The 140927-nt window shown below is 42.7% G+C and overlaps 2 protein-coding genes across 2 annotated transcripts; both read right to left on the bottom strand.

The window, feature by feature from the left end:
• Nucleotides 1-29362: 29362 nt before the first annotated feature.
• On the bottom strand, nucleotides 29363-73221 carry RALA (RAS like proto-oncogene A). Its single transcript, XM_059655733.1, has 5 exons — nucleotides 72960-73221; nucleotides 54335-54483; nucleotides 42731-42939; nucleotides 34778-34952; nucleotides 29363-31497 (listed from the first exon to the last, which is right to left on the bottom strand). Exons 2-5 carry the CDS (start codon nucleotides 54446-54448, stop codon nucleotides 31375-31377), a joined length of 621 nt encoding a protein of 206 aa, XP_059511716.1. The 5' UTR covers nucleotides 54449-54483; nucleotides 72960-73221; the 3' UTR covers nucleotides 29363-31374.
• Nucleotides 73222-102389: 29168 nt separating this feature from the next.
• YAE1 (YAE1 maturation factor of ABCE1) lies at nucleotides 102390-107657 on the bottom strand. Its single transcript, XM_059655732.1, has 3 exons — nucleotides 107465-107657; nucleotides 105690-105811; nucleotides 102390-103895 (listed from the first exon to the last, which is right to left on the bottom strand). The coding sequence occupies exons 1-3, from the start codon at nucleotides 107591-107593 to the stop codon at nucleotides 103466-103468; spliced, it is 681 nt and encodes a 226-aa protein (XP_059511715.1). The 5' UTR covers nucleotides 107594-107657; the 3' UTR covers nucleotides 102390-103465.
• Between the last annotated feature and the right edge of the window lie 33270 nt (nucleotides 107658-140927).

The raw sequence follows: 140927 nt of genomic DNA, 5'->3' as shown, positions 1-140927 counted from the left end.
CTCACTTTCAAGTTATTCCTGTTAATGGTAAGTGCACAACTGAGTGCCATGCCTATCACAGACAAAAAGACAGACTGACAGACACAAATGGAGACAAAGGTGTCTCAGCTGAGCAAAGCTACCAAAATACAGCACAATTGTTTTGATTAGGTAGCTTTTATTCTTGCCTAAATATAAATGATTCTGGGGATATGTTCATAACAGCTTACATACGCCTTTATGACCTTACAAGTTCCCTGACATTTTTTATTTTAATGTTAGGGGCATAATTTAAAGTTGCTCAGCAAAGAGTTTTGCTGCAATCTCAGAAACACTAGCCCGATGGAAGCAAAAATGAGTCCAGAAAAGAGCTGAGAAATTTACTCTATGATGTGTTTATTCTGTGTTTCTCATGCACCCTGGCTGGTGCAATTCGGTTGGAGGTGGGGTGAGGAAGTGGCAGCAGAAATGCAGACACGGATTATGTGGACAGAGGGTATCATGACGATGAGTCACAGATCCATGAAGCAATTTCTAAATCTTGGCTTGCCTAACAATCACCTAGGGAGCTTGTTGCAAATGCACAATTCTCATCTCCACCTTCAGAGAGTCTAGTGCAGCAATTCCAGGGCTGGACCCGAGGGGCCTGGACCCAAGCAGTCTGGACGTCAGCAGCATTCTTAGAAGATTCTGATGCAGTTGGTCCCTAGAGAAATATTGGTATTTCTAGCAACACTTCCAGGCACAAAGGTCAGGGGCTGGCCCCTCATTCACTGCATGTCGGGGCTCCAAGAGGAGCCTGTCTGTGAGAAACTGTGATCTCAAGCAGGACCTGAAGTGGAGCCGAGGAGACAGGAGGTAGAGGAAAGGGTAGGGGCGGGGATTCCAGAGTGACAGCTACCTGGACCACCAGCACAGAAAATGTGAGGCTCCTGGCGGATGTTCCCTGTCCCTGTTAGGACTGACAACCATCACCAACACCAGAGACTTGGCAGTGCCACCAAGTCAGCTTAATTAGTGTTTCTGCTCTGACCTCGTCTGGAGTCCATATTACTAACTTGGAATCTCATAACCGCTACTTGGGGGGGATGATAGAATTAGCTTTAAAAAAGCAATAATCCAGAAGCAGGTAACAGGACTCCAAGGCAAGAACGGGATTATTTGGTGTGCGAGGTTCAAAGGCATTAATAAGGTGAATGGTGCCTTACTTAGGAGAAGTCACCAGAGGGCGCCAGAGCACCCTTCTCCAAAAGACGTTTCTGTTGAACAAAAACACGTTAAGCTTTTTATTTTTAATTGATTAAGTTATTACATATGTGTCCTTATCCCCACGTTACCTCCTATCCCCCCTCTCATGCCCTCACCCCCTGTTGTCTGTGTCCATTGGTTAGGCCTATATGCTTGCATATAAGTCCTTTGGTTGATCTCTCCCCCTCCCCTACCCTCCCTCTGAGATTTGACGGTCTGATCGATGCTTCTCCGTCTCTGGATCTGTTTTTGTTAAGCTTTGATTAAACAAAACACTTGCCCAAAGCGACAATCTCCACTGAAGTACCCCAAAGACAGAAGAGGTGGCCCCTGAAAAAGTCTGCGGAGGCATGCAACTTCGTTGACGTCATCGGCTGTATGTTAAACATGGATGTGACTTTCCACTGAATTTCCTGGCACATCCTGGTTTGTTTTAACTTGGCAGACGATGTTTTCACATTTCTTACACCAGCTAAACAGGATGCTCCAGAGGGCGCCGTGTTGGTCTTGGCCTGGCACAGGCTGGCGCGGACCCACGCTTCCAGCAGTCCTGCAGCCCGAACTCGCTGGGGAGCTCAAATGGCCCTGTCTGCTGTGACACCTCCTGCAAGCCTCACTGTGAACTTGGGACGCCCCTCCACCTCCCCGGCTGTCAGGGCTGATGATCTCGGAGAGCCCCCATTCCACTGTCCTCCTTTTACCCAGGAACTCAGGGCCGCACAGGAACCAGTTTGGAGTCCCACTTCAGGCTAGCCTTGCTGCGCTGGTGAAACTTGTTTCCTAACCCATGAACTGACATGGAGTCCCCAACAGGAAGGGAGCTCCGTCCACTGAAGGTCTAAAGCCTAAACAGGAATACCAAAGAGTCTGAGACCCAGGAAATGCGGCTCAAAGTACAAAACAGCCAGCCTTTGGTGGGAAGTGCAGGTCGGGGGTAGGGAGGCAGCTCAGAGCAACACTCTTCTGCAGAATTCCCGTGTAGTGCTGCCACCCTCTGTTCAACTAGGAAATTAAAACTTGGCCTTAAAATGAGCTTTTCCGTTCAATGTTATGCTGTATTTCTATCATAATACGTTTTTTCCTAGTGCATTTGCTGGACATTTCCAAGTTCTGTGATTGTCATTAGAAAAGTATGCAGGGGCAAATATGAAAAGATACAAAAATTTCACAAGGAATTACTGAGAAATTCAATTTAAAACTTCAATTTCTGCCCGGCTGGTGTGGCCCAGTGGTTGGCATCGACCTATGAACCAGGAGGTCACAGTTGGCTTCCCTGTCAGGGCACATGCCTGGGTTGTGGATTCAATCCCTAGTAGGGGGTGTGCAGGAGGCAGTCGGTCAATGATTCTCTCACATCATTGCTCTCTCTCTCTCTCTCTCCCCCTTCCTCTCTGAAATCAATAAAAAATATATTTAAAAAAACAAACAGCACGAGGTCCCAGGTTCAATCCCCGGCACCTCCACCAAAAAACAAACAAACAAACAAACAAACAAACAAAAAAACAACAAAAAAAACCCTCCAATTTCTTGCTGATTCCACCTTTATAAGTAAGTATGAAACACCTGTGGATCTGGAATATTTTATAATATGCATTTGCTACGTAATTACTGACGCACAAAACATTCTGAATTAAAATAATGGCAAATATCGGAGTGCTTACTATATGCTGTCTCTATATTTTAAATGGGTAAGGTATTTTATGGATAAATACAGTATCTGTATTTTATGTGGATTAATTTATTTAAGCCTCACTGTAACCCCCCAAAGTAGGTACCGTTATGATCCCCATTTCACATGGCAAGAAATCGAAGCATACCGATATTGAGCAATTTGGCCGAGGTCACACAGGAAAGAGATGGTGAATTGGGAGCCCATCCCATGGGGCCTGGCCTCCAAGCCTGTCATCCTAACCACAAGGCCAGTGGTTCTCAAAGTATGGCCACAGGCCAGCACCAGCCATCATTACCTGGAAACGTGATAGAACTGCAAGTACTCAGACCCCACCCCACACCTTTAGAGTCAGAAGCTCTGGGAATGGGAACCAGCAGAGTTCTAACCAACCCTCCAGGCGGTTCTGCCACAGGCAAAAGTTTGACTCTGCCCGAGTCTGTGTTACCTCCAATTGTGAGGATATTTAAATAAAAACAATCCTGGGCCTAGACTTACCCTGGAGATCAGAGTGGGAGATATGATTACACTGTCATTTATGTTCGGCCATGTAATTGTGGCATATTCAAAAGACACTGTTCAATACTTAAGGAGAAATGCATTTTGAAATATAAGGCTTATATCATTAGGATCCTAAAAAAAAAAAAAAAAAAATCAGTTGCACTTCCCAAACTGGTGACTGTCAGGGATTCTCTGTTCTTCATAACTGAGTGTTGGTGGGAATGACAACCGCTTCTGCGGAGAAGAGGCTCAAGGACATCGGAGGGTGAGGGTGACTCTGAAGGACCCACCGGGGTGTCCCCAACCGAGGCTCTAAGAGAGCGGTTCTCAACCTCCCTGAAGCCGCGACCCTTTCATACAGTTCCTCATGCTGTGGTGACCCCCAACCATAAAATTATTTCCGTTGCTACTTCATCACTGTAATTTTGCTAGTTATGAATCGTCATGTAAATATCTGATATGCAGGATGTATTTTATTGTTACAAATGGAACATAATTAAAGCAGAGTGATTCATCACAAAAACAATATGTCATTATATATGTGTTTTCCGATGGTCTTAGGCGACCCCTGTGAAAGGGTCGCTCGATTCCCAAAGGGGTCGCGACCCACAGGTTGAGAACCGCTGCTCTAAGAGGTAAATCACAAAGTGGATCCAAGGCGGGGGCGGGTCAGCCACCAGGGGGCGCCAGAACACGCGTCTCCAAAACAAGTTGCTGTTGGGCTTGGAGCCAACAGAACACTCGCCCAAAGCGACAGTTCCGCTCCCTCCCTCCCGAACGGGAATGACAACTGGATTATAAAACAATTTACTGAACAGAGAAGCTTATAAGCCAGGATGTACAGAAGCCACACCCAGGCTCGCAGGAAGGGCTGAGGTGCGAAAAGGGCCTTAACCTGAGGGATATCTCAGCCGCAAAGGCACCCACGGAGGGTGTGAGGTCAAACCGATGCCGGGCTCCCCAGCCCAGAGCACCCGAGGCGGGAGAGGCGCCCACAAAACATCTGGCGGTGGAAACCAGTGGGGATTCTGTCCCCCAGGGAGTCGGCTAGAGACACAGGTGCCCTCTTAAAAGGCCAGCACACAAATTCTTGTTTGCAGCCAGTCATGTGACACTAATACCAAATAACATTAAACATGAACTGTAATTGAAAAGTAACACTATGTCCAGGGGTGGGGGTGGGAGGAATAAATAAAACACAAAGTAAATATTAAAGAAAGGAAATTTTCTGGATTCTGCCCCCACTACTACCCAGCCTCTCCCCTCCACCCCCCCCCCCCCCCCGCAAATTTTAAAAGCCAGTGAAAGCCAGTGGGGCTTCCCCAGCATAAGTAGGGTGTCCCATCCCCAGTCCAGTATGTGGCTTGGTAATGTAGTAATTTGGTTAAACTGGAACTACGTTTCCTGGAATTCCCCTCCCCCAGATTCTCAGCTGGCATGGGCCCCAGGAGACATCTGGTATGGGATTTGGAAGGCGGAAGTGAAACAGCTGCCAAATTCCTTCTACACAGAACAGACTGCTGCAGGGTGTTGAGGTGCGGTCGGTCATAGTGCCTCAGGGACTCCCCGGCTCCCATTGGCGCCTCCTTCGGCTTCTGAGTCCTGGGCCAAGTGTGTGTTCAGTTCCACGGGGGCAGGTCTGGCTTTTCTATGGGACACCCACTTCCTTGAATTTGGAGGCTTTTGGGAAGACATACGTGGGTTGCAGTCTCTCCTTTGGTTCTGGCTTTATGGTTGTGGGTTCAAGTTTGTCTTTGTCCTCCCCTTCCCGTCCCCCGCCCCCCGCCCCCCCACCCCACTTTGTAACCATCTTCACTTCCAGAACATCATACTAGACCTTTTGACCAGCTCCCCACATGATTTAGGGCCCGTTGTCAGTCCCCCCGATTAACAGCACTCCTGGTGGCGGTGGTGTTTATTTCTCTGACTGAACCCTGACTGTTCACTGGAACAGAGACGGGCACCCCATCTAAGAACAGGACAAGCCAAGAGGGATCCCGGGACTGGCTGTGAGCAGGGGGAAAGGCTGGAGACCCACAGTGTCCTGGCGGAGTAAACCAAGGGATTGTAAGGGTGATCCAGTTTCAGGGGAAGGAAGATCAACCAGAATTTGTAACTCTGACTTTTGTGCCATCCTCAGCACCGGGTCATACAAACACCATCTGTTTCATGGTTTGGTGGAAGGATGTTAAAACAAGCCTGACTTGTTTGAGACCAGCCCCACCATTTAGCAGCTGCGGGAGCTTGAGTGAGTTACTTAACTGCTCTTCACCGCAGCTCACTCACATGAAACTGGAGATGTTAATAGTGCCTACATCACAGGTTGCTGGGAGGTTAACCTGTAAAGCACCTAGAACAGTGATGGCGAACCTTTTGAGCTCGGCGTGTCAGCATTTTGAAAAACCCTAACTTAACTCTGGTGCGTGTCACATATATACATTTTTTGGTATTTGCAACCATAGTAAAACAAAGACTTATACTTTTGTTATTTATTTTATATATTTAAATGCCATTTAACAAAGAAAAGTCAACCAAAAAAATGAGTTTGCGTGTCACCTCTGACACGCGTGTCATAGGTTTGCCATCACTGACCTAGATAATCCTTGGCACATAGAAGCACTATCTAAATTTCTCCTATTTATTTATAAGAGATATACATATTTACAGGTAACTTGGGTTTGACCTGTGTCCCTTGGAGAGTACCTCCCCCTCTCTTTACCCTAGGAATTCCCATTGCCTCTCTTGCAAATATTCTCTTCATCTCCTTGACTTAAAACCCCACCACCAGCCCTTATGAAGGCATCTTTTGTGCAGCATACCAACCGTTCCCTGGGTCTTCTCTGCCCTGACCTCGCCTGATAGAAACCAATGATCACATCTAAAATCCAAGGTGCAGGCGTCCAGTCAAGAAGGCCGAGTTGATAAGTGTGGTATGTACATCCTCCCACAACCATATCAAAATTATAACTAAACAGCCTGGCCGGCGTGGCTCAGTGGTTGAACATCAACCTATGAACCAGGAGGTCATGGTTCGATTCCCAGTCAGGGCACATGCCCGGGTTGTGGGCTCAATCCCAGTGTGGGGTGTGCAGGAGGCAGCTGATCAATGATTCTCTCTCATCATTGATGTTTCTATCTCCCTCTCCCTCTCATTTTCTCTCTGAAATATATATATATATATATATATATATATATATATATATATATATATATATATTTAAATTACAGCTAAACAACAAAACAATTATCATTCAAAACTGCCTGAAATCTAGCTGAACAGAAGTCCTATAACTAAGGATATACAGAAGAAGCCACATCGAGAATGGCAGGAGGAGTAGAGACCCAGAACAGGCTGTTTCCTCACTGACTGTGCGGTGGTTAAAAATTGGGAGGGATATCTTGGTGGCAGAGGTCCCCCCTGAGGAGTGACAGGTCCGGCCCACACCAGGCTCCTCCGCGCAGGGTGCCAGTGCCAAGAAGAGAAGTCCCCATAACTTCTGGCTGTGAAAATTAGCAGAGATTGTCCCTGAGTGAGACAGAGGGCTTCTGGAGTCCCGGGTGCTCCTCTTAAAGGGCCTTCACACAGACTTACTCAGGCTGGCTCATTCTGAGCTCCAGTGCTGGGACAGCGGCCCAAAGGTGCCAGGGGCACACAGGGCGGAACTGAATTATCTAGATTCAGGGCAAAGGCAGCAGGGGCAGCTTTCTTTCATACGGACGTGCTGGCAGAGCCATTGTTCCTTTGCTGAGTCCTCCCTCCACAGAGACGGCAGACCAGCACCATATCCAAGTTTCCACCAACCTGGCTAACACTGATCACCGCCCTTCCCTCCCACCCCCCGAATTGATTCCCTGAGACCCTGCCCACCCAAACTGTGGGCCCACCCAAGCTGTTTCCAGTGATTTTCCCATACAAATGGTCTGGCTTAGCTCATGCTTCAGTCTTGCCTAAAATTTCTTAAAGATTCACAAACACCCCCAAAATAACATCTGGCCTTGAGGTGCCCCATATCTCCTGCTAAGGGGGCGCAGGCTTGGTACTAGCAGCAGCTAGCCTCGGCTCACAGTTTGGCGTCTCCTGGGCACCTTCAAGCCCAGCACAAGTAGCAGCCATCCGCAAATTGCTCCGTAGCTCATGCCAGCTGGCCCACAGCAGGGCACAGGCTGTAGCTGGCTTTGGCCTTGGCCTTCTGGTAGGCCCCAGAGTCAGCACACCCAGTGGACAGCTTCAGACGATGCCAAAACACCACCCAACCACCTCCACATGCAACCCACTCAAGGAGCAGACTCATCAAGCACCAGAGCCCTGTTGAAGCAAGTTCTGCTTTGTAGGGTCAACTCCTCACAGCTGATCACCCTGGGGTCAATCCTTCCCACTGATGTGAAAACAGGAATCAAGGTTCAGCTGGAGCAAGAGGCTGCATACAGCCCACCTGGGGGTTAACCTGGAATGCCCAGTTCTGGTGACCAGGGAGGCTGTGCCATTGGGCCCTACAGGACATCTACTATATAAGGCCCCTCTTCCAAGACTGGGAGACATAACAGAGCTGTCTACTACATAGAAACAAACACAGGGAGCCTGTCAAAATGAGGAGACAAAAAGAAAAAAGAAATGTGAATTTCATGTACTTTTCATGGGCCACAAAATATTATTTTTCTTTTGATGTTTTTCTAACCATTTAAAAATGCAAAACACATTCTTAGATCAGATGCAGTATAACAAATAGACTATTGGCTAAGTTTGCTGACCCCTGATCTTTGGTCCCTGATCTCAACTAAGCATGTTCCAGGAGAAGGAACCTGTAGACCCTGAAGCAGGAACATGTATGATTTGAAAGAAAGCAAAGGAACGATCCTTCTGAGGCATCAATTAGTCATCATGGAAGAGAGCCCCTTACACTGACATGAGGAAACCCTTCCTCCAGTCCCACTCACTAGAGTGATGGGTACAAGTTCTCCAAAATTCTAATTTTTACTTGAAACTTCAAATTTTATCATCGGCAACAATGCTGATATTTTTTCCTTAAAGTGGCATGCTCACTTCACTCATTTTTTTAAGAAATGCCTGCCAAATACTCAAGTGTGAATAAATCCAGTTTGTCTGCTAGGTGTTGTTTCAGAAAGTAAAAATGGTGCTCCGTGGAAAATGCAGGCAGTTCCGTTTGCAACTTAAACAGTGACTCAGGGCCTTTTCAGGCAACCACAGCACTTCAGTATGCAGCACAACTGCTTTACGCGCACTTATTTCATATACGGGCCGTTCAAAAGATGTCAATGCAAGGATCAAGATTTAATAAAAATTAATGACTTTTTACTGGTTTATCAAGAATGTCCTTTGGCTGGAGCCCAGGAGTGGGAGAAGGGTTTAGATACCTCCCAGACGGTAGTGTTAGGCCAATGCCGATATTCCTTACCACCCCACGCCTATGTGGGCTTGCAGGGCGAGGCCACTGGGACTTGCTGTTAACAAGTTATCTCACAGGAAGTGTTGTGTCCTGCCCCTCACTGGGACTGTAAGAACCCAGCATACGCTCCTTCAAATCAGAACTCAGCCAAAACCGGTTTGGCTCAGTGGATAGAGCGTCGGCCTGCGGACTGAAAGGTCCCAGGTTCGATTCCGGTCAAGGGCATGTACCTGGGTTGCGGGCACATCCCCAGTAGTGGGTGTGCAGGAGGCAGCTGATCGATGTTTCTCTCTCATCAATGTTTCTAGCTCTCTATCTCTCTCCCTTCCTCTCTGTAATAAATCAATAAAATATATATTTTAAAAAAAAATCAGAACTCAAATGGAACAAACAGAAAGAACGTCCTTAAATGATACTGGCTTTTTTTCAAAAGTTGCCAGTGTACGGAGATAAAGAATGCAATGACTACAATACAGCTTGGTGCTGCTGAAACCCAAAACAAATTCACCATGATTGCTTTTCACCATCAGTCCCATAGGAACAAGGCAAATCATGGCTGGGGTTCAGAGGCAGATGATTTGAGGCTGTGAGATGAAATAACATTTTATCTTATTTATTTTTATATTTTTATTGATTTCAGAGAGAAAGGGAGAGGGAGAGAGAGATAGAAACATCAATGATGAGAGAGAAACATTGATCGGCTGCCTTCTGCATGCCCCCCACTGGGGATCGAGCCAGCAACCTGGGCATGTGCCCTTGACCGGAATCAAACCCGGGACCCTTCTGTCCACAGGCTGACGCTCTATCCACTGAGCCACACCAGCCAGGGCCAAAATAGCATTTTAGACAGGAAAAGGCAAGAGACCAGCAATCTAGAGTCAAGGGCCCCTACACCACTTGGCATGGAGGGTTCTATGTAGTAGAGAATTAACAAGCATTTTGTAGGTGATTGATGAACTGGGTGAACTTAGAAAATCACTGAGCCTCCCTAGGGCTTCACTGACTACAAACTGAGACAAGCTATATTTGGGAATGTACAAGCTGGCGAGACCCTAGAGGAAGCTCCCTTATAAACGTGCATTTCTATGGGGGAGCAGAGCTCACGAAGAATCTGATGTGCAGATTCATGTGTGAGAATATCCTTTTCCGTTCTTTTCAAATTGGTGCTAGATGGTTGGCAACATGAAAATCCTGACAAAAGTCCCAGCTTATGTAGAGCGAGGGGAAGAGAACAAGCCCAAATCAAATGGAAAAACGACCTGGACTGGGTTGAATAGTAACCCCAACCACCCCGTGAAAATTCATGTTCATCCGTAACTTATGAATGTGACCTTATTTGGAAATAAGTTTTTTTGCAGATGCCATCCAGTTAGGATGATGTCATACTGGATTACAGCTGCCTAAATTCAATGATCGGTGTCCTTACTAGGAGAGGGAGATTTCGAGACAGAGATACAGACAAGGAGAGGAGAAGGTCATGTGACCGTGGAGGCAGGGATTGGAGTGATGCAGTTGCAAGCTGAGAAATGCCAAGGTTGGCCAGCACATCCCAGAAGCCAGAAAGAGCAGATAAAGGATTCTCCCCTATAGGTTTCAGAGGGAGCATGGCCCTGCCAACACCTTGATTTCAGACGTCAGGCCTCCAGAATTGGAAGAGAATGAATTGCTGTTCCAAGCCACCCAGGTTTGAGTAGTTGTTACAGCAGCCCTAGGAGACTAATACGGCGTCTTAGAACGCTTCCATTTGAGACAAGTCAATGTCACAAATTATAAATAGCTCTCAGACGTCTCTTGCCCTGTGGTTGTGGCCACTGATTAAAGATACCATCTTTTAAAAGATAACAGTGAAAACCCATGCCATTTAAGTCAAGAGGCCTTATCACTATAACCTGTGTATTTTCTGAGCCAAGCTGCTGGCTCCAACCCCCTAGCCTAAGGCAGTGGTTCTCAGTTTTGGCTGCACATTAGAATCACCTGGGAATCTTTTTAAAATCCTGATTTCTGGGCCTCATCCTCCAGAAATTCTGTTTCTTTGTTATGGGGTGGGGCCACACATTAGTAACAAAGAAACAGAATTTCCGGAGGATGAGGCCCAGAAATCAGGATTTTAAAAAGATTCCCGGGTGATTCTAATGTGCAGCCAAGGTTGAGAACCACTGCCTAGACTAGAGGCACCTATTTTCCCCCCACAATTTTAGGAGACCCCTGACTGGGGTGGAGCAAGGGGGTAGCATGAGTGCTACCCTCATGCTGTGCCCAGGGCTCACTGTTACTCTGCTTCCAGCCCTGCCCAGGGTGCTCACAAGTGCACACGAATAAAAGACGACTTTCGAAGCCATGCCAAAGACACCCTAGGAATCTAGGTAAGACTTCTCTCGTGGCCAGGTGGAATCTGCAGTTCATGAAATTCTCCAGGTGACTCTGAGGATGAACCAGGTGAAGGGAATCACCTGGCCTAGAAATATGATTCAAAATACTTTTTTTTTTTTTTTTTTGCTTTATGCCTGCTACATTCATATGGGTTTAAAATCCAAATGCACCAAAGGAAGTTAACACAATGTCACACTTTGTAGCAGGAGAAGGTTGAGCATCTAGGGATGAGAAGTGGAAAATGAGCAAATGAATGAAAGACTAAAGTGTAAGGAAGGTAAAAGAATTAATGAGATTCCATTTATATGAAATGTCCAGAATAGGCAAATCCATAGAGACCAGAAGTAGATTAGTAGTTGCCAGGGAGAGGGTAGAGAAGGGAATGGGAGGTGAGTACTTAATGAGTATGGGGTTTCCTTTTACTCATAAAAGATTTTTAGAATCTTCAGTAGGTGAATGGATAAGTAAACTGTGGTACATCCAGACAATGAAATATTATTTAGCACTACAATGAAATGAGCTACCAAGCCATGAAAGGACAGGAAGGAAACTTAAATACATTTTACTATACCAAGGGAAAGAAGCCAATCTGGCATTCTTGAAAAGGCAAGACTATGGAAACAATGAAAAGGTTAGTGGTTGCCAGGTGTTAGAGAAGAGGAAGGGATGAACAAATGGAATTTAGAGGATTTTTAGGGCCGTGAAACGCTCTGGGTGACACGATCATGATGGATACATGTCATTATAAATTTGTCAAAACCCTTAGAATGTGCGACACCGAGAGTAAACCCTAGTGTAAACTATGGACCGAGGTGGCGCTAATGCCTTGGTCGCGTATGTAAACAAACCAAAACCTAAACCACAGTCAATGCGCTCGAATTTCAGAAAACAAAATTTAAGAACAAACAGCCAATTAGGATTTCCTAAATAAGACAATGCTCAAGCTACAGCCAATCAAGCAATTTATTGGATTTGCCTTGGCATCTGCTCTATAAAAATCTTTCTCCTCACACCTGTTGACGGAGGGCTCATGACCACTTTTTGTTTGGTACGGCCCGATCCAAATTGATCTTTGGTCAGATAAGCTCTTCAAAGGTGTCCTAATTTACCTTTGACTAATCACCGTGTGCTGAGTATACACATTGCAATTCGGGAGAACAGCTCTCATACGTCCTCGCACTCCAGGGTGCTGTGATGAAGTGACGCCAGGCAATTCAGCAGAAAGCTCAGAGGAAGTCTCAGGTTGTTAGTTAGGTATTCTAAATCCACAAACACTTTCCCTGCCAGGCTACAGAGATGTAGCACTTTTTTTTTTTTTTTTTTTTTTGCACCTTGGTTTTTTTTTAACTTTACAATTTATTTTAGAGCTATTTCCATATCAGCACCTTCTTAATGACTGCATTACAGCCTTCTGGCAGAACAGTCAGTTTTGCTATTAGAAAATACAAATTTGTTTTGAAGCATCTATCTTATATAAAAACTGCTGTTTGACATTTTAACCCTGCTATTTCTGGCTTCTGTAGATGCTTGCTGGCTTAAATAATAAGGAAAATAAGACTACTCCCATTTCAGAGAGGCCATTAAACCTTCCCCAGATGAAGTTATCAGTGCTGGCACCAGGCCAAGCCTTTGGTTGAGGTCTCAAAGCCCCAGCACACAGGGGCTCTTTAAGAACTTGCAAAGGGGACGGAAAACCCCATATTTGGGAGACAAAGAGGATAAAAAGGTATAAATACAGGAAACTTCCTGTGTGACTTCGCCCAGAATTCTAGAGACATTTTTCTGTGTGACTTCGCCCAGAATTCTAGTTACATTTATAATAATAATAATAATAAATGTAACTCCATCTCTCTAAGCATTGCTTGGTCTTCTCTGGTCTTCTGTAACAGTTTCAGTGTGAATTGATACATGAAGGAACTTGATTTCTTCTGCAAGAAATGCTAGATGAACACGGAACAGGGCAAGCTACTGAAGCGAGCCACGGAGAGAATCCATTAGCTGCACACAGGCTCACACCTCCAACGTCCTGCAGGGGCTGCAGCTGGCAGCTGTGTGCTAAGCCACACCTCCAGGAGACGTGGTACCCTCAAAGAGGATGCCACTCTAGGAAGAGACTTACCCAGTCTGCATTTCACCTTTGCAAACGAAATGCCTGAACCTCTTTCTCTGGGTAACCCATTCCACGGACTGGACCAGTAAAATTACAAGTAGCTGAGACATTTAAAGGGACTACATTTCTCAAATGTAAGAGATTCGCATTTCCTTCTGACATTAAACATGTTCTGAACACTTCCGTGGGAGGATCTGATTAACCCAATCGGAGAAAAGGAGTGACAAAGGCGTGTGATTCTTAGGTCACAGCTATAATTATTTTAGGAGAAGAAAGCACATTTTACAGCTCTATGTTGGGGGCAATAATAACTGACAGTGAATCTCACCTCTCTGTTTACAAATGGGCTTGCAACTAAGGTCTTAGTTGAGCCTCAGAATTACCCTGAGGAGTCAAACCCCATATCCAGAGCTGCCTGTTTGCAAATCCCATGGCCCCTCCTCAGCCCCAGACAGCCTCTCAGGTCAGAACAAGTTACTTCGGTGGCTCTCAAAACACGAGAGTCAGATAACTGGAAACTTGGGGTACCCCACCTCTATGGACTTAAAGATTCTGGACGGGGGCTCAGAAATCTGTGTTTTAACAGCCCTCCCAGGTGATGCTGAAGCTTGAGAACCACTAGGCAACCTCAAGCAGACCCTAACCTAATGGCGTTCTCGTTGTTGTTGTTGTTGTGTGTGTGTGTGTGTGTGTGTGAAAGAGAGAGGGGGGGGGGGAGAGAGAGAGAGAGAGAGGGAGATTTGTTGTTCTACTTACTTATGCATTCATTGCTTGATTCTTGTATGTGCCCTGACTGGGGATCAAACCCACAGCCTTGGCTTCTCAGGATGATGCTCTCTAACCAACTGAACTACCCGCCAGGGCCACATCCTCAGTGTTGGGATCTCCACCTCACCACTGAGCACAGCCTGCAGTTGGAAAAAATCATGGACAGTGAAGAGGCTGGGAGGGGTGAGCAAGGGTACCCTGTTTCTAAAGCTTTTCTTCTAGGCACACATAAACCAGAGCCTGGGGGTTGCCTATTTTTGCTGCTTCACACGCTCTCCCCAGGAAGTTTATCTAATGTCAGATAAACTTTATAAAAGCCTCTCTGGTTCTCAGACCCACCCTCCCCTCCCCTCCCCTCCCCTCCCCTCCCCTCCCCTCCCCTCCCGAAGGCTATCTAGAGGCCACTGACCTGCAGACCCAGCCTGAGCTCAGGTCCTGGCGGAAGCTGTTGCTAAGAGGAGAGTGGAAGGAGACCAGCCCCATCTTCCAAGACCCTATCATGCTGTTTTTCATCTGCCCGCCTGGGCCCTGCTGCTGTCTCACGCGTCCTATTAATCATGGCTGGTTGGCTCTTGAAAGCTGAGAATTCCCTGCCTCCCACATGGAGATATCTGATCCCTCCTCTTCTCTGCAGAGCCAGACTCACACAGCTCCTTTGTGGCAGCTTTCCTGGTACCCACCCCCTTCCCTTTCCAGGAAAAGCGAGCCACTTCTTCCTCTGGGCTCCTGTGGCACCTTGAGCTCAACTAACTGACAGCATTTACCTCACTGAACGATGTCTCTACTCACTCTCCTGAAATTCATTTTGGATTCCCAGGATGCATGACTGCTCCTAGCCCTAAGGAGGGCATCCGCAGATGCTTGGTAGGTGGAATGAGTGTTTGATTTCTCCTAATCACAGGCTGAGGTCAGTGCTTCACGCATCTGGATTCCCGGTACGTGGAGCAGCAGGGTGGGTGCCCAGCAGACAGGGTGACAGGGATGTAGACGAAGGGGCCTCACACCAAACCTGACAAGCTCAGGGGAGGCCTGCGTGGTGGCCTTACAAACTCAGAGACCTAAAGTAACCACATAGGATGGTCTGAAATGAAAACCTAAAAGCAGTTGATGGTGGGTAGTCATGTCGCAGGCCAGAACCTTCCCCGACAAAAGTCAATCTTTGCCTTAATTAAGCCTGTCTATTGTCTTTTTGCATCTGCAATTACATACCTTTGGAATGGGAAGGTACTTCCCTTTTTCGGGACGTCTCCCGGCACAACAACCTCACCAGAGCAGAGATCACATATCCCCTCACTGTTATTGTTATTGTGTTCATTGTTGACTGTTAACTATCCTGTACCCACCTCTGTAAAAGATGTATATGTATATCGTTTTATTTCTTTTTAAATAGGTTTTTATTGATTTTTTTTTTTTTTTTTTTTTTAGAGAGAAAGGGAGAGGGGTAGAGAGATAGAAACATCAATGAGAGAGAAACATCATTGATTAGCTGCCTCCTGCATGCCCCCTACTGGGGATCAAGCCCGCAACCTGGGCATGTGCCCTGACTGGGAATTGAATCAGTGATCTCTGGGTTCAACCACTGAGCTACACCGGCCGGGCTTTCATTTTACCAACTTTCCTTCCTACCGCCTCCCTAATCGATCACCAATTGATCCCATGTAAACCACTTACACCCCCTCCTTTGATTGCAACATAAAATAGGGCGCAGAACTGCCATTCCCTGGAGCATTTCCTCAATCTGTTGAGATTCCCGGCAATTGTTGTCAGTTTGGCTCAAATAAACTCACACAAATTCTCTACAGGTTTAACCATTTCTCACATTGACAGGAGCAGGGGGGTGAACCGGCGCATGTCTCTTTGCCTCCTGGGTCTTTTCTACATTCAGCTGAACAACTTCAACCCTCCCCTGCACTCTCCATCCCTTTTACCTTTTGGGGACCACCACAGTGTCCCCGAACCCGGGTTCTCCAAACGGAGGCTGCCAAATCTTGCTGACTGTTGAGAGAATGGACTCCAGTCAGGTTCCCGATAAGGATAATATATAATTTACCACTCACACTGGGGCACTTTGGAGGATGAAAAGGGAAGTAGAAGTAATGACACCAGGACGACGGGCGTAAGCGGGGAGGGGCACAGGCACACGGGGAGCCGATGGGGTCCTCCAGTCTCTGAGCCCAGGGTTGCTTGGGCCACTCGCATTCGTTCAGGAGTTGACTTCCCAGATATGAGCGCTCTTCTGAAGTTTAACATGGATTTTGGCTATCTTTTGGCTTTATGTAAATGGAATCATACATTTGTGCCTGATTTATTTCACTCAATATTAACTTGGTAAACTTACGCATGTTGTTGAGTAGCTCATTTATTTTCTTCCCTGTATTTTCTGGTAAATTCTAATACTGAATTTTTAAAAAGTGTAATCATTACATCGGAATCCTCTCTTGTGCCCCTATTAGCCTAAAAAGAAAAGGCTAAAGGGAAAAAGCACTGAATTTGAGATCCAAAAGGATAGCCATTCAGGAAGCACTGATTGGGGCAGAAAGCTAAGTGGCGGTTTGATTGGGTGAAGGAAGGAGTCTTTCTGAGGAAGAGAAGGGGAATGATTGCATGAATAGAAGCAAGGAATGTCCATGGGGATTCATGAGCTAAGGAACGCAGAAAAGATCATATAGAGACGCTAACTCCAAAGACAGTCTTTAATTTTCAGCCCACAGTCAGAACAAACAGCTGTTTAGAGTACCATGCTGCAGTCCTGGCCAGGCCTCTCAGTTGGCTAGACCACTCTCCTGATTAACCAAGGTTGTGGGTTTGATCCCTGGTCAAGGCACATACAGGAATCAACCAAGGAATGCATAAATAGGCAGAGCTATAAATCTCTCTCTCTCTCTCTCTTTCTCTCTCTCTCCAATAAAAAATAAATAAAATAAGAAAGTTTTGCCCTGACTGGTTTGGCTCAGTGGATAGAGTGTCGGCCTGTGGACCGAAGGGTCCCGGGTTCGATTCCAGTCAAGGGCATGTACCTTGGCTGTGGGCACATCCCCAGTGGGGGGGGTGCAGGAGGCGGCTGATCAATGTTTCTCTCTCATTGATGTTTCTAACTCTCTATCCCTCTCCCTTCCTCGCTGTAAAATATCAATAATTTTTTTTTAAAAGAAAGTTTTAGAATACAATGCCGCTTTAGGCCCAGTCCAAAGGTTATTTTGCCTAGTTTTAACATTCAAAAGGTGTGAGGAGTAAGACATGCACAACAGCTCCTCTGGGATAGCGGCCCCGACTGCATTTTGAAGTGGCTCGATGTACATTGTTTTTTCACACCCCAAAGGGAACCTCTTCCAGCTTCTGTCAGCCTTGATTTGTGAGCTTTCTATGGAAGTAGATCATATAGCGTGCACTCTTTGAAGACTGGCTTATTTCACACATCGTTGTATCTGTCAGATTCACCCTCATTGTTGGGTGTAGCAGGAGTTCATTCCTTATGCTGCATCATTCTATGAATACACAACAATGCATTTATCCATTCTCCTGTTGATGGGAATGCGGATATTATCTCATTCTTGGCTATTGTCAGTAATGCCACTAGGAAAACTCTTGTCCGTGTCTTTTAGTGTTTGGGGGGGGGGAGTCCCCCTTCCATTATTTTCCTTTTCAGAACTTCTGGGCTATCTTTGCATTCGTTTTGTTAAAAGGATTTTAAATGATTAAACATATCGAAAGCATTTATCATTGACTGACATACAAAGGGCTCCAATGAATGTCAGTGAGCTGCTTTTGATAGGTTCAAGGTACTTAAATTTAGAATTTGAATTTCAGATACAAATCGTTTCAAAAGATGCCTGGTTTTCCAGAGCATTAGACAGTAGTCTAGTCTCTCTTGTTCTGACACAGTATTCCCCCCCGCCCCCCCTTGTGTCAGTTGGTTAAAATTGTGGACAATTCCTGGGCCTTTTTTTCTTCAGGAGGACAACAACAATAATGGGACCCCTGGCGGGGGGGGGGGCGGGGGGGGCGGGGGGGCGGAATTCTCTTGTTTGAGCCTGTGTGTCTTCAGGTGGAATTGCTGTGCTTGTGCTCAAGTTGGACAGCTGAAAGGTCAACACCCCCAGGGCTTAGGGGGAGCTCTGGCGCTACCACAGACCGGACCTGCGCAGGTATGGAGAACAGCAGGGGGGCCCCTTCAGGAAGGTTCACCCCTGACTTCACATAGACGGCGATGTCACCCCCACCTGTCCCTGGCTTCCAAGTGTCAGCCTCCTTAAGTGTCTTTTGTTCCCAATAAGCGAACCCAGGAGGTCAGGCCACAGGTAAAGGCGCGGTAGTTGGTTGGTAGACATGGACGTGAGGTCCCTCCCGATCACTCCCCCAACATGGCAGGTCCTAGTACAAACCCCAGCGTCTTGTTGATGTTCTAAAGGAGGAAAATGGCCCTGACCGGTTTGGCTCAGTGGATAGAGCGTCGGCCTGCGGACTGAAAGGTCCCAGGTTTGATTCCGGTCAAGGGCATGTACCTTGGTTGCGGGAACATCCCCAGTAGGAGATGTGCAGGAGGCAGCTGATCAATGTTTCTCTCTCATCGATGTTTCTAACTCTCTATCCCTCTCCCTTCCTCTCTGTAAAAAATCAATAAAATATATTTTTTAAAAAAGGAGGAAAATGAAACGAAGTCTGCCGGAACACAAGTCACGTTAGTGCATGAAAATGACGGGACGTACAACACCGAAGTGCGTTTACACTGAGGCAGCGTCACCACCGCAAGCGTTTTCATTGTGATAGGAGCTAAAGACAAAGTCAAGGGGGAGCAGCTTCATATGAAGAGGCCACACGGGGAGGGAGGAGATGCGCGTGAAAAGCCTTCCTGCTTTATCCACTGGAACAGCTGCCTGCCTCCTCACCTCTCCAAACAATTACAACAATAGCTAAGGCCTGCACACCACTTAGCAATACTTCCTGTCCATACCAGTCAACTCATTTATTCCCCATCATGACTTATGAACAGATACTATTTTTAGCTCCAATTTACAGATGAGGACACTGAGGTTGTCATCCCGGCAGCCCTGGCCAGCACCAGCCTTGCCCTCATCCAGCTCTTCCAGCAGCTTTCTCAGTCTGGCTACCGGCCAGTTTCCCCTGTCCAGGCCTCTTGGTAATGAGATCAGAGCTGCCAGGCCTCAATCCACCCCAGAGATGGCTTCCTGCCACCAGTCCAGATTGGCAACGCTGGGTTGTCTGCAGTTGGCTAGAGGTGCCATCGCTGAGATTGCTGGCAGCACTGCCAGTCAGATCGCCAACCCCAGGGAGGTGCCACCAAGTGGAGACTCACTCCATTGTCCCCTTGATGCTGGCAGGAGGGGACACGGAGGGTGCTCTGCCTCAGATGTAACAGTGATCCTCACTTTGGCTGCAGAGTGGGACCACTGGGGACATTTTAAGAATCTGTAGCCAGGACACCCCCTGGACCAATTGCATCCGAATCTTTAGGGGAGGGGCCCAGGTAGCATTTTTTTTTTTTTTTTTTTTTTTTAGGACTCTCAGGTGAGCTAAGGTTGAGAAGCACTGTTAGCTATCTGTCACTGGAAAAGGGGAAGCCAGACTTCCATGGAAACAATCTTCAAACAAACCTAACACAGTGCTATGATCTACTCTCCCTTCTTTCCAATTTGTTTATTAAAAGCATAAAACTTCTACATGGGAGCAGTTCCATTTTCTTGTTACAGAGAACAGAAAGATAAGCATTTTGTAATAAACATATGGTATGCATTATTCCTTCAAACAAGGAGGACTGTCTGCTAGATCATTATTACCAGAAAAAAAGAGTCACAGATGGACTATTTTTAAAATTTTAATAAATAATTATTGAGCATCTACTTTATGCCAGGTATTGTGCTTGATACGGGGGAAGACAGACTGACAGACAGGCAATTACAGTTCATCGGGATATCTCTGATGGAGAGGATTTCTGTGGAAACTAGAAGGGGCTCCTATCAAAGACAAAACCCAGCCAAGTAAGCAAAAGGGTTTTCTTCCATTTATTGCATCGGGGAGATCCGAGGGCCGGAGAGTAGGGCCCAGGCAGTGTGGCTCTGCCTCAGACATTTACAGGGAGAAGCGGACCAGCTGCAGGTGTGGGGATTCACTGTCGGGATTGTTCTGCAATCAGGAAAAGCCTCAGTCAGCTAAACAGGAAATGTTTACCATCTCTGTGTCTAGCTGGCTTCAAGGGGACAAATGGTTCTAATCTTAGCTGATCATTTATATTAGACAAAGAACAGGACATTGGCCAGAAGCAAAAGTGGAAGTGTCTGGTTCTGGCTTTGTCACTCCTACCCAAGATTGTGTGTGTGTGTGTGTGTGTGTGTGTGTGTGTGTGTGTATGTATATATATATATATATCCCATGTTCAAAGGCTGTTAAATCGCGTGGTTTACCCATATCTTCAGAAAAAAATCACTTCTACTGTCGTAAACAACCTGCTTCCCTATTTATAATGGTCTGGCCCTCTAGCAGCTTCAGCGCGAAATTATAGCTAATTTGCCTATAAACGTCAGGTGGTCATAATAATCTGGCCACTCAGAGCATATATATATATATATATATATATATATATATATATATATATATATATATGCTTTTCCTCTTTTCTTTTTTAAATTCGCAAAATTTCAAATATATGCAAAGGTAGAGAGAATAGTGTAATAAATTCTCTTATAACAATCTAATTTTAATAAGTATCAAAATTTGGTCACTCTTGATAATTACTTCTCTTCTTTCTTTATTTTATTTTATTTTTTAAAATATATTTTATTGATTTTTTACAGAGAGGAAGGGAGAGAGATAGAGAGCTAGAAACATCGATAAGAGGGAAACACCGATCAGCTGCCTCCTGCACATCTCCCACTGGGGATGTGCCCGCAACCCAGGTACATGCCCCTGACCGGAATCGAACCTGGGACCTTTCAGTCCACAGGCCGACGCTCTATCCACTGAGCCAAACCGGTTTCGGCTTCTTTCTTTATTTTTAAAACAAATCCTAGACATTGTGTCACTTTCATTCCTATACCCGTTAATATGCATCTGTAAAGAATACTTAACCGATTTCTGAGGTTCAAGAAAGCTTCCTAGAGGATGTGACATCTAAGCTGAGATCAGAGGGGTGGGTAGCAAATGGCCTGGTGAGAGTGTAGGTGGCAGGGCTGTCACCAGGAGCAGAGGACGAGACCGAGGAAACAGCATGTGCAAAGTCTCCGAGGTACATTTGGGGGACAAAGGGAGCCATGAGAGATGAGTGTGGAGACGTAAGCCTTTCATAAAATGAATTGTTAGCCCTGGGGTCCCGAAGGCCTAAATTATCTCCAACAGTGAGAAAGGAGAAAAGAGGATATCAAATGGTTTCTCTAAACCACCCACACGAGTCCTCCTGGACCAAGGCCTTCCTGCTCTGGGGTCCACTTCCAGTTCTTCCCTGAGGTGGGGAACATAGAGTCTCGTCGGTCTCAAAACTTTAACTGGACAATTAATTTTTTAAAATATGTTTTATTGATTTTTTACAGTGAGGAAGGGAGAGGGATAGAGAGCTAGAAACATCGATGAGAGAGAAACATCCATCAGCTGCCTCCTGCACACTCCCTACCGGGTAGGTGTCTGCAACCCAGGTACATGCCCTTGACCGGAATCGAACCTGGGACCCTTGAGTCCACAGGCCGACGCTCTATCCATTGAGCCAAACCGGTTAAGGCGACAATTAATTTTAAGGGGCTCGGATGTCACACGGAACATTCCCATTCCTGCTGGAGGAGGTAGGCAGGCTGGTCTGCCACCCTCCAGGCTGATAGGTGAGAAGTGGGGACTTGTCTTTCACTGGTTTATTCTTCCTGAGACCCCCTCAGAGAAGTGGAGAGACCCGTTTTCTTGAGGACATTACACAGTACAGTTCACAGGTCAGGAGAGATCTGAGCTGGCAACAGAGGCTTGGAAACTACCCGCAGAGATGGCACTTGAGGTGAGAAGAGAGCTTAGGCCAAGTGCCCAGAGGGATGGCCATATTTAAGTGCCTGGCAGAGGCACCCCCTCCTGAGTTTGGTTTCAAAGTGGGCACAGCCGTGTCCACTAGGAGTGGTGGCCACGAGTGGGGCAGGGTCAGAGAAGGCCTCGCTAAGGAACCTGGTCGCTGACTTTGGATTTTGCCTGGGAAGGTTGCGTGGGCTTCAGGCGGCAATGGGAGGAAAGGCTGGGGAGGGCTTTTCCTGACTCGGGAGGGACATGCCACCCTGGAAAACCAAGAAGTCTGTTCAACCAACGGAGGTGTGCCTAGGGGAGGGGGGATTGGCCAGAGTGGAATTTATAGGGAGGCTGACTGCCAGGCTGTCTCCCCAGGTCCCGCGGAGATGGCCAGCAGACAGTGAGAAATGTGGGTCTGTAGCCAGAGGCGGCTGGACATTCCTACATGGCAGGCGTCTATCCGCTGGTATTTCTGGAGGACAGGGCGCTGGGGAGGGGAGTGTCTGTATCAAGTATTCTTCGGGCCCAACAGGCCTTGGTGTTTTCCTCAGATGGAAACAGACCCTGGCTCAGCCCAGCTTGGGGGAGGGTCCCTGAAAAGAGGTCAGTCCTCCCTTCCTTCCTTTCTTTGTATTAAGGGCCAACTATGAGCCAGGCCCTGTGCCAAGTGCTGAAGATACCGTAATGGATAAGACAGCGAGGTTCCAGCCCTCAAGGAGACTGTGTTCCCGGATGCATTGGAACCTGAATTCTAGACTCTATCCTGCAGCCTCTGTTCTGAGAGAAATCATCTGTGCTGAACACAGCGAACAGATCATGGCAGACGTGGCCCTAAATTTCAGCTTTATCGCGGTATAATTGACACATCAAATTGTAGTTTATTTAACATGTACATCATGGTGGTTTGACATGCATATGCGTTGTGAAAAGATGCCCCCATCTAGCTAATTAACACATTCATCACCTCACATATTTGTCTTTTCACTCTCTATAAATTTCAGTTCAACAGTACAGGGTTTTCGGCAATAGTCACCATGTTTTACATTAGAGCCTCTTATTCACCTTGTAGTTGAAGTGTGTACCCTTTTACCAACCTTTCCCTATTTCCCCCACTTCCAGCCTCTGGCAACCAAGTCCCTACTCTCTGTTTCTATGAGTTTGACATGTTTTTTGTTGTTGTTTTTAAAGATTCTACATATGAGTGATACCATGCAGTATTTGTCTTTCTCTGTCTGGCTTATTTCACTAAGAGGATATCTTTTCTTGATAACACCCTGACCATTTCCCAAAAAACTGTCTCTTCCAAGTGCTGGGATCTGAGGCCTCCGTGCTGTCTCCCCAAGCCCCTGCGAGGGATCCATCCCACCCGCTCCTCTCAGTATGTGAATAGGTAACCTTTATAGACGGACTTGGGTTTGTCGTAGACAGAATAATGGTTTCCCAAAGATGTTTATGTCCTAATCTGGAACCACTGAAATATATTAAGTTCTATAGCAAAGGGAAGGCAGGTACTAATTAGCTGGCCTTAAAATAATGAAATTATCCTGGATTATCCTGGGGGGTCCGGTGTGACTACAAGGGACTTACAAGCGGAGGGAATCATGGGCAGAGAAAACCAGAGACAGCATGGTGAGAAGGTGTTGGCCAATGTTGCTGGCCTTGAAGATGGAAGGTGACTGTAAGTCAAAGAATGCAGGCAGCCTCATAAGATGGAAAGGACAAGGAGATGAATTCTCTCATAGGTTTCCAGAATGAACATTGACACCTGAATTTTAACCTAATGAGTTCCATTTTGGACTTCAAACCTCATCTCAGATTCTTTACACCAGAATTATAAGATGATAAATTTGTGTTGCTATTAAGTCTGTGGCAATTTATTACAGTAGTAATAGAAAATGAATACCAGATTTATCTAGGTAAGTGGTTCTCAACCTTCTGGCCCTTTAAATACAGTTCCTCATGTTGTGACCCAACCATAAAATTATTTTCGTTGCTACTTCATAACTGTAATGTTGCTACTGTTATGAATCGTCATGTAAATATCTGATATGCAGGATGGTCTTAGGCGACCTCTGTGAAAGGGTAGTTCGACTGCCAAAGGGGTCACGACCCACAGGTTGAGAACCGCTGATCTAGGTTGTTCTTTTTAAAAAATTAAATGTATTGGTATAATATTGGTTAATGACATTATGTAAATTTCAGGTTTATGTTATAATATGACATCTATATACTCTATTGTGTGCTCACCACCCAAATTCTAGTCTTTCTGTCACCACCCACTTGACACCCTTATTCTCTTCTTTTTCCACCCCCCTTCCCCTTTGTTAACTTCCATTCTGTTGTCTCTATGAATTTGTTTGTTTTTCTTGTTTGTTGCTTTTGAGTTTATATCCCATGAATGAAATCATGTTTCTTGTCCTTTTCCATCTGACTTGTTTCACCTGGCATCATACTCTCAAGATTCATTCACGTTGTTATAAATGGCAATATTCCATCTTTTTTTTTTTTTTATAGCTAAGTAGTATTATTCCTGTGTGTGTGTGTGTGTGTGTGTGTGTGTGTGTCTTCCCCATCTTTACCCAATTATCCATCAAAGGACACTTAGGTTGTTTCCAGATCTTGGCTATTGTAAATAATGCTGTAAATGAACATAGTTTATTCCTTTTTATTGTTGATATCCATTCTACTTTATGGATGTCCTAGAGTTTGTTTAACTATTCATCAATGAGGGGCATTTGGGTTCTTTCTAGTATTTTGTTATTATGGATAAAACTGCTTTCAACATTTGTATGCAGGTTTTGTGTGAACATAAGTTTTTATTTCTCTAGGATAAATGTCTAAGAGTGCAATTACTGCGTAATGCATGTTTAGTTTTGTTAACAAATTGACAAAATGCTTTCCAGATTTGTTAATAAATTGCCCAAATGGGCTGTACAATTTTATATTCCCCCTCCAGCAATGTAGGAGAAATCTAGTTTCTCTGCATCCATGTCAACATTTGGTGTTACTTCTAATTTATCTGTTATAATAAGTGCATAGTAGTATCTTATGGCTTTAATCTGAATTTCCCAAGTGGCATGATGATGAACATCTTTTCATATGTTTATTTGCCATTTAGTGAAATATCTGTTTGTCTTTTTTCCGTTTTCTAATTTTTTTTACTGTTTTGAATTAAATATATGCTGGATATGCATAATCATATACTTTGAAAAATTAATTTCAAATATGTAAGAAGAACATGATTGCATTCTTAATTCCAAAATAGTAATATAAGATAAAGTTTAAACCCGCAAATCCTTTCCTATTCCACCATCCTCCCAGAGGTAACCGTTATTATGTATTTGAGGAATAGCTATCTAGATATTTAAAAATACTTTTCTCAAAATATACAAATTCATAAAATGCCTAGAGTGTTGTTTTAGAAATATGTTTTACAAAATAGTTGTATTATTTGTATCACAGTGCAAAATGCATTTTTGACTCAAGAATATTTTAGGGATTTCTCCATGCCAGTGGTTTTCAACCTATTTCGCCTCATGGCACACATAAACTAATTACTAAAATTCTGTAGCACACCAAAAAATATATTTTTTGCCAATCTGACAAAAAAAGGTATAATTTTGATTCATTCACCGGATGACCATTGTTGACTGTTGTCGTTTTTAAATTTGATAATCTAAGGGAAAAGAGGTCAGCGCCCTGACTAGTCAGTTATTGCATGTTTTAAAAACCCTTGCCGCACACTGGTTGAAAAGTGCTTTCCTGTGCTGATAAACATCGTCAGTCTGTTTCTTTAGACTACTGTACAGTCAGTAAGTCACTGTATGACTGTGACACATTCTGTTGAGTCATTCCTCTGTTCCTAGGCATCTAGGTAGTTGCTAGTGTTCCTCTGGGAAACGGCTACAATGAACCACACCTGGTACGTGACTCTGCAATCGTTTCTTTAGAGCAGGGGTGGGGAACCGGCCGCAGAAGGCCCGAGAAATCCTAGTCTGGCCCTGCCAAGGCATTAGCGGTGAGTTAATTAAATGTCCGAGCAAACACAGCAGGCTGACTTTTAAGCTGATAATTTTGTATGGCTCACGAATGATGTTGGAAGTATCCAAACGGCCTTCGGCAGAAAAAAAGTCCCACATCCCTGCTTTGGAGAGACAGAAAAAGTGAACTTGTGTATTAAGGTACGGGCTTTTTATATTTTAGTAGACCCTGCCAAAGCGCCCACCAAGATGTGTGTTTTCCCACACAATGGCCAACAGCCATATATATTTTGAATATAAGACCCACTATTTTGTCTTTCAATTGCCTACAACTGCAAAGAGGAGGAATGTTTGAGGTGGGCATTGAGCAGGAGTGGGATTTAGACAAGTAGCTGGTGAGGGTAAGGTGGGCAGACCTTTCACACTTACCGTCTTCTGGGTCCCAGCCACATACTTTCAGTTCTTCTCTATTAGGAATAGTCATTGACCGGAGGAATCTAGGGAGATATGAAGACTAAATTCAATGCAGACTCTGGATTGGACTGTGAAACAGAAAAAGTTTCTGGAAAAACTGGTGAAAGTTAATAAAGTCTGTGGTTTAACTAATTGTCTTTTGTACAAATGTTAATTTATTAGTTGTGACCCTGATTGTGTTAACGTTAGTAGTATATAGGAAAGATATATAGGAATTCTTTGCAACTTTTCTGTAAATCTAAAATTCTAACACAAAAACCTATTAAAAAATCTTAAACATGTAATAAAATACATGGAGACACATTTGGATCCCCAAACTATGTTTTGAGAAAACATCAGTAACTTGAATATAGATTGGGTATTAGAGAATATTAAAAATATTAATTTTGTTAGAGGTGATGTTTATGAACAAAAATCATCTTGACCTATTGAAGGTGCATACTGAAGTATTTATAGGTGGAATGATGCAAGTATTTATGGGTAAAGTGATATAATTCCTTGGAGTTACTTGAAAATACTCTAGAAAAAAGTGGAGTTGGGGAAAAAAGATGAAAACATTTGGGAAAATATTAATACTTATTGAAACTGGATGAAAGGTACACGGGGGTCTATTATACCATTATTCTCTTCACTCTTATGAATAACTGAATTGTCATAGTAACAAGCTATATAGATAACATTGCTCCACGGATGTGACTCAGACTCCCCACTTTTTAAATCTGACAGGACTTCTTCACACCTTGATAGCACTTCCCATGTTGCTTTACACCGGTCACAGAATCTGTCTCTCTTTTTTCTGGTTTGAAGGCTTCTTGTGCCTTTTTATAATTTCTTTACTTTTATTATTATTATTATTTTTACAAATCTCTACCAATCCTATTCACTCCAACAACTACTTGCTGAGCATTAGCATGTGTGCCTGGCCTGTGCTACCAAGGGGCCATGACGGGGAAAAGCAGACTGTAGCTAACGCATTGAAGTCACAGTCCAGAGGATTACGTACTTGTACTTGCGGCAGTAAATGTCACTGCTGTGAAGAGTGTCGTACGGAGACTCTGGTGTCGTGATAAAGACGAGTCCACAATCAGAGCTGGCAGGTGATGTAACTGTCCGGGCTGCAGCCTCAAAGTCGTTCCGCCCATGGAGGTGCTCCTTTCCGCAGAAGCCCAGGCGTCAGCTCTCAGACCTGCTCCTTTACCTTCCAATCAATTAAACAAGCCTTGCCGACCTTTTTTTTTTTTGGTCCTCCCACACACTCTGCCCTTAGGGGCATTTTCTAACTGCTAGGTCCTAGGTGAAGCACCAAGCACTTCAGCTGTTTATGTTCCTTGGGGCTTTTGATAAAGGCCACCTTGTCCTTCTATTACCTTAACCATGAAAGTGAATGACAGGCCTTTCAGCCTCTTAAACAGATGTTCAGTGCCCTGCCCGCCCTCTATCCCCAGAAACGGAGTTTCTTAAAGATCGAGAATGCAGATGACCTAACCTTCCTCCCCACCCGCTGGCCATGCATCTGCAGCCCACCACAGCTGCATGCAGGGCTGCTGGAGCAAAGGCTGGGAATAGGACATTATTTTGCATTTAAAAACGTATGGGATGAAAGCTGCTGACCTGCCAGCGGAATGCCGCCTCTTTACTGAGGTCATGGAAAGAGCACGGCAAGGCCCGGCTCTACATTTGAGCTCTGCGCCTGGCTCTCCCCCCAGCATCTCATCTGTTAACAGCCAGGCCGTCATGACAAAAGGCCTCTTCCGTGCGAAGCAGCCTCTGCAAGCTCTCCGAAGACAATCATTGAACAAGTGGCCACGGCCTTGGGGAAACCAGGCATTTCCCACCTGAGTATAGGCTACTCCATAATTAATTCTCGTCTCCACTCTGCAGTGATAAAGAGCGTAGACTTGGGGGCCAGACTACTTTGCTTCCAATTTCAGTTAATAATCACTACTACTAGCTTTGTAGCCCTGGGAGAGTTACCCAACTGCTCTCCATCTGCAAAACAGGGGTTAACGATAGCACCTACTTCATAGGGTTATGAAATGTAAATGTATATATAGTATCTTGGTAGTAGATGCACTGTGAGCTTGCTGCCATTATTGTTAGGGTTGAAAATCATAAGAAGTAGGTCTAGCCTAGAGTAAGAACTAAACTTAATCTCTTACCTTCATTTTCTCTCCTAATGCATGTGGCTCGTAACTCATGTCCTTCACCTGACCTGTTGGATTCCCAGTGGTGCCCACAGTAGGTGGTCCATAAAAATGTACTGAAAACTAAAGGTATGAAGACCTCTATTGACCTGCCACTTCTGACTGCCAAAGTATCTGCTAAAGGAGATTTCTAATACTTAAATGAACTGAATTTTGAAAGACTGTTCTCAATATTGCACCAATCGTTTCTAACCCACAGGCTGTTTGATAGTTAACAGGCCACTATTTCTCACCAGACCCCGAATGTGAGAGAGAATGGGCTGAAACTTGGTGAAATGGTAACAGGGTGGTGACTCCAGCAACAATTTGGAAATTAAATAGTCTCAGGGGGAGGGGAGGCTTCTGTTTTGCACATGAATATGAAGCTGTCACTCTATTCATTCTAGAGTTTAATGTATTCTAAAACTAATGCACAATTTTGTGAACTTCACGGCAGCCTGAGTATCTTCTATGTAATTGTGCGCGTGGGATTCTTCTATTTCTGAGCCTCGACTAAACCTGAGCAATAACACTGTTCTTTAGGAAATCTGGTGTTACACAAAAGAAGTCTCTAAAACAGATAGCTCAAAAGATCTAGTTGTTTTCTAAATCTCTGGTAAAGATACCCAAGGTTGATAAATCTGAATTTTACATGTCATATTGTAAACATCAAGTAACACCACAAACATTTTTAAAAAAGGAAGTTTATTGGTCTTTAAATGGCTCAAATTGCAAATAAAGCAACTGGGTAGTGGCATCAGCCTAAGACATGTGATGTGTCTGTCAGTTGGCTTCATAGCACCTCAGTACCCAGGAGAGGAAAGGTCTCAAAGCAAAGTCACAATGTTAGTGGTTAGGACCCCTGGTTAAATAAGACCACAATGAGTACACATGGAGAGCGCAGGGCCCACAGGGCCGGTGTGACATTGGTACTTTAATTCTGACATGGCATAGCCTATGAAAAATACCAAATAAAAGATGTACATCTCAAACCCTTTCAGGACAAGTATTTAACATAACAAGCCAGGTGCAATATCTAAAGAGCTGAGTTTCTAAAAAGCCTATTTTTGTTAACTTTACTTACACGTCTGTTACCTGGAATGCCTGAACTATTGAAATTCGGACTGAGCAAAAAGAAAGAAAAACTCTGCGAATCAATTGTCTTAGCTCCGTTCCAAAAAATAAAAGAAAAATCTGACAGTGGTAGATTTCCCACTGAAATTATGTTCCTAAATAGCATGCTAGAATTCTTCCAGTGGGCACCCCACACAATGGTGACACAGGCCTAAGGTTTTACCTGTGTATGCTTGTTTTCTGCACTGTACTCAGGTTTGATTGCTTGATGTTAACTTTAAGGAAAATATAGCTACAGTGTTCATTATGAACACAAACAGGAGACAATACACCTAATAACGCCCATATAGCCAAAATGTAATCTCATGAGTACATGTTTAAAAATTAACAGGTGGTGCCCTCCTGGGTGGCTCAGTTGGTCAGAGTGTCATCTTGTACACCAAAAGGTTACAGGTTCGATTCCCAGTCAGGGCAATCACATGGGAGGCAGCTGATGGATGTTTTTCTCTCATACCGATGGTTCTCCCTCCCACCCCCTTCCTCTAAAAATCAATAAAAACATATCCTGTGATGAAGATGGAAAAAAAAATTTAACAGGTGGCAAGCATGAATATATCCCCGAAGTTCTAGTGCAAAATGCATTAGTGCTACTGATGTTTTTCCTGTGATTGCTCCAAGGAGAAAAAAACCTTAACATGCTTACCACTTGCAGAAAGAGATTTCCAGCGACTAGCATCTTAAAGAAAAAGAGGGTTCACTAAAATGTAACTGGTGTTGAATCCTCATAGTCTAAAACTATCTTACAGGTATATGCTGGCCCTTCGTTTTAAACTCCCGTACTGTTAATTAAAAGCATTCAGGAGCTCTGGAAGCTTACTTTGAAGAACCAGAGTATGGCACACATTTTAAATTTGAACAGACTCCCTAGCAGTTACTTCTCAAGAACCTTTGTATTCCTTACCAGGTGCAGTCTCTCTCTCCAGGACACACGGGGTAATGGCCCATGGCACCAAAGAGGACACACCCAGAATGATGTAACTGGGTATTTTTAGTTTCTAAATTAAGGCATATTTAAAAATGTCCATGTGCAAGTTTACACCACTCTTCTAGGTCAATCACCAGGTAATTAATGCAGGTTCACAGATAAATTACTCTCATAACTATATGCAACAATCATGCCAATAACTTTTCTTCTATATTTTGCATAATAATGGTTAAAAAAAGTGGTACAGTTTAACTATCGTTCACAATTGTCATTTTCAAGGCAGTAGGAGACCACAACATTTTAAAATGATATAAAATAGCTTTACCTCCCACTCTCCACCCCCAGCACACCCCTTTAACAGTTTAGTAAAGACTGCCCTCAAAACACAAGCTCATACATTACATTCAGGATCGTGATAATGTAGGCAATTATGAAGTTGAACTTTGCTTCTTGTGAAGCCTCATTAATTTCTTTTTAAAGCGAATCTGACTTTCAGTGCAGTTCCAATTCATGCTTTTAGTGATACATAACGATTTCCAAAATGTTAAAAGTAATTTCAGTCAATTGAGCCTTCAATGGCAATGCTTATAAATTATATTTATTAGTATGGTCAAGATAAGAAAGGAGTTTGGGCTTTGATTATAAAATGCAGCATCTTTCTCTGATTCTCTTGGCTAAACTTTTCCTTTTCTTTTTTCCATTCTTTTCTTTGCTATCTTCCATCTTTCTGGCTCGAATTTCCCTCATTAAATCAAAAAATACCTAGAAAGAAGAAAACAAGGTAAATAAAGCAAACAGATAGTATGAGCTTGGTACTTGTCAGAATCACAGCAGTAACCGTTGGACATAATATAAGAAAAAATATTTAAGGGCTGTTTGAGGAGCATAGGGAGAGGAAAATTAAAGTGTACTTCTCTACATATATTGGAAAAATGTAAAAATTGGGAAATTTTCTGAATTACACTTTTTGGTAAAAATGTTCACATAATATAACCCGGTCTTTCCATTCCAATTTTTAAGATAAAAGTGATGACAGCTCCAAAGATAAAACTCAATGGATTACATCTGAATTATGAAAAAGCCTAATTATAGAACACTTTGCAGATCTAAAAAGAATGTGGTACATCTATATACAATGCCATGGAAAGAACTACAAGCCCTATCCATCGTACAGTTTAAAAAACAAACCACAGAAATTGTCTATCATCATATACAGAAATGCTATACATATAATATATAAACACACTATACATTTATATACTACGTACTGTAAAAACCCTACTTATACGGGGAAAAACAAGCAAACACACTCTCCCTTAGACTCTGTATGCTGGCCTATAAATGCAAGCAAACGCCTGGAAAGATACATACATGCTGGCAGCGGTTACCTACAGGAAGGGGAGGGAAGTAGAATCTGGGTGAAGAGTGACTCACTTTTTCCTCATACTTCTCCCTCCAAATTATGATTTTTTTTTGCACAATAAGCATATTGTATAAGCAATATACAATGAAAAAACAAACAAAATAATATTAAAAAGCCAAAGCCTTAAGAAGGTCATCAGATGAACCTGGCACCCAGTCAGTACACAAGCAGGTATGTCTGATGGTTCTCTAAATCTGGGTAATTCCTCTGTGATAGGCATAGCCTCCTGGAACAGGCTAGGCTCTAGCTCAGGGGTCCTCAAACTACGGCCCGCGGGCCACATACAAATACAAATACAAATATTGTATTTGTTCCTGTTTTGGTTTTTTACTTCAAAATAAAATATGTGCAGTGTGCATAGGAATTTGTTCATAGTTTTTTTTTAAACTATAGTCCAGCCCTCCAACGGTCTGAGGGACAGTGAACAGGCCCCCTGTTTAAAAAGTTTGAGGACCCCTGCTCTAGCTTAACAACTCTGATGGTCACAAAGCTTTTTCACAAGGTGGATTCACTGATGGATTTAAATCTGCCTCTCTGAAGCATCTACCCAATGGTCCATTTGGAAACCAGATGAGGACAGGAATTTTGTAGGGAGAGAGTATCTGTTTTCTGTGACAAAACATGATACTTTTCCACTTGATAGACCGTATGTTTTAGAGAAGTGGTTGGCAAACCACGGCTTGCGAGCCACAGGTGGCTCTTTGGCCCCTTGAGTGTGGCTCTTCCACAAAATACCACGTGCGGGTGTGCACGTCCAGTGCGATTGAGACTTCGTGGCCCATGCACAGAAGTCGGTTTTCGGCCTGGGCGAGTCTATTTTGAAAAAGTGGCGTTAGAAGAAGTGGGGGATGTCGGTTGGTCGGGCCACGGGATACACGGGGGGTGGGGGGGCACACGCGCACGATTCATGCACGAGTTGAGGATGGGAGAGTTGGAAGGGGTCGACCTCAGCGAACATACCTCAATCAGATTGAGGACGATTTTAGCAAAGGCCAGCTTAGGAGTACCCTAATTAAGTTAATAACAATGTACCTACCTATATAGTTTAAGTTTAAAAAATTTGGCTCTCAAATGAAATTTCAATCCTTGTACTGTTGATATTTGGCTCTGTTGGCTAATGAGTTTGCCGACCACTGGTTTAGAGTATGTTCTACAACCTGCTTAAAACATCAGTGAGGAGAAAACAAAGTATATATACACTAATGCTATGATAATGTGCAATACTGCCTTTCAAAACCCCAAATGTACAACCTTAAAACATATTTTCATTAATACTTTAAAAAACATTGGCCATAACTTTAGAGAAAACTTGTATACTGAGTAGAAATTTTATAGCATTCATTTTGTACAGATATCTTGGATCTATAGGAATCTGACCATGTGACTAAAAAAACTTTAATCAGCTTGATATAGTAATGACACTGTCTTAAGACCTACAGTAAGTGAACAAAAAAAAAATTGCTAATGTTTTTAACCTTCTGAGTTCTGGATCAGGGCTGTAAATCTACAAGCACAAGGAGAGTTCCCTAGAACATGAGGCCACCTAGAGCAGCGCTGTTCCTCAGGCAGTGGGCTTCAGCAGTCCAGTCTGCACCACCTGGGAGACAACCAGTATGCAAACTCTCAGGTTCCACCCTGAACCAAAGCAATCAAAATCTCTGGTGAGTAAGACCAGGAATCTGTGTCTTTAAAATACCTATTTTTATTTATTTCAGAAAGAAAGGGAGAGGGGGAGAGAGAAACATAAAGGATGAGAGAGCATCATTGATCGGCTGCCCCCTGCACGCCCCCTACTGGGGATCGAGCCTGCAACCTGGGCTTGTGCCCTTGACCAGAATTGAATCAGGGACCCTTCAGTCCGCAAGCTAACGCTCTATCCACTGAGCCAAACCAGCTAGGGCGAAATCTGTGTTTATCAAGCACTTGGTGGGGGTCTAGATGGTTGGGGGCTGAAAAAGGCTCCCCCACCCCGGCTCTAAGCACCTGTGTTGCTTCAGCCCAACAGGCAGTTTTCCTAAATACTGAAGACAATCGCTGGCAGCAGGATGAAATGCACCTGGGAAGGCTCCTAGAAACAAGGTAGCGTGTTCCTCACCTGGTCTCCAGGAAAGACCAATCTGAACCAAGTGGGACTATAAGGAAAGAGGGTAGGCAGTTTCCCTGTCCACTCAGGGCAAAACAGAGGTTGAGGATGGGGAGTAGAGTTATACAGAGATTTAAAAATCCTCTAATCTAGGGCTCTTTCACTTTTGAGAACTTAAATGGGGAGACAGGTGTCAGCTCTGTGGACTGATACAATTCCTTCTAAATCATCCAGCCACCAATCAAGAAAAGAAAGGGAGGGGAAAAAAGGGCAAGCATTCAAGCAGGAATCCCAGCAGTGCAACAACAAAAATGTACATTCGCTATGGTGTCTCCTGTTGTAATGTCTCTCGGTAACCAAGGGACAAAGTGAAGTAAGAAATCCCTAGCATGTTGCACTTGAGCATTCAGGGCTGACAAAAAAAATCAACACATATTAAATTGTGATTTGAAAGTCTCAGAATGTCTGGACAAAATGGAGCAGAGTTAAATCAAATCAACCTATTTTTAACATGCAGTACAGCGAGCCACCTTTACCTTGTCAACATTAGCTCGTGTTTTAGCAGATGTTTCCACATAGTTCACATTCCACTGGTCAGCTCTGGTTTTCGCCTCTTCTACAGAAACCTGCCTTTTATCTTCTAAATCTGATTTGTTACCAACCAGCAGAAATGGAACATTCTCATCTTCTTTTACTCTTAAAATCTGCTCCCTGGATGAGAGAAAATGAGAAACATTAACATTACCTGTACTTGTTAAAATAATTAAAATACCACCTGCTTTTGGCACTTATTTGTTTCTGCATAATAATAATCAGCTCATTTATTCCATAGTAGGAAATGTGCAGCACTTCTTCCTTATTCTACCATCAACCATTTGAGTTACACATTTACTTAACTGAAAAAGGAAAAATACCCCAAGGAAGACAGTATAAAATATGGCAGATGAGGTACAAAATAAAAGTATCAAATGCAAGTTCCCCCTGAATGCTTTCCAGAATTCCACCTAGGATACATGACCTTTTGTCATCCTATCTCCTCAGATTCCACTTGGCTAGGACAGTTCTCAGACCTTCTTTGTTTTTGATGACCTTCACAGTTTTGAAGAGTGCTGGTTAGGTAATTTGTAGAAAAATATCTATTATGATTTGTCTGATGCTTTTCGCATGATTAAACTGGGGTCATGGGATTTTGGAGGAGGACACAAATGGAGAGAATGCCATTCTTATCACACCATATCAAAGATCCAACTAAATGTTTTTAAAGCCCCACACATGCTGGAAATATCTGGAAGTCAGCTCTTTAGTACAGATTTTGCATTTAGAGATGAGTTTCCAGCTTTGAAAGTGCCACCAATTTTAAAGATAGCACTGCCCTTCCTAGTCATGCGACTCTGAATACAGCCCTTTTTTTTTTGCCTCAGTTTTCTCATTTGTAAAGTAGGACTACAATAATATCTTCCTTATACAATTGCTGTGAGAATTAAACATAAAGTGCTTAGCACACAGTAAATATTCAGGAAATGCTAGCTACTCTTATGGATTATTATTAATCCATTGGAGAAAGATGTTTTCTTATAAAATCAACAAACGAGAAATTTGTGAGACAGGTTTACTAGCTTACTATCTTACAGATGCCTCTCCTTTGAAATCAAGAGACATTGAAACTATAGAAATGTAAATACTTTAGACTAAGAGAAAATCAGAAAATTAAGGGATTAGAACAGGGGTCCTCAAACTACGGCCCGCGGGCCACATGCAAATACAAATATTGTATTTGTTCCCGTTTTGTTTTTTTACTTCAAAATAAGATATGTGCAGTGTGCATAGGAATTTGTTCACAGTTTTTTTTTAAACTATAGTCCGGCCCTCCAACGGTCTGAGGGACAGTGAACTGGCCCCTGTTTAAAAAGTTTGAGGACCCCTGGATTAGAGTGACAGATCAGCAGGTGCATCTGATTTTGTAGGACTCTTACCGTGACGTTTCACAGTATCAATCTGTCCTGGTTTATTTCCAGGTTAGTTTATTTTGTGGCTCTTAGCATCTGCTAAATGATGCCACCACCTCCACTGCTGCTAACATTTTGAGTGCTCACAATGCAGCAGGTGCTTTAAATGTTTTAAGTGCTTCCCATTTATTACCTGATTTAATCCTCACCCCTAACTACAGATAATACTAGTATTATCGTCCTACTACAGGTAAGGAAAATGAGGCACAGAGAACTTATGTAATTTGCTTAGTCACAGTTAAGTAGAAGTAGGATATGAGTTTGAGAAATCTAACTCCAGAGCACACACACAACTTCTACACTAGATACTACGGGGCCTCCCCATAATGGAATGTCTAACGGAACAAACCCTGTTCAAAAGGTTTAGTTCCCAAAAGTTAGTCATCACAAGAGACCCCTACCTCTGATACGGAATGAACACCAAGGTGTCCACTGGGCATTATGGTGAGGGTCTCCACGTTACAGGACATTTCCCCTGCATGGCAAAGTTATAAACTGGCAGAGGGAAACCTCTTTATTCTAGTTATAGTCATCAGAGCCAACCTGTGGGAGAAGATGAGGTAAAAGAAAGGTGGGAGAAAAGTGTTGATCATATGAAGACATTTACCTTTCTGAGAAAATGTTTTCAATTAGTTGTTTCAACTGAGGGTTAGGATTGATACTAACAAGGTAACTAGTGATACAATATGATGTCATAAAATACTTTAATTACATAGTTTAAAAACAATGCCTTACATAAAAATGTTTAATACATTAAAAAATACACAGTAGGGAAAGGGCTGCATTTTAAAAAGAAAATTCGCCATATTCCATTTTAACATGAAATGGGATGGCCATATGGTGTGATAAAAGAGCCATCAGTTGTTTAACGAGAGCCAGTATTGCAGAGTTTTTAAAAGCAAGAATAGGTACCTCCTGATTTTAACTGCTTTGCCACTCCTAACTGCATGGCCAGGGGGAGGTCACTGAACCTTTGTGTGCTTTGGTTACTTCATTTATAAATTTGGATAATATTTAACACACACACACTTTTAAGAAGTCACTAACGATATGCATTATTTATTTCATGAATTACTAAGAAAAATTGCTGCCAATTAAGATGTCATACAATATGACGCAGCCCTGATTTTAATAGATGACAAAATGTAAAAACTGTGTGTCTTAGCATCATTAGTACCACATTCACCTGGTTACTGATGAAGTGATAAACACTCTGATTCAATGCTTGCAGGACACTCTCTGGATCCGAATTATTAGTTTTTCTAGTATGAATAAACTACGGACCATACATACAGTCACCTCCATCCTTCACTGATTTGTAGTTACCTTAAACATTCTTTCAGAAAGTAAAAATGTTAATGGAGTACCGAATATGGGTGACAGGCTGAGCTGTACAGTTCTAGAATGCTATGTTTCCTATCACTCACATGATTTCTTGCAAAAAGCATCTCAACACTCAGCATTATTGGTATTAAATTTATGATGTATCTGTGAAGAGGATTTTGGCCAATCACAATCTTCCCAGTGCTGGTAACACCAATTTGCTGCTACTTTCTTACCCAGTTTCCTTTGTGAACAGCAGCCTAAACCAGTGGTCGGCAAACTGCGGCTCGCGAGCCACATGTGGCTCTTTGGTCCCTTGAGTGTGGCTCTTCCACAAAATACTGACTTCTGCACATGGGCCACGAAGTTTCAATCGCACTGTACATGCGCACCCGCACGTGGTATTTTGTGGAAGAGCCACACTCAATTGGCCAAAGAGCCACATGTGGCTCGCGAGCTGCAGTTTGCCAACCACTGGCCTAAACTAAGATGTTAATAACTGACTTACCACTCAGTCTCACTAACCACCAGGAATGTAAGAATAACTCTAATTTGTGACTCTAGCACTTCTGGTCATATTATATACTAGAGGCCCGGTGCACAAATATTTGTGCACTCGGGGTTGGGAGAGGAGGTCCCTCAGCCTGGCCTGTGCCCTCTCACAGTCTGGGACCCATCACGAGATAAGGACCTGCTGGTTTAGGCCTGCTCCCGGGTGGCAGAGGGCAGGCCTAATCCTAGGTGTAACCCCTGGTCGGGCTCAGAGCAGGGCCCATTGGGGAGTTAGGGCGCCGCCTCCTGTCACGCACAGAGCAGGGCGGATTGGGAGGTTGCGATGCCACCCTCAGTCATGCTCAGGGTAGGGCCGATTGGGGGGTTGGGGCACCACCCCCTGTCACACTCAAGGCAGGGTCCATAGGGAGGTTGCAGCGCCACTCCTGTCATGCACAGAGCAGGGCCGATCAGAGGGTTGGGGCTCCGCACCCTGTCACACTGATCCTGGTGCTGGGAAGCCTCGCTGCTCCGCTGATCCCAGGGCCAGGACGCCTCTCGGCTCCCCTGATCCCTGGCCCGGAGGCCTCTCGGCTCCGCTGATCACCGGGGCGGGAGGCCTCTGGACTCCGCTGCTCACCGGGGCCGGGAGGCCTCTCGGCTCCGCTGATCACCGGGGCTGGGAGGCCTCTGGACTCCGCTGATCACCGGGGCCGGGAGGCCTCTCGACTCCGCTGATCACTGGGGCCGGGAGGCCTCTCGGCTCTGCTGATCACCGGGGCTGGGAGGCCTCTCGACACCACTGATCACCGGGGCCGGGAGGCCTCTCGACTCCGCTGATCACTGGGGCCGGGAGGCCTCTCGGCTCCGCTGATCACCGGGGCTGGGAGGCCTCTCGGCTCCGCTGATCGCGGGGGCCGGGAGGCCTCTCGGCTCCGCTGATCACCGGGGCCGGGAGGCCTCTCGGCTGATCACTGGGGCCGGGAGGCCTCTCGGCTCTGCTGATCACCGGGGCCGGGAGGCCTCTCGGATCCGCTGATCACCGGGGCCGGGAGGCCTCTCGGATCCGCTGATCTCGGCGCCGGGAGGCCTCTTGACTCTGCTGATCCCAGGCCCTGAGGCCTCTCTGCCCTGCTGCTTCAGGGCTGTTTGGCTTCGCTCTGCTTGGAGCCTGAGTATGCAAATTAACCGCCATCTTTTAGCTTCTATAATTAAAACATTGTATCTTTTGGAGTTGTTGCTTCGGGAGCTCAGAGCCCTGCAGCTGCGGGGATCCTTGACTTTCTCCATCCTGGGGCAACCAAGCCTCCTATTCTCAGCTGCCTGGCTGCCAGCCGCCATCTTGGCTGACAGTTAATTTGCATATCTCGCTGATTAGCCAATGAAAAAGGTATCGGTTGTACGCCAATTACCATTTTTCTCTTTTATTAGTATAGGATAATCATTAATTTATTTATTTTTAAAAAAAATTTTAAAAAAATATTTTATTGATTTTTTACAGAGAGGAAGGGAGAGGGATAGAGAGTTAGAAACATTGATGAAAGAGAAACATCAATCAGCTGCCTCCTGCACACTCCATACTGGGGATGTGACTGCAACCAAGGTTCATGCCCTTGACTGGAATTGAACCTGGGACCCTTCAGTCCACAGGCCGATGCTCTATTCACTGAGTGAAACTGGTTAAGGCAAATTTCTTTCTTTTTTTTTAAAAAATATATTTTATTGATTTTTTACAGAGAGGAAGGGACAGGGATAGAGAGTTAGAAACATCGATGAGAGAGAAACATCGATCAGCTGCCTCCTGCACGCCCCCTACTGGGGATGTGCCCGCAACCAAGGTACATGCCCTTGACCGGAATCGAACCTGGGACCCCTCAGTCCGCAGGCCAACGCTCTATCCACTGAGCCAAACCAGTGCTGGCTACAAATTTATTTCTTAATAAATACCTACAAAACTACTATGAGTCAGGTGCTTCAGGAAGATCCAGTATTGAAATTACAGTGTGATTAATGCTATCAGAAACATGGCCATGGAAAACTTGGACGTAATGGGTTCAGAGGTGAGAAGGCACCATTCTTTGAAGTTATTAATAAGTTGGTTTTATTAGCTGCTTTCCTGGATGTCAGAGAAAGATACTGCTGTGTCTAGAATATTCATACACATTTGCTTACTGTGATGCTCTCTTTAAATAGAGTTAAAGAGGATATTATATTACAGACTTTTAGAATAAGAAAGAACCTTTACAAACTGGTCCAGCTTCTTCATTTTTGACATAAGAAAAGTGTGAATCAAAAAAAAGCAAGAGTCTACTAACATTTCTATCAATTGTTTACTAAGCATTATATGTTATTAGAGGCCCAATGCACGAAATTCGTGCAAGAGTAGGCCTTCCTTCCCCCGGCTACCGACACCAGCTTCCCTCTGGCACCTGGGACCCAGACTTCCCTTGCAGCCCCAGCTTTGTCCAGAAGGTCATCTGGTCTAATTAGCATACTACACTGTTATTATTATAGACTAGAGGCCCGGTGCACAAAATTTGTACATGGGGGAGGGGGGGGGTCCCCTCAGCCTGGCCTGCACCCTCTCCAATCTGGGACATCCCTCTTGCAATCTGGGACCGCTGACTCCTAACTGCTTGCCTGCCTGCCTGCCTGATCACCCCTAACCCTTCTGCCTGCCTGCCTGATCACCCCTAACTGCCTCTGCCTGCCGGCCTGATCGCCCCTACCTTGCCCCCATGCTGGCCTGATCAACCCTAACTGCCTCTGCCTTGGCCCCTGGCCTAAGCTGCAGTCTGGCCTCCCTCTATGCGAGGTGACCTGGTGGATCAGGGGAAGGCACCGCCCCCTTTACCCCGCTGCTGCCGCCACTGCTGGCCTGAGCCTTGGCCCGGGCCTCGCAGCAGCCGCCACGGCTTTGTCTGGAAGGACGTCCAGATGGTCGTCCGGAAGACGTCCGTTCTAATTAGTTTATTATCCTTTTATTAGTATAGATATGCTAGCAACTATGACAATTACAGGTGCTAGGAACACTGACATGGATAAGAAATGAGTTCTGCTCTCAAGAATCTTTACCTATAAATCAAGCTCAGTACAAGTGCTATTGGAGTTGGGGAAAGTACATAGCAAACAGAGATGAAGAAACAATGGATTCCACCCTGAGAGGGGGAGGACCAGGAAGACTACACAGAGGAGCTGACACCTGTGGTGCACTTTGCAGGTTTGACCATGTGGACTGACAGTCCCCAATCCCCTTCCGATAATCGCTGGTCAGTCATTAGGACATTGTTGTTTATGAGAAGGGCAACATACTGCAGGTACAACAGAGGAGTAATGAATGATTCACTGTAATAGCAATAGCCCAAGAGTCTTTCTCTTGGCACAAAAATACCTTATTTCCTTGAAATACCACTTTGGCTTTGGTGACTATGGTGATGAAATTTATTCCATTACCTACAATAGAACTTGCTATGACACAATAAGCACTCAAATATTTGCTGAATGAATAAGCACTGACATTTATGTAACTTTCAACCTGTCTCCCAGTGTTACAAGCTACCAGAATCTGCCACCCTTTGCACTTTACCACATACAAAACTGCTTCCTTATAGAAATCAACAAACTTAATTTTGTAAATAAATCCATTATTTTAAAAGGTTCTCAACGATATGCTTTTGTAAAGAATGTTCTTCTAGAATCCTTTAAGTTCTTGAGACTTTTAAGTGTACATAAAAAGGAATACTTTGTATACGCCTAGATTCAGTTCTTTACTCAGCCACCTGAAATAATTTCTTTCCTCAACTGTAGAAGTCCTTCTTGTTCTTCAGGCTCATCTGTTTCATGAAGGCCTCTCCTGGGTCCTCTGTAATGATCACTGTTCATGTCTCCTACTTGTCACTAACTTGCTTTTGGTTTCATGCCTTACTCAACTAAGCTGTATGAATCTTGAAAACAAGACATGCTTCTTTTGTGTCCCCCATACCAAAGCAGGTACTTAACACAGAAATAAAAACATGTAATTAAAGAATACTTTTGATTATGCATGTAGTATTTATGAGACTACTCAGGAGCTTATTTATGTTGCATTTCTCTTGGGTATAAAGAGAACCCCTCTCTCCATCAAACCAAATGGATGTCAGATTTTGATTAAGCAAATGGTAAATAAGATAGAAAAGATATTATACAAAATAACCTAGTGTGCCAATCTACAGTATTATTATTTCTATTAAAAACCTCATTTCATGCTGTCAGGACATCTATATTGTGAGGAGGATGGCAATATGCCTACTGAGCACTACACAGGTGCTGAGAAAACAGTGACTAGCGAAGAAAGATTTAAAATGTGGGTCAGAGCTCCATTATGTGATCCAAATGTCAACTATTATGGCAGCAGTAATACTCTATTTCAAAGAGAAATACTACTATGATGCATGAAGAGACTACTGTAATGTTGGGTAGCGAGACTGTCACAAACTCAAGCTCCAATACAGCTGGAACTGGGATAGCATCTGCGTGTAAGTACATAGTGGACAGAGCCACATATCAAAGAAGGAATGAACAAAATTAGACAGAGTGAAAGCCTACCAAGTAAGAACCTCTAGTTGTCCACATGTTTCTGGGGAAGAAACTGTTATGCAATAAGAGCATCAACATTACTCCCTGACATACCTGAAGTCAGCTGTGGCTGCAAAGGATTCCATTTCTGTAATAGAGAACACACAGAGGAAACCTTCCCCGCTCCGGAAGTAGTTGTCTCTAATGGCAGCGTAGTCCTCCTGCCCAGCTGTATCCAAGATATCGATCTGCACTTCCTCCCCATCCAGCACTACCTTTTTCCGATAGCTGTCTGCTTTGGTAGGCTCATAGTCCTCCACAAACTAAAAAAGATGAAAAATCCGTTTAAAAATTAGCTTTACTTTTCAAAACTTCTTATTTTGAAATATAAATTCACATGAAGTTTCCAAAATAGTAGAGAGGTCCTGTACCCTTATTCAGTTTTTCCCAATGGTAAAGATGGTATTAATTTAAGTTTTCATTTCAGACAATTTGGCAGCTTCCTCATTTGTAAAAAGTGAGGCTGTTTACAGCTTGAAATGTGTGCCTTTTTTCTTCCTTAAAACACTACCTGCAAACACTATTACATAAGTATAGGCATACCTTAGATATTGCAGGTTTGGTTCTAGGCAACCACAATAAAGCAAGTTGTAATCTTTCTGTTGGTGGAAAGGGTCTTGCCTACAATTTGGGAAACATAAAACCTGCGAAGCGCAGTAAAGCGTGGTGCTATAAAATGACGCATGCCAGTATTTTATTAAATGCGTAAGAATCCCTTTCTATGTGACTCTAAATATAAATTTTCATGCCAGAATTGTGGAAATAAGGAAATAACTTGAAAGTAAGTCTATATTTAGGTCAACACTGAAAGTACCATTAAATCTTTTCTTTCTCCAAAATGAATCAAGTCAAACTGGCTTATACTTCTCTGCAGAATGTCAAATCTTGAATTGTGAGATTTCTTCTCAAACTTTTGACATATATATTTAATCTTCATCCAAGGATATTTTCCCACTGATTTTTTAGAGAATGGATGAGGGGGAAAGACCTCTGTCCGAAGTATTGATGTGAGAGAAACACACAGACGGGTTGCCTCCTGCATGCACCCCGACCAGGGCCTGGACTGGGGAGGAGCCTGCAACCAAGGTACGTGCCCTTGCCGGAATCAAACCCAGGACCCTTTGGTCCACAGGCCGATGCTCTACCCACTGAACCAAACCGGCTAGGGCTGATATTTTTAAATAGTAAATTAAACAACTTTACATGCCCAATTCTATTTTCAACCTCATGAATCTCACCTTGATATTTTCATCAGTGCATTATTGTTAGTGTGAGTCTATATATGAACACACTTTTGTGGGGGTTTTATTAGTTCCTATAAATATTTCATTCTTTAATACTCTCTTGTTAATTTACTCAATGTCTATATCCTCCTGCTAGAATTTAACCTCTAGGAGCAGGTGCTGACTACTGGGACTTATCACTATATCTCCAAAGCCTAAAATAGTGCCTGGTACATTTTAGACACCCAAAAAAGAATTATTTTTTAGAAAATGAACAGAGTGTGTTTATAACTATAAAAGCTATAGAACATTCTATCATATTTATATGCTAATGCTTTACAAATATTTATGAACATCAAATGAATATTTATATTTATGAATATTAAATGAAAGCTTAACCATTCATCAAAGGTCAGGATTGTGAATATTCTTACTTTTGACCTCCTTATTGTCAAGGAGACGGATTTAGGATGAGGTTGAAAGAGTAGCTAGGTTTCGGTCAGAATGGCAGAGTCGGTAAACTCTGTGCTCTTCTCCTCCCATGACCCCACAAAATTACAACTAAACTATAGACCAACCATTACTGAGACCACCTGAAGACTAGCTGCACACAAGTCCTAAAACTAAGGGTATAAAGAATCCATATCCAGACTGGCAGGATGGGTGAAGACGTGAAACGGGCAGGCCCCACATTAAGTATCAGGAGGGGTATCTTGGCTGTGGAGGTCCCCCCGAGGAGGAAGTGGATCCAGCCTTATACCAGGCTCTGCAGACCGAGGTCTGAAAGAGGAGTCTGCACATCTGGCTGTGCATTTGAGAAAGACAGGGGACTGCTGGAACTGATGTGAACTTCCTGGGAGGCCAGCAACAGACTCACTCACTCACAAACTCAGTAGCTCTGAGTTCCCATGCAAGGGCAGCAGCTTGAAAACCACTGGCAACATCTGGGGAGAAACTAAACTGACTGACTTCAGGAAGGGGGCTGGAGGGGGGGAGACCAAGGCAGTTCTCTCTGTGGACAGAAGAGCTGGCAGGTGCCACCGTTCCTCTGTTGAACTCCCCCCTCAACCTAGCCAGCCAGGCACAAGGGGGAGCCAAATCTGTGCTCTCCTTTAACCTGGCGAACACCATGCACCCCACCCTGATGAACCCAAGACCCTGTCCCATCCAACTCACTTGCCCAGCCCAAGCCTCTTCCAGCAGCTCCTACAGAAAAGTACCCTGCCTTGGCTACTGCTGTGAACTTTCCCAAAATGTCTGAAAGATCCCGAACCCCCAAAAGCAGCAGTTGACCTTGGTGTACCTTATAGCTCTTAATAAGCAGCCCCAAGCCCAACAAAAGGGTGACGGATCTCAACTTACACTGTTAACTCCCATCAGCAGACCCCAAGCCTGGCATAAGCAGTAGCCAGTTTGGCCTGGAACACAGCTTTAACTAAGCAGCCACAAACCTGGCAAGGTGGTGTCTGGTCTCAGTTTGCACTATGGTGCCCATCACAGGGTCCCATGACAGGAACGAGTAGCGCCCAGCCTCAGCAGACAGTGTAGCCTCTCCCAAGCATCTCCAAATCCAGCGCCAGTGGCAACCAACTATACATCACTTTGAAGCTTCTACTTGGAGACCCCAAGCATGAAACAAAAGGCAGCTGACCTTGACCTGCACTGGAGCCCTTTCCAGGAGGCTCCAGACCCAACATGCCCAGTGACCAGTATCAGAACACACCACAGAATCTCTCTAGTAGCTCCACAAATGACAAACCTAAAGGCCAGACTCAGTGGGTACCAGTGCCCCACTAAAGCAACTCTTGCTTCAATGGGTCAGTCAAGGCACAACAGCATGCCAGCTACTGTCACAGTCACCCGCATAGGCAGTCAGCCCGAGGTCAACCCCACTCACTCACATGCCAACAGCAACTGAACCCCAACTACAACTGGTGGGCACACACAACCCACACAGAAGACATTCCTGGGGCACCAAGCACAGGTGACCAGGAAGACTACATTACTGGGCCCCATAGGACACCTTCTACATAAAAGATCACACTATCAAGACCAGGAGACATAGCAAGATCTACTTAAAAACAGACACAAACATACACAAACAACCAAAGTGAAGAGACAAAGAAACTCTTCCCCAAAAGAAACGATAGGACAAAATGCCAGAAAACTAAGTAAAATGGAGACAAGCAATCTATCACATACAGAGTTCAAAACATAGTTATAAGAATGCTCAAAAACCTAGGGGAAAAATAGATGAATTCAGTGAGAACTTACACAAAGTGATAGAAACCATAAAAAAGAACCAGTCAGAAATGAAGAATACAATAACTGAAATGAAGAATGTGTTAGAGGGAATCAACAGCAGATTAGGTGAAGCAGAGGACAGAATCAGCGATGTGGAAGACAAGGTGGAAGAAAACATCCAATCAAAACAGCAACAAAGAAAAAAGAAAAATATGAGACTAGTTTAAAGGACTCCTAGGACAACATCAAGCATAACAACATTCACATCACAGGGGTACCAGAATAAGATGAGAGAGAGCAAGGAATTAGAAACCTATTCAAAGAAATAATGAATGAAAAGTTCCCTAACTTGGTGAAGGAAATAGACATACAAGTCCAGGAAGTGCAGAGTCCCAAACAAGATGAATCCAAAAAGGCCCACACCAAGACACATCATAATTAAAATGCAAAAGGTTAAAGACAAAGGGAGAATCTTCAAAGCAACAAGAGAAAGGCAATTACCTACAAGGCAGTTCCCAAAAGACTGTCAATTGGTTTCTCAAAAGAAACTTTGTAGGCCAGAAGGGAATGGCACAAAATATTCAGTGATAAAAAGCAAGGACCTACAACCAAGATTACTCTACCCCACAAGAATCAAAGCAGACAGACATAAAGAGCTGTCTAGATAAGAAAAAGCTAAAAGTGTTTATCACCACCATGCCAGTATTTTAAGAAATGTTAAAGGGGGGGGAGGGGGAGGAGGAGGAGGAGGAGGAAGAAGAAGGAGGAGGAGGAAGAGGAGGAGGAGGAGGAAGAAGAAAAGAAGAAGAAGAAGGAGGAGGAGGAGGAGGAGGAGGAAGATCAAAGATATAATAATAAAACAGCAATAACTGCATAACTATCAATAACTACTTTAAGTATAAATTAATTAGTGCTCTAGTCAAACGACATAGGGTAGCTGACTTGATAAGAAAACAAGACCCAATATATGATGCCTACAAGAGACCCATTTCAGATTAGATACACCTTGAAAAGGATGGAAAAAGATATTTCAGACAAGTGAGAGCAAAAAGGAAAGCTGGAGTCACAATACTTATAGCAGACAAAATATACTTTAAAACAAAGGCTATACCAAAATAAAGAAGAGCACTTTATAACCATAAAGGGAACAATACATAAAAAGGACAGAACACTTGTAAACATCTATTCACCAAATGTAGCAGCATGTAAATACCTAAAGCAAATATTGACAGCCATAAAGAGAGAGCTCAACAGTAAGACAGTAACAGTAGGGGACTTTAACACTCCATTGACAACAATGGGTTGAACATCCACACAGAAAATCAGCAAGGAAACAGTGGCCTTAAATGATGCATTAGACTATATAAATTTAGTTGATATTTTTAGAGCATCTCACCCCAAAGCAGAATATACATTCAAGTGCACACAGAATATTTTCCAGAACAGACCACATGTCAGACCACAAAACAAGTCTCAATAAATTTAAGAAGACTTAAATCATATGAAACATCTTCTCTGACCACAATGGTGTGAAATTAGAAATGAACTACAAAAAGAAAACTGAAAAAACACACAAACATGTGGAGGCTAAATAATGTGCTAGTAAACAATGAATGGGTTAACAATGAGATCAAGAAAGGTATCAAAAGATACACCAAGTCAACCCAAAATCTATGGGACAAGATAAAGCAGTTGTAGAGAGAAAATTACAGCAATACAGTCCTACATCAAGAAGCAAGAAAAATCTCACTTTATACCTAAAGAAAATAGAAAAATAAAGCCAAAAGTGATTATAATGAAGAAGATAATAAGATCAAAGCAGAAAAAAATTTTAAAAGATCAATGAAAGCAAGAACTGGTTCCCCGAAAACATAAACAAAACTGATAAGCCTTTAGCCAGACTCATCACGAAAAACCCGAGAAGACTAAAATTATTAAAATCAGAAATAAAACTGACAACTGATGCTACAGAAATATAAAGAATTGTAAGAAAATACTATGAACATTTGTATGCCAACAAATTGGGCAACCTGGAAGAAGTAAAAAATTCCTAGAAACATACAATCCTCCAAGATTGAATCAGGAAGAACCAAAAAGTCTGATGAAATCAAATCAGTACTCAAAATACACCCAACAAACAAAAGTCCTGGAACAGAGGGACTTTTACCAAACATTCAAAGAAGAATTAACATCTATCTTTCTTAACCTATTCAAAAAAAAACTAAAGACGAGCAAAGACTCCCAAACTCATTTTACCAGGCCAGTATACTCTGAAAAAATCAGACAAAGAAAATTCTAGCCAATATCCCTGATGAACATAGAGGAAAATCCTCAACAATATATCAGCAAGTTGAATTCAGCAATACATTAAAAAGATCATACACTGTGATCAAGTGGAATATATTCTCAGGATTCAAGGTTGGTTCATTGTGAACAAATCAATTAACATGATAGATAACACCATATGAATAAAATGAAAGACCTGTCTGGTTTGGCTCAATGGATACAGTGTTGGCCTGCGGACTGAAGAGACCTGGGTTCAATTCCATCAAGGGTATGTACCTTGGTTGCAGGCTCCATCCCCGGCCTTGGTCAGGGTGTATGCAAGAGGCAACCAATTGATGTGTCTCTCTCACGTCAATGTTCTCTCTGTGTCTCTTTCCCTCCCTTCCACTCTCTCTAAAAATAATGGAAAAAACCTCGCGTGAGGATTAAAAAAGACAAAAAGGAAGGTAAAGATAATATGTTCACTTCAATAGATGCAAAAGCATTGACAGAATCCAAAATTCATTCATGGTAGAAACTCTCATGAAGTGAGGAGGATGGGGGAACAAACCTTAAAAAAATAAAGATCATATATGACAAACCCACAGTTACCATAACTTTCACCATAGCAATCCAATAAGGGGAAAAAAAGCATCCAAATGAATTCCGTAAAGTAGCAGGACACAAAATTAATATTCAGAAACTGGACAGAAACCAAGATGGCAGCATAGGTTAACGCCGGAGATTGCTGCCTCGAACAACCACTTCAGAAAAACAACTAAAGACTTAACGGACATCATCCAGAACCACAGGAAGGCTGGCTGAGTGGAAATTCTACAACTAGGAGGAAAGAGAATATCATACCCAGACTCAGAGAAGGCGCAGTGCTGAAGTGAAATACACAGGTGCGGAGTGTGCGCGAGCGGGCTGGCGGCGGAGGGCGCGGTTGTTGTTTTCAACCGGGAGGGAGTTTCAGACTCTGAGCTCCAGATCTGGGCAAGTCTCTAGGGACCCAGACTCAAACGGGAGAAGCGGGACTGTCTGGCTTCGGTCAGAACTCGAAGGCAGCTTTCTCTCTGAGGTTTGCAGGGGTTGCTGGGACTCTGTGAGGCAGAGCCCCTAGGCATGGAAATGAGAGCAGCCATAACTGCTCGCTCCTGCCCGCCCTGTAGATCCCCGGGGACCCGCCCCGCCCAAGCCCTGCGCAGAGCCATTTGCCGGATAGCCTCAGGCAAACGCTAGATTAGCACCGCCCTGGAGATCCAGCACAGAAGCTCTCCCACTGCAGACACGGCGGACTCTCATAGCCAGTTAGCCTGGAGGTCAAATCACCCCCGGTACTGCCCACATCAATCAAGGCTTAACTACAACAAGACTGCGCACAAAGACCACTAGGGGGTGTACCAAGAAAGCATAAAAAATGTGGAGACAAAGAAACAGGACAAAACTGTCAATGGAGGATATTGAGTTCAGAACCACACTTTTAAGGTCTCTTAAGAACTGTCTAGAAGCCGCCGATAAATGTAGTGAGATCCTCAAGAAATCTAATGGGACCCTCAATGTTATGATAAAAAACCAACTAGAAATTAAGCATACACGGACTGAAATAACGAATACTATACAGATTCCCAACAGCAGACCAGAGGAGCGCAAGAATCAAAGCAAAGATTTGAAATGCGAAGAAGCAAAAAACACCCAACCAGAAAAGCAAAATGAAAAAAGAATCCGAAAATACGAAGCTAGTGTAAGGAGCCTCTGGGACAGCTTCAAGCGTACCAACATCAGAATTATAGGGGTGCCAGAAGATGAGAGAGAGCAAGATATTGAAAACCTATTTGAAGAAATAATGACAGAAAAGTTCCCCCACCTGGTGAAAGAAATAGACTTACAGGTCCAGGAAGCGCAGAGAACCCCAAACAAAAGGAATCCAAAGAGGACCATACCAAGACACATCATCATTAAAATGCCAAGAGCAAAAGACAAAGAGAGAATCTTAAAAGCAGCAAGAGAAAGAAACTCAGTTACCTACAAGGGAATACCCATACGACTGTCAGCTGATTTCTCAACAGAAACTTTGCAGGCCAGAAGGGAATGGCAAGAAATATTCAAAGTGATGAATACCAAGAACCTACAACCAAGATTACTTTATCCAGCAAAGCTATCATTCAGAACTGAAGGTCAGGTAAAGAGCTTCACAGATAAGGAAAAGCTAAAGGAGTTCATCACCACCAAACCAGTATTGTATGAAATGCTGAAAGGTGTTCTTTAAGAAGAGAAAGAAGAAGAAAAAGGTAAAGATACAAATTATGAACAACAAACATGCATCTATCAACAAGTGAATCTAAGAATCAAGTGAATAATCTGGTGATCATAATAGAATCAGGGACATAGAAAGGGAATGGACTATTCTTGGGGGGGGGGAAGGGGTGTGGGAGATGCGGGAAGAGACTGGACAAAAATCGTGCACCTATGGATGAGGACAGTGGGTGGGGAATGAGGGCGGAGGGTGGGGCGGGAACTGGGAGGAGGGGAGTTATGGGGGGAAAAAAGAGGAACAAATGTAATAATCTGAACAATAAAGATTTAATTAAAAAAAACCCAAAAACAAAACAAAACAAAACAAAAATATTCAGAAACTGGTTGCATGTTTATACACCAACAATTAATTGTCAAAGAAATTAAGAAAACAATGCCATTTACAATTGCATTGAAAAGAATAAAATATCTAGAAATAAATTTAACCAAGGAGGTAAAAGACCTGTACTTGGAAAACTGGAAGACACTGAAGGAATAAAAGAAGATACAAACAAATGGAAGGATATTCTGTGCCCATGGATCGAAAGAGTTAATACTGTTAAAAATATCCATACTATCCAAAGCAATCGACAGATTCTATGCAATCCCTATCAACATACTAATGGCATTTTTCACAGAATTAGACCTAAGAATCCTTAAATTTATGTGGATTTACAATAAACTCTATATAGCCAAAGCAATATGGAGAAAGAAGAACAAAGTCTGAGGTATCATGCCACTTGTTATCAAACTATACTACAAGGCTTTTGTAATCAAAACATGGTACTGGCATAAAAACAGACATAAAGATTAATGTAACAGTATAGAGAGCCCAGCCATGCTTCTATGGTCAACTAATATATGAGAAAGGAAGCAAGGATATATAATGGAGTAAAGATAGTGTATTCAATAATTGGTGTTGGGAAAATGACAAACACATGGAAAAAAACAGCAACTAGACCACTTTCTTAAACCATAAACAAAAGTAAACTCAAAATGGGTTAAACACTTAAATATAAAACCTGAAATCATGACATTCTTAGAAGAAAAATAATAGGCATTAAACTCTTTGACATCGGCCCTAGCAATATTCTGGGGGGCTATGACTCCTCAAGCAAGAGAAACAAAATAAAAAATTGGACTGTATCAAACTAAAATATCCCTGATGAACATAGAAAACCCTGATGAACACAGTGTAGAAAACTATCAACAAAACGAAAACTTACTGAATGGGAGAAGATATTGACCAGTGATGCATTCAATAAGAGGTTAATATGCAAAATTCATAAAAAACTCATACAACTTTTCACCAAAAACAACAACAAACAATCCAATTACAAAATGGGCAGAGGACCTGAACAGACATTTCTTCAAAAAGGACATACAGATGGCCAATACACATAAGAAAAAATGCTCAAAGTCACTAATCATCAGAGAAATGCAAATTAAAGCCAGAAGGAAATACAACCTCACACCTGTCAGAATGCCTATCATCTATAAATCAACAAACAACATGTTGTGTAGAAAAGAGAACTTCATGCACTGGTGTTATAGGACTCGAAATTGGTACAGCCACTGTGGAAAACAGTATGGAGGTGGTTCCTCAAAAAACTAAAAATAGAACTACCACATGTCTCAGCAATTCCATTTCTGGGTATTTATCTGAAGAAATCCAAACCACTAATTTGAATAGACCTATGTACCCCAATGTTCACTGCAGCATTATTTACAATATCCAAGATATGGAAGCAACCGAAGTATCTACTGATAGATGAATAGATAAAAGAAGACGTGGTACATACATACAGTGGAATATTACTCAACTGTAAAAGAGAATGAAAAATTGCCATTTGCAGCAACATAACACCCTCCACTTAGATTAATATTCTAAGTGACGTCAGACAGAGAAAGACATATACTATCTGGTTTCACTTATATGTGAAACCTAAAAAATAAAATAAATGAATAACACAGACACAAACTTTAGATATAAAGAACAAATTGATGGTCTCTATATCAGAGAGGGGTTTGTGGAATGGGTGAAAAATGTGAAAGGAATTAATAAGTACAAATTGCCAGTTATAAAAATAGTTATGGGATGTAAAGTACAGCATAGGGAACAGGGAATATTTTAATAACTATTTATGGTGTACTAGATGGCTACTAGATTTATCAGGGTGATCATAAGTTATTTAAATGTCTACTCACTATGGTGTACATGTGAAAGTAATATAATATTGTATGTCAGCTATAATTGAAAAATGAATTATAAAAATTTTTAAAAGATGACAATGATTTTAAAAAAGAAAAAGGAAATATTAATCAGGATGCTAGAGCAAGTACTTTGTGGACGAATGTCGTATAAGCCATAATTTTTGAAAAAGCAAACCATTATTCTTACCACTTGACAAAGTGTAGTTTGTACATTTTGATTTTTTTAAAAAAGAAGAGCCCTAGCCGATTTGGCTCAGTGGGTAGAGCATCGGCCTGCGGGCTGAAGGGTCCTGGGTTTGATTCTGATCAAGGGCACATGCCTGGATTGCGGGCTCGATCCCCAGTGGCGGGCATGCAGGAGGCGGCTGATCAATGATGCCCTCTCATCATTGATGTTTCTATCTCTCCCTCGCCCTTCCTCTATGAAATCAATAAAAAATAAATTAAAAAAAGAAGAGTAGCTGTTAAAATGAATAGTATGGACAACAGAATTGAACAGGTAAACTAGTAATTTCATTTAAAGTACTATTTCAATTTTCCCTCTGTTCAAATTTTTTATTATAGTCACTGACAAGTGAGACAACTGATAGATTTAAGATTTTTGTGTGTATGAAAAATATGGTATAGAAGGATGCAATAGAAGAAGACATGGGGTGGTAGAAATCTGCAAGATTTTTTTCCAGAGACCAATTTAAGCAGGTTGAATAACCTCTCTGAGGGTTTGTTTTCTCATCTGTAAAATGGGAATACTACTACCTACCATGCAGGACTTTTATGAGCATTAGGTAAGAAAGAGTAACCACAAAACCCTGCTTCTATTAGAAGAATTGAGGATAAATGCTTAAATTAGGTGACCAACTCTTAAATTATTTAGACTTGATAATAGTCTTCCAGGGAAAGAATCTGGATCGATAAAGTCTGATATATTATATGCACACAAATCTGATAACCTGTCTAGCAATTATGTTTTAGGCATACAGCCTTTACCTGTTTAATGGTGAATGTAGTACCATGCCAAATACACAATAAAGAACCTTTTAACTGAAGTTATTATAGGACACCTTATGTATATAACCTTAAGTCTCAATTAGGTACTATACTCACCAGTTCTATTAATTCAAGGTGAGAATTGCCATTAAAACACTAAAAATAAAGGCCCAAGTTAGATTGCTTAAGAATAGGTACTGTTTCTAGATCTGTTTTGTTTTTTTAAAGGATAAGGTTTTTATGAACTTTTGCGTTCTTGACTTGGTATATAAATCTGTATATAAATGTTGGTTCTGAATTTAAAAGAAAAAAAAAAAGATTAATAGTGTTCAAAGATTCAAGGAATTAATCCAAAACAGCACCAAACTAAGCTAGAGAAACACTCTCTGAAAGCCCAAACTTTGATATCCATTATAAAATTAGCACTTACCTCATCATACATGAACTGCAGAGTCAGAGCGGACTTGCCAACACCACCACTGCCCACCATGATGACTTTGTGTAAGGCCAAAGAATTCTGACCCTTGGGCTTATTTGTGGCCATCTTATATCAGTTTTCACCAAAGGAGTAAGGAGAATCTAAAAAGAATGAGAGAATAAGTAATGCTCAGTATATGCTTCTTCAGAATCCAGTAAAGGAAAGAGGTATGATGTCCTTATGCTTCAAGATACTAGTTTTCATCCTGCAGTGATTTTAAACAGATGGCAAATGAAATGTGCTCATTTAAGGGAAAAACCACTTATCAGAGAACAACACCTTGCCAATAAAACAAGTATATAACTCAAGGGCATTTCTCTTATAATAGTTTTCAGTAATGAGCTGTGACCAAAAGTGAAAACATCCCGGTGCAACCACACGTTGACGATAACAGAGTTGTATGAGAACATAATCGCATAGATTATGAAAATCGGTTAAATCATCACTTTGTTTTCATATTAACCTCTATTGGCAATAATTGAAGAGATATTTTTCTAGTTCCAGTAAGAAACTGGACAACAAAAGAAGAATGCCAACTGAAAGGCTTATTTCAGTTTAGAGAAGAAGAAACCACATCCCAGCAATTTGGTGGTAGAATTATGAATAGAATCCAACACCATCTACCCCAACTCCAAAGTATCCTAGCACTGGAATGTTGGGTGGATGGCTAACAAACAAATGTTTCAAGTCCTGGATCTTGTGCCCTTCTGTGGAACAAGCATCATTTGTTTACTGCATGCATGTGCTCAGCGTGGAAAGGCCAGGTTCCTTCAGAAGCTGTACTGGTGAGGTACATTAATGGCACCGAGTTACCTTTGACTATGGTACCAGGGCTTAGAAAAGGAGGCCACGAGGTCACAACAAACACTGACTCTATGTGGAGGACCAAGCAAGAAGAGTTTATCTTATTAGGAGATCCGGGGACTTACCTTTCCTTCTCAGCATCTCTTTGACTTATTTTGGCCACAGATACAGCTTTCCCAAGTTGCCACTCACAGGACCACACCCCATCCTGCCTACTTCCCTATATTGTGCTAATTTCTCCCAGCTCAGCTGCATCAGACACACACTGGTCTCCCTTCAGTTCTTCATATGCTCTTCTCCACCTCTTAGCCTTTGCTATACAGTTTCTTCCATTTGGCACATTCTTATTCTAGCTGGCAAACTCTCAGTTTTAGAATTTCAGCCTTACCTGAAAATCTCAGTCTAAATTAGGTTCTCCCCTGTCCTTTGCTCTCTTTCCTTATAGCATCTGATATTTTTCCTCCCCAACCATTATCAAGTTGAAATTGAGTGTGTTAGCCGTTTAATAGGGGTCTTCCCCAATATACTAGAAGTAACTGGAGTACAGGGGCCATGTTTATTTGGTTTACTTCACACGTACTGTAACTAACATGCCTTGGCAAAATCAGCCATTCAGTTCATATGTGTTGAACAAATGAACAAATAAACAAATGTCAGAAGTCTGACTTAAACTTGGGACGTGCTTTAGACCAGTGGTCACCAACCTTTTGGACCTCACGGACCACCATTGGTCCGCGGACCCCTGGTTGGCGACTGCTGCTTTACACTGTACTGGTAAAAGTAGCCATTGCTATGAGAGACTCAATCACAAGTCTGTGCAAGGACAATCTGCTTGGAGTCTGTGCCTCACGTGCTATCTACACAGGGCACTCAAGACTAATTCAGGCTGCACCCAGATATCATTTCCACATGACTGTTTGCCCAATACAGAAACGTATTAATAGACCCCCCCCTCCACTGAGCTAAACTGCTTAGGGCAAAATACATGTAACTTTCAAAATAGAGCTATCAAAAAAAGAAAGAAATAGACCCCCACACACTTGCTGGATAGCAAGTTTAACAACATGATATGCTAACACCTTTTTTTAAAAAAAATATATATTTTATTGATTTTTCACAGATAGGAAGGGAGTGGGATATAGAGTTAGAAACATCGATGATAGAGAAACATCGATCAGCTGCCTCCCGCACACCTCCAACTGGGGATGTGCCCTCAACCAAGGCACATGCCCCTGATTGGAATCGAACCTGGGACCCTTCAGTCCGCAGGCCAACGCTCTATCCACTGAGCCAAACCGGTCGGGGTGTTAACACCTTTTGAGATTGCTTTGAATCTAATTGAAGCATAAATGAGATCATACTGTAAGACGCAAATTTTCATCTTAGTCTTATTACATCTTAACTAGAGGCCTGGTGCACAGATTCGTGCACCAGTGGGGTACCTCGGCCTGCCCTGTGGGGATCGGGCTGAAACTGGCTCTCCGACATCCCTCGAGGGGTCCCGGATTGTGAGAGGGCACTTTGCACAGTTGCTGTCGCTCAGCAGCGCCTGCATTGAGCATCTGCCCCCTGGTGGTCACTGCATGTCATAGCGACCGGCTGGTTGGCCGGTCGCTTAGGTTTTTATGTATATAGATCATTTTAGCAGAAGCAGCTTAAACTGTGAAATGTACGGTAAAGAATCCACACTTGAAGGCTCGAAGTTCAATTCAACTCAAACAACAGGATTGAGTCCCTCTTTTTCCTGGGTACCAAGGACATGATCATTTGATTCTGACTGACTACCACTGCTCAGAAATAGTGAAAACAGGATACACTTCAGATAAGTGTAAACCAAGCCTGAACAAGTTTATAGAGCGTGCTGTTGCTGGTATGCCTAAATAAATCAGGAAATTACTTCTTTCTCACTATTATAATCCTTACTTAGTAGCTGTAATCATTTCATGGCTTCTTAACTATGGTTTTATTTTTAAAACATTAAGTATCACATGAGCTCAGGGTGTTACCATATCAATTAATACTTTAAAATTGTGTGTGTGTGAGTGAACATTTTTTGTTTTGTTAATCCTCCCTGGAAGATATTGTTTCCATTGATTTTAGAGAGACTGGGTGGAAAGGGGGAGAGGGAGCAAGGACAGAGAAAAACATTGATGTGAGAGAGCCCATCAACTGTTTGCTCCCCAACATGCCCCAACCAGGGGAACCTGAAACCCAGGTACATGCCCTTGACCAGAATCGAACCTGTGACCCTTCGGTTCTCGAGCTGATGCTCTAACCACTTAGATACATGGGCCAGAGATGTGTGCTCATTTTTAAAGCAAAACATTTAGCAATTATACCAACTGGGTTAAAACACTTTTCCTTTCACAACAATTTAAAATATAGTCTGTGACTTAGAAAAGGAAGAGGTTCCCAAAGACATTTTCCCAAAGTGCAATTATCCTATATAATAATCCTATCTAATAAAAGAGAAACATGGTAATTAGCCGTACGTCCGCTACCCTTCCCATTGGCTAATCAGGGTGATATGCAAATTAACTGCCAGCCAAGATGGTGGCTGGCAGCCAAGCAGCTTGAAGCTAACATGAGGCTTGCTTGCTTCAGTGACAGAGGACTCCAACGTTCCCTGCCTGCCATTGCCGGCCTCTGAGCTTGCAGTTTGAAACATTGTTACAAATATAGAAGCTAAACAAAACCCCAGAAACCTGCTTTCAGTGAGCTGGGATCTCAGAGCTGGAGTTGATACAGTGTTTCGATTATAGAACCCAAACAAACCAGATACCTGCTTTCAGCAGCAGAGGCCTCAGAGCTGGAGCCAGAGCTAAAGCTGGCCCAGAATAAAAGAAAAAAAGGAGCAGTTGGAAGCTTCAGTCACCCGCCGGCATGAAAGCAGCCCTCAGCCCCTCACCCAGACTGGCCAGGCACCCCAGTGGGGACCCCCACCCTGAAGGGTGTGTGACCAGCTGCAAACAGCCGTCATCCTCTCATCCAGGCTGGCCAGGCATCCCAATGGGGACCCCCACCTTGATCCAGGACACCCTTTAGGGCAAACCAGCTGGCCCCCACCCATGCACCAGGCCTCTATCCTATATAGTAAAAGGGTAATATGCCTCCCAGCACCAGGATCAGCGGAGCCGAGAGGCCTCCCAGCACCGGGATCAGCGTGAAAGGAGGCAGCGCCCAAACCCCCTGATCGCCCTGCGGCTCTGTGTGTGACAGGGGGCGGGGCCACAACCTCCCTATCCGCCCTGCTCTGTTTGTGACAGGGGAAGGCACCCCAATCCCCTGATCAGCCCTGCTCTGTGCCTGATAGGGGGGAGCTCCCCAACCCCCTGATCGGCCCTGCTCCATGGGTGATAGAGGGCAGCGCCCCAACCCCCTGATCTGCCCTGCTCTGTGTGTGACAGGGGGCAGTGCCCCAATTCCCCTATCGGCCCTACTCTGTGAGTGACAGGGGGAGCTCCCCAAGCCCCTGATGGGCCCTGCTCTGTGTGTGACAGGGGGCAGCGCCCCAACCCCCGGATTGGCCCTGCTCTGTGCATGACAGGGGGCAGCGCCCCAACCCCCGGATTGGCCCTGCTCTGTGCGTGACAGAGGGTGGTGCCGCAACCTCCCCATTGACCCTGCCTTGAGTGTGACAGGGGGCGGTGCCCCAACCCCCCAATCGGCCCTACCCAGAGTGTGACTGAGGGTGGCATCGCAACCTCCCAACCCGCCCTGCTCTGTGCATGACAGGGGGCGGCACCCCAACTCCCCAATCGGCCTTGCTCTGAGCCCGACCAGGGGCTGCACCTAGGGATTGGGCCTGCCCTCTGCCACCCAGGAGCAGGCCTAAGCCAGCAGGTCGTTACCTCCCGAGGGGTCCCAGACTGCGAGAGGGCACAGGCCGGGCTGAGGGACCCCTCCCTCCCACCGAGTGCACAAATTTTTGTGCACCGGGCCTCTAGTCCTATATAATAAAAGGGTAATATGCAAATTATCTCCTCAACTGAAAGTTCGACCAGAGTTCAACCAGGGGGCAGGGCTAGCCCCGCCAACCACCTGGGGTCCCTCCCCCCCCACGCCTGATTGGCACCCTCCACCCCGATCGGGGGTGGGGCAAGCCCACCAACTGCCCACGGCCCCTCCCCATGGCTGGCCCAGCCCCATTGGCCCTGATCAGGGCAGGCTGGCCAGATCCCACCCATGCACGAATTCATGCACTGGGCCTCTAGTTCCCTACTAATTATGTGCTGTACATCCCATATTTCAGCTGTAAAAAAGAAGGAATTTTTACCCTTTGCAACAGCATGGATAGACCTGGAGAGTACAGTGGGGCCTTGACTTACGAGTTTAATTCATTCCGTGACGAAGCTTGTAACTCAAATTACTCGTATGTCAAATCATAAAGTGAATGAGTGAGACACGTGATGCTGGGCTGATGTTGTGGCGTTCACTGTGACATTCGCTGCGCCAACTAGCGGTGGGGTATCTGAAGCTGGCTTGTAACCCGAATTTTAGCTTGCAACTCAAAGCAAAAAATCGGCAGAGAGACGGCTCGTATCTCAAAAAACTCGTTAGTCAGGACACTTGTAAGTCAAGGCCCCAGTGTATTATGCTAAGTGAAATAACCAAGTCAGAGAAAGGCAAATGATCTCAGCAGTATGTGGAATCTAATGAACAAAATAAACTGATGAAAAAATTGGAACCAGAAGCATGGATACAAGGAACAGATTGGGGAGTGCCGGATTTGTGTGTGTGTATCTAGATAACGAAGTTCAAGGGATTGGCTAAAGAACTTATATGCATATCCCATGGACAAGGACAATAGTGTGGTGAAGAAATGCCAAGGTAAAGGGAAGCTGGGGTAGGTGGAGGTGGGCAAGGTGGGAAGAAATAGGGGAAGTTGCAATAATGTCAACATTAAAATTTTTTAATTAAAAAAATTCTTTAGCCCTAGTTGGTTTGGCTCAGTGGAGAGAGCATCTGCCTGCAGACTGAAGGGCACGTACCTCGGTTGCCGGCTCGTCCCTGGCCCGGGTCCTTATCAGGGCGTGTGCAGAGGCAACCAATCGATGTGTTTCTCTCACATCAATATTTCTGTCTTTCCTTCTCTTTTCGACTCTCTCTAAAAAATCAGTGAGAAAATATTCTCGAATGAGGATTAAAAGAAATAATAATAAAACCTCTTTAAGTAAAGTTAATCAGCCCAGCTGGTGTGGCTCAGTGGTTGAGGGGCTGACTAATGAACCAAGAAGTTACCAGTCAGGGCACATACCTGGGTTGTGGGCTCCATGCCCAATAAGGGGCCTGCTGGAGGCAGCCAAATGACATTTTAGAGATAGTCTCTGAACTCTTCTGAAACTGATAAGTGCCTACAACACTCCACTTCTCCCTCTTCTCTAACTTCTCCACTATATTCTTTGCTCTCTGAGCTTCCTTGTCCAGACTTGCCCTTCCCTTCTTCCTTTGCCTTATATCTCCTCCACTACCACTCCCTATTGACTTAAGAGAAAATGTGAACAAAAGAATTCTAACAGCTCCCTTTAGAGAAAAGCTGGTCTCAGCCAGAAAGGAACCAGTAACTGTTCCCAATTTTCTCTGGGACCTCGATGGGTTTGCAAAGAAATTCAACTGGTAGGACATGTAATCCTGACTATTCTAACCTATTCCAATTAATATACCTACTGGTTTCTGGCAGCAAAAGCAACAGAATCTATATATATAAAAGCCTAAGTGACCGTTATAACGGAATAACCAGTTGCTATGATGTGCACTGACCACCAGGGGGCAGACACTCCACGCAGGAGCTGCCCCAGCCCGCAGGCCCCATCTGTACAGATGGAAGTAGATTAAGTACAGTTGACCCTTGAACAACACAGTTTTGAAATGCACGGGTCCACCTATACATGGGTTTTTGTCACTAAATATGTACAATGCTGTACATTTTTTTCCTTATGACTTTTTAAAAAAATACATTTTATTGATTTTTCACAGAGAGGAAGGGAGAAGGACAGAGAGTCAGAAACATCGATCAGCTGCCTCCCACACACTCCCCACTGGGGATGTGCCCGTAACCAAGGCACACGCCCCTGACCAGAACCGAAACTGGGACCTTTGCGTCCGGCAGGCCGACGCGCCGTCCATTGAGCCAAACCGGCCAGGGCTCCTTATGACTTTCTTAATAACACTTTCTTTTCTCTAGCTTACTTCATTGTAAGAATATATATTATTTGTATATAACATACAAAATATGTTAATCAACTGTTTATGTTATCAATAAGGCTTCCAGTCAACAGTAGGCTTTTAGTAGTTAAGTCTGGGGTGAGTTAAAACTTATACACAGATTTTCAAATGCACAGATGTCCACACTCATAACCCCGACACTGTCCAAGGTTCAACTGTGGTTGCTTGGGGCTATAGGGGTGATGGAATCAAGAGTGATGACTTAATGAGCATGGGGTTTCTTTTATAGGGTAATGAAAATGTTCTTGAATTTGATAGTGGTGACGACTGCACACTATATCTACTAGATGGCATACTTTAAGAGTAAATTTTATGATATGTGAATTATAACTTAGTAAACTTATTTTAAAAAATCAGTCTCCCACATCCCCAAAATAAGCAAAGGTCATAAAAAGGCATTTCACAGAATAAAAAATATAAATAACCACTGAATGTACAAAAGTTCAAACAGTTGTAACCAAATATATAATCTTCAAAACAAAATAAAACATAAAGACAGGAATAGTTTTTATAATCTGATCAAGTTTTATTTTATTTTTTTAATATATTTTTTTGATTTTTTACAGAGAGGAAGGGAGAGGGATAAAGAGTTAGAAACATCGATGAGAGAGAAACATCGATCAGCTGCCTCCTGCACACTCCCCACTGGGGATGTGCCTGCAACCCAGGTACATGCCCTTGACCCGAATTGAACCTGGGACCCTTCAGTCCGCAGGCTGATGCTCTATCCACTGAGCCAAACCGGTTAGAGCAAGTTTTATTTTATTGTGAAGGACCAAGACAACTACTAAAAACCCCAAGCACCACCTGGCTTGTGTGGCTCAGTGGTTGAGTGTCAACCCATGAACCAGGAGGAGGTCATGGTGTGGTTCCCAGTCAGGGCACATGCCCGGGTTGCGGGCTCAATCCCCAGTGGGGGGCATGCAGGAGGCAGCTGATCAATGATTCTCTCTCATCATTGATGTTCTGATCTCTCTCTCCCTCTCCCTTCCTCCCTCTGAAATCAATAAAAATATATAAAACACACACACACACAAACAAACAAAACCCCAAGCACCAAGTAAGATTAAATGAAGCAACAGACTCAGAGAGAATTATCTTAGTTGTAGTGTTTAGTCACATGAAATAGGAAGACCCTGGTGATTAATAGGGTGTTGGGAAAGTTACTAATAATCCAAAAATTAAGAGAGCAGGGTTGGTGTCCCAGAAACCTAAGTCCTCAGGGCACAGGGATTTTGTCACGGACAAAATGTCTCAGGCAGAAATAAGAGGGGAAACAGACTATCCTCAGACTAAAAAGGAGGGAGTGTGGGGAGGGGCAAATAGAGGGAATGGACAAGATTAGCCTCCTGACCAAGCCCTGCCATCAGGATGGCAGCATATACTAGAGCAGTGGTTCTCAACCTTGGCTGCACATTAGAATCAGCTGGGAATCTTTTTAAAATCCTGATTTCTGGGCCTCATCCTCCGGAAATTCTGTTTCTTTGTTACTAATGATGAGGCCCAGAAATCAGGATTTTAAAAAGATTCCCAGGTGATTCTAATGTGCAGCCAAGGTTGAGAACCACTGTACTAGAGGGTGAGACACCCCCTAACCTCCAACCCAAGGCTGAATGGCATGCCAGTTAGGCAGCAAGACCTGGAGAGTAAAAGGCAACATGGGTGCCAGGAAAAGTAGGGATGGACAATCAGCCCTGGACAAAGAGTACTCACCAAGTAAGTGAGAGCTCCTCAACCTAGGGACAAGAAGAGATTATTTAGTAAACACCCAGCTACCATCACTCTTGGGACAGCAAAGATGAACTGAGAATTGTAGAAACTTCTAGAGAGAAGTATCTCAGCATAAGGGACAAGAAATTAACAAATACCCTACCACCAACACTCCCGGGAAAGGAAATACTTCGGACGGCAGAGATAAATAATGGCGTGTGAACTGAGAGTGCACACATGCACCCAAATAAACTTGAATAAGAATCTACAGAAAATATCCTTGAACTTTCTGGATGAATTAGATGGCAGTGAAATAAAAGCACTCCACCGAAGTTGGGAGACTGAGCACTGGTGTTGCCTATAATTGCATGTGGGTGGAATATGTGCAGGATGCTGGGCCAACACCCGATTCTACACCAACACATCACTTCCAGCCAGAGAACTGGGTCTTCATAAATGAGTTCTGGAGAATGAATAGCCTCAAAGTCAGACGATCCAGGCTCTACAAATGTATCTGGAACTGTCCCACAGCTGTGTACTACTCTAGGCCATCCCAATGGATAAACTAGTCTACAAACTTGCCTTGCCAAATAACCTATAGACCCAAGCCAAAACCACATCAATATGACATTAACCCAATTCATCTGCAAAACACAGAAACCACTTAAGACTATGAAAGCTTAGAAGGGAACCCTTAGATTTTCATCGACCTATAGCAGCATTAGCCTGGAAGTCACTGTGACATCCATGACTGGTTGAGTGAAGACTACAATGAAGTGTGGAAGAATTGTGTGGAGAAGCAGGAACAAAACTCAGGGCTAGTTGTATGAACCGGGTACCATGGAACATTTCTAGCACTGCTTATCATTGTACTTGGTGCTGCTGCCCACCAAGAAAGCCCTGTCTCTTACTGCATTCATCTCCATTAAAGACATCTTAGAGATAGCGAAGGACTACAGTCTTTGACAGGCATATCCATAGCTAAATTAACATACAAATGTACATCTTTGTATATCCAGAGAAGATAATACAATAAAGCTCTCAACATATCTACTAAAGACACTGTAATACTGCTACTTCACCTTGTTCTGGAGATGTTAATCAATGCAATTAGATAAGATAAATAATGAGAGGCATAAACATTGGAAAAGAAAGGGATACAATTTCTATATACAGGTGACAGGATAATATATCTAAGAGAAGCAATGATTAAAGTAACTCAAACAATAAGGATTCAGCAAGGCAGCAGGAAATATCCAGAAATTAGCAATATTCATATACATGAAGAATAACCAGTTAGAAGATAGAATGGACAAGAAAACCCTATAATAGCAACAAAAAATAAAATACTTATGAATAAACTGAAATGTTAAAAACTTATGTGAAGAAAACTATACACTAGTGGTTCTCAACCTTCCTGATGCTGCGAACCTTTAATACAGTTCCTCATGTTGTGTTGACCCCCAACCATAAAATTATTTTCGTTGCTACTTCATAACTGTAATTTTGCTACTGTTACGAATCGTAATGTAAAAATCTGATATGCAGGATGTATTTTCATTGTTACAAATTGAACATAATTAAAGCATAGTGATTAATCACAAAAGCAATGTGTAATTATATATTCAATATGTTTTCTGATGGTCTTAGGCGACTCTTGTGACAGTGTCGTTCGACCCCCAAAGGGGTCACGACCCACAGGTTGAAAACCGCTGCTATAAACCATTGGAAAATGAAAGACATCACTTGCTCTGGGTTAAGATGTCTCAATACCATCAATATATCAGTGCTCTTTTTAAAAATCTATATATATATTAAAGGCTAAGCGACCTTCTGACCGGTTATTATGATGCGCAATGACCACCAGGGGGCAGATACTCAACGCAGGAGCTGCTAAGCTGTGGTGACTTGGCAGTGGCAGTTCTCAGGTGACGCACCCGGGAACCAGAGAGGAGGGAGCCCAATTTCGGGGTGCGTCACCCGAGAACTGCCCTCTCACAATCCAGGACTCCTTGGGGGGATGTCGGAGAGCCGGTTTTGGACCAATCCCCGCAGGCCAGGCCGAGGGACCCCACCTGCTGGATGGACCCTGCTCACTCTGCAGATGCCTTTCGAGCGGTGGTGCTGCCCCAGGTGCAGCCAGCGGGGAAGGACCACGGGAGGTTGGCTCCAGGGCATGGCCAGCCCATCTCGCCCAGTCCCGCCCCTCCAGCCACCTTCTAATTAATTTCCTTTCAATGTACACGAATCTGTGCACTGGGGCATGTGTGTGTGTGTGTGTGTGTGTGTGTGTGTGTGTGTGTGTGTATTTCAAATAACTTCAGAGAGGAAGGGAGAGAGAGAGAAACATCAATGATGAGAGAGAATCATTGGCTGTCTGCCTCCTGCACACCCTTGACTGGGGATCAAGCTGGCAACATGGGCATATGCCCTCATGAATCGAGCCCTGACCTCCTGGTTCATAGGTTGATGCTCAACCACTGAGTCATGCTGGTTGGGCTCAATATATCAATCATGAATTTAATACAATCACAATAAAAATAACAATGAACTTTTTAATGGATTTACACAAATTGATGCTAAAGTTCATAGGAAAAGATAAAACATGCAAGAATAGCATGGAAAACACTGAAGAAGCTACAATGACAGACTAGTCTTATCAGATATTAGATCATACTAACAAAGCCTCTCTGATTTAAACAGTGTGGTACTGGTGCATGAACAGTCAGATAATCCAACAGAATAAATACACCCACCTACATATATAAACCTTTCATATGACCAAGGTTGTTTTGTGTGGTTTTTTATTTATTTTTATTTTTTATTTTTTTTTAAAAATATATTTTATTGATTTTTTACAGAGAGGAAGGGAGAGAGATAGAGAGTTAGAAACATTGATCAGCTGCCTCCTGCACATCTCCTACTGGGGATGTGCCCGCAACCCAGGTACATGCCCTTGATGCCCTTGACCGGAATCGAACCTGGGACCTTTCAGTCCGCAGGCTGACGCTCTATCCACTGAGCCAAACCGGTTTCGGCTTGTGTGGTTTTTTAAATAAATAAATGGCATTGGATAATTATGTGAAAAAAAAGATAAAATTGAGTGCATTCCTCACACCATATACCAAAATATACTCCAAATGGATGAGAGAACTGTGAAAAAATGAAATTCTATTAGTACTAGAAGAAAGTATGGGTGAATTCTTCTATGACCTGGTAGAGAAAAGCTTTCTTTCTAATACTAAAAATCCAGATATGATAAATTTAACATTAACACATTTGACTATTCAAAAACAAACTTTGGCATAGCAAAAACAAAAACCCCACCATAAATAATGCCAAATATTTGCAATGTATGCCAAAGTTAAATGGCTAATATTTTTAAATATAAAGAAATTTTTAAATCTGAGGAAATGAAGACCCAAAATTATTAGAAAGTAGACATGAACAGATAATAATTTTAAAATGTAAAAAATGGCCCTTCAACACACAAAAAAATGTTCAGTTCGCTTGTAGTAAGAGGAATACAAATTAAAACTACACCAGGCCAGCCTTAGACAGTTTGACTCAGTGGCTAGAGTGTCGGCCTGCAGACTGAAGGGTCCAGAGTTCGATCAAGGGCATATGCCCAGGTTGCGGACTCGATCCCCAGTAGGGGGCAGGCAGGAGGCAGCAGATCAATGATTCTCTTTCATCATTAATGTTTCTATCTCTCTCTCCCTCTCCCTTCTTCTCTGAAATCAATTAAAAATATATTTAAAAAAAAAAAAACTACACCAGGACACCATTTCTCATCTAATAGATTGGCAGAAATTCAAAAGCGTGGTAACATACTCTGTTGGTGAGACTGTGGCGCTCTTTTTTTTTCTTTGCTTTCTTTCTTTTTTCTATAACACAAAAAGTATAGGGTATAGAGGGGATAAATGGTGATGGAAGGAGAGTTGACTTGGGGTGGTGAACAAACAATACAATATATAGATGATGTATTATTAATCTCAGTTCTTGAGTTTGGCAAAGAAAGAATTCAGAACCAGGAACTCAAATTAAAAGAGAAAGTTTATTTAGAAAGTTACAGAGGTAGTAAAAGTGAGCTGTAGAAGCAATGGGCTACGGAAACAAGTTATAGAGGCAAAAGAAGGGCCCTTGGAGCTTAAGAGAAAGGCAAAGGTAATGCACCTGAGGGAATAGGGGTAAACAGGGCAGAGGGAAGGGAAAGGCGTGGGTGCAGAGACTGGCACTCTTACACACTACTGATGGGAACTCAAAATAGTAAACTGCACAGGGAGAGGAATTTAGCAATCCTATATAATAAAGAGGTAATATGCAAATTGCCCATCACACCCTCGCACAAGATGGCCACCCCCATGTGATCAAAGATGGCCACTACAAGATGGCCAGCAGGGGAGGGCAGCTGGGGGGGGGGAGGGGGACCAGGCCTGCAGGGGAGGGCAGTTGGGGGCGAATGGGCCTGCAGGGGAGGGCAGTTGGGGGCGACCAGGCCTGCAGGGGAGGGCAGTTGGGGGCGACCGGGCCAGCAGGGGAGGGCAGCTGGGGGGGACCAGGCCTGCAGGGGAGGGCAGTTTGGGGCAACCGGGCCGGCAGGGGAGGGCAGTTGGGGGTAATCGAGCTGGCAGGGGAGCAGTTAGGCATCGATCAGGCTGGCAGGGGAGTGGTTAGGGGGTGATCAGGCTGGCAGGCAGAAGTGGTTAGGAGCGATCAGGCAGGCAGGCAGGCGAGCGGTTGGGAGCCAGCAGTCCCGGATTGTGAGAGGGATGTCCGACTGCTAGTTTAGGCCTGATGCCACAGGGGTCCCAGATTGGAGAGGGTGCAGACTGGGTTGAGGGACACTCCCCCTCCCCCAGTGCACAAATTTCATGCACCAGGCCTCTAGTATCTAATAAATAGATATACATCCAACAATACAAAAATACATATAAGCAAAGTTTTTCATTATAACACTAGAGGCCCAATGCACGAAATTTGTGCAAGAGTAGGCCTTCCTTCCCCCAGCTGCCGGCACCGGCTTCCTTCTAGCACCCGGGACCTGGGCTTCCCTCGTAGCCCTGGCTTCATCTGGAAGGACGTCTGGTCTAATTAGCATATTATGCTTTTATTACTATAGATCATTTGTAATAGAAAAATATTGGTAAATACTGAAATGTCCAAGTACAAGAGAATGGTTGAATAAACCCTTGTACACACAATTGAGTTCTAGGCAGTTAAGAAGGAAAAGTTATTTATGTGTATCAGTTTTTCAAACAGCTTCTAAATTGTTAGGACATAAATGTATATTAAGTTGTTTGGACCTAACTATATAAGAAATAAAACCATTACATGTTTCTTTTGACCTAGGGATGCTATAAAAAACTTACTGACATAATAAGGCTGCCATAAACTGAGAAAGTTTGGGAACTTCTGATAAAGGCCTGTGAAGGCTTTTAAGAGTGTATGTGTACATAGTTATGAGGTTCCTGTGGATTGTGGTTAACAAAATTTACAATAGGCTAATGAAGGCACTGTCCATAGTATAAGAGCTATAATAGATTTTTATGATGGCACATAAGAGCAAGTAGCTGTCTTGAAAGTTGTTTTTTGTCTGTCTTCCCCCTTCCCCCCAGAAATTGTGTTAAGAGAAAGCATCTAATCAAGATAAAATTTTTGGAGACATAACCTAAGCTGAGTTCCGAAGGACCAGTAGAAGTATACTAGACTGGGGGGAAGGAGTGGCTAGAATTACAGAAAAATGGAGGACTGAGAAAATGCTGGATTCCAGAAGCTGAGACTGAATCTCCTGGAAAAAAAGAGGTTAGGAAAGAGTAGATCTTGAAGGTTTTGTATATGTGATTGAGGATAAGAGGAGTTTGGATTTTATTTTAATGGGCAAAAAGGAGTTGCAACAGGGTTTTAAGCGGGGGAGTATCATGATTGCTCTAACAAAATGGGGAGGAGAGAGGGGTTGGTGGTGGGGAGCAACCCGAGGCTAAAGGGCTGCTGCAGAAATCAGGGCAGATCTGGACAGAGCAGCTCAACTAAAGCATTTGCAATCACTCAGTGGTGTGGCAACCTCCACTTTCAAGGCACTAGTATGCTGGCTATCCAACCGCTTCACACAGAAGCAGAGATCCTGTGGTTTTGATGACGACAATCATGATCTTTGTGAAAACCTGGGATCTTTGCCTCACCTTCACAATGCATTTGGAAGTAGAAGTCAGTTCACAATCTTGCTGTTTTATTCTTCAAGCTGACACTGTCAAACCCTGATATTTAGCTTCAATAAGTGAATTCAGCAGTGAAACTGGATCCCACATTTCAAAGAGATTACTTGTGTCAAAGGTTATATCTACTGAATCTCATATAGGACTCTAGCTGGGAAAGCCCTTCAGAATAGTATTGTAATATTTTACGGAAATTTGCTTTTTTGGCTTGTACAGACTACCTTCTTGACATTGAGAAATTAAGCCTTCACCTTAAGGTATAATTAAATCAAAGATAAAAATTCTCTCCTAAAATTTACTCACAAGTCCTTGAAAAACTAAGACCTTTCATTTTACTTTTTATATACTATAACCAAATCCTAATGAGTACGATAAGGTGTCTTAGAGCTAAAAAGAAATAAAAAAATAATTGTTACTAATGAGGGCTAGATAATGAGCTGTTTTTACATACAGCTATGTACTTTTTTTAAAACCAAGAGATGAACACATTTGTCTTAAGCTCATTTAAAATTGTTAAAAAAAACAAACAAACAAAAAAATTGCACAGGCTTAGAGAGAGTGAAGAGAATTCTTCTAGCACTGAATAGCAATTAGACCCTTACAAGAGTTCAGCCCACTTTAAGCCTCCATATTTAAACCAAAAAGAAAATGACATATGGTCTAAAATGGTAAAAATACACCCAGTACACCTTTGCTTCTTTTACCATTCTTCCCATTCCCCTTCAACCTCTCCCCCATCTCTTTTAGTGAAAGAAAAAACAACATGCCTTAAGGAAAGCTTACTATAAATAGGCTTCAAAAAATCCTCTCACATTTCAAATACTTCCGAGGTAAAAAGCAGTCATCAAACACCATAGTTGAGTTCCTAATGTGTACTCTATTTTTCCAGGACACTTATATGAATAATACCCAACCATTTTTTTTCATTACAGCACATATAAAGGGTGATAACACTATTTATAGGTACACTTGGGATAAACAGAAGAGTTGCTACTGCTACTGCTACTGCCACTGCCACTGCCAGCCACTTGGCCAGGGTTACTAGCAGCCCCAGGCCCCACTAGCCAACCAAGTGCTGAGATCAGTATCTTGCTTTCCCGAATCTCATTTTCCTCAGCCTCTTAGGATTAATTGCAATACCCAAGCTTTAAGAAGTCATTACTTTAAAATTCAGACTTTACTACACACTAGCTAGCTGCCTAGCCACTGGCAAATAGCTTCACTTAGTAAAGTGTAGGAAAACTACCTATCTTGCAGAGGTACTGTGGAGATTTGAAATATTCTAAGTAAAGCTCTTATCACAGGACTTGGCAGGCAATCAATGTATGAGGAATGTTATTATCAGGAGGGTTAGTACATTCAAAAAGGGAAATCTGACCACTGTACAGTGATAATGACAATGAGGTAAGAAACTGCAGGCTTCCTTCCTCTCCTTAGTGTCTAAAAATGAAAACATTTTATAAAACAATGGAAACCATATACTGTCCCCCTACTTCTTCAAAATCATAAATCTTTTTCCTCATTAGCAGCCTCTTATTCTAGTATTTTAAAAGTGGTTGTCCTCGCCATCCAACTAATAAGGGTTACTAGTACGTATTACACTGATACACACACATACAAGAAATGATACTGGTACATTTATTTAGAAGCGGAGCTTAGAAAACCAGTGCAGAACCACCACCAGATATCTGGAAAGGAAAGAAGGTATCAGCACTTTTTTATTTGGACCTTCCTAAAGTGAAAATAACCAACTACTTACAGACAAAAATTATCCCCCCGCACAAATGGTAGGCAAGGGTCTTTCCTATAATTGGCCCTTTCCATCTGAAAGCCCTTCAAAAAAAAGGGTTGAAGAACTGCTTCAATATAGAGGACGCAGATGACTGCACGCTCAGCAGACACACTAGAGAGCAGCATCTGGATCTCTGAAAAGAAATGTGAACGTGGCTATTGGTAAATTATGCCAAGGTCATACTGGACGTCATAGGATTTCATGTATCCATGGGAAAAATGAGCCACTATAAGCAATTCCGGGATGCACCATGTTTTCCCAGCAATGGCAGCTCCCAATTTCCTCTTTTTAAGACAGGGTATGGCTGTCAACTCTAAACTTAAACTTACCATCACCAGGAAATCTCTGCTTGATAACCTTGGACAAACATGCTCAAGTAGTAAACCTTTAACACTGGGATACAAATTATTATAATGCCTAGTCACAATTCCCCAAATATAATTTTAACCTTTCAAGGGAGGACAGAGTTTTGGAAGGAGAGCGAGGGATCCTTCTTGAATTGTTCTTTGACCGTGCTAAAGAACAGACAGGCAAAGCAAAGTCTGTATGTGTTAAGAAACTGGAAAACACACACACACACACACACACACACACACACACACACACACACACTAGCCAAATAAAATAAATGACTCCTGGAAGGCGACTGTGAGCTAATTAGACTTTCATTCATTCAACGAAGAAATGAATGAATAACGTCTATGTAGGCCCATCACATGGAAACAGAAGACATGGCTTCTGCCTTGAAGAAATTCTAAGTCTAAAAATAATGTTTTACAGTTACAGTCATTTGATAGTAACACTGTATTAATAAAGGCACAAAAACAACTAATAAGATATACGTATTTAAACAGATCAGTAAACATAAGCTAAGGGAAATGCCTTCTACTGTGAGTTCACTAAGGAAATTTGTTACCCCGTTTTCGGAACATGATTAAAGCTGTCATTTGGGAAAGGATTAAACCTATGACACATGTTTTATAGTTTCCCCCTACCATCACCGCCAGACACAATTTGTAAATGAGGTGTTTTTCAGGTTGACATGCTGGGTGTGGCGCTGGAGTTCTCACACAACCTCCATGGCACCTGGATGAGCTCTCACACGTCTGGACATTCTGGTTCCCGAGCAAAGGCCAGTTAACTCCTTCATTCTCCCCAAACCTGAAAACAACGCCGCACGGCGACCCCGCCCACTTGCACACCTATCAGTCTCCCGCGTACCAATCACACCTGCCACTTCTGGAAAGCCGGTAGGGACGGACCACCCTTCACTCCAAATAATTACACTCTCTTCCTCGTCTTAGAGGCGGAATTACCCGAAAAGGGGCCAAACCTGTGCAAGAGCCCAGAGCCGGCTATTGAGTTCAGTGCGTAAAATCTAACGACCAGTCTGGAAAAACACCCTTCCCTGTAACCGCTCTCGTCCAGGCCAGGAGTTGAAAGGAAGGGATGGAGGGGACAGGAGCGGAGGGAGGCGCAGGGGCTGGGGTAGCGGCGGCGGGTCCCCCAGGTCGCGGGCACCGCCCAGGCAAGGTCCTCCGCGCGCAGGGCCAGAAATGCAGGGTGACCTTCCGACGGAGACCTGGGAGCGGGTGTCGGGCGCGGGGGCCCTCGCCGCCGCCGCCCGCCCGCCCTCGGAGGCGCGCTCGGCCGCCCCGAGGCGAACACGGCGCGCGGATTCCATCCCGGGCTCGCCCCGGGCAGAACGCGCGATGTGCAATCTCCGCGCCGGGCCCCGCGCCGCGGCCTCGGCCCGCTGCCAGCCGGACACACCCCCGCCGCCCCCCGGCGGCCCCCACCCTCCCGAGCGGCCGGGACCGGCGTCGCTCACCTGCACCGCAAACCAGTCCGCCGCCCCACGGGCACCGGAAGCCGCGGCAGGGCTGGCTCCGGCCGAGAGTGCTCGGTCCTCGTCTGGGAGGCTCTGCGCCGCGAGCAGCAGCAGGAGGAGTCCGACGGGCGGCGGCGGAGAAGGCTGGGAGGCAGGGGGAGGACGACGCGGAGGAGGCGGAGGAGGAGGCGGAGGAGGACTAGGGACGCCCCGCTCACGACAGATCCACCCTCCTCCCGCCCGCTCTGCAGCAGCCGCCGCAGAGCACTTCCGGGGCGCTAGGGGCGGAGCAGCCCAGATGGGGCGGGACTTCCGCTCCTTTGGCGGAGCCCAGGGTGTCGGGGGCCGAGCTGGAGAACAATAGCTGGCGCGGGGCGGGGGGCGCGGGCTCTCCGGCGTCCACCCTCTTCGGGCTGCGGCCCGGCTGCGCGGCCTGCCGGGCGTCCCCACCCCCAGCTCCCTGTGCCCGACGGGATGAAATCACCTCCCGGGGGCCTGGGAGGGGCCGCAGCCTCGGGGAGTTTCCCGATCTCTGCGTCGGCGCCGCGACGTCTCTTTCTCTTATGGGGGCCAAGAGGGGGTTCTTGGGGGAAAGAGGGAAGACCGGAGGACGCCATCTTGCTTCTCGGGAGCAGCCCCTCTCCCGGGGCGTCCGAGGATGGAGGCCTCTCGGTCCGGCGGCCGGGGTTTGCCGAAGCGGAGCCCGCGCCCTGGCTGGTCGCGGGTCGAGTCCTAGGAAGTGGGTCAGCCCAGCGCCCGGGCGGGAGGGTCTCGGGGGCCGCCCCCGGGCCTCGCGTCTGCTGGTCCGTGGAGGTCGCTGCCCGGGTGGTCTGGACGCTGGAGCCTTTACGAGGGGCTCGCGCCCACCGCCCCCACACCCCCGCCCCCCGGGACCCTGCAGGGCGGCGCGGCGCTGAGATCGCCCTGCGGCTCCACCCTTGGGTTTGGTAGCTGCTAGAAGTGCTCCCAGAGTCGGTTGCTTTTTTAAAATCCAGCCACAGGTTCAAAATAGATCATTTGTTTAGCATTTGTTAGTAACTACAGAGCCTTATCTCTCTCTCTTTTTTAAAAAAACTTTTATTTCTTCTCTTATCTTTGCGCCCTGCCTCCAAACTGAGTACCAACTCAGGGATCGGCAGGACGCACTCAGTGGGTAGGCAGGCAGACATGAAAGCATATAATTATGATCGAAAGTGTGGTCTATCAAGGTTGACGGAGCAAGAATAAGTGACTTCACTAACTCTGCAGTTAGATTTTAAAGTCCAATGCGGGTTTCCCAGCTCAAAAATGGGGCATGGGATGCAAGTCCAGATCCTAACAGAAAAGTCATGCAGCGCAGGGACAGATAATGTGTTAAGGAATTCATTCCAGGCCCGAATTTCTGAAAAAAGATGAGGCTGGAGAAGCAGCCAGAAGACAAATCATGAGAACTACCTTCCCTGCCATGGTGAGGCAATGACTAGAGTAATGGGCCTGGGCACTTGTACAAGCTGTGGGCGAGGGACAGGTTAGTTGGGAGGAGCAGGGCAAGAAGAGAACTTGTAGACCAGAGATCGAGGATGCAGGGATCATTATGTGAGTATCAGTGATCATGCAAAGATAGATTCCTAAAATATTCAGGAGGCCAAATCAACTGATTTTGGTAATTGATTGCTGGGGTCAGGTGGAGGGGAATGAGGCAGTGAGGCTGTTTTGATTTCGGGGGAGGATAAATGAGATAAGGGTGGCAGTCAGATGGAGGGGTGCAGCAAATGAGTGCCATTTGGGACCCGATGAGTTTGAAGTAGCAGTGGTGTGGTCAAAAGGCAGTTGCAATATGGATCTAGGGCTCTGGGGAGGATGTAGGCTGGGTTTAGAAAAGCCCCAGGTATGTATTAACCACATCCAGGCAGGCGGCAGTCTCACTTCACTGAGCAGTTTCAAAACCACTTCTCCTTTCTTCCTATGTTTTCTTGGGAAAGTGCTGAAATGTTACACTGAAACCACTCCCCTCCCTCATGTGATGATTTCTGCCCATCTATAGACTTAATACCCAAACGCTTAACGGTCTGAGGATCATAAAGGCTAGGCTTACAGGGAACTGAATATGACAGTGGTAAGGGTATAGCATCATAAACTCGTAAATTGAAATGTAATTTTAATGAAAAGATATTTTAAACTTGATCTCTGATATTAGGTTAGTTAAACTGGCCACAGATGAAAGATTGAGGATGGCAGATTGTGCAAATAACTGCTGGATGGAGAACTAGAAGGAGGATGACCTTAGGAGTGAGCAGCGGGAACACAACGAAAGACAACTTTAAATTCATTAGCCTGTCTCGGTTGTTCACAGCTTTGCTAGCCTGTCTTAAAGCCCTCAGAAATAGTATGGATCATTTTGAGCAGAGGCTTCAGAAAACCACAAATAGCAGAAGCCCTATAAATAATAGCTACAGTGTCAAAGATTATTAGGTCTTGTTTTATATTCCTATAGAGCAGCATTTTAAACACAAAAAAATGAGGAACTCTCACTTTCAGTTCTTAGATTATTTAAGTACATTATTCTTAATTGTTCTAGAGTAGAAATATAGAGGGTGTCCCCCCCAAAAATGTATACACACCTTAGCAGCTGATAGCACAATTTTGAAAAGGAAATGCATTTTTTTATAAACCCTGCCTTTTATAATTATTCAAAGTGTGTGCATACATTTTTTGGGACACCTATATTTAGGTATATTAATAAACCTAAATGATCTTGAGCTTGAGTTCCTTTTCTGTTTGTTTTTTTTAAATATATTTTTCTTGATTTCAGAGAGGAAAGGAGAGAGAGAGAGAGAGACAGAAACATCAATGATGAGAGAGAATCATTGATTGGTTCCCTTCTACATGGCCCTACTGGGGATTGAGCCCGCAACCCACGCTTATGTCCTTGACCAGAGTCAAACCTGGGACCTTTCATTCCACAGGCCAACGCTCTATCCACTGAGCCAAACTGGCTAAGGCCCTTTTACGTTTTGTTCATTGTATGATCCTAGAAAAGTGACTTAACCTTTATGACCTTTCTTTTTTTATCCTCACCTGAGAATATGTTTTTATTGATTTTAGAGGGAGAGGAAGGAGGAGAGAGATAGAAACATTAATGATGACAAAGAATCATTGATCGGCTGCCTCCTGCATGCCTCCCATCAGGGATTGAGTTTGCAACCCAGGCATGTGCCACCGGAAATTGAACCATGACCTCCTCATTCATAGGGCAACACTCAACCACTAAGCTACTGCCGCCTGGCCAGTTCAATATTTTTAAGGGTTCTTTGATACATTTTGGCAAAGTCTGGGAAAATACGCCTCTGGTCAGCATCTATTTCTATGAAAATTGATACCCATTTTATTTTTATCCAGTTTTATAAGTTGCATTATTTTTCCACATACCTAGTATCAATTTCTAGTGGCTCTGGTATTGTGTGTGTTGTCTGTGTGTATACACACACACAGAATACCTTCATATCTTCATGCTGAATGCTAATTTAGTGTTTAATGTACTTCATCAAATGAATTCTATCATACAGGAACTAATTTGTCCTGGGAAAGGGTAAAGGTAGGGATAGACCAGACAGAAAGTATTTATAAAGTCAGGAAGGCCCTAGTAGTTTGGCTCAGTGGGTAGACTGTCAGCCTGCAGACTGAAGGGCCCCGGGTTAGATTCCAGTCAAGGGCATGAACCTTGGTTGTAGGCTCAATCCCTGGCCCTGGTTAGGGAGTGCCTGCAGAGCCAACCAATCAATGTTTATCTCTCACATCAATGCTTCTCTCTCTCCCTCTCCTACTCTCTAAAGATCCATGAAAAAATATCCTCAGGTGAGGATTGACCAAAAAATAGAGTCAGGAGGGATCTGGTAAGTAGAATAGATTAGATCTGAGAAGCCAGAAGGAGGAATTAGTCAAGAAAAGAATTAAATTCATATTTATTGAATATTTACTATATTTCAGACTTTGTACCAGGCACCTTACAAAATAAGGCAGTGGTTCTCAACCTCCTGACCTTTTAAATACAGTTCCTCATGTTGTGACCCAACCATAAAATTATTTTCGTTGCTACTTCATAACTGTAATGTTGCTACTGTTATGAATCGTAATGTAAATATCTGATATGCAGGATGGTCTTAGGTGACCCCTGTGAAAGGGTCGTTCGACTGCCAAAGGGGTCGCGACCCATAGTTTGAGAACTGCTGAAATAAGGAATATTTGGTGAAATTCTATAAATCTAGGTGAAGTATGGTAGCAATCATCTCAGGTAGAAACTATAGTTTAACTTTAACCCTGCTGTTTGGTTTCTGTACTTATTTGCTTGCTAAAATAATAGAAAAGTTATTTTAATTTTCTGAATTATATAAATCACCCCATTCAATTAAATACTCTATTGATTGTAATATGAATATCCCATTGGTTTGGTCATACTGGTTTTAGAAATAGAAAGCACATTTTCCTTTACCTGGGAAGGACAGCACAATTATCCCAAGGTCAGAGGGCTCCAGTTAATGTGTCCCTGTTGACTCGGTGTTCTGGAGACCAAAAATTGTAATTTAGATAACATGCTTAAGTCTGACCAGGTTCCTCATTCCAGACCTGAGGGCTCTAGATAATGTGTTTCTGTCAATTCAGTGATTCGGGAGACCCAAAACTATAATTTAGATAACATGCTGCTTCTGCTTCTGTAAACTGCTTTTTTGTGAACCAGGTTCCTCATTCCAAACCCTGGGATGTAATCAATACCTTTGTGATCTTTGCCTATAAATCTGGTGTTGCGGCCATCTTATCACTATGAGATTTGGGAGAGCCGAAATGCCCCCTCATAGTCCTGGATTTGCAATAAATATGACTCTTTAATTCGACTTCTTGAGATTTGAGGGGTACATTACAACATAGGTAGTTTAAATCTTGGATTTAAGTTTAAGTCAGAAAAATAGTATTAATAGTATTAACAAGCAGGACACTTGAACAAATTATTTTACTCTCTAACTTTTTTTGTTTGTTTTCAGAGAAAGGAAGGGAGAGGGAAAGATAGAAACATCCGTGATGAGAGGGAATCATTGCTCAGCTGCCTCCTGCAGGCCCCTACTGGACCAAGCCCAAAACCCAGGCATGTGCCCTCACCTGGAATTGAACTGTGACTTCCTGGTTCATTGGTCAATGCTCAACCACTGAGCCATACTGCCCAGGCTACTCCCTGTCTTTTAAAATACTTATACTGTATAGTTTATTATAAGAATTAAAAATTACATGAGCTAGTGCATGTTAATTAACATGATCAAACCAACTTTTGAACCATACCCATCCCTTCATTCTTTTGAAGGGGAGGCCATCATTCAGTCTATTTTGGATCTTGACTCCTGTCTACTTGAGAACCTTGCTCCATTAATTATTCTCTTTCTATTGTTTCTTCAACCTCTCAGAGTACTGGTTCCTTGCCATTAGCATGCTCAGTTTAAAATGTTTCCCTCATACATATTCTTCCTCCCTCTAGCTTCTGCCCAAATTTTCCTTCCTTTCATTAAATAAAAAATTTGAGAGAATTTTCTGTGCTTGCCATCTCTACTTTGTCATCTCCAAGTTACTTCTCAATCATTTTGTAATCAGGCTTACATTCCCAACACTGCTGTGAAACTAGTCTCAATAAAGTCACCAATATCATCCCTATTATATGACGTCTTAATTTTTAATATTTTAACTGTTAATCATTACTTCCTTTCTGAAACATTCTTTACCTTCTGTAATAACACAGTTCACTGTTTGTTTCCTTTCTGGCCACTCATCATTGTCCTTTGGACACTTCTGTTTTTACTTAAATATTGCCATTCCAAGGAATTCTAAGGCTCTTATCACTCTAGTCTAATCTACACATTCTTCTTGGATGATCTCATCTATGCTCATGATTCTTGCTTTCTCTACATGGATGGCTTCTAGCCATGAGCTGACTCCTAAGCTTGAAAACCAAATATTCAGTTCCCTACTTGGTATCTCTTAGGTGTTTTATAGACATCCAACTCAAACACAACATGACTAAACTGAGCTATTGCCATCATACATTAAATGCCCATGAAATCTAAATGTTAACTTTGAATTTCTACATTTTCCTCAATATCCGCTCAATCATCAGGCTGTTAAACCTTCCTCCTTAGTATATTTCAGAATCATCCATCCCACTCCATTTCTACTACTACATCCCTAATTCAAGTTATTACCTGCTTACGGTTACTGCAGTATAGGTCCAGTGGGTTCAGCCTTTTCCTCCTCTAAATCCAATATTCACACTGAAACCATCATGATCTTTCTGGAAGGCAAATAGGATCATATATCTTCTCTGCCTAAACTCTTTCAATACTTCCATTATCTCAAGTTAGTCTGAATTCCTTCATGTGTCTTGTGCAGCCTAATACAATCTAATTTCTGTTTCTTTCTGTAGTCTCATCTCTGGTCACTTACTGTTTCCCTCACTACACACACACACACACACACCTGGCTCCAAAAATATAGGTGCCTGCTTTTGTACATACTGCAGTCCAAAAAAACATGAAAGTTAAATGAGTAAAAGTTAGGTTTTAAAGATTATAAAGATATCAAAAGTCTAAAATTCCCAGTTGTATAAAAGTTTTAGATTTGTTGGTGTTCTTCTTTTTTTCTCCTTTTGTGCCCTGTACTTTTCTTTGCACATATCATACTTTTTAAAACTATATATATTTTATTGATTTTTTTACAGAGAGGAAGGGAGGGAGATAGAGAGTTAGAAAATGAGAGAGAAACATCGATCAGCTGCCTCCTACACACCCCCTACTGGGGATGTGCCAGCAACCAAGGTACATGCCCTTGACCAGAATCGAACTTGGGACCCTTCAGTCCGCAGGCCGATGCTCTATCCACTGAGCCAAACCGGTTAGGGCTCTCACACTTTTTACTGTTTGTTTTTATTTTTTACCCCCTCTTTTTTTGTTTCTTTATCTTTTTTTTTTTTGTGGGTTTTTTATTTTATTTTATTTGTTTTTAAGTTTCGGTTTTACTTGGCTGGTGTTGCCCAGTAGTTGAGTCATGGTTCAATTCCCAGTCAGGGCAAATGCCTGGGTTGCAGGCTTGATTCCCAATAGGGGGTGTGCAGGAGGCATCTGATTTATGATTCTCATCATTAATGTTTCTATCTGTGTTCTCCCTGTCTCTGAAATCAATAAAAACATATTTAAAAACAGTTTTAGTTTTTAATCCCGGCCATGTATATACTAGTACATATATATTTAAAACAGATTAAACACAAAATACCATAAATTAATTTCTTTACTCACATTATGATCTCATTTGTGGTGACATTTAGTAGATAAAACTTATTTTCACATTGGAAAGAAGTTGATAATGTAGATTTTGCAAAGTATTGATGGTATTTCTGTTACTGTCTTATAAACTTCGGAAAATTCCTGAAAATTTTGAATTGCAGCTTTCTGTTGATAACAGATTCCTTAGTAAGTTGCATCCCTATTTTCTTTTTTTAAATATATTTTTCCCTTTATTAAGATATTACAAATGTGTCCTTATTCCCCCATTGTCCCCTCATCCCCCCAATCCTGCCCTCACCCTCACCCCCTGTTGTCCACATCCATCGCTTAATGCTTATATGCGTGCATACAAGTCCTTTGGTTGATCTCTCCTCCTCACCCCACCCTCCCCTACCTTCCCTCTGAGTTTTGAGCATCTGATCGATGCTTCTCTGTCTCTAGATCTGTTTTTGTTCATCAGTTTATGTTGTTCATTATAATCTACAAATGAGTGAGAGCATGTGATATTTATCTTTCTCTGACTGACTTATTTCACTTAGCATAATGCTCTCCAGCTCCATCCATGCTGTTGCAAATGGTAGGAGTTCCTTCCTTTTGACAGCAGCATAGTATCCCATTGTGTAGATGTGCCAAAGTTTTTTAATCCACTCATCTGCTGATGGGCACTTAGGCTGATTCCAAATCTTAACTATTGTAAATTGTGCTGCTATGAACATAGGGATGCATATATCCTTTCTGATTGGTGTTTCTGGTTTCTTGGGATATATTTCTAGAAGTGGGATCACTGGGTCAAATCTAAGTTCCATTTTTAGTTTTTTGAGGAAACTCCATACTGTTCTCCACAGTGGCCACACCAGTTTGCATTCCCACCAGCAGTGAACAAGGGTTCCTTTTTCTCCGCATCCTCACCAGCATTTGTCATTTGTTGATTTGTGGATGATAGCTATTCTGACAGGTGTGAGATGGTACCTCTCTGTCGTTTTGATTTGCATCTCTCGGATGATTAGTGACTTTGAGCATGTTTTCATACGTCTCTCAGCCTTATGTATGTCCTCTTTCAAAAAGTTTCTATTTAGGTCTGTTGCCCATTTTTTGATTGGGTTGTTTATCTTCCTTTTGTTAAGTTGTATGAGTTCCCTGTAAATGTTGGAGATTAAACCTTTATCAGAGATATCATTGGCAAATAAGTTCTCCTATGCAGTGGGTTTTCTTGTTGTTTTGTTGAGTATATTTTATTGATTTTTACAGAGAGGAAGGGAGAGGGATAGAGAGTTAGAAACATGGATGAGAGAGAAACATTGATCAGCTGCCTCCTGCACACCCCCTACTGGGGATGTGCCCGCAACCAAGGTACATGCCCTTGACCGGAATAGAACCTGGGACCCTTCAGTCTGCAGGCCGACACTCTTTCCACTGAGCCAAACCGGTTAGGGCGCATCCCTATTTTCATTTATACTATGTTTTTTATGTATTTAAATCATTGGAATATTTATGGATGTAATTGTCAATTGATAATTTTAATGACCTTTCCATATCTTTTGTTACTGTATTTTATGTCTTAGACACAATTGTCAAGGATAAATCTAGTATTTCCCCAATGTTCTTTAATGTAGTTCTTTTCCTTTACATATGAGTTCATAGTCAATTTCAAGTCCAATAAGCATCTGATTTAGGCTAAAGATTCACAACTTTAGGCCAACCTAATATATATATATTTGGCCTTAGTCTCAATTATACTGTTGTTAGCAGCACTTTAATTTTCTCATTCAGTTTTGTAAAATATTAAGTTCAAAGGCAAAAAATTTTGTAAATAATTGCACAAACACTGCTGTGCCAAGGTGGCATTACTCTGAAGTTAGACTATTAATTGACAATTACCACTATGTAATAACAGCTTCACTTTTTATCAATGGATGTGTTGTGATCCCAATTCAGCCTAGAAAAAGTAGAGGGTGGGGAAGGAGGGGATTCATGTGTAAAGTTCAATGCCACCTCTCCCTGTGCTCTTATCCCTGCTGTTTTTTCTGCCTGGAGAAAAATCTCATACTCCTCCCCCTTCAATCTCCTACTTCCCCTTCATTCATCTTTATATCACTTCATCCAGGAAGCTTCTCCTCAACTTCCCATAGGCGGTAGGTGACAGAAGCCTGAGCTCCCTTTGTGCCTGTACTTTTCTTGGCACATATCACACTTTATTGGGATTGTAAGAAAGACAATTCTTACTCAGGAAGGCAGGAAGTAGATCTGTTTTGTGTACTGTTATGGCCCTATATTAGATCAATATTATTTTTAAATGAATGAATGAATCATGGCAAAAAAATTATGAAGGTAAGTGCCCTCTCTGTTAGTCAAGATAAGGTAGGTTACAATGCAGGAACAGAAAGCAGAAAATCTCAGTGGCTTAACATCGCAAAAGTTTATTGCTTGCTTATGATACATGTGCCAGCTTGCTGAGACTTTCTCCTCACTGTCACTTAGGAACTCATCTGTTGGAGGCACCAAGTGACAAGTGTTCCACAGTCACTGCAGGCAACGAGAACCTGGCAAATCTTTCACTTGCTCTTAAAGTGACATATTTTGCTCATATTTTGCCAGAGCAAGTTATGTAGTCGTGCCTGTTCAAAGCAGGTAACCCGCCACGTGCCCAGGAGGAGAGGGAAACGTGAACATTTCTATATAGCCCAAAGATACCCTACTCGTATGTCTTAGTCAAGACTCTTAGTTACATGTGACATAAATCCAGTTCAATCTAGTTTAGGAGATAAGGGAATAATGAGATCATAGAGCTGAAAGAAATTAAACCACTCAAAATGCAGGAGTGGCTCGGAGTTGTCATATTTGTAACCAAGACTCTTCCAGATCTTTTTCTGATTCTTTCTGTACGTTGGCTTTAGCCTCTTCCAGTTCAGAATGAAAGCTATCATATGGCCACTGATATCTTCCAATCTTTGCTTCTCAAGGCTGCCACCACAAAAGAGAGGGCCAAGTGTTTTTTCTAGATTCCTTTAGTAAATCCTTAGGCCTTTGTATAGTCTTGTGGGTGTGATGTGTCCACTCTTGAACCAGCCACCTGTGAGCAGGAGTCACAGAGCACAAACATGGTGCCTACCACCCACTCCTCAAGAATTGGTGGCTGTGGTGGTTAATCTTATGTGTGAATTTGGCTACATTATAGTACTTAGCTATTTATTTGTTTATTTTAAAATATTTTTATTGATTTTTTTACAGAGAGGAAGGGAGAGGGATAGAGAGTTAGAAACATCGATGAGAGAGAAACGTCGATTAGCTGCCTCCTGCACATCCCCCACCAGGGATGTTCCCGAAACCAAGGTATATGCCCTTGACCGCAATGGAACCTGGGACCCTTCAGTCCCCAGACCCAACGCTCTGAGCTATCCACTGAGCCAACCGGTCAGGGCAGTACTCAGCTATTTAATTAAACTCTAGGTGTTGTTACTGTGAAGGCATTTTGTTGATATGTTTAACATCTACAATCAGGATTTTAAGTAAAAGAGATTCCTCTTGATAATGTGGTTGAATTTGAAGGCCTTGAGAACAAAAACAAAGATTTCCTAGAAAAGAGAGAATTGTGTTTCAAGTCTGCAATGGCAACTTCTGCTGAGTTCCCAGCCTGCCCAATGAATATATGGATTTTGGACTTGTCAGCACCCACAATCATGTGAGGCAATTCATTAAAGTAAATTTCTCTCTATATAATTGGTTCTGTTCCCCTGGAGAACCCTGACTGCTATAGGGACCATTTCAGGATATGATAGAATCACTGGACTGGGAGCCAGACAGCTATCACAACAGTATATCAGTGACAGGAAGAAAGAAGATACATAGGGCGTGGGGAAGAAAAACAGGGAGGAGGAATAATGAAAAATATATACGGTAAAGAATATTAGGATGTGGCTAAGCATTGACTCATATGACTATCCTTTAGTTACCTAACCTTGTCCTAATGCATAATAAGTAATCATGTAATCATATTCAAATTATCCCTTTCTAATTCAGATGAATTTACTCCTTCATTTTGAACTTTTGCCAGTAGCTGGTAAGTTTCTATAATTCATGTCTTAGCATGTTCTATTTTTTCTTATCTATTTTCTAAATAAATGTGTTCATTTTCTCTTGCCGCTGTAACCATTACCACAAATTTAGTGACTTAGCAGACAAATTTATTATTTTACAGTTCCAAAGCTCAGAAGTCTCATGTGGGTGGTTGGCAGGCCTATGCTCCTACTAAAGGCTTCAGGGGAGAATTCTATTCTTTGCTTTTTCCAGCATAGGGAGGCCACTCACATTCTTTGGCTCATGGTTCTCTTTGATCTTCAAAGTCAGCAATTGTATCACTCCGACCTTGATTTGTCATCACATCTCCTCGTTGACTCTGCCCCTCTTGCCTCCCTCTTATAAGAATTTTTATGATTACACTGGGTTTATGAGAAAATCTAGGATAATTTCCTGATTTAATATCCTTAGCTTAATCACATCTACCAAGTTTCTTTTGCCATATAAAATAACATAGTCACAGGTTCCAAAATGTTAGGATATGAACATCTTTGGGTGTGGGCAGTATTCAGCTCACCACAATAAATCATTATCAAACTGATACTGTAAATAAAAAATAAAACAATATTGAAATCCCTTTTTAGCTTTTACACCTGTTTTTCCCAGTATTTATTGTCATGTTTCTCAATAATGAGCTCATGCCATCATTTCTTATTTATCAGCTGTAAACATTATCTGTTGACTTGCAGTTTGATAGATAATGATTTGGCTCTGTTATAAACAACCCCCTCAACTTTTCCCTTCCTTCCAATTTGGTAACATCGTTATTCTTGATAAACCAGTAATGAATGTTTATATCATTATGATGATGTAAATATTATTCATTATAAAACCAAACAGAGAACTATGGTTGCATTTCCTTTTTTAAACACTTGTTTGTCTTTGTATACCTGCCTTGCTTTGCTTATATAATTTGCTATCAAGGTGCTCTTGGACTTTCAGATTATATTTTAACCTTTTTTACAGTTCAAATTCAATATTACTTTGTATTAGTTTCAGGTGTAGAACACAGTGGTTAGACAATCATATTCGTTACAAAGTGTTCCCCTGATATTTTCAGTACCCAAAGGTTATCCTATATAATAAAAGGTTAATATGCAAATTGCCCAAACAGCAGAACCACCAGTCGCTATGACCTGCACTGATCACCAGGGGGCAGATGCTCAACACAGGAGCTGCCCCCTGGTGGTCAGTGCACTCCCACAGGGGGAGCACCGCTCAGCCAGAAGCCTTGAGCCAGGTTCACAGCTGGCTAGCGCAGCAGTAATGGCGGGAGCCTCTCCCACCTCCAACACAGCACTAAAGATGTCCGACTGCCGGCTTAGGCCCGCCAGACATCCCCTGAGGGCTCCCGGACTGCGAGAGGGCACAGGCCAGGCTGAGGGACTGCATGAATTTTGTGCACTGGGCCTCTAGTTATTAATATTACGTTATTAATGACTATATTTCCTGTACTGTCCTTTACATCCCCATGTCTATTTTATAACAACCAATCTGTACTTCCCAATACCATTACCTTTTTCATCCAGTCCCCCAAACCTCCTCAACTCTGGCAAGCATCAGTCAGTCTGTTCTCTGTATCTATGAGTCTGTTTATTAAGGGAGTTTTACATACAGGCATATCTTAGGTGACTGCAAGATAAAATGGATCCCTGTGCCAGATAATTGTATAGGGTAAAGGGTATGTGTATACCATCAGGTACAGAAATTACTTTACCTGTTTGACCAGGTCAGGACAACAATCTGTTGTAGGAATCAGCACTTAGCAGGAAGCAAAGGAGGAGTGCTGATTAATGTCAGAATGGGCATCAGTTAAGATCAGACAGTTTCTAAGTGGGGTTTGCAGGAAGCAACCTCTGTTCTGGCCCAGGTCCGACTTGCTAGACAGACAGTGATCACATCATGGAACAGTTTCTCCTCCAATGAAATTTTGAATTTCACAGGTTAAGTATTCAGAGTCAATGCTTAGAACAACCACAGCTGAAATGTGAAGAAGAATATTCCAGAAAAGAGAGAGCAATAGAAGGGGCTCCCAGTTCATGAGTATAAACTCTGCCTGACATCTGGCTGACCACTGCACTATGTGTGCTCAGGGCAGAATCTAAGTGGCCTAAAGGCTAAAAGAACGGAACACAACATTCAGCTGCTGCCCAACATAAAGGAAACAGAGTTTGGAGTTTGAGTTGTGCTAAGTTAACTGTCTACTAAAGCAAAGTCAATATTCTTGAGAAGAAAATAAGAGAGTTCAGAGTCTCTACAATGTATCATTCACTATGTCCATTACACAATCCAAAATTACAAGACAAGTGAAGAAACAAAAAAATGTGACCAATATTCAAAGGAAAAGATAATTAGTAGAGACTAACCTGAGGATGCCTTGTAATTAGCAGGCAAGGATTTTAAGGCAGATACTATAACTATACTCAAAAACGTAAAAGGAAATATAATTTTAATGAATTAACATATAGAAAATTTAGGCAAACAAACGGAAACTAAAAAAAGAAAAATTGAAATTCTAGAACTAGATGTTAAAATATCTGATATGGGAGATTGACTAGATAGGCCTAACTACAGATTGAAAATAATAGAAGAAAGAATTAGTACCTTTTAAGATAGATTGATAGAAATTATTCAATCTGAAAAATTAAACAAACAAACAAACAAAACAGAAGAAAACCTGGGGAAAAAATGAGCAAAGCCCCAGTGACTTGTTGAACAATATCAAGAAGTCTAACAGTATGTGTAATTGAAGTCCCATGGGGGGTAGTGGGGGAGAGTGAGAGAGAGAGAGAGAGAGACTCCAAAATTTGAAGAATCAATGGCCAAAGTGTTTTCAAATTCAGTAAACATCCAAGATACTTGGCAAACCACACCTAGGCATGTCATAATCAAACTACTGAAATCCAAAATTAAAGGGAAATTCTTTAGAGCAGCCAGAGAAAACCAGCACATTATAAACAGGGCAACGGTGACACATAATGACAATAGACTTTTACCAGAAGCCAGAAGGCAATTGAATGGCATAAAGTGCTGAAAGGAAAAAAACTCAAACACCAGAGTTTTAATCTAATACATACCTAGGAAAAGTATCTAGAGTTTTACATCTCCATAGAAAAATGCCCTTTAATGATTAAAAAGTACAAATTGGCAGTTACAAAATAGTCATGGGGCATAGGAAATATAATAAACTAGAGGCCTGGTGCATAAAATTAGTACACGGGTAGGGTCCCTAGGCCTGGCCAGCGATCAGGGCCGATTGAGGCCTTGTTTTCCCTGGCTGCCAGCTGCTGGCTGGGGCCTTCCTTCGTTATGTGCCACCCCCTGGTGGTCAGCGCACATCATAGCAAGTGGTCAAACTCCCAGTCAGTCGAACTCCCGAGGGGACAATTTGCATATTAGCCTTTTATTATATAGGATAATATGTATGGTGCCAGGTAGGTGCTAGACTTAACTGGGGTGATCATAAGTTATGTAAATGTATAATCACTATGTTGTACACATAAAACATAATATTGTAATTTAAAATTTTTTGATGTTTCACAGAAAAGAAAAATACCCTAAAAAACAAACGTACATATGTTAGAATTTAGGATTAATTTTCAGGTGATGTCTGTGATTACCCAAAAGAGAGAATAGCCAGGCCCCTGAAAATCCCAGGAGCTCCGCCTTTCTTCACACATGAGCTTAACTCATTGTGCTGCAGACTCTGCTACAGAACTAGCCCTGCTTCACCTTCTCCCACCCCCAATAGTTAATGTAAATTCCTTCAGAATGACTTGGTGCATAAAAGTGCTTGCAGAACTCTTGGATGTTGGACATGTATTTTCTTTTCTTTCCTTTTTTAAAATATTTTTTATTGATTTTCCACAGAGAAGAAGGGATAAGGATAGAGTCAGAAACATCAATGAGAGAGAAACATCGATCAGCTGCCTCCTGCACACCCCCGACTGGGGTTGTGCCCACAACCAAGGTACATGCCCTTGACCGGAATCGAACCTGAGACCCTTGAGTCCACAGGCCGACACTCTATCCACTGAGCCAAACCGGTGAGGGCTGAACATGTATTTTCTACCCAGCCAAACTGCTGGTGGTTTAGACTCCATGACCCAGGACGAGTGTTCTTTTTATTTTTTTATTTTTTTCTAGCAATGACCTAATCCTTACTTTTAAAAAGACTTTCTGTCCAGCAAGTTAAATTTTTTTGTTTAACAGTAGAGAGGTAGGGAGAGAAGAAAGGAAAGAAAGGCAGCCAATGCAAGTGTTAAATTAAGCTCTGTAAAAAAGTGTGCACTCCACTGTAAAGGCCTGAGAGGATATTTCTAAAGATCATAGTAATTAAAAGGACAGGCTTTGGAGCCTGGCAGATATGGGTTGAATCTTACTGGCTATTTATCTGTAAAATAGGAATAATATTATCACTTAATGAGAATAAAATAACAGTCTATGTAAATCCCTTAGCTAGTATTTGACACATTTTAAGTGCTCAATAAGTACCATTATTTTATCATTTAATTTCATGACAACTCTGTGAGATGCATATAAGTGATAATTTCTTTAAAAATATCTCCAGTAATTAAAATGATTAACATGTAAGTTATGTTTGATTGATTATGTTAACTATGTTATTATGGTTTACAGTATTTAGTACAGTGTCTTTGTAAATACTTGAAATACTAAACACTTACATAGTATATATTCATTAATAATTCATTTATAGACACAGATTTTCACATTGATGGGGGTGAGCTGTACTGAAATTATATTCCTTTGTATTTGGAACCTCCTGTTTGTGTGATCACATAGATATTTTACTAGTGACAAATGTCAGGTGTTATCTGTCTCTCAATCCCAAGGTTTGGAAAGGGGATTTTGGTGAGTCATCGTCTTATGTCTTGTGGTGATATGTGACTTTTCATCTGCCTACTGCCTCCAAGCAGAGCTTCCTGAAATAAGGCTGCAGTTCCCTAAATGCTGACCGACTGCAGTAGCTTTGTTACTGATGTAGATGCTGCCACCCAAATTCCTGAAATTACCCTTGATAGGCATCATAGGGCCTCCTGGCAAACAGGAGAGTATTTTGTTACAGAGATGTCAGGGACTTTAGTAAGTTACCTTTAATTATGAAAAACAAAAAGGCTCATAACAGAATTAATTATAAAAATGGATTATCCTTTTATTTTCAGTAATCAAGAGAAATAAAAATTTAAGTATAGAAATTTTAGCCTCACATTTTAAAAAACATTGTTCAGATCATATAACTGAGACTGAAAGACCCAATTTACTTTTTAAAAAATATTTTATTGGTTTTTTAGAGAGAGGAAGGGGGAGGGATAGAGAGTTAGAAACATCGATGAGAGAGAAACATCGATCAGCTGCCTCCTGCACACCTCCCACTGGGGATGTGCCCGTAACCAAGGTACATGCCCTTGATGGGAATTGAACCCGGGACCCTTCAGTCCGCAGGCCAACGCTCCATCCACTGAGCCAAACCAGTTAGGGCCCCAATTTACTTTTAAAAAATGTATTACTTAAGAGAATGTTGAATATATTTTTCAATAGTTTTATTTTTATTAAAGGCATGATAAATATATCAACTTCAATAAAAGAAAAAATCAATTTGTATGTGTATTATAGACAGTATGAGAAGTTGCGAGATTTAAAAAAATGAATTGTACTCTCAATAATAAAGATATTTTTTTAAAAATAATGAATTGATTAAAATATTCCCTTACAAGAGATCAAGATGGCAGTGAAATAGGTAAAAGCTACACTCACCTCCTCCCAAGACCAAACTGGAATTACAACCAAATTATAGAATAATCATCCTGAGTAACCAACTGAAGACTAGCTGAAGAGAGGTCTGATAGCCAAGGATTTACAGAAGAAGCCACATCAAGACTGGTAGGAAGAACAGAGTCATAGAAAGGGCTCGCCCTGCTCTCTTTTTTTGTTTTTAATCTGAACAATAAAGATTTAATTAAAAAAATAAAATGTACAATTCAGTGGTTTTTATTATATTCAGAGTTGTACAATCTAACAATTAGTTGTACAATCTAACAATACTATCTAATTTTAGGATCTTTCCTTTTTCTTTCTTTCTTTTTAAAAAGACATGCTCAAGAGGCAGAGCAGCCTCGAACAGACTGTCAAACTACAGCGGGAAGGCTGGGGAGGGTTGGGGGGCAGGAGGGGGGTGGGTAAGAGATCAACCGAAGGACTTGTATGCATGCATATGAGCATGACCAATGGACATAAGACACTGGGGGGTAGGGGAGGCTAGGGGATTGTCAAGGGCAGCTAAAAAAAACAAAGGAGACATATGTAATACTCTTAGTAATACTTTAAGCAATAAAACAATTAAAAAAAAAAAAAAGACATGCTCAGCCCTAGCTGGCTTGGCTCAGTGGATAGAGCCTGGACCTGCGGATGGAAAGGCCTAAGACCATCGGAAAACACATACATAATGACATATTGCTTTTGTGATTAATCACTATGCTTTAATTATGTTCAATTGGTAACAATGAAATTGGGGGTCACCACAACATGAGGAACGGTATTAAAGGGTCGCGGCATTAGGAAGGTTGAGACCACTGGTCTGTTTATTTCTACCTCAATTGCTGGCTCCTACCCAGCCTAGCCCTGGTCCGGGCTTGGGGAGGAGGCAAACAACTGATGTGGATTATTTCTGTCTTTCCCTCTCTCCCCCACTCTCTCTAAATATCAATGGGGAAATATCCTCGGGTGAGGATTAAAAAAACAAACAAAGGTGGGTAACCTGGCCAGAAGGTCAAATCTTCAAAGTGCATGCAAGCTGCTCCTCCCAGGGGGTCCGGACTGAATCTTCTAGGCTCTCTCCAGGAAGGCCTGCGGGGATGGTGCCTCCACATTCTGGAAGGTGTTCTGGACTCTGCCGAACAGGATAAAGTATTTCAGCTCCAGACAGATGAACCCGAAGTGGTCCTCATCGAACAGGACGAAGACTCCAGGGTAGTGCATGCAGTAGGGGAAGCCATGGCGGGCAATAATAACAATGTCCACGCTAGCACAGAGACACATCCTGCAGGTCCGGGGGTAGTTCTGGTCTACTGAGCTCACGCCCACAGGCAGAACAAACGGGACCGGCTGCTCCTCCGAAGCTGCAGCCCCGGACTCCCCGCCATGGCCCTCGCTTTCCTCAGTCCTGTTTTTTTGCTTGTCCATCTCCTGGACCACGTGGGAGAGCTCGTCGAAGTTGCGAAAGATCTCGCCATCTCGCAGCTGGATACGTGGCTTGAGGTGGATGTCTAATATCTCGTTGGAGTTTCCCGTGACCTTCGTGACCCTGGCATACTCCCCATGGAAGCTGAGCATGACAATCGATAGGCCGAAGGGATCGTATTTGCCTTGGAAGAGGCCTGGCCTGATGAGGTCGTCCGGGTGGCTCGGCGGGAGGTAGAGGCGGTGGTAGGTCAGGAAGTCAAACCCCTGCAGATCCTCCTCCCACAGCTCCAGCCCCCGTCCTCCCCTAAGCAGCGTTGGTGAATCCGTTAGGTGGTCTGTCCTGTCGCACTGGGTGGTGAACCTGTCCTTCTCAATCCGCAGGTGGCGGCGGTGGGGCCGGCGGTGGCGGCCTTCCATGCACTCCACCGCGGCTGATTTCCGCTCCGTCAGGCGGATTCTGAACGCGGGCTCGAACGGCATTGGGCCATCCACATGGTGTTAAGGGGAGGCCTGCATGTCCAACCAGTAATGCCTAAGCCGTCCACCGCGACATTCAGCAGTGTTCTGTAGTCATTACCTAGCTGCCACAATCCCAAAACGTGTCTGTACGGGTGGAACAGCTTCGCATAGACTTCTCGATAAGACATTCCGATCGTCTCCAGGTTCTGCAAGTTTTCACCAAAGCCAAACTCCTCGCGGCAGCGCCGTCTCCAGATGCTGTCGATGTGCAGGATGTGGTGGAATCTGGTGCAGGCCTGGGCCAGGCTGGGCAGGTCGGTGCCGGGGAGCCAGGCGAAGATTTCCACCGGCAGGTCCTGCAGCGAGCAGTGCGGGGGCGGCAGGGGTGGCATGGGGCTCCGATTCCTCCACTCCCCGCGCAGCACCGCGCTGGTCTCCGCTGGGCCTTGGCGCTGCTGACAACAACGACGACCCCGCGAAGAGCCCACGCCGCAGATGCAAGCGCACTCCTCCATGCCTCCACGTGTAACAGCCACCAGTGTGGGCTCCTGCTCCTCAGCCGGGCTTTAAGCTGAGTCCAGCCACGCCCCCCAGGGCCTAGCCACGCCCCCTCAGGGAGGAGCCAATTGTAGGACTTTATTTTTTTAAATTGTTTTATTGCTTAAAGTATTACAAAGAGTATTACATATGTCTCCTCCCCACCACCCCCCTTGACAATCCCATAGCTTTCCCAGTGCCCCCTCCCTGTCCTCCAGCCCTAGCCCCAGGCAGTCACTAATCCGCTTTCTGTAGGGCTATGCCTCCAGGGATATGCCTGCGGGGGGCGGGGGGGGGGGGCGGGTGCATTTTACAGAAATGCAGTCGTAATATCTGGTCTTTTGTGACTGGCTTCTTTTACTTAGCATAACATTTTAAAGTTTTATGTATGCTATATTCTAGTGTATGGGTGTACCACATTTTGTTTACCCCTTCATTAGTTGATGAGTATTTGCGCTGTTTCCGGTTTGAGGCCCTCATGAACAACGCCGCCACGAACACTGTGTACAAGTTTTTCTGTGTGAACATGTTTCCATTTCCTTTGGGCATGCACCCAGAAGTAGAACTTCTGGATCATCTGGTAACTCTATGCTTAGCATGTTGAGGAACTGCCAAAAACGCTCTCCAACGTGGCCCCGCTATTTTACATTTCCACCAGCACTGCACGAGGGGTCCAACTTTTAAACATTCTCATGAATGCTTAAAAAAAAAAAATACATGATAGCCATCCTAGCGAGTGTTGAGTGGTACTTCACTATAGTTTAGAGCAGAGTCACTGACTGTAGGTTGACCTGACCCTGAACTCCATAAGGGAAATCCATTCTATGCTCAGCCTTCACCCAGCCTCTGCCAAATCTCCCAGGCCCCCGGTAGGAATGGGCTCCTACATGTGAGCAAGGATGGACTCGAGTTCCTCACTTTCGGTTGACCTCAGTTCTTCACTTTCACGTGACTAACCCTGCTAGCTCCTTGGGTGAATGGATGCCCTCAAAAAAAAGTTCACCATCTGCCCACCGTGAACATAACTCTCCTATGGGCTGAGACTGGCCCCGCTTGTTCAGACAGGCCTCCATTCTCATGTTGAGAGCAGCTAGATTTCTTCTCTCCACTTTTCTGGATTCCTACCAGAGAAACACTATGACCTTTGGAGGGTCCTCCCAGTGCCCTGGAAGGAATTTGATTTGCCTTTTGTCAGGAATAGACATTCAGGGCAGTTTATTTGATAGAGGGGTGCAAATTCCATCTGCCACAGACACTGACCTTGATCATTTAAAGAATAAAACTTCTCAATCCCTCCCCTGAAGAATAGCCACATATTACTATTGGTATGCAACTGGGTAATGGGTGCAAAGACTCTTCTTTCAGGATCCTGCACTGATGGGACTTTGAGGGACGGTCTCCAAGGGTACTTGTGTGTCTGGTGGGTCAAGGAGACTTGCCCTGCTTTCATGGGCAGTAGCTGAAGTTCTGGAGCAATATTTCAGCTAAAGGGGTTCCCCCTGAGAAGCATGGTGTCTAGACCCCAAGCCAGGCTCCCAGTCCAGGGCACGAGAGCCAGGAAAAGGTGCCCACATAACATCTGGCTGTGAAAATTAGTGGTTCTGTTCATCAGGGAGAGATGAGAGTCCACTAGAGACCAGGTGCCCTCTTAAAGGGCTGACACACAAAATTTCATTCACAGACACTCACCCTGGGCTCCTTCAAAGGAGGAGTGGAGCAGGTTAGAGTTGCATGAGGAGAGTCTGGGGTTTATGTTTCTGGCAAGAGAGCTGAAGGGACAGGCACCACGATCCCTGTGCTGAATCATTTTTCTATACCTCAGACACCATCTTTCTTGGGTGGAACACTCCCCTATGTGTAGTATCAGCCTGGGGGCCACAACACCATCTTCCCGGAAGCCTGACCAGCACCTCCCCCTTACAGGACAACCACTTGCCCCAACCTGGTGACTCATTGTGAATCTACCTCCAGTGTTATGAGTACTGCCAGAGGCTCTTTCAGTGACGGAGCCTAAGAGCAGCCCGTAGGTGAAGGCCAGCAGAGGCAGATCTCTGAGTGCCTTAAGACTCTTACTGACCTGCCCCGAGCCTGGTGCTGGTAAAAGCCAGTCTTGGTATGTAGCTTCAACCTTCCGTCCTTCACACACTCAGACCCTGAAGAAGTAGCCACAAACTCTGGATCACTTGTAGCTACAAACAGGATGCCCATGGCCAGTCACAGACAGCATCTTACATTTTCCTGCACCAGATTCCTTCCCAAGAGACCCAGAACCAACACACCCAGTGGCCAGCATCAGATAACATCAGAGTAGGATCTAATTAGCTTTACAAGCAAGATATCTAAAGGATGATATCAGCAGGCACCAAACATAGCTGAGGTAAATTCTGCTTCAGATGGTCAGCACCTGCACAGAAGCTCTCATGTGATGGTCAGGGTTGAGCCTCAGAGTCAGCCAACCTGAGGGTCAATCCATGCATGAAGAGGCCAATAGCAATCAAGACTCAATAACAACAAGATGGTCCATATGACCCACACAAAGGACATTCCTGGAGTACCCAACTCAGGTGATCAAGGAGACTACACTATTGGACCCCCAAGGACACCTACTACATAAGGCCACCACACAAAGACTAGGATCCAAAATAGGGAGACAAAGAATCAGGCCCCAAATGAAATAACAAGAGAAATATCCAGAAAAAGAGCTAAATGAAATGGAAGCAAGCAATTTATCAGATAAAGAGTGCAATGTAATGGTTAAAAGGATGCTCAACAGCATGAGAAAAGAACCAATCAGAAATGAATAATACAATATCTGAAATGAAAAATACACTGGGAAGAATACACAGTAGGTTTGATGAAGCAGAGGGTCAAATCAGTGATTTGGAAAACAATGTAGAAAAAACACCCAATCAGAGCAGCAAAAAGAAAAAAAATGATTAAATAGAATGAGGATAGTTAAAGGGACTTTTTGGACAACATGAAGCATAACAACATCCGCATTACAGGGGTACCAGTGGGAGAAGAGAGAGAGCAAGGGATTGAGAACCTATTTGAAGAAGTAATGACCTAAAACTTCCCTAATCTGGTGAAGGAAATAGACATACAAGTCCAAGAAGTGCAGAGAGTTCCAAACAAAATGAACCCAAAGGGGTCCCCACCAAGACACATCATAATTAAAATGCCAAAGATTAAAGACAAAGAGAAACTCTTAAAAGCAGTAAGAGAAAAGCAAGTGAGCTCCCATAAGACAGTCAGTTGATTTCTTAACAGAAACATTTCGGGCCAGAATGGAATGGTATGAAATAATTAAAGTGATGAAAAGCAAGGACCTGTAACTAAGACTACTTTACTCAGAAATGCTGTTATTTAAAGTTGAAGCAGAAATAAAGAGCTTCCCAGACAAGAACAAGGTAAAGGAGTTTGTTTCCACCAAACCAATATTACAAGAAATGCTAAAGTGCCTACTTGAAGAAGAAGAAGAAAGGGAGGAGGAGGAGACAGGAGAACAAAGTTTAAAGAATAAATTGGCAATAAATATGTACGTACTAATAATCAATTTAAATGTAAACAGCTTAATGCTCCAATCAAAAGACATAGAGTAACTGAATGGATAAGAAAACAAGGCCCATATATATGCGGTCTATAACAGACCCACCTCAGAATGAAAGATATACACAGACTAAAAGTAAAGGAATGGAGAATAATATTTCATGCAAACGGAATTTTAAAAAGCTGGAATATAGTAATACTTAAATCTGACAAAACATACTTTACAACAATGGCTATAATAAGAGACAAAGAAGAGCACTACATAATAATAAAGGGAACAATCCAACAAGAGAATATAACCCTAGAAAACATTTATGCACCCAATATAAAAGCATCTAAATATGTAAAGAAAATATTGATGGACAAAAAGGAAGAGATTGACAATAATAAAATCATAGTAGAGGATTTTAACACCCCATTGACATCAATGGATAGATCTTCCAGACAGAACATCAACAAGGAAACAGAGACCTTAAATAGCATACTGGATATGATGTATCTAACTAATATCTTCAGAGTATTTTTCCCTAAAGCAGCAAGTATATATTTTTTTCAAGTTGCTCATAGATCATTTTCTAGGATACAAAACAATTCTCTAAATTTAAGAAGACTGATATTGCCGGGAGCCGGTCCATCCTTGCTGTTTCAAGGGACCTGGCATATATGGCATACGGTTCTTAATATGTTTGCTCACCTTCTTGGCGCTGTGTTTTAACCAAGGTCACCTCTCCGAGAAAGGTTGAATCCCCAGGTAGGGATTTTCCCCTGAAGTTAGGGAGGGAATAAAACCCCTCAACTAAGTGCCAGGCGGGTAATTAATCACTTTAACTATGAACAATCATGCTTAAGCTACATAATCTTTACTCCCTGGAATGGAGATAAGAAACGCCCTAACCTTTGTAATAGAGATTGATAGGATTGAATCAACTGGTATAAATACAGATGTAACAAGACAGAAAGACACAGAACTAAGAAGAGAGAACCTACAGACAGAACCTACACAGAACCTACAGACAGAAGAACTTCGCTGGAGAGAGCATGGCAAAGGATCCTGGATTGAACCTGACTACAGAAATATGGCAAAAGAGCCTGCCTGGGGCCTGGTGACCAAACCTGGCTGGAGATCTCAGACAGAACCTGGCTGGAGAGCCTAGCGGGGAAGCATGGCTACAGAGCCTGGCTGGAGAGCCTGGCGGGAGAACATGGACACGGAACTTGGCTGGAGATTGTGGCTAGAGATCCTGGCAAGGCTGCTGATCAACTGAACGCTGTCTCCGTGTCATTCCTCCTTCGCCGACTCCGTCCACACCTTTGGGGACCCCTGGACCCGCTGGGGCTGGACCCCAGCATGATATCATATCAAGCATCTTTTTTTTTTTTTTTATCATAATGGTATGAAACTAGAAATCAGTCCAGTCAAAAAACTGAAAAACACACAAAGACATGGAGGCTAATAAACATGTTACTAATCAAAGAATAGGTTAACAATCAGATCAAGGATGAAATAAAAAGATACTTTGAAACAAATGAAAATGAGAACACAACAACCCAAATTCTATGGGACATAGCAAAACCAGTCTTAAGAGGGAAAGTCATAGCATTAATGGCCTATTTCAAGAAACAAGAAGAATCTCAAATAAACAATCTAACTGTACACTTAAAGGAACTTTAAAAAGAATGACAAAATCCAAAGTGAATAGAAGGATGGAAATAATAAAGATAGAGCAGGAAGAATAAAAAGGAATAGAGTTTAAAAAGACAATACAAAAGATCAAGGAAACTAAGAGCTGGTTCTTTGAAAAGATAAACAAGGTTGACAAATCTTTAACCAGACTCATCAATAAAGAAAGAGAGGACCCACATAAATAAAATCAGAAATGAAAGAGGAGAAGTAACAACTGACAACACAGATACAAATAATTGTAAGAAAATGTTATGAACAACTATATGCCAACAAATTCAACAATCTAGAAGGAATGGATAAATTCCTAGAAACATACAATCTTCCAAAACTAAATCAGGAAGAATCAGAGAATCTGAGTTGACACTAGTGAATTTGAAGCAGTAATAAAAAAACTCGGGACAAACAAAAGTCCTGGACTGGATGGCTTCACAGGTGAATTTTGCCAATCACTCACAGCAGAAATAACACCTGTCCTTTTCAAACTATTCCAAAAAATTTAAGAGGAGGAAAAACTCCCAAGTTCATTTTATGAAACAGGCATTATCCTAATTCTAAGACCAGATAACAACACTGAAAAGAATTATAACCAATATCCCTGATGAATATAGATGCTAAAATTCTCAACAAAATATTAGCAAATCAAATCTAGGAATACATTAAACAGATCTTACACCATAATTAAGGGATTTATTCCTGGATTGCAAGGTTGGTACAATATCTACAAATCAATAAATGTGATATACCACAAACAAAGTGAAGGATAAAAATCACATAATCAATAGATGCAGAAAAAGCATCTGATAAAACCCAGTACTTATTCTATATAATAAAAGTGTAATATTCAAATCGGCCGAATGGCAGAAGGACCGGTTGCTATGATGCGCACTGACCACCACAGGGCAGATGCTCAATGCAGGAGCTGCCCCCTGGTGGTCAGTGTGCTCCCACAGGGAGAGCACTGCTCAGCCAGAAGCCAGTCTAAGGGCTGGCGAGCGTAGCTGCAGTGGCGGGAGCCTCTCCTGCCTCCCCCACCTCCATGGCAGCCAGTGCTAAGCCATCAGTCAGACATCCCCTGAGGGCTCCCTGACTGTGAGAGGGTGCAGGCCAGGCTGAGGGACCCCCCACCACTGAGTGTATAAATTTTGTGCATCGGGCCTCTAGTTTATGATAAAAAACGCCCAGCAAAGTGGGACTAGAGGGAACATACCTCAATGTAATAAAGGTCAAATATGACAAACCAGTAGCCAACATCATACTCTATAGCAGTGGTTCTCAACCTTCTGGTCCTTTAAAGATAGTTCCTCATGTTGTGACCCAACCATAAAATTATTTTCGTTGCTACTTCATAACTGTAATATTGCTACTGTTATGAATCGTAATGTAAATATCTGATATGCAGGATGGTCTTAGGCGACCCCTGTGAAAGGGTCGTTCGACTGCCAAAGGGGTCATGACCCGCAGGTTGAGAACCACTGCTCTATAGGCAAAAACTACAACAAGACAGTTTGTTCAATTTCACCATTTTCGTTCAACACTAGAGGCCCAATGCGCGAAATTCATGCAAGGGGGCTTGGTCTCCACCTCTGCCTTGGCCCCTGCCACTGCAGCTTCGTCTGGAAGGTTGTCCGGAAGGATGTTCAGTCTAATTAGCATATTATGCTTTTATTATTATAGATAGTACTGGAAGTCCTAGCCACAGCAATCAGAAAAAAAGCATCCAAATGGGAAAGAAAGAAGTAAAACTGTCATTGTTTGCAGATGACATTTTATATATATATATATATATATATATATATATAGAGAGAGAGAGAGAGAGAGAGAGAGAGAGAGAGAGAGAGAGAAGAGGAGAGGAGAGGAGAGGAGAAGAGAAGAGAGGAGAGGAGAGGAGAGGAGAGGAGAGGAGAGGAGAGGAGAGGAGAGGAGAGGAGAGGAGAGGAGAGGAGAGGAGAGATTGATTTTTAGTTTAGGTACAGTCCTGCCTGACAAAGATGCTTCAAGCCTGTGAAATTATAATTTTATATCACTTCTGATTAAAGGCTGTATGCTTTGGATTCTAAGGGGTTTATTTTTAGGCCTCAGGGGTTTGGAGAGAATAAAATGTGCTTTTTTTCTTGTGAATGGGTTTCCTTATGATTGGTTACTTTGATTTAGAAAAGTTATCAGCCTAGAATTAAAAAATGGAGGGTACTCTAATTTCTTGCGTTTTTGGACATACCTCAGAAAACTATCCTCACCCACCCAACCTGACAAATGACTGGCACAACTTTAGGGATAATCATTGGCTTTTTGTCCTTGTGACTATGAAAACGCAGCATAGAGCACATTACAAATCAGGATGCACCAGCACCACCCAGTGGCCTTGAATGAATTTAGCAGCTCCTTGGAAATATGACCCTTAAGTCCAGCGCCTCCCTGAATGGTGTATTACATAGGCATGCCAGAAAGCACCAGGACTTAACTTTTGTAGAATTGAATCCATTGTAGGTAGTTCTGATCTTACTTTGTTATCCTACTTTCTGGAAAGATCAGACAATTTATAGGACAAGAAAATGGAGTTTGGTGTATGTTAAGGACTTTTGGCTCTTTTTGGCAATACATATATTTGTAGTGAGCTAACGTCTCTTTTTGAAAGTTAAATAGGAGTTTATGAGAACTAAGAAGCATCACAAAATGAGTGACACAAATTATCCTCTCCACCAAGAGTATGGAAAGTCTAAGGCCTCCAAGGAGAATTTAGTTTCTGTAAAGGCTCAAGACACCTTTGTCATCTAGGATGACAAAGATTCTCTCCAATAGGGAATGGTATTTCTTTTTCTAGATGGATAGCAAACAAACTTCTGGCAATTTATTTGTTCTTTGTAGCTGCTGATTAATATACACATTATAAACAATACTTGCTGCTGGGTTAGATTTGAAAAGTGCACAAAACTAGAAATTAATAGCAAGGGGGAAATATAGCTTAGTCCCTCTATTAAACACAATGACTGCTAATGTTCTTATTTCGTGTGCCTCTATCCTGAACAAACGGTGGAGCTAGATCTGCCTTGCTTTAAATCTCAACTGGGCCATTTGGTGGCTGTGAAATGGACAAGTTGCCCAGTCTTCTCAGTGTCCAGGTTGCCTCATCTCTAGGATGGGGATACGTAATAGTTATGCCGATAGGGCTATGAGGATTAAACAAATTAATATGTGTAAAGTTTCCAGAATAGTGCCTGCGTATCGTTAACATCATGTGTTAGCTATTACTTTTCCATTCCTCTATTTCTTCCAACTCCTTCGCACAGTTATTAGATACTATGCACCAGGCATCCTGATAGAAACTAATATTTTTGGGTGTTCTTCCAGGGTTTTTTTGCAGTTTCCTTCTGTCCTTTATTATGTGAAACTGTACTATAAACAAAATTTCGTATCTTTAAATATTATATTTTAATGTAATTTATTCATTAGTGCAATTCTTTTAGTGATTGGTAAATATGATCACCTGTTACAATTTAGCCTGGTATAAGACAACACAATTTGTAGATGTGGACTTTTATTAACATGCAAAATGAAAAGAAACATTAAAAAAGGCAAAATGGTTTGCTTTTTAAAATAAAAAAATATAACATGATGTATTTTGGAATCTTAAATTTCTGATTTTCATTGGTAGATGCATTTAAATATTTCTTATCTCACCAAATACCACCTATGCATCTATGTACAGGGTATGGTGCTAAGTACTGGTGATGTAACGATCAATAAGGCACTTTCTTGAAAAAAATATGAAGTCTGAGATTCTCAAAACAACGCAGAGGGAACACTGGGAAGAGCAACTAACTGACGAAGTTGAAATTTGAGCTGTAGTTGGAGGATAAATAGGACTTTTCTGGTAAGGAGGGATGTGGGAAAGTATTCTGAGCAGAACAGTCAGGAATGAGTAATATTGCAAGTTGGGAATTGTCCATAAAATACTACAGCATCATCCATAAAAAAGTGTGGAGTGTTCAGGGAGCAGGAGGCAGGATGAAAGATCAGAATGACAATGTTGCTTGGGCCCAGAAAAATTCAAGTGTATAACTGGTACAGCAGAAATAAGTAGTAATAAGAAAAAGAGCTGCTGTAGAAGGATTATAAAAGTAGAGATGGTTCATGTCCAGTGATGGAGACATGTGACAGAACTAAAACAAGTCAGGGGCAGTTGTGTGACTTTGGCCATCAGTGACCTTAGCCAAAAGCAGTTTAAAGCTGAGGAATATGAATGGGAAGAAAACAAGCTGAGACAGTGACAAGACTCCTCTTCCAGTATTCTGAGCAGAACAGCCAGGAGTGAGGAAGAGGAGTAAGATTGCTGGGGAAAGGCGGTAGAGAGCCAACTATGATTGTGAAGTATCTGCATGACGGAGCTTGGAGAATTTCTGCAGAGCAAGAAGTCTGATTGGTGGTTTATTTTTATTTTTATTTTTTTTAAATATATATTTTATTGATTTTTTACAGAGAGGAAGGGAGAGAGAAACATCGATCAGCTGCCTCCTGCACATCTCCCACTGGGGATGTGCCCACAACCCAGGTACATGCCCTTGACCAGAATTGAACCTGGGACCTTTCAGTCCGCAGGCCGATGCTCTATCCACTGAGCCAAACCGGTTTCGGCCTGATTGGTGGTTTATTAATATAGCATATGATATTTACTTCATCCACTGGTCTGAAATTAAGAATAAGACTTAGAATTAAGTTAGACTCTATTCCTATATGTATATTAATATAACTTCAGTCTCAGACTGGAACACAAACCTTTAATTTTAGTTTGAAGATGGGCAAGGACCACAACTTGGATTTGGTTCAAAGCTTTCATTTTGGTTTACCACAAAGCAGGTAGTAAGCTGGGTTAGGATATAAATGAAATAAGGAGGCAGGTAGGGGAATTTAGTTGCCCAGTTCCTATCAATCACAAAAAATGTTGGTGGCCTCAGCACCAACATCGAATACCTGCTAAGATTCCATAGCAGTAATGGCATAGTTCAGAGCCAAGTGGTCAAATAGCACATGGAGCTAAGAGCATGACAGAGTTGTCCTTTTTGATACTCTGTATCTTTTAAATTGCCCTCAAGAGAGAAAATGCTGCAAAGAATCACTGATTTTAAAAAGGGTAGAAAATAAGTTATTTTCTGTATTTTTCAGGGAATTGTATGTTTTTACTTTTAATTAACACTAAACTAAGATCAATTTTAGTATTTATAGCATGTTTTTAATCATCAGTATAAACACATCTTCAGTTTTTTATACTTATGGCCTCTTAATCTACAAATCTATGTGTGTTTATCTATTTACGATGTTAGCCATTATATTTGGTAACCTTGGTCTGACTAGCTGGAAATGAAGTCCTAACTAACTGATGGTGATAGAGCAGAAAGTAGGGTTAGGCCCTTACAAAATGTTTGATTCACTTTTGCTAGTGAGTCTGAAAATGGTTTTGATCAGAAATCTGGAAATGATGATGATAACTGGAATTTCTGAGCATATCATAAACTTTGTAAAAATTACCAGTGACAGAGAAAAAGAGCTTATATTACATTTAATAGTGTTAATTCTGAAGATGTTTCAAACTTCCACAAAGGCTAGTGAAGTGTTCAATGTAGAAACCAGTACAAATTTTGATAAACTTGTTAAGAAACAAAATGCTCCAAGGAATGTTCTGAACATTATTTTCACCAGAAAAGTGAAGATAATTTTCATAGTTGTTTGAGGTGCTGTAATATGTCTACTGATACTCCCAGCTGTTTTACCAAACTAGCTGTCTGTTCTAAAATCCAAGTAAGGTTTGGGTTTTCAGAATGTGTATGCTCCTGTGTTCCACAACATTCTAAAGATGAACAATCTACCCCACTAAGACTATTGCTACAGCTTTTGTTAAACTCAGCATTATTTTCACAGAGTCTTTCATCTTCAGCTTCATAAATCTTTTTCTCAGTTGGAGATACATGACAAAGGTCCATGTCCTGAATGGAGTCCAATAAATCTACAACATGCGGCTGGGGGGTGATTGATTTCAGATGTTTGAGCACATACTCTTCACAATGGCCAACTGCATCCAGAAGGTTATTTATTTTACTGATCAAAGCCGAACTGTTATCATGAAGGTGACACCAGGAGAGCAAAGCACTGAATGAAAATATAAACAAGAGTTTAATAGGGAAAAAATTAAACAATCATAGGCTTTTTGAACTTTCTATGCTACCTGTTTCTTTTCTAGATAACACCATGCAAAGCGAATTAATAACAATAATGCAAGTCAAAATAAAGAAAGTAATAATGGCAAAATAGGATTAAAAATATATATCTTTCAACAGGAATTAAACAATTGGGCTTAACCATATAAACTGTTTCTATATCATAACCCCTCCTTCACAGATCTACACCCACTTTTCCTCATTTTAGATTTCCTCCTTATGACTGTGTAGCTTCTGTTGAAGAGGGATACAATGAGAGAATGAGAGAGAGAGACACACACACCAGAAAAATTAGTTTTTCCTTTAAAGACATCAAACAGCTTCTAAACTAGTGATTCTCAATCTTGGATGTACATTACAATCAGGTGGGGAGCTCTTGAAACTATCAAGATCTAGGTCATATCCCAGACCAATTAAACCAGAATCTCTAGGCTAGGGGTATTATTTTTTAAAGCTGCCCAGCTGACATCAAGGTGCAGCCAAGGTTGAAAACCATTGTTCTAATTATATACAGCAGTTGCTTGCCATCAAAACTGAAGATTAGGAAAATAAGTTTTTAGGCCACTTCACTTTCCCAACTTTGTTATAAGCAGACACTGTTTGCTGAGCTAACAATTTTCTTGAAGAAGGTAAAAATCATTCTATTCCTAATAAATATTTTTCTTACTTTTCTAGTATAGATAGTACTTTTTTTTTTGATAGTTCAGATTGTTCAGATAATCATGACATAAAAAGATTGTGAAAAGTAATGATGTTTTAAAATGGAATCAATTGATGAAAAAGACTTAGCAATAAGCTTTCTAAGCTTATAAAGGATTTAACCTGATGTAAAGATAAAGATGATCATTTTCCTATGGTGGTAGACTACATATTCTGATCCTTACCATTGAATTTTCTAAAACCTTAAACAATACATTTTTTGTTGTTTTGATAACTTATTTTCTACCCTTTAAAAAATCATGATTCTTTGCAGCATTTTCTCTATTGAGGGCAATTTAAAAGATATAGAGCAGGGGCCCTCAAACTTTTTAAACAGGGGGCCAGTCCACTGTCCCTCAGACATTCCACACATGCGCACTGCGGGCCGGGACGAGTCGGCTGCTAAGCAGGACAGGCAATGGCGGCAAAAACATGCGGCGGGCCGGATAAATGTTTTCGGGGGGCCGCAGTTTGAGGACCCCTGATACAGAGTATCAAAAAGGACAACTATGTCATGCTCTTAGCTCCACGTGCCATTTGACCACTGGCTCTAAAATATGGCATTACTGCTATGGGATCTTGGCAGGTATTCGATGTTCAGGATTAAAGTAAATGGGATAATTTTTCTCTCTATTACCAGCTATAATTTTCATCATGTACTTCTAGTATAGACTTCTGTCATACTGTGTTTTGCCACATGTGCAAGACTAAAAGCTTTATTCAAAACCTCAAGATCCTTTAAATGACGTTGAGATATAGACTGGTGATAGTTCAGGTAGTAAAAAATACACACCTTCTATCTTTCCTTTGCTATAAAGGACACCTGGCTCACATATTAAAGTGGATGAACTGATAATCTTGAGTTTTTGAAGGCAATATTATTCTAATGCTTTGCAGCCCTCGTGTGGATTTAACACCAAGAAAAGCACTTTCGTTTAAACACTTTGGTTTTCACATACTACTTTTATAAAAATCTCCCAGTAGTTCTGAGGTTAAAATGACTCCAGATTTAAGTTTCAAAAATTACCTCAGCGTTCCTCTGAGTTGTCCATAGTTTATAATGCCTTCTGCACCTTCTTTATAACCTTGATTGAAGCCTTGTTGAAGGGCAACTGCTTTGCCAGCCTGTAGTCCATCTCTATAGCCTTCCTAAAAATAAGTAATGAGGAACTGCAGCTGTAACGAACATCAAGTGAACCACTGTAGGTGTTTCTAGAAAGTCATAGAGTCAATTTAGAAAATCAATGAAAACAAGCTTTTCCTGTGTTATTTATCATCATGGTTCTAAAACATATGGCGTAACTACACAAAGTAGACTGGACTATATTTCTCATATAAATATATTATTGGTCTATCGCCAGTGGTTGGCAAACTCATTAGTCAACAGAGCCAAATATCAACAGTACAATGATTGAAATTTCTTTTTGAGAGCCAAATTTTTTAAACTTAAACTATATAGGTAGGTACATTGTTATTAACTTAATTAGGGTACTCCTAAGGCTTAGAAAGAGCCACACTCAAGGGGCCAAAGAGCCGCCGTTTGCCGACCACGGGAGACTCTATCCCATTAACATCCTGTGTTGGCAGCGGCTTCACAGAAAGGGTACATGGAGAATTTCATGCCTGGCCCCTTTGCCAATGATTGGCTTGGTATGGTAGGTGAGGAAGCGAGGCAGTAAGTAGGGTTATCAAAGGCCTTGGATAATTAGCTGAAGGAGGGAACGAGGAAACTGGTTTAGCAAAAGGAAAATAAGAAATCCAGCTTTAGAAATTCTGCTTGATATCTACATTCAATGAAACGGCAAATCCACGGCGGGCAGGGCTTTAGGTCCTGCATCTCACCCCGCGCAAAAAAGATGCCCCAGCCTCACCGACGGCGTTTCTGAAATCGACAACACGGTCGTTGGGCTCAGCCATTATTTGACTGAAACATTAAACAAAAGCAGGCCCAGGGCAGTTTAATGGTTGGCAATGGTAGTGAGTGCAAGTGGACCTCGCCTTTTGGTGCCAGGGCTCCACCTGGCAACGGGGGGTGTGGTAAGAAGCTTAATCTCATGAAAAGTTAAACAAATCAGAGACGGGCAAATCGCACCTAACAAATAAAAACCCCCAACGTTAATGCTTTCTCACCCGGTCACCAGTATTGCAATTAGCCTCCCCGTATAGCCCTCTGACAACATCCTTACACCCATGTTTCCATGTACGTGCCCGGTTAACATCACCCCGAACCGTGGGCTCCTCACCCATTCAAGCAGCCCTGCGAACCGCACACACACGTCCCCTGACAGCCACAACCAGCACCGTCAGTGTCCACACCCCCCTCGGCAAACCCCAATCTCTTCCAAGTGCGCACGGCTTCCTGCGGTCGGACCCTGCGCCTACCCACCCGCGGGCGGGCGCGCGAGCGGTGGTTCACACGCCTTCAGCAGCGGTTCTCAACCTGTGGGCCGCGACCCCTTTGGCGGTGGAACGACCCTTTCACAGGGGTCGCCTAAGACCATCCTGCCTATCAGATATTTACATGACAATTCGTCACAGTAGCAACATGACAGTGATGAAGTAGCCACGAAAATCATTTTACGGTTGGGTCACAACATGAGGAACTGTCTTTAAAGGGCCAGGAAGTTGAGAATCACTGCCTTAAAGGAACCCCCTGGGTGATCCTGGCAGGGTGCGGGCCAACGCGGGCCGGGCCAGACCACTCCGGCCTCCCAGGTCCGGCCCAGATTCTTCACCAGCCCGCGCCCCTCCCCGTAACCCAGCTCGACAGGGACCCCGCGCCGGCCGTCCGCGCAGCTTTACTTTCACTCGTCTCTGCATCTGGCTCCGCCATTCCCGCTGCGCCAGGAGCGACTCGTCCGCTTCCTCGTCGAACACTTCCCCCTCCTCTCCGCCGCCCCGGACCCCGGGAGCTGCTGGGACCCAGGACATCGCTAGGCAACCCCACGGCCCGGCCCGGGGAGCGCAGGAAGCGCCCGCAGCCGCTTCCGGTCTGAGGGGCGGGGATGCCTGGAGTCCTGACTGGCGGGCGGGGGCTGCGCACGCGCAGAGGGTGTGTGGGTGGGCGGGGCGGACACGTGGGACCTGGCTCTGGCAGGAGCTTTCCCCTCACTGGGGTTCTGGGCAGGTCAACTTGAGAAACGTTTAAACCTGCAGAGAAGATTTAAAAGTTTATTTGAGCCAAATCTCAACGGGTTGGGAAAATGCCTCCAGGGAATGGCAGCTTTGCACCTTATTTTATGTATTCCACCCGAAGGAGGAGGCCCAAGGGGTTGCATGAAATCCACTCATGATAGATTAGGGAGGTGGGAGAAAGCAAAGCCGGAAGTCCCTGGGATTGGATAAAAAAATGAATAGACACATCTATTTATAACGGTGGGGCATTTACAACACACAGAGGTGGAAACAGACAACAATGGGGGGTGGGGGTTCTGTGGTCTGCTCCCTGCTCTGGAGGGAGAATGTGCCCTGAGGGGTATGGCAAAAGGGAATTATTCTGACATTCATAGATGCAAAAAGACAGTGACAGTAGATAGGCTCAGTAGAGAGGGACCTTTTTGTCAAGGAAGATACTGGCCTACGACAGGACTACCCACCACGATTCACTTTTAGTTAGGAGGTTTTAGTTTCAGACAGTGCTATGCAGTTACTTTAGGTCTCAGTCTGTGAGACCCACCATGCAGGCCTCCCCTGAGCTTGTCAGGTTTAGTATTTGGTCCCCTTTTAGTCCACAGGCATCTTTAGTTGAAGTGTCAACTTGCACCTGTTGTGGGTAAGGTGATTCTTTCCTCACACCAGGGCCCTCTGACCTTGACCTCTGCCAAAGGTAGCCTGGGTGTTGGGGTCCAACCCCAGCAGGTCCAGGGGTTCCCAAAGGTGTGGACGGAGTCAGTGAAGAAGGAATGGCACGGAGACAGCGTTCAGTTGATCAGCAGCCTAGCCAGGTTCTCTACTCAGGTTCTCTAGCCAGGATCTCCAGCCAAGTTCTGTCTTTATTCTCCTGTTATATCTGTATTTATACCAGTTGATTTTAATCCTATCCATTCTATTCCAAAGGTTAGGGCGTTTGTTATCTCCATTCCAAAGTCACTACTCTATTGTTCTGTTAAGCACAAGGAAGTAACTGAAGGAGATTGTCTTTAGTAAAGATTATGTAGCTTAAACGTGATTGTTCGTAGTTAAAGTGATTAATTACCCACCTGGGACTTAGTTAAGGGGTTTTATTCCCTTCCTTAGTCCTGTTAATCCCTAACTCCAGGGAAAAATTCCCACCTGGGGAAACAACCTTTCTTGGAGTGGTAACCTTGGTTAAAACACATAGCGCTAAGAAGGGGAGCAAACATATTAAGAACAGTATGCCATTTACGCCAGGTCCCTTGAAACATATGCTGTGCAGATGTTTCTTCCCTGCAGTGACTGTGTCAAGCAGCAAGGATGGGCCAGCTTCTGGCAAATTCCCCCTTTTTAATTTTTTAAATGATAGCACCTGTAAATCAGCGGACACCTCTCGGATTGGGTTGTTTAAGACTCAGAAGACTGACAAGCAATGATAGCGAGCATAGCAATAAACATAGTGGATGGAGTGTACACAGAGCCTTGTTCCTGTAGAAGGTTGCTGGCCTCTTCAGTTAAGGATTTCAGCTGTCACCAAGTCGGTGGTTTGGTTGTCTTTGTTGATCTGGCTAGTGGGCAGCGTCACTGGCGACGGGCTTCCCGAAGTGTCAGTGTGTTGAACGGCTGGATCAAAGGGTCCATCAGGGCCACACTTGATGGTGGTATTGGTGTCTGGGGAGGAGTCAGCTGTGCCCTGAGTCAGCTGATATGGATGATACCGGGGAGGAGGAGGATGAGACCGAGAAGGAGGGCGGTGTGACATAAGGTCGGACTAGAGGGTCTGGAATCCACATAGGTGAGTCTGCGTCCTGTAGAAATATACAAGCATATCCTTGCCCCCAGGCTAAAAGTCCTGAAAGTAATTCTCTCTATTTGACGAGGGCTTTAGGCTTAGTTAGATCAGGGTTCCAATGTCTGTACATTGGGGAATTTCCCTCAGAATCTACATTTAGTATATTAATTACAAATAGAGTGTGTTGTAGAACATGATGAGGAGAGGAATATTTAAACTCGTTTCCTTGTAATTTTTTAATTTGTGTTTTTAAAGTTTGATGAGCCCTTTCTACTATTGCTTGGCCTTGAGGATTGTAGGGTATTCCTGTAGTATGTGCGATGTCGAATGTAGAGCATAAGTTTTTAAAAGCTCTAGAGGTACAGGCAGGCCCATTGTCTGTTTTAAGTGCCCTTGGTATTCCTAGGTAGGAAAAACATTGGAATAAATGTTGAGTTACATCTTTAAAGGCTTCTCCTGTACGTGCAGAAGCAAGGATAACATGAGAAAAGGTATCAATACAAACATGGACATAGCACAGTTTGCCAAAAGATGGGACATGAGTAATATCCACCTGCCATAAGTCACAGGGTCTAAGTCCTCTTGGATTAACTCCAGTAGCAGGGCTAGGAAAATGAGTAGGACAATGGCCGCAGTCACGCACAATACCTCGAGCAGCTTCTCTAGGTATGCAATAATATAGACGGAGAGCAGAAGCATTTTGATGATGAATGGCATGAGACCTCCGGGCTTCTTCTAGAGCTGTACAAACTACTGGGCGAGTTAGTAAATCCCCCTGATAATTTCCTTCGCTTAAGGGTCCTGGTAGGCAGGAATGAGCTCTAATATGTCCAACATAGAAAGCCATTTCTCGTTTGTGAATGTAAGTTTGTAGCTGAGCTAACAAAGAGAAAATGGCTGTTCTTCCTTGTGGGAGAGAGGCGGTCTCAATATGAGGAAATGATTTAACTGTATATTGAGAGTCAGTGTACAAGTTAAAGGGAACCTGTTGCAATTGTTCAAAAGCATTAATGACTGCCAAAAGCTCTGTTCTCTGGGCTGATGTCTCTAGGGTTTGTTGAGCATGGGTTATTGAGTCAATGATTATTACTGCCCTACCATTAGAGGAACCATCTGTGAATACTAAGGAGGCAGGAGGTGATAATGGCTCTTTTGAACATTTAATCGGAAATATAAACGGACGTAGGGAGAGAAATTGCAATATAGGTGATCTTGGCAAATGATGTAAAATTTGTCCTGGGAAGTTACCTATAGCTATTTGCCACTCTTCTTCAAATTGTAATAGTGTGTCTAATTGTTCTCTTTTATAAGGTATTATTATCTCAGTAACTTCTCTTCCAAAGAGTTCGATACTGCGTCGTCTACCTTTGATAATGAGAGTGGCCACTAGGGAGGGATAGGATGTTACAATCTTTCTAGGAGTGACGGGTAAATGTATCCATTCTAATGGTCCTTCCTGCCATAAGCATCCTGTAGGAGTATATTTAGTGGCTAGAATAATTAAGGTCCAAGATTTGGAATAATCTAGATACTATAGTTGCTGTTTATTGATGGCCTGTTCTATTTTTGCTATAGCCTTTTCTCCTTCTACAGTTAATTTTCGGGGAGACTTAGGGTTAGAATCTCCCTTTAAAATGTCAAATAGAGGTTTTAAGTCGAGTGGTTATTTTTAGATATGACCTGACCCAGTTGATATCACCTAATAGTTTCTGATAATCATTTAATGTGTTTAAATGATCGTTTCTTAATTGTAAAGGCTGATGGGTGATAGTAGAGGTATGTAATATTCTGCCTAAGTAGGAAAAAGAAGGTTCAGTCTGAATCTTTTCTGGGGCTATTTTTAGCCCATGTTTTTCTAAAGCAAGGACGGTCTGTATAAGAATTTCCTGTAAAGTAACCCAATCTTTATGAGCTAGTAAAATATCTACACTAATAAAAGAGAAACATGGTAATTGGCGTACGACCGCTACCCTTTTCATGGGCTAATCAGCGAGATATGCAAATTAACTGTCAGCCAAGATGGCGGCCAGCAGCCAGGCAGCTGGAAACTAACATGAGGCTTGGTTGCCTCAGTGATGGAGGAAACCAACGTTCCCCACCTGCGGCTGCAGGCTTCTGAGCAGGCAGTTTAAGAAACATTGTAACAAATACCACCAGACTTCAGCCAGCAGATTCGCAACATTGTAAGCAAAGGCCAGAAACCTACTTTCAGCCGCGAAGGCCTAAGAGCTGGAGCCAAGCCTCAAGGTAAAGCTGGCCCAGAATAAAAAAAAGAAAAAGAAAAAAAGGAGCGTTTGGGAACTTCAGTCACTCCCAGCCTGAAAACAGCCCTCAGCCCCTCACCCAGACTGGCCAGGCACCCCAGTGGGGACCCCCACCCTGATCCAGGACACCCTTCAGGGCAAACCAGCGGGCCCCACCCATGCACCAGGCCTCTACCCTATATAGTAAAAGGGTAATATGCCTCCCGGCACCGGGATCAGCGTGACAAGGGGCAGCGCCCAAACCCCCTGATCACCCTGCAGCTCTGTGTGTGACAGGGGGCAGGGCCCCAACCCTCTGAGCAGCCCTGTTCTGTGCCTGATAGGGGGGAGCTCCCCAACCCCCTGATCGGCCCTGCTCTGTGCCTGATAGGGTAGAGCCATAACCTCCCCATAGGCCCTGCCCTGAGTGTGAGAGTGGCTGCGCCCCAACCCCCTGATGGGCCCTGTCTGTGCATGACAGGGGGCAGCACCCCAACCCCCAGATTGGCCCTGCTTTGTGCGTGACAGGGAATGGTGCCGCAACCTCCCCATTGACCCTGCCTTGAGTGTGACAGGGGACGGTGCCCCAACCCCCCAATCGGCCCTACCCTGAGCATGACTGAGGGTGGCATCGCAACCTCCCAAACGCCCTGCTCTGTGTATGACAGGCGGCGGTGCCCCAACTCCCCTGCTCTGAGCCGGACCAGGGGCTGCACCTAGGGATTGGGCCTGCCCTCTGCCACCCGGGAGCAGGCCTAAGCCAGCAGGTCGTTATCTCCTGAGGGGTCCCAGACTGCGAGAGGGCACAGGCCGGGCTGAGGGACCCCCTCTCCCCGCCGAGTGCACAAATTTTTTGCACCGGGCCTCTAGTCATCCATATAATGAATAAGATACAGATCTGAAAATTTTTTTCTAATAACTTGCAATGCCTGATCTACAAACTTTTGACAAAATGTAGGACTATTTTTCATCCCTTGTGGGAGAACCTTCCATTGATATCTCTGATAAGGCTGTTTAAAAAATTTTCTGAATGCACATCTTTGAAAATCAGCCAGGTGAAGAGGTATAGTGAAAAAAACAATCCTGTAAGTCAATAACAACAACACAATACTCCTGTGGAATTGCTACAGGGGAGGGAAATCCAGGTTGTAAGGAGCCCATATCTTCCATGGTGGCATTAATGGCTCTAAGATCTTGCAAAAGTCTCCTCTTGCCTGATTTCTTTCTTATTACAAAAGGGAAGGGGATGCTGATCTTATCCCTACAATAGGAAAGTGTGTGTGTGGGGGGGGGGGGGGGGAGGGAGAGCAGGATTGGGCTGAGGAAGCTTCAGATCAGTATGTAGATCTGACAAAGTCTTGGCCAATATAAAAGTGGGCTTTGGCACAAAAGGCAAAGAGAAGTTCTGTGTTATGCACACAGGCCTGGCCTTGGTACCCCTGCCATGCTTAGTTACTGGCTGGGGCATGACTTTGTAGAGTGTGACCTTGGTTGGAAATCTGAGGCGGATTTCCACTTAGTCCTGTAAATGCTAACAGCTGGAGGCTGACAGCTGTATGCCTTTGCCAGGAACGAGATGATCTTTCAAGGTCCTTTCAAATGTGATTCTATTTTTTTCCAAAATAGCGTTTCTTTTTAAAATGAAGTGTAAATAACGGTGACAACCCCCTGTATAAATTTCGGTGTCACAGTGCGAACTTACTCAAAGTATTTAGAAACTTATTGTGCAGTTCAATAGTTCTTATATATATATATACTCTATGATGCACTAGCATGCACTAGATTTTTTTCCTATTCTGTTTATCCTTCATCCTGTCTTTTCCTTCAAAGGCCTTCAACAATTCTTTTTTATGTCCTTCTATCTCCCATCTCCTGCTATGTTTCATTTTTATCTCAGTTTCCTACACCTTATTTGTGCCTTTTGTAAACTGCTATTTGGTAGTTGGTATAATAAACTCTAAAAGGGCACAGACCTTTTTCTTGGTTCCTTGTCAAAGTTTCTAGCATACTGGCTTTAATCATTAAATCTCTGGCAACCAGCTGGTAGAATTCCTGATTTCTATGTGTCAAGGGAAGTAGTTTTCCATTTTTCCTTGTCCCTTCTAAACTTTCCTATCTTCTATGAACTTCAGTGCTATTCGGTTGACTAAGTCTTTGGGTGTCATCTTTTAATTTTAATATCATGTTTTCTCTAAGGCTGTATAATATGTATTAAAAATATAATTGTTGCTAGTGTTGAAAATGATGGGAGAATATTCAAAATATGGCTTCTAAAGAGAGGGCTTTAGAATAAGTACAGTAGATAGGTTGATCCTGGGTTGAGATGCCTTTATTTTAAAGTATTGTGTCTACAGAAGACCCCAGTTATAATATAGCTGTCAAAGCTATGAGGAAAATTATTAGTCCAATATGGAATGTTTGTTGAGTATTAGATAGGATAAGTAGAAATATCAGACAGGAAGGCTGATTGGTGTTTCAAATGGCCAATTGATGGACAGCTATGTCTGAAGCATTTAAGCATGTTCAAATCTGTCTTATATTTCAAAAATGCCTTCCTTAACTCCAAGCTCTCCTTTGGCTACTCTGGGGAATGGGGTAGGGAGAAATATCAATCAGTTGTCTCCTGTATGTGTCCTGACCAGGGATCAAACTTGCAAGCTAGGTATGTACCCTGACTGAGAACCAAAACTGCAACCTTTTGGTGTGTGGGGATGATGCTCCAACCAACTGACCCACCTCGCCAGGGCTACTAATATTTCTTGAAGATACTATCCTTTTCCCATTGACTATTCTTGGCTCCCTTGTCAAATATTACTTTAATGTATATGTGGGGGTTTATTTCTGGCCTCTCTAAACCTGTTTCATGGTGGGGATTTTTTTTTGGCCTGTTTTTATGCCAGTAAAATACTTTTAAAAATACTATAGTTTTGTAATATAGTTTGAAAGCAGGAAGTGTAATTTCTTCAGTTTTGTTTTTTCTCATGATTGCTTTGGCTACTTGGGATCTTTTGTAATTCCATAGAAATTTAGGATTCTTTTTCCTATTTCTGTGAAAAATGTTATTGGATTTTGATAAGGATTGACTTAAATCTGTGAATGGCTTTGGTAGTATGGACATTTTAATAATATTAATTATTTTTATCCATAAATATGGGATATGTTTTCATTGGTTTGTGTCTTCTTTAATTTCTTTCATCAAAGTCTTAAAGTTTTCATTGTATAGATCTTTCACTTCGTCGGTTAAATTTATTTCTAACTGTTTTATTGTTTTTGATGCTATTGTGAATGGAATTGTTTTCTTTATTTATTTTTCAGGTATTTCATTGTTCATGTATAGAAAGGCAACTGATTTCTGTATGTTGATTTTATATCCTGCAACTTTACTAAACTTATTAATTCTAAAATGTTATAGTTGAGTCTTTAAGATTTTCTATATATAAGATCATATTATTTTCAAATAAGGACAATTTTACTTTTTCTTATTTTGATTTGGATGTCTTTTATTTTGCTGTGTTGTGTGATTGCTCTAGCTAGGATTTCCAGTACTATGTTGAATAAGAATGATAATAGTGGCCACCCTTGTTTTGTTCCTGACGTTAGAAGAAAAGCATTTAACTTTTCACCATTGAGTCTGCTGTTACCTGTGTTTGTCATATATGGCCTTTATTATGTTGAAGTATGTTCCTTTTTTAAAAAATATATATTTTATTGATTTTTTACAGAGAGGAAGGGAGAGTGATAGAGAGTTAGAAACATTGATGAGGGAGAAACATCAATCAGCTGCCTCTTGCCCCCCCCCCCCCCCCCACTGGGGATGTGCCCGCAACCAAGGTACATGCCCTTGACCAGAATCGAATCTGGAACCCTTCAGTCCGCAGACCAACGCTCTATCCACTGAGCCAAACTGGTTAGGGTGAAGTATGTTCCTTTTATACCCAATTTGTTGAGGGTTTTTTAATAATGAAAGGGTGTTGTATTTTGTCAAGTGCTTTTTCTGCATTTATTTAGATGATTATATGATTTTTATCTTTCATTCTAGTAATATGGTATATCAGATTTATTGATTTCATGTTGAACCATCTTTGCATTCTAGAGATGAATTTCACTTGATCATGGTATATGATCCTTTTAGTGTGCTGTTGTATTTGATCAATATTTTGTTGAGAATTTTTTTATGCCTATATATATCAGGGATATTGGTCTATAATTTTCGTTTCTTGTAGTGTTCTTATCTGGCTCTGGTATCAGGGTAATGCTGGCTTTTTAAAATGAGTTTGAAAATATTTTAAATAATTTGGACAAGTTTGAGAAGGATTGACATTAATTCTTTCTTAAACATTTAGTAGAATTCAATAGTAAAGTATCTAGTCTTGAGCTCTGCTGTGTTGGGAGGTTTTTGATTACTGATTCAAACTCCTCACTCATTATTGGCCTGTTTACATTGTTTTTCTCTTCATGATTCAGTCTTGATAAGTTGTGTGTTTCTAGGAATTTATCTATTTCTTCCAAAATATCAAATTTGTTGGCATATACAGATTGGGGCAAAGTAGGCTTACAGTTGTGAGTATGCGAAACACAGAGTTTATGCTTGTGTTATTATTTATTGCATATTTTCTGTAAACCTACTTTTGCCTTACCCTGTAATTGTTCATAATAGTCAATTATGATACTACTAGAGGCCTGGTGCACGAGATTTGTGCAGGGGTAGAGTCTCTAGGCCTGGCTGGCGATCAGGGCCGATCTATGGGGCAACCAGTGGGGTGACTGGGGGGCCCCCACTAGCATCTGCCTTGGCTGGTCTGGGGCCTGTGGGCCGTGGGCAGCTCCTGCATTGAGCGTCTGCCCCCTGGTGGTCAGTGCGCATCATAGCGACCAGTTGTTCCGCTGGTCATTCCACTGTTTGGTTGATTTGCATATTAGGCTATTATTATATAGGGCTAGAGGCCTGGTGCATGAAATTTGTGCATGGGGCGGGAGTGGGGGCGGTCCTTCAGCCCAGCCTGCACCCTCTCCAATCCAGGACACCTTGGGTAACCTTTGGGTTAGTTTGTTTTTATTGTTCTAGTTCCTTGAGGTTAACATATCTCAAATATGTTACTTATTTGAGATATTTCTTTTTAACATATATGCATTTGTTGCTATAAATGTCCCTCTAAGAACTACTTTTGCAGTATCCCATGGATTTTGATATGTTGTGTTTCCATCTTCATTAGTTTTCAGATATATATTTTTTTATTTCCCTTTGGATTTCTTCTTTGACTTTTTGTTTGTTCAGGGGTGAGTTGTTTAGTTTCCACATGTTTGTAAACTTATTTTTTTTTTTATTACCTTGGCAGCCCTGTGGAGTACTGGTTTGGTATCCTGTAGGCTGTCCCTAGTATGAGTTTGCCTGATATTGTTCTCATAATTAGACTGGAGTTAGGTTGTTGTTTTTTATTTATTTTTTTGAAAGAATACTAGAAAGGTGAAGTGCCTTTTTCATCACATCATATCAGAGGTAAATGTCATCCACATGATATGCTGGTGATGTTAACTTTCATCACTTGGTTAAGGTAGTGTTTGCTAGGTTTCTCCAAGGTAAAGATATTATTTATTATCTGTCTTCACCATTAAAATTTAAGATCTATCAGAGTAGAGATGATATATGTTTTATTTACTGCTATATCCACAGTGTCTAGAACAGTACATGACCCCTAGGCACTCAACAAATATTTGTTGAATGAATTAGTCAGTAACTTGAAAGATGAATTAGATGATACTTAGCTTCCAATTTTGAGAAATTCTTTTTGAAAAGTTGTTCTGACCTTACCTGTGATTACTAAGAGCAATCACATTAGGTTACATAGTCTATATGTATGAAATGTAGTACAGTGCCTGACACAAATTACCTAACATGTATGGACATTAACATACATTGGTTGATAGATGACTTACTTATTAAGACTATATTTAATTTTGTCTTGAAAAGCCAGGGCAAGATTATCTAGGCCAGCTTTGTCCAGGTTGGGAACTTCTATACAGTATTTGAATGAAGTTAGGTTTTAGTAAGACCTAGATTTTCAAACCTTATTTCTACCACTTGTTAGGATTGTGTTTCTTGGCAAGTGATCTAGCCTCTTTGAATATTCTTCTTTCTGATATGGGAGAAATTATTCTTTCTTTGTAAGTTGATATTAGGATTTAGTAAAATTACATAGCAAGTCATCTACTCAGTGCCTGACATTTTGTTCAATAAATGCTGGTTTCTTTAATTTTCTACAATCTTCTGAAGTATGGTATCATATTAGCTCTCTTATTCTGGGGCAGTCATTTTCTCTGGAAGGTCAGAGCAGACAATTATATTTCACTAGAGAACTGGTGATTTAATAATTTACATAGAAACAGGCTAAAACTTCCATTATAAAACTTATCTGGCATATGTGCAAAGAAGCATTATTATTTTCCTGGTGGAATGTAAATATTTTACAAATGTGCACCAAACAGTTTACTCTCATGCAATGTCTGCCCCTGCAGTGAATGTAGCTCACCATAAAATTTGTCACTTTCTAAGCACTTGAAATATCACCCCATTTCTTATACCCCTGCACTGGACTTGCTTACTTGGTAATGTCAGTCTGCCTCCTTATTTCAGTAGCTGAAGTGACATACCTCTGTTTTATAATTTGCCAAGTGATTGAAGGAGCCAGGCAAGTCTTTATTACCCAAGCAACATCACTAATTCCTAGCTTTTAAAGAAGAAGAGAGGACAGTAAGACTCAGCTTGAGGGTGATATATTCTGTGGGAATGTATATTCTCTGCAAGTTGTTTATGATATTTTTCTGTACAGCCAGAGGAGCGGAGGGACATATTTCAACTTCCTATTGGTATGGGCTCCCAGTTCTTTTATAAGGATTTGTAAAATTCTATCCCTTTGCATCTTGTCAGTGATCTCTGGATATCCTCTAGGCTTTCTTTCATAAAGCTTTCAACACACAGAGATCAGTGAACTGGGCAGGAAAATGTGTATGTGAAGTGTGTGTGTGTGTGTGTGTGTGTGTGTGTGTGTGTGTGTGTGTGTCCACGTGTGTGCCTTTGTGAAACTGCCTTGATTGAAATGCCAATATTCTGTCACTTTCTGATCTGAATTTACTCCGGTAATAAAATGGAAGCATCCCCCCTGCATAGGGAAGTGTAGCAGTGAAGTCTCACCTTTTATTTAGTTGAGTCAGCTTAATGTAGTTCAGTGTTCAGTTCTTCCTTTTGTTTCCTTTCTGTTTATCTTCTCTAGAGTCTCTCATCATCTGTTGAGTTCAGGGGAAAATCATTTCCCTGGAGCTGTGACAATTCTCCATGTGAATAAAGACAGGGATCATGTTCAATCTTCAGGAATGACAAGGGTGAGTGAAGTTTGCCAAGCGTTTTATGGTTTCAAAGTGTCTACATTTTCTATTTTCAACTTTTCGGGGGAAAGTATAAATCACTTAAACATTGGAGAGGCAATGTTTTCTTTCGCAAATCATCAGACAATAATAGGTGATGGAGGTTGTCCAGCCACACAAGATTTTTATGAAAAAAAAAAAAAGATTTTTATGACACCACTGGGGCAGAGACCATTTACTTCTCACTCTTGCTGAGGAGGGGGAAAGCACCCAGAGCAGACTTGCTCTTATAGTTTTGGAAGCTGGAGCTCCCAGATCAGGGGGCTAGCCACATTGGCTTCTGGTGAAGGGCCTCTTCCAGGTTGCTGACTGGCAACTTCTTGTACCCTCACTTGGTGGAAGTTGGGCAAGTGAAATCTCTGTGCCTTTTTTAAAAAAATAAAGTCTAGGAATTGAAAACAGGTTAGTGGAGCTGGAATATGATGAGCCATGGAGAGGGTGATAGAAGATGGGGTTACAGAGGTAGTCAAGGCCAGCTCTCCTATAATGGTGTATAACCCAATAGGAGGTTTGAATTCCATTTGAACGCATAGGAAGTCCCTGAACTTTCATAAGCAGAGGAATGATCTGATTTTATTTACATTTTAAAAAAGATTACTCTGACTACAATCTGGAGAATGGCTAGGAGGGAGATAAAGAGCAAAAAGAATGATGTACCCCACTCTGGGTTAGCAATCCCTCCTAGATATTCCTGAAGAACCTGGTACTTTTTGTTGTTGTTGTTGAGCAAAGCACTTATTAATCACAAAAGCAATTTTCTGTTTATTTGTTTATCATCTCCACTACTCTGAGAGTTCCTTCAGGGTAAGGACTGTGCCTTATATCTCCATGCCATACAATAAATGTATTTTTAAAAAATGGGGAAAAAAGCACTAAATTGAGCATCAGATTCAACTTTTTCTTTCTGAGTCTCTAGTTCTATCATCTAAAAAAGGTCTCAACTCAGGACCTGTCCAGATATAAATTCTTTAAACTATGTTTGGTGGGGAAAAGGAACATTTTCTAAGAGGCATCACAGTAAAAGGTCCGAAAGAGAGTGGGACGAACAGAGTGCATATATAGTGGAGGTAGAGTGTGGATAGGAGATAAATTAGGTGGTTCAAAAGCCATTATTTTCTGTGTTTATTTTTTAGCTTTTAAAAATTCATTTTTTAATTACAGTTGACATACAATATTACATTAGTTTCAGGTGTACAGCATAGTGATTAGACATTTATATACTTTACAAAGTGATCATCCCGGGAATCTAGTACCCATCTGACACCATAATGCTTATTACAATGTTATTGACTATATTACCTCTGCTGTACTTTACAGCCTTGGGACTATTTTAATCACTGGCAGTTTGTACTTTTTAATCCTTTCACCTTTTTAACCCATCCCCCCAACTCCCTCCCATCTGGAAACCACCAGTTTGTTTTCAATGAGTTCGTATCTATGAGTTTGTTTCTGCTTTGTTTGTTCATTTATTTTGTTTTTTAGATTCCACATATAAGTAAAATTATATGGTATTTGTCTTTCAATGTCTGATTTATTTCACTTAGCACAATACCCTCTAGGCCAGCCGTGGGCAACCTACGGCCCGTGGGCCGGATCCGGCCCGTTTGAAGTGAATAAAACTAAAAAAAAAAAAAATAAAAGACCGTACCCTTTTATGTAATGATGTTTACTTTGAATTTATATTAGTTCACACAAACACTCCATCCATGCTTTTGTTCCGGCCCTCCGGTCCAGTTTAAGAACCCATTGTGGCCCTCGAGTCAAAAAGTTTGCCCACCCCTGCTCTAGGCCCATCCATGTTGTTGCAGATGGCAAGATTTCATTGTTTTTTTATTGCTGAGTCATAGTCCATTGTGTATATGTTGCTTCCATATCTCGGCTATTGTAAGTAATGCTGCCATGAACATAGGGATGCATGTATCTTTCCTAATTAGTGGTTTGGATTTCTTTGGTTAAATATCCAGAAGTGGAACTGCTGGGACATAAAGGTAGTTCTTTTTAAAATGTATATGCTGTTATTCCTTCAGCCACCATATGTCTTTTGATTGGAGCATTTTATTCATTTCCATTTAAAGTAATTGTTTATAGAAATGTAGTTATTGCCATTTTATTATTCATATTTTTGATCTTTTTTTCTTCTTTTTAAAGAAGATCCTTTAACATTTCTTGTAATGCTGGTTGGGTGGTGATTAACCTCTTCAGTGTTTTTTTTTAAAAATTTTTTATTGATTAAGGTATTACAAATGTGTCTTTATCCCCCCATTGTCCCCTCATCCCCCCAGTCTTGCCCTCACCCTCACCCCCTGTTGTCTGTGTCCATCGCTTATGCTTATATGCAAGCATACAAGTCCTTTGGTTGATCTCTCCCCCTTACCCCCACCCTCTCCTACCTTCCCTCTGAGGTTTGAACATCTGATCGATGCTTCTCTGTCTCTAGATATGTTTTTGTTCATTGGTTTATGTTGTTCATTATAATCCACAAATGAGTGAGATCATGTGATATTTATCTTTCTCTGACTGACTTATTTCACTTAGCATAATGCTCTCCAGCTCCATCCATGCTGTTGCAAATGATAGGAGTTCCTTCCTTTTGACAGCAGCATAGTATCCCATTGTGTAGATGTACCACAGTTTTTTAATCCACTCATCTGCTGATGGGCATTTAGGCTGATTCCAAATCTTAACTATTGTAAATTGTGCTGCTATGAACATAGGGGTGCATATAACCTTTCTGATTGGTGTTTCTGGTTTCTTGGGATATATTCCTAGAAGTAGGATCACTGGGTCAAATGGAAGTTCCATTTTTAGTTTTTTGAGGAAACCACCTCTTTAGTTTTTATTTGTCTGGGAAGCTATTTATCTGTTTTTCAATTATAAATGATGACTTTGTTGGGTAGAATAATCTTGGTTGTAGCAGGTTCTCATCAGTTTGAATATTTTGTGCCAATCCCTTCTGACCTGCCAAGTCTCTGTTTAGAAATCAGCCGATAGTCTTATGAGAGCTCCCTTGTAGGTCATTAACTGCTTTTCTTTTGCTACTTTTAAGATTCTCTGTTTGTCTTTAACCTTTGGCATTTTAATTATGATATGTCTTGGTGTGAGCTTGCTTGGGACTCCCTGCACTTCTTGGACTTGTATATCTATTTTCTTCATCAGGGAGGGAAGTTTTTATTTATTATTTCTTTAAATAGGTTTTCAGTCTCTTTCTCCCTCTTTCCTTTCTGGTATCCCTATGATGCAATTCTTGGTACATTTGATGTTGTCCCAGAGGTCCTTTAAACTATCCTCATTTTTTAAAAAAAAATATTTTATTGAGTTTTTAGAGAGAGGAAGGGAGAAGGATAGAGAGTTAGAAACATCGATGAGAGAGAAACATCGATTCAGCTGCCTCCTGCACACTCCCTACTGGGGATGTGCCTTGACTGGAATTGAACCTGGGATCCTTGAGTCCGCAGGCCGACGCTCTATCCACTGAGCCAAACCGGTTATGGCAAAACTATCCTCATTTTTAAAATTCTTTTTTTCTTTTTTAGTGGATGTTTTTTGCTACCTTGTATTACAGATTACTGATTCAATTGTTTGCTTCATCTAACCTGCTATTAATCCCTTGTACTGTGTTCTTCATTTCAGTTATTGCATTCTTTATTTCTGACTAGTTCTTCTTATGTTTTCTATATCCATTTCTATATTTATTTTTTATTTTATTATGTTTCCTATTTCTTTGTTGAAGTATTTACTGAGCTCATCTATTCTTTTCCTAAGTTCATTGAGCATTCTTATAACCAGTGTTTTTAACTTGGCATCTGGTAGATTGTTTGTCTCTTTCTCTAGAGTTTTGTCCTGTTGTTTCATTTGAGACAAGTTTCTTTGTCTCCTCACTTTTTTTGAGCTCCTGTATTTGTTTCTATTTATGGTAGATCTGCTATGTTTTCCAGTCTTGACAGAATATCCTTATGTGGAAGGTGTCTTGTGGGGCTCAGTGGTGCAGTCTCCCTGGTCACCTGTGTGGGTTTTGCGGGTGGATGAGCCCTAATTGCTCTTGCATGTCAGTGTATTGGGTTGACTCTCAGGCTGACTGTGACTACATCAGATGAGCTGTTGTATGGGGACTGATTCCACTGAGTGCTCTCAACTTTAGCAAGGCTCTGGTGCCAGCTGAGTCTGGCCTTAGGTGTGTCATTTGTGAAGCTGATTGGGTGGTGCTCTGGTGTGGTCTGAAACCGACCATTAGGTGTGTTGGTTATAGAGCTTCTTGTGAGGTGTTTCTGTGAGGCAAGGCCAGCCATTCTTTTGCCAGGCTTGGGGCCCTTTGGTAGGAGCTACAAAGTGATCTGTGGTTGGTTGCCACCTGTGCTGTGCTTGGAGGTGCCTGGGAGAGGCTATGTAGTGATTCAAGGTCAGCTGCCACTTGTGCCGGGCTCAGAACCCCTCGATGGGCACCTCAATGTGCACTGAAGTCAGCCACCACTTGGGCTGGGCTTGGGAGCCTCTTAGTAATTGCTACAAGGCACACTGAAGTCAGCCGCTGCTGTTTGGGATTTGTGGATCTTTAAGAGGTTTTGGGAAAGTCCACAGCATGAGCCGAGGCAGGCTGTTTGTGTGGAGGAGCTGCGGGAAGAGATGGGTGAGTTGGCTGGGGTATGGTCTCAGGGAATCACCAGAGTGGTGTAAGTGGTGTTAGCTATGTTCATGGAGAACATAGATTTGACATCAGCTTATTTCTGGCTGGCTAGGTCAGAGGGGTGTTCAACAAAGGAAAAATGGCACCTGCGGGCACTTCTGTCTCCAGAGAGAGTTGTCCTGACCCTTAATCCCTCAAGCCATCACCCTGAAGCTAATAAATTCCACTTTCTTTCAAGCTGCTGCTCCAGCACTGGAACTCACAGCCAGTGCATTTGTGAGTGAGTGAGTTTGTGTGCGGGCTCTATAACAGGACGTCTGCATCTCCATAAATCCTCTGTCTCACTCACTCTTCCAGGCACTGGTAACTTCATCTGAGAAGCCTGGTGTGGGGCTGGAGCCCCTGAATTCTTAGGGGGGACCTCCATAACTGAGATATTCCTCAAGATTTTTAACTGCCACACATGTGTGTGGGACCTGTCTGACCCTTATCTCTGTCACTCCTACCAGTCTCAGGGTAGCTTCTTCTGTACATCCTTAGTTACAGGAATTCTGATTAGTTAGTCTTCAGGTGTTTTTTTAATAACGATTGTTCTGGCCCTAACCAGTTTGGCTCAGTGGATAGAGCGTTGGCCTGCAGACTCAAGGGTCCCTCCCAGGTTCAATTCTGGTCAAGGGCATGTACCTTGGTTGCGGGCACATACCCAATAGGGAGTGTGCAGGAGGCAGCTGATCGATGTTTCTAACTATCTCTCTCCCTTCCTCTCTGTAAAAAAATCAATAAAATATGTTTTTAAAAAATGATTGTTCTGTAATTGTAATTTTGATGTGGTTGTGGGAGGTTGTGAGCACAGCGGTTACCTACTCCTCCAGCTTTACTGGGAGCCACATAAACAGCTATTTTTAATTACTAGAGATTTCCTGGGCCGTGAAAAAAGATTCTAAGTGTAGGGAGAAAAGAGCCAAATCCCTCTACATTCATCAGGGTAAAAACAAGGCTAATGTCCACTTGGGCAACCCACTGTCAGAGCTCACTTTGACTTGTCTGCCTAAAGCAAGGAGTTAGCAAGCTCTTAACTCTCAAAAGTTTTGTAGAACGAGAATTTATACACCAGGCTTCTGTTTTCATGCCATAGCACAGTGAAGAGAGAAAGTACAACAAGTTGTGTGAATAAAGTTAAAGATAGACATAATAAGATAAATTTAATGTTTCATAAAATCAGTTTGAGGGAGGGAGAACTCATTAGGTTGTAAAAATGAATCAGTGAGAACAGAGTCCCATTGGCAGAGCATCAGTCACTGCAGAGTAATTCTGCGGTTGTCATGGGCCTCTGCATGGAGGGTGGATTGATGATGATCCCTTCTTTATTGAAATTTTGTTCTCACATCTCATTTATGTTTATGCCTGCCAGGTGGCAGAGCTCTTATTTGTCACTGCATTTCTTAGCCGTTTCTTAATCTCTGAGGCTCGAGTGCATAGAAGCTGAAGTGCTACAGTCAGTATACCTGGCAAATGCATCAGTAAACACTAAGAGAAAAAGACAATGCTGAGGACATAAGCTTATTCCACAGAATAACAGGGATGAAGTTAAGAGAAGGAAAGATGGATGTTCAATATCAGGAAAAATACCCCGGCCATTCTACTTGAAAAGAATAACTTCCCAAGGGAAGCTGTGAAAATCCCATTGCTTAAGGCATTTGAGAAGCGATTGGATGACATACTGAAGATTATCCTGCAGGGAATCAACTGTGCTCTGCTCCAGAGAGTGAACTAAAATAGCCACAAAAACCACAAAATGGTCTTTTGTGGTTATGATTCGGGGTATCCAGTCAGCTCTTGCGTTATTGAATCCTTTGCTGCAACCAATATGAATTTCTCCAGGCTGAACTGAAGAATCACACTTTAGTGTTTGGGCCTTGGGAAGCCCACATGCCCATGTCCTGGCTAGTTAGGTGTGGCATCTGTTTTGCACATTGCACTGGCTGATCCCCTCCTCACCTCTCCCCACACCTCCCCTCCCCTTCCTTCCTCTCTCCCTTCTCCCCTCTCTTCTTTCCTTCCCTCCCTTCTCCTCCCTCATTTCCTTTTTCTCTGCTCTTTCTTTCCTTCCTCTCCTCTCCCTTACTCCCTTCTAAATAAAGGATGGCAAAGGCTTGGAAAGCATTCCTTTGAGAATGAGTCGTCATGGTGTTTCTTAGGATGTCTGCTCTCTGCTGCTCCCTGCTTTGTGGTTTGGCATTTGGAGGAGATTATAGGTTTAAGCCCACCAGAGTCAGCATGAGAAATAAGAATTAATGAGGTGTGCTGGCCATTTCACAATGGATATACATACACTATTTAGCCTTAAAAATGAGTGCATGAAATATCGCCATTTGTGACAACATGGATGAACCTTAAGGCATTATGTTAAATGAAATACACCAGACAGAGAAAACCAAGTACTTCATGATCTCACTTATTTGTGAAATCTAGAAACCAACCAACCAAACAAACAAAAACAACCAACTAACGAATCAACCAAAAAAAAATCAAGCTTATGGACAAAAAGAACAGATTGGTGGTAACCAGAGGTGGGAGTGGGGTGGGCTGGAGGTGGGCGAAATGGGTGAAGGGGGCTAAAAAGTATAAACTTCTAGTTATAAAATAAATATATCATGGGTTATAGCATGGGTACTATAGTTAATAAAACTATATTGTATATTTTAAAGTTACTAAGAGTAAAACTTAAAATTTTTTATCACAAGAAAATAAATTTTGTAACCTGTGTGTGATGTTAATTTGATTTATTGTGGTGATCATTTTTATAATATATACAAATATTAAATCACTAAGGCCCGATTCATGAAATTCATGCAAGGGGCTGCCTTGGCCCCACCACCGCATCTTGTCCAGAAGGTCGTCCAGAAGGATGCCTGGTCTAATTAGCATATTATGCTTTTATTATTATAGATTATGCTGTACACCTTAAACTAATATAATTTTATATGTCAATTTACCTCAGTTTAAAAAAGAGGCTGAGAAGGACTCAAGTCAGTTCTTGGGGAGTTTCTCCTCATTAGTTCAACTTATCTTACATGTTCTCAGTTGATTGGGGTGTGCAGCAATTTTTCACATCCTAGTAGATTCTAACCATTTATAGCTATAACTTTTACAGCTTAAGACATTTGAGTGTGATTTGGAAGTCCATTCTATAAGAAAAATTACAAACTGTTGCTTGGGCATAAATTGGAATAACCTAAACTGCCAGGGAGTTGTGGCTGAGAGTCAGTTACCTAGTAACCAGACCTACCTTGTTGCCCAGCCTCTACCTTTTATTCAGCCCTTCCCATTCTTTCTTCCTGTAAGGTTTGGAGACCTATCCTTGGTGAATACCATGCTTCTTAAAGTATTCTGTGTAAGGTTTGAGAAGCCCCAGTCGCCTAATGGATAAGGCATTGGCCTCCTAAAGTATTCTGTGTAAGGTTTGGAGACTATCCTTGGTGAATGCTATGCTTCTTCTTTTTTTCTAAGCATGGAACAAACTGACGAATTTCAGAGGGAAGGCCGGGTGAGAGTGGGTGGGTGGGGGGAGAGATTAACCGGGGAACTTATATGCATATATGCATAGTCCATGGACACGGACACTAGTGTGGTGAAGGCTTGGGAGTGGCGGGTGAGTGGTGGAAGGGATCAGTGGGAAAGAAAGAAACAAAAACAAAGGGGAGCTCTGTAATACTTTCAACAACAAAGATAAATAAAAAAAAAAAAAAAAAGGAAAGTGAGGGATCTGTAAATAGGATTTGGTCAAGGGGCTACTGGGAATTTAGATTCTAGGGATGATAAGATGCATTTGCCGGTTTTCTCCAGAGAAACAGAGCCAATAGGATATATATCTGTAGATGATAGGTAGATAGATGATAGATAGATAGATAATAATAGAAAAGAAACCTAGTGACTGATCGGTGTCCCCCTAAATTCTTATATTGAAGCCAACCCCCCAATGTGATAATATTTGGAAGTGGGGCTTTGGGGAGGTAATTAGTTTTATTTATTTTTTAAATTAAATTTATTGAGGTGACATTGGTCAACATGAACATATAGGTTTCATGTGTGGATTTCTAAGTTACAAAATCTGTATATAGCACCATGTGTCCACCACCCAAAGCCAAATCTTCTCCTGTCACCTCCTATTAGGACCCTCTTTTCCCCCCACCCCCTCCCTGTGCCAACCACCACACTTAATGCCATGCTTCTTAAATGTCTGGTGACTACAAGCCATAGCCCAGCCTCGTCCAGCCTGGCCTTCCTACACATGCAGGATCATAAAGAAGACCCAAGGAGCAGTTGACAAATAAGAACCTATTCAATATTATTTATTCATCTTAATACAACGCAGGCCCTGTGCTAGGTGTTGTAAGAAATACAAAGGTGAATATGGAAACAATTTTTGTCCTCAAAGAAAATACAACCAAAACAAGGGCGGGAGGGCCCCACCACAAACGACTGCATCACAGCACAGCGCCGGATGGTCATTTTGGGGTGTGTTACATGCCAGCGAAGAATTCTCTGATTCTCCAGGCACCAGCCAGGCGTTCAGTGATTCAGTTTAATTCTGACAGTACCTGAAGTTAGTGCAGATGCCACAGGCCTCAGTCCCAAAGGTCGCCCCCTCCCCACTTCAGATGCCAGTTACAAACGCTGGGCCTCCCTTACTTCGGACCCATCAGCTGTAAATTGGGAGATCCCGTGACCAACTTCTTAGGTTTGTAATGTGCTAGAATGGTTCACGGACCTCAAGAGCACACTTTGCTCCCATTTACTGTTTATTATGAAGGATACAGCGGAAGAAGTACATAGGAGGAGGTCTGGAGGGGTCTCTCATTCTGTGGAGTTGGGGGCCAGTACCCTCCTGCTACATGGATCTGTTCACCAACCAGAAACTCTACGAATCTTATTGTTTTGAGGTTTTTATGAAGGTTTCATTACACATACACAATTGTTTAATTGGCCATTGGTGATTAAACTCAAGTCCCTGGTTCCTCTCCCTCACCGGAGATTGGAGGGCGGGGCTGAAAGTTCCAAGCTTTTAATCAGACTTGTTCTTTATGGAGACCAGCCCCCTGAAGCGATTTAGGGGCACCCAGTCATCAGTCCTCTCATTACCATACAAAAGACACTCATCACTCCAGACATTCCAAGGGTTATTATAGGAGCAATGTGCCAAGAACTGGGGGACAAAGACCAAATATTTTTATCATATCACAACCACCATCAGGAAATTACAAGGGAGGTGTTACATGATTAGGAGAAAAGAAAGATCAGATGCATTTTTTCAGATCTCATATTGTGATATCACAGCATCACGTGACGTGGGAGAACTTGGATTCTGGAATCCGGATTTGACTTCTGGGGAGTCTCATAGCCATTCCCCTGCCTCTTTATTGGTATCTTCAATCACAAAATAGAACAATGTCAATCCCCCTGGAAAGAGTGTGAACTGCCTCAGATCTCTCACTGGACAGGGACGTCTTGCTGTACAGTGTCGTTTTGTTTGCTTGTCTGTTTAGTACTTTATAGAACTTAATTATGTTGCCTTTCTACCTCCTTGCCCCCCAGAAAGCACATAAGATGAGGAGATTACTGCTTGAAACTTGCAATTCCATTATCTGTCAGCCTATGAAAGATAGAAAGTGCCACTAGTGTATCCAGAAAGTCATTTTTCAGTAGCCATAGGTGACAATAATTACATTTCTTTACCAGGACATCTTGATGTGGCATATCATAAATATTCAGGTTCTGTAGACTTTAAAAAAAAGATACAATCTCTTTCTCTCTGGGTTTTTTTTTTTTTTTTTTTTTTTTTTTGGTAGAACACTAGCTTCAAGGTCAGATTCAGAAACCAGGGCCTTAGCCAGTTGGCTCAGTGGATAGAGTGCCAGCCTGTGGACTGAAGGATCTGGGTTTGATTTCAGTCAAGGGCACGTATTGGTTGCGGCTTGATCCCCAGCCCTGGTGGGGGCGCATGCGGGAGGCAACCCATTGATGTGTTTCTCTCACATCGATGTTTCTTTCTGTCTCTCCCCCTCCTTTCCACTCTCTCTAAAAATAAATGGAAAAACATCCTCTGGTGAGGATTAACAACAACAACAAAATAGGAATTAGGAAGTCTTATACATGAGAGAAAAGAGCAGTTGGGAGTGGGCTGAAGAGGATTGAGAAACTAGAAACTGAAAGTGAAGTAAGAGTCAGGGTATGGGTTTAGAAAGCATATGCTGGGGTGTATCCTTAGATCTAGGCAGATGGGCCCCTGCTCTGATTCCATGCTTTCAAAGGCGTGGCTGTGGCTCTCCTTCAGCTATGCCTTTGCCATGGGATGGGAAGTCCAGGAGGCCAAGGGATGTGCCCACCTGGAGCCAATGCCCGTATGTCTAGACTATCTGCTAAGTACCAGGGACACTGGACTTAGCTGCCCAAACACCGAGCCTTGCATGAGTTTCTTCCCCAGGTCTGTCCTTTCGAGAGTTAATGGTGCCACCTGTGTGCCCAAGGTGTGGCCAAGGAGTGGCTGATTGGCAGGGGAGGGGAGAAATATAGATTGGCTGAGTGAGCGGGATAGCCATACGCATATGGAAAGGGACTTTTATGATCTGGGTAGAACCAGGGGTGGAAAGAGAGAGGAGTGGGCTGTGAGCCAGGGGCCTCCATTTGCATTATTGCCCTAGGTCTGCAAATGAAGTAGGCCTGTGCAGGAGTCCAGGCTTATAATTTACCAACCCCCCCCCCCCAAAAATCCCCCCCCCCAAAAAAACCACACTGAATTTTCGAATAGTTCCTGTTAGAATTGAGCTGCTATATTATTAATAGGGCAAATAGTTCATGGTAATGAACTAGTCCATAGTATGATCCTTGATATACTGGAGTTACTTAAAAGAGAGAAGACTTTCTGGTTTAGAATTTAGGAGAATCCCATGATGTCCACACATTCTTAGAGAAGGAGGTAGTATTCTTTCTGAGATTGACTCAGAGAGGGAGACCTTCACTGAGGCTTTAAAAAATAGTTTTTATTGATTTCAGAGAGGAAGGGAGAGGGACAGGGAGAGAGAGACAGAAACATCAATGATGAGAGAATCACCGATTGGCTGCCTCCTGCATGCTCCCTACTGGGGATCAGACCACAGCCCAGGCATGTGCCCTCGACAGGAATCAAACCCTGGATCCTTCAGTCCACAGGCCGATGCTCTATCCACTGAGCCAAACCAGCTAGAGCTCACAGAGGCTTTTGAATGAAGTACAGTTCTGTCCTGAGAACGAGGCCACCTGGGCCCCTGACCCAATTTCATACCTCAGAGGACTCTATGGAATATCTTCCTGGAACTTTTCTTATTTCATTTCTGATACTGGAGATAGGCAGGAGTAGCAGGGCCATCCAGATGGGATTCATGGCCCTGTACCAGGACTCGTGTGGGGCTTGGTGGTGCATTCTCCTATCCTCTGCCATTCATATGGGGTTGATCAGATGCCTCAGAAGATCTGCAACTCATGCCTGTGATGTTGTTCTGGGACTAGAGGCCCAGTTCCAGCGGGCAGCCTGGAGGGAGGATAACTCATACTCATTGGCTGGTATTTCTTTTGTGGGATCACATGAGAGACTGGGCCAACAGCTGTGCTGATACACAGATTTTGGTGACTCAAATTGTTTATACAGACAGCGGCTCTGCAAAAAAATATTTGCTAGGGCCCCACACACCCTGATAGGAGCTGCCCTGGTTAAGTGCTTGTGCAAATAACAATTGCTTCCCCCAGTTTTCCTCCTAATTCTGCTGTCTCCAAAATCCGGTAACAAGGACCCCAATTCTAAAAAGGGCAAAAACAAAGAGACAGAGGGGGAAAGCCTGAGCATTTAATTCCCCACTCGTCTCAGACATAGATGGCATAGCTTCCTGACTTCCCAGCACATGGAGCCTTGCCTTGGATTTTCACGTGGGATGGCAGCCTGGTTGAATCTTGGCAGGGACTTTAAGGTTGGCAATGTCAAATCCCTGTCAGTGGCCAGGGGAAGAGATGAATTGAAAAGATCTTCTATCAATAAAATGGAGTTCCTAGCACATTCTGCTAGGTCCAAAATGAACCCTTTCACCACCCAAACCTCTGTTGTGTCTTCTCTAAGAAAGGGTAGGTGGAGGAGAGAAGATGAACACCCTGCTGCTAGTCATGTGGAGAAAGCAACTCACATCCCCTGGGCACATTATATTCATCATCTGGTTTAATCCTAATTACAAAGCTTGAGGTGGGTACCGCGATAATTTTCATTTCATTGACAGGGATCTAGAGGTCAGTGTAGCTGGTTGGGGGTGAAGGCAGGGGTGACCCGGGTCTGTCTGCCTGCATTAGGCCTGCTTGTGCCCCGAGCGACTCAGTGCTGTGGGGAGGTGAGAAAGATCGGTCCTGGGGCCTTGAGGGTTTGACTGGGGCTCAGGAATAAGCTCCTTTGTTGTGTTTAAAAAGCTTTTAAGAACGTTCAGTGACCAAATCCTGATGCCAAGTGAGCAGCGTTGGAGCACCACAAACTTCAGCTGCTCTTAAGAGGTAACTGAAAAATGGGTGCGAGGTATTGACATTCCAATAAAAAAAGAAAAGAAAAGATTGTGTTATGGTTCTTTTCACCCAAGCACTTCAAACCCTTTCTAAAACACCTCATGGGAAATCCTGTGATCACACTTTGCAGGGTAACAACGGGCTATGCTCACTCAGGAAAGCAATGGCAGATCCAGTTTGCTTTGGAGAAATGGAGCCAGGCGTAGGCCCGGCTCACAGCTCAGACCCAGCTCTGCCCTCAGTTAATCACATCCCAGTGGGCCACTCCGGTCCCAGGTCATTTAGAATCTGGTCCTGGGTGATTTGGAATCTATGCTGCCAGCACGTTTCTTTTGAATTCTTTTTTTATACATTATTTTTTAAAAATATTTTTTATTGATTTTTTTACAGAGAGGAAGGAAGAGGGATAGAGAGCTAGAAACATCGATGAGAGAGAAACATCGATTAGCCGCCTCCTGCACACCTCCCACTGGGGATGTGCCCGCAACCAAGGTACATGCCCTTGACTGGAATCGAACCTGGGACCTTGCAGTCCTCAGGCCAACGCTCTATCCACTGAGCCAAACCGGTCAGGGCTATACGTTATTTTTTAAAGAGTTTTAAAAAAACAGGTTTATGATGGCTTTGAAGAATATTCGAAATCTGTCGGGTTAGCATAGGAGCCGAAGAAAGAAGTGAAAGGAGAGCAGGGAACAAAATGGAGCCTGCCAGGAGGCAGAACCAAACTGTATAGTTGGAACCTGTCATTCTTCGGTGTGGTGCCAGGGCCGGCCCCTACGCCCGTAACTTCCTTCAGGGAGCGCGGTGCCCAGTAGCAGCCTTTACATTTAGGACCCCCTCTCTCCTCACACAGTTCTTGATGCCCTACTCAGAGCCAGGCAGATCTGGTTCAAGTCCAGCTCTGAGTTAACTGTGTGTTCTTGGGCAGCTGATCTCATATTTCTGAGCCTCGGCTTCCTTATCTTCAAAAGAAGATCATAAGCTCCACCTCTGTTTACTGTTTGAGGCATCACTGAGCGGCCACATGTGGAACTCTTAGTGCAGCGGTTCTCAACCTGTGGGTCGCGACCCTTTGGGGATCGAACGACCCTTTCACAGGGGTCGCCTAAGACCATTGGAAAACACATGTATAATTACATATTGCTTTTGTGATTAATCACTATGCTTTAATTATGTTCAATTTGTAACAATGAAATTGGGGGTCACCACAACATGAGGAACTGTATTAAAGGGTCGCGGCATTAGGAAGGTTGAGAACCACTGACTTAGTGCAATGGGCTGAAGGCTGTGCCTCCAGGCAATTCCTATACTGAAACCCTAACCCCCAAGGTGATGGCATTAGGAGGTGGAATCTTTGGGAGGTGAATAGGTCATGAGCCCTCATGAATGGGACTAGTGCCCTTTTGGCAGAGGCCCCAGAGAGCTCTCTTACACCTTCCTAGCCTCCATTACTGGGAGAAATAAATTTCTGTTGTTTATCAGCTACCCAGACTATGGTATTGCTGTGATAGCAGCCTGAATGGCTTAAGACCCTTAGCATAGCTTTTGTACCTTGCAGGTTCTTAGGAAGGGTTATATACATTTCTCTCACCCTTCTTTCTTTCCGTAAGTTCCCTTTTGAAAGCAATATAATCAATTCAATTTTTCTCTTAGAATTGGTCAAACCTTAAACTGTACTCCTAGGAGAGTACACTGGGCAAAAATATTTTTCTGCAGGGAGTGATACTGAAATTCTAAGGCCCCATGTGCAGTTCCCAAGGAAGATAAGGCCCCAGGTGGCCCACTATAGGGCAAAGTGCTGGGCCAGAGAGGTGTAAGGGGTGGGTCGGAGGGGAGGGGTGTGTGTGTTTGTGTGTGTTTAAGTGGACACGGGTGTGGATATATGTATATGAGTGTGGTTGTGGCTGTGCATACTTGTGTATCCATGAGAGTGTGAGTGCATGTGCGTGGATGTACAGGTGAGTGTGTTTGTGTGCGTAGAATCAGAGGAAAATGTCTGATAGCGCAAGACTTGCTGTTCACTCTGGAGGTTAAGAAAAGAATGAAGCTGAAACCGGTTTGGCTCAGTGGATAGAGCGTCGGCTTGCGGACTGAAAGGTCCCAGGTTCGATTCCGGTCAAGGGCATGTACCTGGGTTGCGGGCACATCCCCAGTAGGAGATGTGCAGGAGGCAGCTGATCGATGTTTCTCTCTCATCAATGTTTCTAACTCTCTATCTTTCTCCCTTCCTCTCTGTAAAAAATCAATAAAATATATTAAAAAAAAAAAGAAAGAAACGAATGAAGAGTCCTTCTCAGGCTTTCAGTGTTCATTGAAGACTGGAGGCTTTTTCCTCCGCTCAGAAATTCCTTGCAGGACATGAGGGTGTAAGAGAAAATGTGTAAAGGCATCTTTGAGCAAGGCTCTCTTTCCTCCAGTGTGAAGGGCCCCTTAGGGGTCCCGGCAAGAAGTCAGGGATTCTCATTCTCCCACCACCCCCTCCTCGGTCCTTTCTCCTCTCTCACTCCAGTTCCTTGGTCTTGGTTCTCTCTTTCTTCAGTCTTCCCTGCCCCATCTTGGTTCCCTCCCTGCATGTCCCTCCTTTTTGAATTTTTTTTCTTTCTTTCACCATCCTTCTCATTTCTCTTCTTTCCTCTCATTTTTCTTTGCTTTTCATCCAGAACGAGGCAGATACATGGTAGAATGCATCTCTACTTCTCGTTTACTCATATTCCTGTTCGGCACACCTGTAGGCTTTGAGAAATGTCTGTTTCTTGGTATTTTTTTTTTTCTTCTGGAAACCATTGCTTATTTAACATTTTTCTTCTGTGGAATATTCCTACAGACAGAATTGCAGAGCTTGCTGTTTAGAAACACCGTTGTTTCCTTTTTTTCTATCACTGAACAATTGCCAACTTCTTTCATGTCAGCCAAAGGGGGAAAGACACCTGCTCACGGCAAACCCATGCTAAACTCACAACCTCCGTCCTTTGTACTTCAGTGGCCGCAGCGCAAGAGTGGATATAAACTTAAATATTTACCTGAGGTATTATTTTTATTCTTGTTAGTCAGAGCCTTTGTATGAACGGATGTCTCCATTTTAATAAATATCAGAGGAATTGGAGTCCAATGGTTCCCATAATCAGGATGGACACAGATTATACTTTTAAAATTATTTACAGCCTGTCAGCACCTGTGGCTTTGAATTGTTGATGCTGTGATAGCTCCCATTAGTGAGACCAAGCCCTTCCCAGAGGCAGCAGCACTGGTGGCAGCTGGGGAACTCCAGGCTGGCTTGATGCAGCACCCTACCCATTCTGGGCAGGAGAACAGAGTTGTGTTGGACACAGGCCTTTCCTGGGAGAGGGTTATTCTGGTTCTTTTGCCAGAAGTGGGTTCACACTGAGCTTTGCTACTAACTACCATTGACATTGGACAAGTAAGTTAATCTCTCTCAACACCAGTTTTCTCTTCTGTCAAACATGGAAAGATAGTTAACACGAAAACTCTTGAGGAACCAGAAGAATCAGGGGTGAAGATAAATGAGATAGTGCATATTAAACACGAAGAACAGTGCTGGGCAGATAGCAAGTGCTCAAAAGTTATTTTGGTAACTATTTGTTTGACCAATTCCCTCTCTAAATGGAACAGTGATGGCGAACCTATGACACGTGTGCCAGAGGTGACACGCGAACTCATTTTTTTGGTTGATTTTTTCTTTGTTAAATGGCATTTAAATATATAAAATAAATATCAAAAATATAAATCTTTGTTTTACTATGGTTTCAAAGATAAAAAAATTTCTATATGTGACATGGCACCAGAGTTAAGTTAGGGTTTTTTTTTTTTTTTTATTGCTTAAAGTATTACAAAGGGTATTACATATGTATCCATTTTATCCCCCCGCCCTAGACAGTCCCCTAGCCTCCCCTATCACCCAGTGTCTTATGTCCATTGGTTATGCTTATATGCATGCATACAAGTCCTTTAGTTGATCTCTTACCCCCCAACCTCCTGCCCCCCAACCCTCCCCGGCCTTCCCGCTGCAGCTCGACAATCTGTTTGAGGCAGCTCTGCCTCTGTATCTATTATTGTTCAAAAGTTTATAATGGTCTCTATTGTCCACGAATGAGTGAGATCATGTGGTATTTTTCCTTTATTGACTGGCTTATTTCACTTAGCATAATGCTCTCCAGTTCCATCCATGACGTTGCAAATGGTAAGAGTTCCTTCCTTTTTACAGCAGCATAGTATTCCATCGTGTAGATGTACCACAGTTTTCTAATCCATTCATCTACTGATGGGCACTTAGGCTGTTTCCAGATCTTAGCTATGGTGAATTGTGCTGCTATGAACATAGGGGTGCATATATCCTTTCTGATTGGTGTTTCTGGTTTCTTGGGATATATTCCTAGAAGTGGGATCACAGGGTCAAATGGGAGTTCCATTTTCAGTTTTTTAAGGAAACTCCATACTGTCTTCCATAGTGGCTGCACCAGTCTGCATTCCCACCAGCAGTGCACAAGTGTTCCTTTTTCTCCACATCCTCTCCAGCACTTGTCGTTTGTTGATTTGTTGATGATAGCCAGTCTGACAGGTGTGAGATGGTACCTCATTGCTGTTTTGATTTGCATCTCTCGGATGATTAGTGACTTTGAGCATGTTTTCATATGTCTCTTGGCTTTCTGAATGTCCTCTTTTGAAAGGTGTCTATTTAGGTCCTTTGCCCATTTTTTGATTGGATTGTTTATCTTTCTTTTGTTAAGTTGTATGAGTTCCCTATAAATTTTGGAGATTAGGCCCTTATCAGATATGTCATTGGCAAATATGTTTTCCCACACAGTGGGTTTTCTCGTTGTTTTGTTGATGGTTTCTTTTGCTGTGCAGAAGCTTTTTATTTTGATGTAGTCCCATTTGTTCATTTTTTCTTTAGTTTCAAGTGCCCTAGGAGCTGTATCAGTGAAGAAATTGCTTCGGCATATGTCTGAGATTTTCTTGCCTTTGGATTCTTCTAGAATTTTTATGGTATCCTGTCGTACATTTAAGTCCTTTATCCATTTTGAGTTTATTTTTGTGTATGGTGTAAGTTGGTGGTCTAGTTTCATTTTCTTGCATATATCTGTCCAATTTTCCCAACACCATTTATTGAAGAGACTATCTTGGCTCCATTGTATGTTCTTGCCTCCTTTGTCAAATATTAATTGAGCATATTGGTTCGGGCCGATTTCTGGGCTCTCTATTCTATTCCATTGATCTATATGCCTATTCTTGTGCCAGTACCAGGCAGTTTTGAGAACAGTGGCTTTGTAATACAACTTGATATCTGGTATTGAGATCCCACCTACTTTGTTCTTTTTCAGGATTGCTGCAGCTATTCGGGGTCTTTTTTTTATTCCAGATGAATTTTTGGAAAGTTCGTTCTAGATCTCTGAAGTATGCTGTTGGTACTTTAATGGGAAGTGCGTTGAATTTATAGATTGCTTTGGGTAGTATGGACATTTTGATGATGTTGATTCTACCAATCCATGAACACGGTATGTTCTTCCATCTGTTTATGTCTTCCTCTATGTCTTTTTTCAACGTCCTGTAGTTTTCTGAGTAGAGGTCTTTTACCTCTTTAGTTAAGTTTATTCCTAGGTAGCTTAGTTTTTTCGGTGCAATGGTAAACGGGATTGTTTTTATAATCTCTCTTTCTGAAAGTTCACTATTGGTGTATAGAAATGCCTCAGATTTCTTGGGGTTAATTTTGTATCCTGCTACATTGCCAAATTCATGTATTAAGTCTAGTAGCTTTTTGATGGAATCTCTAGGGTTTTGTATGTATAATATCATGTCGTCTGCAAATAAGGACAGTTTTACTTCCTCTTTTCCAATTTGGATGCCTTTTATTTCTTCTTCTTGCCGAATTGCAATGGCTAACACTTCCAGTACTATGTTGAACAGGAGTGGTGAGAGGGGGCATCCCTGTCTTGTTCCTGTTCTTAGGGGAAATGGTGTTAGTTTTTGTCCGTTGAGTATGATGTTGGCTGTGGGCCTGTCATATATGGCTTTTATTATGTTGAGGTATGATCCTTCTACTCCCACCTTGCTGAGAGTTTTTATCAAAAATGGGTGTTGAATTTTGTCAAATGCTTTTTCTGCATCAATTGATATGACCATGTGGTTTTTTTCTTTCAATTTGTTTATGTGATGTATCACGTTTATTGATTTGCGGATATTGTACCATCCTTGCATCCCTGGGATAAATCCTACTTGGTCATGGTGTATGATCTTTCTGATGTACTGCTGGATCCGATTTGCTAAGATTTTGTTGAGGATTTTGGCATCTATGTTCATGAGGGATATTGGCCTGTAATTCTCTTTCATTGTGTTGTCTTTACCTGGTTTTGGTATTAGGGTGATGCTGGCTTCATAGAATGAGCTTGGAAGTGTTCCTTCCTCTTGAATTTTTTGTAGTAGTCTGAGGAGGATAGGTTTTAGTTCTTCCTTGAATGTTTGGTAAAACTCCCCTGTGAAGCCGTCTGGTCCTGGGCTTTTGTTTGATGGAAGCTTTTTGATGACTGCTTCAATTTCTTCCATAGTTATTGGCCTGTTGAGATTTTTAGATTCTTCCTGATTGAGTTTTGGAATGCTGTATTTTTCTAGGAATTTGTCCATTTCCTCCAGGTTGTCTAGTTTGTTGGAGTAAAGCTGTCCATAGTATTTTTTAACAATCATTTGTATTTCTGTGGGGTCTGTTGTTATTTCGCCTCTATCGTTTCTGATTTTATTTATTTGGGTCCTCTCTCTCTGCTTCTTGGTGAGTCTGGCTAGAGGTTTATCAATCTTGTTTATCCTTTCAAAGAACCAGCTCTTGGTTTCATTGATTTTCTGTATTGTTTTTTTGGTCTCTATGTCATTTATTTCTGCTCTAATCTTTATTATCTCCTTCCTTCTGCTCACTCTGGGGTTTTCTTGTTGCTCTCTTTCTAATTCTTTGAGTTGTAGAGTTAGATGATTTGCTACCATTTTTTCTTGTTTTTTGAGATAGGCCTGTAGAGCTATAAACTTCCCTCTCAGGACTGCTTTCAATGTGTCCCATAGGTTTTGGATTGTTGTGTTTTCATTGTCATTAGTTTCCAGGATGTTTTTAATTTCTTCTTTGATCTCATTGGTAACCCAATCAATATTTAATAGCATGCTATTCAGCTTCCAGGTGTTTGAGTATTTTGGGTTGTTTTTATTGTAGTTTATTTCTAATATTATGCCGTCATGGTCTGCGAAGATGCTTTTTATGATTTCAATCTTCTTGAATTTGGGGATACTTTGCTTGTGACCCAATATGTGGTCTATTTTTGAATATGTCCCATGAGCACCTGAGAAGAACGTATATTCTCTGGCTTTGGGGTGAAGTGTTCTGAAGATGTCTATTAAGTCCATCTGATCTAGTGAGTCATTTAGGATTGCTGTATCTTTGCTGATTGTTTGTCTGTAGGACTTATCCAGTGCTGTCAATGGTGTATTAAAGTCCCCTACTATGATTGTATTTTTGTCGATCTCTCCTTTGATATTTTCCAGGAGTTCTTTTATGAATTTGGGTGCTCCTACATTGGGTGCATATATGTTTACCAGGGTTATATCTTCTTGTTGTATTGATCCCTTTAGTATTATGAAGTGGCCTTCCTTATCTCTTGTTAAGGCCTTCACTTTGAGGTCTATTTTGTCCGATATAAGTATTGCTACCCCAGCTTTCTTTTCCTTTCCATTTGCCTGAAAGATATTTTTCCATCCTTTCACTTTCAGTCTGTGTGAGTCCCTTCTCATGAGGTGGGTTTCTTGTAGACAGCAGATGTATGGGTCATGTTTTTTTATCCATTCAGCCACTCGATGTCTTTTGGTTGGAGCATTTAGTCCGTTTACGTTTAAAGTTATTATTGAAAGGTACTTGTTTGTAGCCATTTCTTTTTGTGTGTGTGTGTGGCTGTTTTCTTTCTGAGCTTTTTATTTCTTCTTTTTATACCAGTCCCTTTAGCATTCCTTGCATTGCTGGCTTGGTGGTGACAAACTCCCTTAGTCTTTTTTTGTCTGTGAAGCTTCTTATTTCCCCTTCAAGTTTGAATGATAGCCTTGCTGGATAGAGTATTCTTGGATTCAGTCCTTTGCTTTGCATCACTTTGTAAATTTCAGTCCATTCTTTTCTGGCCTGATGTGTTTCTGTTGAGAAGTCATTTGACAATCTAATGGGAGATCCCTTGTATGTAACTTTCCGTCTCTCTCTTGCAGCCTGTAAGATTCTCTCTTTGTCCTGAACATTTGCCATGGTGATTATGATGTGTCTTGGTGTGGGTCTTTTCGGGTTCACCTTGTTTGGGACTCTCTGGGCTTGTGTGACTTTTTTCTTCCCCACCCCAGGAAAGTTTTCTGATATTATTTCTTTGAGTAGGTTTTCTAATCCTTGTTCATCTTTCTGTTGTTCTGGTACTCCTATTATTCGTATGTTGTTTCGTTTCATGTTGTCCCAAAGCTCCCTTAGGCTCTCCTCCT

The sequence above is a fragment of the Myotis daubentonii genome, chromosome 10, assembly GCF_963259705.1.
Source record: "Myotis daubentonii chromosome 10, mMyoDau2.1, whole genome shotgun sequence".
NCBI lineage: Eukaryota > Metazoa > Chordata > Mammalia > Chiroptera > Vespertilionidae > Myotis > Myotis daubentonii.
This window is presented reverse-complemented; position numbering and strand designations above follow the sequence as displayed.

Bases quoted from the DNA above. Each gene is read 5' to 3' on its own strand.
- RALA (XM_059655733.1), bottom strand. From the start codon at position 54,448: ATGGCCACAAATAAGCCCAAGGGTCAGAATTCTTTGGCCTTACACAAA. The intron at 42,940-54,334 runs GTAAGTGCTAAT...CATCTTTTTTAG, and splicing joins TGCAGTTCATGTATGATGAG to TTTGTGGAGGACTATGAGCC. The intron at 34,953-42,730 runs GTATGTCAGGGA...TCTCTCATCCAG, and splicing joins GCAGCCACAGCTGACTTCAG to GGAGCAGATTTTAAGAGTAA.
- YAE1 (XM_059655732.1), bottom strand. From the start codon at position 107,593: ATGTCCTGGGTCCCAGCAGCTCCCGGGGTCCGGGGCGGCGGAGAGGAG. The intron at 105,812-107,464 runs GTAAAGCTGCGC...ACTTATTTTTAG, and splicing joins AGATGCAGAGACGAGTGAAA to GAAGGCTATAGAGATGGACT. The intron at 103,896-105,689 runs GTAATTTTTGAA...ATTTTCATTCAG, and splicing joins CAACTCAGAGGAACGCTGAG to TGCTTTGCTCTCCTGGTGTC.